General features: G+C 42.0%; 6 protein-coding genes and 1 long non-coding RNA gene across 8 annotated transcripts; 3 read left to right on the forward strand and 4 right to left on the reverse strand.

The window, feature by feature from the left end:
• Nucleotides 1–2,194: 2,194 nt before the first annotated feature.
• On the forward strand, nucleotides 2,195–6,546 carry LOC139386928 (caspase-7-like). The gene is made up of 6 exons (XM_071132820.1): nucleotides 2,195–2,362; nucleotides 4,006–4,346; nucleotides 4,549–4,589; nucleotides 4,856–4,961; nucleotides 5,132–5,714; nucleotides 5,840–6,546. The coding sequence occupies exons 2-6, from the start codon at nucleotides 4,013–4,015 to the stop codon at nucleotides 6,021–6,023; spliced, it is 1,248 nt and encodes a 415-aa protein (XP_070988921.1). The 5' UTR covers nucleotides 2,195–2,362; nucleotides 4,006–4,012; the 3' UTR covers nucleotides 6,024–6,546.
• A 4,158-nt stretch (nucleotides 6,547–10,704) lies between these two features.
• On the reverse strand, nucleotides 10,705–24,823 carry LOC139386988 (protein lifeguard 3-like). Its single transcript, XM_071132919.1, has 12 exons — nucleotides 24,557–24,823; nucleotides 20,090–20,440; nucleotides 19,832–19,899; nucleotides 19,683–19,747; nucleotides 19,541–19,594; nucleotides 19,369–19,419; nucleotides 19,219–19,258; nucleotides 17,786–17,823; nucleotides 17,613–17,700; nucleotides 17,442–17,537; nucleotides 15,650–15,703; nucleotides 10,705–13,787 (listed from the first exon to the last, which is right to left on the reverse strand). Exons 2-12 carry the CDS (start codon nucleotides 20,433–20,435, stop codon nucleotides 13,638–13,640), a joined length of 1,050 nt encoding a protein of 349 aa, XP_070989020.1. The 5' UTR covers nucleotides 20,436–20,440; nucleotides 24,557–24,823; the 3' UTR covers nucleotides 10,705–13,637.
• Nucleotides 24,824–29,484: 4,661 nt separating this feature from the next.
• On the forward strand, nucleotides 29,485–33,475 carry LOC139387289 (ciliogenesis associated TTC17 interacting protein). Its single transcript, XM_071133403.1, has 10 exons — nucleotides 29,485–29,555; nucleotides 29,745–29,843; nucleotides 29,964–30,149; nucleotides 30,296–30,351; nucleotides 30,605–30,691; nucleotides 30,832–30,999; nucleotides 31,188–31,312; nucleotides 31,619–31,695; nucleotides 32,070–32,158; nucleotides 32,480–33,475. The coding sequence occupies exons 2-10, from the start codon at nucleotides 29,765–29,767 to the stop codon at nucleotides 32,666–32,668; spliced, it is 1,056 nt and encodes a 351-aa protein (XP_070989504.1). The 5' UTR covers nucleotides 29,485–29,555; nucleotides 29,745–29,764; the 3' UTR covers nucleotides 32,669–33,475.
• A 20,204-nt stretch (nucleotides 33,476–53,679) lies between these two features.
• Nucleotides 53,680–61,021, forward strand: LOC139386618 (uncharacterized). The gene is made up of 10 exons (XM_071132344.1): nucleotides 53,680–53,856; nucleotides 55,953–56,035; nucleotides 56,120–56,289; nucleotides 56,424–56,505; nucleotides 56,577–56,682; nucleotides 56,886–57,252; nucleotides 57,353–57,491; nucleotides 57,702–57,813; nucleotides 59,848–59,923; nucleotides 60,036–61,021. Exons 2-10 carry the CDS (start codon nucleotides 55,960–55,962, stop codon nucleotides 60,123–60,125), a joined length of 1,218 nt encoding a protein of 405 aa, XP_070988445.1. The 5' UTR covers nucleotides 53,680–53,856; nucleotides 55,953–55,959; the 3' UTR covers nucleotides 60,126–61,021.
• An 18,122-nt stretch (nucleotides 61,022–79,143) lies between these two features.
• On the reverse strand, nucleotides 79,144–82,806 carry LOC139387232 (SH2 domain-containing protein 1A-like). 2 transcript variants are annotated; one of them, XM_071133335.1, is made up of 4 exons: nucleotides 82,382–82,806; nucleotides 81,543–81,603; nucleotides 79,944–80,088; nucleotides 79,144–79,863 (listed from the first exon to the last, which is right to left on the reverse strand). In XM_071133335.1, the coding sequence occupies exons 1-4, from the start codon at nucleotides 82,585–82,587 to the stop codon at nucleotides 79,841–79,843; spliced, it is 435 nt and encodes a 144-aa protein (XP_070989436.1). In that variant the 5' UTR covers nucleotides 82,588–82,806; the 3' UTR covers nucleotides 79,144–79,840. The 2 variants fall into 2 exon arrangements, with proteins under 2 accessions (XP_070989436.1, XP_070989435.1); XM_071133334.1 differs by lacking the exon at nucleotides 79,144–79,863 and having other exon boundaries at nucleotides 79,897–80,088; nucleotides 82,382–82,599.
• Nucleotides 82,807–100,327: 17,521 nt separating this feature from the next.
• Nucleotides 100,328–106,032, reverse strand: LOC139386761 (uncharacterized). The gene is made up of 13 exons (XM_071132572.1): nucleotides 105,993–106,032; nucleotides 105,641–105,752; nucleotides 105,390–105,409; nucleotides 104,899–105,033; nucleotides 104,645–104,788; nucleotides 104,386–104,489; nucleotides 104,125–104,291; nucleotides 103,783–103,919; nucleotides 103,156–103,367; nucleotides 101,199–101,392; nucleotides 101,027–101,121; nucleotides 100,734–100,871; nucleotides 100,328–100,650 (listed from the first exon to the last, which is right to left on the reverse strand). The coding sequence occupies exons 1-10, from the start codon at nucleotides 106,030–106,032 to the stop codon at nucleotides 101,270–101,272; spliced, it is 1,194 nt and encodes a 397-aa protein (XP_070988673.1). The 3' UTR covers nucleotides 100,328–100,650; nucleotides 100,734–100,871; nucleotides 101,027–101,121; nucleotides 101,199–101,269.
• A 742-nt stretch (nucleotides 106,033–106,774) lies between these two features.
• Nucleotides 106,775–107,705, reverse strand: LOC139387561 (uncharacterized). Its single transcript, XR_011629191.1, has 3 exons — nucleotides 107,412–107,705; nucleotides 107,016–107,150; nucleotides 106,775–106,900 (listed from the first exon to the last, which is right to left on the reverse strand). It is a non-coding gene; the product is annotated as an uncharacterized lncRNA (long non-coding RNA).
• Between the last annotated feature and the right edge of the window lie 29,795 nt (nucleotides 107,706–137,500).

Genomic DNA, 137,500 nt, shown 5'->3' on the forward strand with positions numbered 1-137,500 from the left:
ATACCACCTTCAAGTGTAACCGCTGAGACTTCTGGGAGGGTCATGAGTTGATGGGTAGGCTACAGCCTGGATTGGGAATAGTGGTAATTTCAATTATTGATCCATTGATGGTATTCATTGCTAATATAATATATTAATGTACACCATGGTAATTCTTTGTCATGCCTCATCTGAGCAAGATCATATGTTGACAGGGGTCTCATCAGGTTCAGGCAGTCGGGGAAGATCAGTCTGTGACAGTGCAGAAGTTAACCTTTTCCAATAAAACACATTTTTTCTCTCTGTGCCGGCCACACTGGACAAACAAGAAACGTCAAAGATGTAAACTATTTTAAGGCAGTCTGACAACCTTGATTTCCAAACTTTATCAAGGGTCGTTAGAGGCTTTTCCCGATGACACAAAACATGTAAAACAAAAATGTGATGACGCTATTAATGAATGATGATGAATGGATACAGATATGTTAGAATGCCCAGTCATGTTCATATCATCTCAGACATACTGTAAAAGTACTGCAGTTTAAGACCATCCATAGAAATTCCTATATGCCAGTGAAACTGAATACCATGCACTCGGAAAATTGTATTATTCTGCTAGAGTGTGTAAAGCACAAAAGGTGACATGTTTGCATATGTTATGGTCTTGTGAAGGCTGGCTGAATTATGGCAAATAGTATGTTCTTTTATCTCAGCATGTCTACAGATTCAACCTTCTCCCTGTTTTTGTTTGCTTGAAAATGTTGATACTGGAGACTGTTATCAGAAGAAACTGTGAAACCAAGCATTTCGAGTCGCTAATGTCGTGGAAATGTCCTGTATTTACCAAATCATGAGAGCAAACCACACACAAGTCAGAGTTATCATAAAGTCCATCTTTAATTATATGAGCTCCATCACAACCCTGTGACTCTCAGATCAATTCAGTGTCTATCAATGAATTATCTGAGAGTTCCTTACACATTGCAACTGAGATTCTTTATAGCAAAGACACACATAGCCAGACAGCATTGGCCATAATTTATCGTTCAGCTTTGTCTCCTAAACTATGTTCTTTTCTCAAACTCAGAACCATAAAACAAATCCTCATATCAACAGGCATATATCAAATCCACCCCTCCTTGACAAGATCACAGAGACACATTGACTGGCACACAGACATTGTGGAGCCAAGAGATACACCCTTGACCTCTCCCCAAGTAACTTAGTCCTGACAGAGAACAGATGACTGCAACCCGGCCACAGTATTATACAAAAATAAACATTCTGATGATAAGTAACTTACAAACATATGATGAATATAAAACATCTTACCTATGTTACCAACTAATTCTGATTATTCCCCAACACTAAGAAATGCTTTGCAGGTTGGTTATCCTCCCACAATGTATGGAAGAAATGTCAAGTTATGTACAGTATCACTAGATTTGATTAAGGGTATACTGTGCAACTTTCATGCCTTATATGGAAAACTGTACGACAAAAGGTGTCTGTATTTAAAACATGCCTACGTCAGGGGAGATACCTATTTAGGCAAGCCCTAGTTGCTAGGCTTCTCAGTCCTGGCCCTGGAGGTCTGCTGTATTGTTGTCACTCCAAACTCCCATGTTAAACAGGCTCACTGGGCTAAAAATGGACCAGCCCATCTGGCCTTGAATCAAGCCCTTTGCATTCACCTATTCAACCATGTCAGGTCAGTGACATGTGGCTAATTCCAGGAAGGGATGAACAAGGATGCAAAATGGCCTTAAAGGGGAATTCAGTCAGATATGAACAATGCTTGTTTCTAATTCAAGTATTTATTTAACTAGGCAAGTCAGTTAAGAACAAATTCTGATTTACAATGACAGCCTACCCCAGACAGGACTGGGCACCACCATATGGGACTTACAATCACTGCTGGTTGTGATACAGCCTGGAATATAGTGATGCCTCTGTAGTGCCTTAGACCCCTACATCACTCAGGAGCCCCAGGTAGGATTATAGGCTTAGTATACAATATACTTGGTTTGGTTATGAAAAACACTGAAAATGAGTTGTTCACTCAGTTTTTATACTTCCAAGCAGGCAAAAACTCTACTTTAGATTGAATTTGCAGTGGTTAAAAAATGAGTTCCCTGACCGGGAATCGAACCCGGGCCGCGGCGGTGAGAGCGCCGAATCCTAACCACTAGACCACCAGGGAAACCGCTTCTTTAACGAAAAGTGACGCTATTGGTCGTGTGGCGACTTCTTTGAACCTATTCCGATTGGACAGTAACTAGATGAACGTAAAACTTCACATTTGCGAGGGAAGAGGGGAACGCATAGCGACCACTGAATTATTTCATCAACTTGGCGAGCGAATCAGCTTTTAGTCGTACCGGTAAGTAATTTTGCTATGCTATCAACTCGGCATTTAGTGTCAAGATATCATGATGACCACTTTGGCAAAACATGCTCACTGCTAGTTGAATCTAAAGTAGCTAACGGTAGCTAGCTAGCGAGCTAGGCTGCTACCAAAGACAGTAGAGTATCAAGCTAACACTGCTTCTCCAACAGAAATCTCCGATCTCACTTGTAGGCTCGCTAAGCTCATGCGTTGTATCACGTCATCGTCGTCTCGCGCCGAACTGCGCATGTGCATGCTGTCAACTCAAAGACACTCCTTCGATATAAAGTTGTTTTTGACGAACATGAAAGCGTGTCAGTTTGTCACTTTCACGAGGTTGGAGTAATGATATGTTCCACTACTTAAGATATTGGCTCGAATCTAGGTTGTGCCTTTAGAGTTCGAGAAAATTAATAACTAAGGAAGAACGTTTCACTTCTGCCATTGACTTCTCAAACCCCTAAACCCTGCCTGGTCTGTTTTTTTCTGTTTCGCAATCGTTCCCGGAAGTCTCGCGATGTTGCGCCTCTGGGTTTAGAAACTGTCCTGCTACAGATGCTCGCACGAAGCATTATAGAAGACGGGAAGCTACTGTGAAAATCTAGTTACCAAGCTAAACTTCACATTGGAAGAAGTGACGCTACAGTAAATCTACCCATAACAAAAACTTAGAAAAAGTAGTTCCCTACATCCAAACTACTTCGTGATAAATTATCAAATCTAAATCTGAGATGTCAACATTCTGTATATTTATGGCCCTTTATGGCCTAATTAATATATTTAAATTGACTGATTTCCTTATATGAACTGTAATTCAGTAAAATCATTGAAATTGTTGCATGTTGCATTTATATGTTTGTTCAGTATATTATATGTGCCGAGGTAAAAGTGGGGTTGGTACTCAGTAGGGTCTGTATTTCTTGGGGGACTGAGGAATAAGGAGTGTTGCTGGACTTTTACTCCGCCCATTCCATTGGCCCCAATGCAATACACTGTATATAAATTACATATCATCGCATAGAGAAAAAATATTATTTGTGCCAAGGTAAAAGTGGGGTTGGGGGGGTACTCAGTAATTCCAATAACATATACTTGTTTCTTATTAAAGTCTATTTCTTTAAATATAGCCTACACAATAGCTTTCAACATGCCAGTATTTGTGTAAACGTTCTAAGGTAATGCTTGTATAAATAATAAATAATAAAATAATAAAGTAAAATGATCCACGTATTGTTTACCAAAGTGGTTGCAATTCTTTGAACAGTTGTACTGCACTAGAGTGCAACTTTTTCTTTGATATTCCAAAAACCTAGCACGCCTTTGCAGGGGGATTCTGAAAAGAGAAATCGGTGATTGAGCTGCCAGGCCACAATAATATCCTGCATCTAGGAGAATGGTAATTCAATCATCCACAAATAGGTTAGCGTAACTTGCATCAGTCATTGCATTTTGAACTTAACCCATTCTTGAAATATCGAAAAACATCTTAGGAACATGGCAGGTTTTGTTAATTCAGTTATGAGGATGACTCAGGTCACATCAGCATCGTTTGGCTTGGCCATTGACATGCATCTGTGGCATTATATGTTTTATATAATGAACACACGGAGAGTGTGTTTTCTCTTTCGGTCTCTAAGGTCCATCATGCAGATGCTGAGAGAGAAGAAGACTTTGTTAACGGAGATCCTGTCTGCGGACTCCAGCTACATCCTTCAGAATGTGCAGCAGGAGGAAATAGTGACTAATCGTGACTACAACAACCTAAACATCCCCAATCAGTCCAATGAGAAGACTGTCATCAACCTGCTGGATAAAGTGATGAATAAAGGAGACACAAAAAGCTATGAACTCGTGAACCTGCTGCAGAAACCACATATGATAAAAAACTACCCTAGACTGGAGGAAATATTCAACAACCACACAGAACCCAGTGACCACACCTTCAACCCAGCCCCAACAATCCCAATTCCCTGTACAGGTACCACACACACTGACTACTAGTACTACCAGCTTTGCACCACGACTCTGTCATTGTTTACTGACACAACCACCAGACAATACATATAACACACTACATGACAAGACTCATTTACAGATCAATCAACTGACATCAGTGCTACTGTTCTACTGTATTAGATAGCTGTTATCAGGTATCTAACTGTGTTTTCTGTGTTTTGTAGATAATTCTGACCTGGAAACAGTGGTCACAGGTGGCGATGAGGTGATAACCCCTCTATCTACATTTAAAGTGTTTATTAACTACATATATTAAACCTCATATAGTTCAGAGCAAATACACAAGTCAACAATATACAATAATACACAGACACAAAACTTAACCTGTCTTCTCATTGCAATACAACTCTCCTTCAACTTTCCTATTTATTTCCTTATTTTCCTATTTATTTCCTTATTTATTTTCTACACTGTCAGTTTGATGTGAAATATCTTTGTGTGTAAATGACCCCGGGTTTTCTCTGTTTCCAGGTCAGTCTGTATGAGATGACCAGTGTACCCCGTGGTCTCTGTTTGATCATCAACAACGAGATATTTGATAAACTGAGTGAAAGAACAGGATCAAACAAGGATGCTGGTATGTCAACGTTTTATCATCAAAAACATCTCAAGTCTCATTTCTCTATTACAGCATCTGACCAGCTTGCTCTTTTGCTGATTCGGTTGATTATCATGATGTGACATGATAGAATGAAAATAGAGAGAAGTGAGAGGTCTGGTTGTTAAGTGTCTTGTCTTCTCCTACAGTGGATCTGGCCAACATATTCAGCCGGATGAAGTTCAGGGTGGTGATGTGCAAGGACAAGACTGCAGTGGAGATTCCCAGTGTGCTGAAGGTCTTCTCTGAGCTGAAGCAGTTATCTGACCTCCAACAGTACAATGCGAAGGAGTGGGTCGGTGGTCAGTTCACTGATCTAAAGGATCTTCCTGAGCATGGCGATGCCTTCGTCTGCTGCATTCTGAGTCACGGAAAAAAGGAGGGCGTCTGTGGTACAGATGGAACAGTCGTCCCCACCATTGATATCCTCTCACCTTTTAACGGCACAAACTGTAGCATCCTTGTTGAAAAGCCCAAGCTGTTCTTCATCCAAGCCTGTCGAGGGAAGGACGTTCAGAAGGGCGTGCCGGTGAACAAGAAGCCTAAAGTTGAAGGGACGGACATGGAACTGGACACAGACGACGGCCAAGTCCAAGACTACACCCTTCCACTATACTCCGACTACCTGGTTTTCATGGCCAACGTAGATCAGTATATCTCCATCAGGAGCCCAACCTCTGGGTCCTGGTTCATCCAGTCTCTGTGTGGCCAGCTTGAGAAAAGCTGTACCAGGTAACATCAGCTTGGAATTCACTGCACATCATGTTCATGTCCTCAATTAGTTTGTGTTCTCTGTTGAATGGTTGTGTTGACTTGTGTGTTCATCTCAATTTATGGTGTGTCTCCTGTCTCTGCAGAGGGAAAAACATCTATGAGATCCTTACAGGGGTCAAAGCTGCGGTGAGCAAGAAAAAAGGTGACCTTCGTATTAAAGATGCCAACGGTGGTTATGGCTACGAGGTGGTCAAGCAATCACCAGATTCTAGAGACACCCTGACCAAGATGCTCATCTTTCCTGCTGAGACCAAGCATTCTTCCTGATGATCTCTTGATGTTACCATGGTACCCTTCATCATCAGCGGTCCATATGCTCTTTCAAGTTCAGTTTTGATATGAAAGGTTGAATAGGCCATAATCAGGACACTACCAAGTTCCTGTGGTGGCATTCTTATTTGTTTTACTTTTACATGGTACATTTATTACTTTTACATTAATTGTTGTTCAATTTTACAGGACTTGGACAAAAATACATTTTATATTAATGATACAGAATTTCACCAGCTTATATACCAAAAGTCCTGTGGCACTGCTGCAGCTCAACCAAGTGAGCCAGGTGACATTGACTTTTTAACCAAACTATTAGTTGGATATGTGAAGAAGTTTCATAGCAAGAACAACTGGTTATTGATATCTTGGCACACTGTTTCAGCTTTACTTTAAATATTTTTTTATGTGATTTCATCTACTTTCTTTATTTTGAATTTTTTATACAATCATGTTTTCTTACATGCCTTTCCTGCCATCTTAAAATATGTTATACTTCAAAATAAATATTTTATCAACAGTTGGATTGCGGAAGTGTTTTTACCTCACGCTCCTCAGAATTAGAGTGACATCCTGTTGAATATAAAACGTGAAACGTGGCTAATAGAAACAGACCCATTTTACAGACCAGATCTCCAGAACCAGCGGTGGTAAAATACACATTTATAATAGCGCTGTTGCACAGACAAAGTAAACATTCCTCAATTGCTACCATTTAATGGAAAAATACATTAATCTCATGAGCTTGAAACATCTTTTAGGAAAACAGACATTCCAACCAAGGTTACAACACACTCTAATGGGAGATGGGCCAAGGTACAGGAAGCTGTGGTAGGGTCTCTGAGAGTGACAGTATACTTACATTAAATAAGCAGGCGAGAATTCACTGTTAAATCATAACAGCCTATCTGAAGTTTCTCAGTCCGGATATGGAAGATGTTTCAGAGGTAGGGAAGGAAGAGTTTCTTGGTTAGAATGTGCTTGGGCTCGTTTGGAGTCTCCTGTCATCTGCTGACCTCAAGATTCACACACATCAGCTTCAGACAGAACAGACTGGACGAGCTACAGAGGACACTGGAGCAATGTCAATATGTACATTACCTGTATGCTGCCGGACAGTGTGGGCCAGCTGTGTGTCACACTGCTCCAGTGTCCTCTGTAACTCGTCCAGTCTGTCCTCTGTCAGAAGCCCCTGCCTCCTCATCTCACACAGCACCTCCAGGGCCGGCGGGAGAGAGAGAAAAAGAGAGAGAGAGATCATGTATGTGTGTGTGTGATATACTTCTTACAGTGAAAAGATCCAGTCGTCCTCTGAGGAGTTTGTCGCTCAGCAGAAACTTAATCTTAGTGACATTCTCGAGTTACATCTTCTGAGATCCTATACAGCATCATCTGTCTCACTTTCGCAATTGAATTGAGTTGAATTGAGAGAGAGAGAGTGAAAGAAAAAAAGAAAGAAAGATGTAAAGCAACCAGGGAATTACCAGAATTACCATCTATTCAGTGTTGCCTCTCTATGTGGTCCATTGTTGTGACAATGCAGTTACACACATACACACACAGCTCTGCTCACCTGTGAGAGAGCAAGGCTTGCATCAGTCTGAGTGTGGTCCATTCACTCCGGCTGCCGTCTCCAGGAGGCGGAGCAGGTCTAGTCGACCAATGATATCGAGGAGCTGGTACAGGAAGTAGTGGTCCTCCAGTAGGTTATATCGTAAAAATTCATTAAAACAAAATGTGCTTTTTGGTGTTCATTTAAGGTTAGGGTTAGGTATAATGTTAGCAGTGTGGTTAAGGTTAGGGTTAGGTTTTAAGAAGATAAATTGTAGAAATAGGCAAAGTTTCTGACTTTGTGGCTGTGTTAACTAGTGGCGACCGCCTTTCCCCTGCAGCCTCAGAAACAAGACACACCCATCCTGCACCTGAAGCCAGACCATTAAGGATTAGACGGGCTGCTTCAGATTCTCTAACCTTTTCCATGATGAGTGTACTTGCTCATTCCCCCTCACTAATATAAAAGGAATGGACTGATATGCAAATATGTCCCCCTTTGTGCTTTACATCTCCAGCAGAATAATACCATTTCTGAGTGCATGATATTCAGTTTCCCTGGCATATAGTACATTCTATGGATGTTATTCAGTGGTGGAAAAAGTACCCAATTGTCATACTTGAGTAAAAGTACAGATACCTTAATAGAAAATTAATCAAGTAAAAGTGAAAGTCAACCAGTAAAGTACTGCTTGAGTAAAAGTCTAAAAGTATTTGGTTTTAAATATACTTAAGTATCAAAAGTAAAAGTGTAAATAATGTAATATTCCTTATATTAACCAAACCAGCCGCCACAATTCTCTTCTTTTTTTTATTGACGGATAGCCAGGGGCAACACAGACATCATTTACAAACAAAGCATTTGTGTTTAGTGAGTCCGCCAGATCAGATGCAATAGGGATGACCAGGAATGTTCTCTTGATAAGTCTGTGAATTGGACCAATTTTCTGTCCTGCTAAGCATTTAAAATGTAATGAGTACTTTTGGATGTCAGAATAAACTGTAACATAAGAAAATGTGGAAAAAGTCAAGGGATCTGAATACTTTCCGAATGTACTGTATCTGTATCCATTTATCATCATCAATAGCGTCTCCCAGGTCTTCCTCACATTTTTTAAACATGTTTTGTGTCATCGGGAAAAGCCTCTAACGACCCTTGATAAAGTTTAGAAATCAACTAGAGGTTGTCAGACTGCCTTAGAATAGTTTACATCTTTGAAGTTTCTTGTTTGTCCAGTGTGGCCGGCACAGAGAGAAAAAATGTGTTTTATTGGAAAAGGTTAACTTCTGCGCTGTCACAGACTGATCTTCCCTGACTGCCTGAACCTGATGAGACCCCTGTCAACATATGATCTTGCTCAGATGAGGCATGACAAAGAATTACCATGGTGTACATTAATATATTATATTAGCAATGAATACCATCAATGGATCAATAATTGAAATTACCATTATTCCCAATCCCAGAATGTAGCCTACTGTCACGATCGTCGTAAGGAGCGGACCAAAATGCAGCGTGGTATGTGTTCATGATGATTTTTTAATTAAAGAAAGCACTGAACACTGAATACAAAACAATAAACGAATAACGACCGTGAAGCTATAATGAGAACTGTGCTGACACAAGCAACTAACATAGACAATCACCCACAAACAAACAGTGAAACCCAGGCTACCTAAGTATGATTCTCAATCAGAGACAACTAATGACACCTGCCTCTGAGACCCATACTAGGCCGAAACATAGAAATCCCAAAATCATAGAAAAACAAACAGACTGCCCACCCCAACTCACGCCCTGACCATACTAAATAACGACAAAACAAAATAAATAAAGGTCAGAACGTGACACCTACCCATCAACTTAAGCAGCCATTGTTGTTATAATATACTCCAAAAATCATCTGAGCTCCGTAGACTGGTCTTCCCTGGCTGTCTGACCCTGCAGGGACACCTGTCACCCTCTGATCCTGCTAAGACATGATGAGTATAGTGTTGTGTAACTGACTGTGCACCTTGACAGTGAAGCCTGTAGAGCTGTTTATACTGAGTCAGTGTGAAACGTAGGAAATTAGCTAGGGAAACTGACAGATTAATAATTTTACATTACTATACTGACTAATAAAAACTAACATTGCACCAAAAACACGTCAGAATATCGATCTTCAATTGCTTGGCAGCTGGTTTCATCATTTGATTCAGGTCTAGTGTGATTGAGAAAAAATAATATCTAAAGTTCATGAGCTAGCTTGCTAACATTGACCAACTTTTGACAAGCTCTACATCAAATTACTTTTGTTTAAGCAGGAAAAAACAAAGGCTACAAAACATTTCCATACACACAACAGCTGTTTGACAGATAGTTAGAGGCTAGCTAGAGCTGATCTGGCTGTGATAGCTACTAGTTAGCTAACTAGCTGCTGGTACAGTAGTTCATTTACTTCAGTCGAGAGGGGTTGAAACATTAGCTAATGTAACATGTCAGTTACCACTAGCTCAGCACTGGGAATACATACAGCAGTTACCTTGCCAGCTAGATCAGTCAACTAAAGAGTAGCCAGTTTCTGCTCTGCTTGCTTTTACAACTCGGAGAAAAAGCACAACACAGACAGCAGCTGCTTCTGTTCATCTCTCCCGTACTGATCCTATACGCCAGCCTTTCAGAAGCTTTGCCTTCACACAGCATGTCAGCACGCTCTGTAGCGTCCATGCAGTCCAAAATCTTGCCTGTCCTAAATCCATCTGGCTGAAACCATAAAACCGCCTACCCGACGGTAGCGTCCATGCAGTCCAAAATCTTGCCTGTCCTAAATCCATCTGGCTGAAACCATAAAACCGCCTACCCGACGGCTCAGATCCCATCTATCCAGATTTTCCAGACTTGTCTGTGGTCTTACGGTCTTATGTGTTGATGAAATAGCTTGCCTATCTCTTTAAAGGTCCATAGTAGAATTATAGAGATATACAATTATGTTCTATTTCTATGTGTAGAATTCCCCAGTTAAAATATGCCCCACATGATGTGTATGTTCTGTATATAAAAACAGTTGTGTCATCCTGGATATTTCTAATCTTATCAAATGTGATTTGAACTGTTTTGACTTGCACACAGATTCAATTACACACGTGGCAATAAAATATTTTATTTGATATGAAAATCAATATAGATGTGTCCATATTTTTCTCATTAGCATGCTCCTATAGACTTTGGCAACTGTCCTCCAAGCTAGCACCAAACATTCCATGGCAACCACATTCTAATTAGTAATCTCAGTGGAAGCAAATTGGCGTCAAAGGTTTCAGAGACATACATCTCAAAAGGAGTCTAGAGATGCCCCTAAACTCAGTTATAGAATTAGCTCACCACACCCAGTTCCAACATCAACCACTATAAAATTGACCGTAGATCAGCACTTAGGGGCAGTCTACCTGCACTTCCCTCATTACTCAACTCAAGGGTGTCAGCTAAGTAAGTACACCCTTTGAGGCGTGTTCCCTTTTAATTTAGCTCAACAATCAATAATTTAATCTCAATATAAAGTGGCTTCCTTTCTTCTCATCATGTAGAAAAGAACATCAGATGTTAATGCTTTGATGTGTACATTTTGGACTGTTCTCAGCATAGTCACAGTGGCGATGGTTCCAATCGTTTTTCCCATAGGGGATTTTAGAATCCATACGGGTTGTTTCATGTAGGCTTACCATGGTGTGATGTTTTGATAACCATGTAAATCTCTCTCGGACAAGGTGACTTTTATCAATATATTCATCTTTATTTACTCTCAGATTCGAAAATTCTAATTAGCATCAAAGCAGACCATGCAAAGCTACAAATCGCTGTAAGTTCCTGCACGTCATCTCTAGCTGACACCTTTGCTAACAGGTATTGTGTCAATTGAAAAAAGTTTACAGAATTGTCCATTTAAAGAAATGTAGCCAATTTATTCATTACAACATTTAGCTAACATTAGATAGTTAATCCAGAGATTCTTACCTCAGCCTCGAATTTGGCAGTTTCGTCCAGATCATCATGGCATTTGTAGTTCTTTATGATAGCCACAATAGCAGCTAATTGTCATTTCATTTGGGGGGGGGGGGGGGGAAATACAGGCAAATAAATAAATAGACAAAAGTCACCTTGTCCTAAAGAGATTTACACAAAATGTCATGCCAGGGTAAGCCTACAAGAAACACAGCCCGTAGTAAGTATTTAAGTGTTTCTAAAATCCCCTGTGGGAAAAATGAACGGTGGAAAAATTATTGGAACCATTTCCTTGTTTGACCGCTAGGTTTCATGGGTATTATGACTCATACTGTGGTACTCTATAGCCACGGAAAGTAGGGGTGCTGCACCCCCTGAGGAATCCGAATGTAACAATAGAAATTCTCACCAAAGTAGTCCACTGTGCATTTACTAGTCCTGTATTAGCCGATATAGCAGGTCTGTAGCGCCACTACCCACCTGCCGGTGGAAAAAGCACTGCTCCACGACCCCCAAACAGCTTCCTGCGGCTATGGTTCTCAGTGTTCTACTCTAATATTTGGAGTTGGCAGCAGTTTGCCAAGTGATCAATTGGAATGTTCTGTTCTGAGGGTTCTAAACACACATTTGAGCCTGGTATGTTCAAACCAGTACATAACAATACAGCTAACAGAATTTCACAATACTATATTAGGTATACTCCTATATGTGTTAACAAGTACATCAGAAACAGACATTGCATTTACATAAAGGCATATCTTAAAGATGGCATCACTGGCTGCGTTTAGACAGGCAGCCAATTCTTTTTCAGAGCTGATCTGATTGGTCAACAATTAGTGAAAAGAATATTGGGCTGCCTGTCTAAACGCAGCCTAAGGTGACACTCGTTACCAAAAAGTGCATAAAAATCAAGCCAATCAGCACTGAGCTTTCGCTCATGACTACCCAATTACAAATGTAACAATCATAGAAAAGCATCAGACATACAGAGTAAAAAAAAAAAAAATCCTTCCTCTCTGTGTCTCAGAGGAATACTGATATTGGGGGGGTGTATTTATTAGTGCAAACCGTAGTTAAACATTTCGCTTTGGAAAATGTTTTGCAACAAAAACAAGTTTCTAGTGAAATAATTTCAGGAATATCCCTCCCTGTTTGGTTCCTGTTGCTTTTGTTTGCCTCCGTTTGGCTCCTAGTGAATACACCTCAGGGTTGCCTTCAGCAGGCACAAACCTACTGGACAAGTTCAGAAAGTATCTTACTGCTCCCAGCTTATAACACACATTTTTACTTTATAAACAAAAAATATCAAATTAAAAAAATCTTCATATAAAGATAGTTAGATTAAAGTTACAGCTTTGTATTCAGTGTGTCTATCCGTGGTGGAAAAAGTACCCAGTTGTCATACTTTGGTAAAAGTCAAGATCCTGTACCTTAATAGCAAATGACTCAAGTGAAAGTCACCCAGTAAAATACTACTTGATTAAAAGTGTAAAATGCACAAAGCATTTGTGTTTAGTGAGTCCGCGATATCAGAGGCAGTAGGGATGACCACGTGTTCTCTTTATAAGTTTGTGAATTGTAACATTTTCCTTTCCTGCTAAACATTCGAAATGTAACAAGTACTCTTATGTGTCAGGGAAAATGTACGGGAGTAAAACTTATATATTTTCATTTGGAGTGTAGTGGAGTAAAAGTGAATGTTGTCAAAAATAGAAATAGTAAAGTACAGATACCCAAAAAACTACTTAGGTAGTACTTCAAAGTATTTTTACTTAGTTATTTTACACCACTGGTGTCTATACTGATATATTACTACATATGTCTTTGCAAGCAGATGCATTTTAGCAGAAGAGTAGACTTCATGAAAATTGCTAAATATGTGTGTTAGCGAAGTCAAATCCATAGAATTAGAATTAGTAGAAAGAACGTTCCCATTCAAAACAACGTTCTGTGGTAGGTACACCAGTATTTCCATTCTACTCATTCTAATTCTATAGTGAGTGCAGTTGCACTCTGGTGAGCCGAGTCTGCCTGTCTCAGGGGGGGAGGGGATGGGAAGGAACGTTGTTTCCGGGGATTCATCTGTTGGCTGCACCAATAAGCTGCAGCAGGCACAGGAAGATCTGGACGATGTCGATGTAGATGGAGAGCGCTGCGAACACATACTCCTCTGGACTGATAGAGTTCTTCCCCTTGCCGATCAACAGCTGTGTGTGGTACGCCAGAAACTACACACAGAAATACACCAGCAAGATATCAGAAAATATATGAGCAATATATCAGTAATGTACCAGCAATAAGTCAATGCAGACAAGAAAGTACATAGATACAGTGCCTTGCGAAAGTATTCGGCCCCCTTGAACTTTGCGACCTTTTGCCACATTTCAGGCTTCAAACAAAGATATAAAACTGTATTTTTTTGTGAAGAATCAACAACAAGTGGGACACAATCATGAAGTGGAACGACATTTATTGGATATTTCAACAAATCAAAAACTGAAAAATTGGGCGTGCAAAATTATTCAGCCCCCTTAAGTTAATACTTTGTAGCGCCACCTTTTGCTGCGATTACAGCTGTAAGTCGCTTGGGGTATGTCTCTATCAGTTTTGCACATCGAGAGACAAACATTTTTTCCCATTCCTCCTTGCAAAACAGCTCGAGCTCAGAGAGGTTGGATGGAGAGCATTTGTGAACAGCAGTTTTCAGTTCTTTCCACAGATTCTCGATTGGATTCAGGTCTGGACTTTGACTTGGCCATTCTAACACCTGGATATGTTTATTTTTGAACCATTCCATTGTAGATTTTGCTTTATGTTTTGGATCATTGTCTTGTTGGAAGACAAATCTCCGTCCCAGTCTCAGGTCTTTTGCAGACTCCATCAGGTTTTCTTCCAGAATGGTCCTGTATTTGGCTCCATCCATCTTCCCACCAATTTTAACCATCTTCCCTGTCCCTGAAGAAAAGCAGGCCCAAACCATGATGCTGCCACCACCATGTTTGACAGTGGGGATGGGTGTGTTCAGGGTGATGAGCTGTGTTGCTTTTACGCCAAACATAACGTTTTGCATTGTTGCCAAAAAGTTCAATTTTGGTTTCATCTGACCAGAGCACCTTCTTCCACATGTTTGGTGTGTCTCCCAGGTGGCTTGTGGCAAACTTTAAACGACACTTTTTATGGATATCTTTAAGAAATGGCTTTCTTCTTGCCACTCTTCCATAAAGGCCAGATTTGTGCAATATACGACTGATTGTTGTCCTATGGACAGAGTCTCCCACCTCAGCTGTAGATCTCTGCAGTTCATCCAGAGTGATCATGGGCCTCTTGGCTGCATCTCTGATCAGTCTTCTCCTTGTATGAGCTGAAAGTTTAGAGGGACGGCCAGGTCTTGGTAGATTTGCAGTGGTCTGATACTCCTTCCATTTCAATATTATCGCTTGCACAGTGCTCCTTGGGATGTTTAAAGCTTGGGAAATCTTTTTGTATCCAAATCCGGCTTTAAACTTCTTCACAACAGTATCTCGGACCTGCCTGGTGTGTTCCTTGTTCTTCATGATGCTCTCTGCGCTTTTAACGGACCTCTGAGACTATCACAGTGCAGGTGCATTTATACGGAGACTTGATTACACACAGGTGGATTGTATTTATCATCATTAGTCATTTAGGTCAACATTGGATCATTCAGAGATCCTCACTGAACTTCTGGAGAGAGTTTGCTGCACTGAAAGTAAAGGGGCTGAATAATTTTGCACGCCCAATTTTTCAGTTTTTGATTTGTTAAAAAGTTTGAAATATCCAATAAATGTCGTTCCACTTCATGATTGTGTCCCACTTGTTGTTGATTCTTCACAAAAAAATACAGTTTTATATCTTTATGTTTGAAGCCTGAAATGTGGCAAAAGGTCGCAAAGTTCAAGGGGGCCGAATACTTTCGCAAGGCACTGTAACACTAGCAACACAACTACAAAATGTGTCCGAATAACATCACTACAAAGCACAATATATTATACATATATGTTGTAGGAAGAAACTGATTTGTACAGTTAAAGTGGTTCTGTCTGTACTACATCTACTTGTGTATTGTACTCACCAGTGTGTAGACTATTGCGCCAACGGCCGCGTACACCATGTGAAGCCAAGGAATCTGGCCAGGAGGAGACAACACCATTAGAAAACACTGAACCATTACTGTAATACAATAAACATGGAAAACAAACATGACTAGGTATGGCTAACGGTGTGTGTGTGTTAGTGATGCGTGGGTTTATCCGAGGGGCGGACAGGTTTAGGGTAATTAAATATTGTGTGGATGAAGGGCAAGGGGGGTGGCGGGCGGGTTGAATAAAGACAAAACAATTCCTTTAAAAAAATCCATGACTATCATTCTTGTGCAATTTATTTCTATTGTCTACAATAAGGTTTTTCATTCATTATTTTAGGCTATCTTGCATTAGTGCATAAGCCTAAGCTTTAGGGTCCAAATGTATGTGCCTACACGCTAATCACCAAATGCTTTTGGGAACGGGCAGAAAAAGTTCATGTCAATCCACGGAGGCAAAAAGTACAATGCGAGTTTAATTCAATAAGAGAAAAGCTGCAAAAGGACAGTAGAAAATAAAGAAAAGGGAGAGCCAGAAAAGTAATATTTGGGAAAGATTTGAAGTTATTTGCCACTTCACCAAATACTTCCCAAACATTACTTTTCTATGTAATGATTCTGAGGTGCTACACAAATCACAAAACGGGGACTTCAAACAGGTCTATGGCACGTCAAGGGAACTGTAGTCTACTGTTCAGATGGGTTAAATGGAAACTGAAATTAGGACACTGACTGTAGGTCTATAACCTCTCACAGTCTTGCAGTAAAATGATACAAACTGGCCAGATCTCCATTGAAAAAGAAACTCTGGGTCTCAATGGGCTTTTCCTGGTTAAATAAAGGTCAAATAAAAAAAACTGTAGGCAACATTTTGACTTGGGAACAGGAGAAGAAATATGATTTCTTTCTTTCAGCATCTTGAGAGAATGTGAATGCTCAGTTAGATATCATCTGTAGAGTTGCTGTCTTTATCAGCATCATAAAAGCTGATAGTATTTCAAACACACAAAATTTGCATCCAAGCCAAACTGAAAATCCTTACATTGGTCAAACTGAAATTTTGCACAGAAAATCATTTTGTTATAGCATTTTTTCCCAGTTCCTAAACGTCTTTGCTCCGTGAAAGGTCAAGTTTTCTCTGTTATCATCTATGTCAACTACATTTAAGCATTCATTCGATCGATTTATGATATTATTCTGTTGAGCAAGGGTTTACTTAGTCTTCTAGGGCAACATATGACAAAAGAGAAGCGGCATGTATCAAATTATAGACAAGTTGACTAACAAATAGCCTTCCAAAGTGTTTTAAATTATAAGCAGAAGCATATCTAAAATCAGGCAAAAAAATATCCTTTATACCCCCGTCAAAAAATCGTCCTGCCGTCTTTGACTCTAGCCTATAGCGCCGGTTCTATATTTTGGGGAGGCAGGTAGCCTAATGGTTAGAGTGTTGGGCCAGCAACCGAAAGGTTGGTGGATAGAATCCCCGAGCTGACAAGGTAAAAATCTGTCGTTATGCCCCTGAACAAGGCAGTTAACCCACTGTTCCTAGGCCATCATTGTAAATAAGAATTTGTTCTTAACTGACTTGCCTGGTTAAATACAGAAAAAGTATTTGCAGTGTGGGCCCGAGAATTTGAACTTCATCACATATAGTCTGGAGGTTGTGGGAGGGTTATGAGCAATTGCGGGCGGGTGCGGGTGAACAAACAGCTGACCTGCGCACCACTAGCGTGTGAGTGTTCGTGTCTGTGTGCGCCGCGTGCGTAATATGCAAACTCACATATTTGAAGGAGAGCACAATGGCTGTGATGATGCCTGCCACCATGACAACGATCCCCAGGACACAGAATAGGCCTGGGCATGAGGTGAGGTCCACCTGAAGAGATACATTATGAAGTTTCAAACACTTGCGCACACACACACACACACACACACGTCAGGTGTCTCTTACCTTGGTCTGGAAGCAGAAGACAGTGGTGATGATACACACAATGACGGTGATGCCCAGAGCCAGAAACACTGCCTTAGTATCATAGTAACTACAGAGCAGAGACACACAGACAGACAGACAGACATTACTACCACGCTCAGGTGTGTGTGTGTTTGTGTGTGTCTCTCTCTCACCTGGATATGGTGCCCGTCATGTAGGACATGGCCAGTGTCTGTAGAACACAGAATACACAGATCAATATAGACCACTGCAGGCCAGCACCAACCAATAAAGTTCATCATAGAGCAGTATGACAGACTAGTGCAGAGGAAAAAAAAAAAAGAGGTCACGCCTGTGCAGTCACTTTCCCCACAGTCCTGTTAGAGTGATTTCTCCCCTTCTCAGCTGTCTATCACAGCTTCCTGGTTTCCACCAATCAGTGTGCCCGAATGGACATTTCGACTCTGACCCCTCCCACTCCAGGTCAGTGTTTTCAGTTGTAAGATGAAGACGCAAGTTGTGTTTAGGAAGATTGTGCGTGCATCCAAGAAGTGAGTTGTGGGGTTTATTGTCAGGAGGGTTAATGATACGTTATGATGATTGACTGCAAGCAATTACATTTAGGCCTAATTACCTTGTTACATCTGTAACTGTAGCTGTATAGTACTGCTGCAGCTCATACACAGTTTATTTCAGATACTCCATGTGCATGTCATTTACAAGTGTCTGTATTGGGTTTAATGCATGAGTGTTGCGCAGTAGACGTTATTGTGTCAAGATGGTTAAATCCTATAGCCTGTATGCACACTTTACCACTGCGCTTTTATAGTTCGCGCTACTGTTAAGGCATGGTGAGAGATTCTAGAGGTTTCAGAGATTATCGTCAGCGCTCCCGTACGAGCAGTAAGATTTGGTACCGGACACAGATCAGATCAGATCTCCACTAGTCCAGTGGGGGCCATAAATCTTGCCTGCCTAAGTAATTAATTCTCGCTCTCTCTCCTGCAAGATGTTTAAACATACACTGCTGTTAATATGTGTCTTATGTGAATATCCCTGTATAGATGCTATGCCATTCTTTCCTGTGTAGATATTCCTATTGCATAGCTTACAACATTGTATATTTAAGCAATAAGGCACGGGGGTATATGGCCAATATATCACAGCTAAAGGCAGTTCCTATGCATGACGCAACGAGGAGTGCCTGGATACAGCTCTTAGCCGTGGTATATTGGCCATATACCACTAACACCCGAGGTGCCTTATTGCTATTATAAACTGGTTACCAATGTAATTAAAAGAGTAAAAATAAATGTTATGTCATACTCGTGGTATACAGCTTTCAGCATTCAGAGCTCGAACAACCCAGTTTAGAATTGTTCTTACCTTTCAGGTAAATCACTGAAAAGTTTGTGTGTTCATACTATGTGTGTTGGTGACAAAGATAAATACAACTCTACGTATGGACACATCTGCCTTGTTCTTGCTGGACAGCCTGTAGTGAGTCAGAACCTTAACAATCAGCATTAAGTAGTAGCAAGTGAGGGCATTCACAGCCGACTGCTCTGACGAGCTCCAACTAGACATTTTTTCAACAGATCTGTACAGACGAGTAATAGTTACTTACAAAGACGGCCAGCAGGATGACATTCCATGGGAATTTCCTCCTAAAGACAGGGGAGTGGCCACATTAGGACAGCACTTCAATACAATAAAACATTGTTGTCAACTATATTGTCATCATTTTCCAAAGGAATTCTTTAAGAAAGAGACTCACCTGGGTCCTTTACAGCAGACCAGCACAATGTGAGTGACGAAATACACAGCGCTGCAAAGACATAGGTCAACACAGCTGTCAATCAAACAGGACATGCAGAACATAGGCCAGTACAGCTGTCAATCCAACAGTACTGTAAAACAATAGGTCAGTAGTAAGGGATAGTACTTACAATGATGCCCAGTAGACAGCTGGGTTTGCGATCACAAACTTCTTGACAGAGTCACTGCAAAGAGAAACTCAGTTATACAAACACACATTTGTGCAGGAACACAAAATCACTAATACACAGTCATAGTAACACACACACTCACACAAATGTGAAGACGGCCACAATTGCGACAGTGACGAGTAGCTGAGATGCCAGGATCATATACACCTAAGAGAAAAATGGAGAGTATATTATACACTTCTTGTGTGTTTGTGTGTTAACTGTGTGTGTGCGTGCGTGCTGTGTTCTCACCTTTCGTATGAAGGAGTGTCGCACTTTCAGACTGTCAAAGCTGCCTGCAGCAAACCCCTCTCCATCGCCTGTGACATCAGCAGAGACATCATTAGAGTCATATGTCACTTCACATCAGAACACATGCCTGGTAATCAACTACTAAAGTAGAACCTATAGTATCAAGTATTTATTTTAACTGTGTGAAGGAGCTTATTCAGTAGTAACAGAACACTTCAGAGTAAGCCCCAGACAGGTGAGAGGAGGGTTCAGGCTTACCGCTCAGTGCACTGCTAGGCATCATAGGGGGGATTATAGGGGGTATGGGTGGCATCATAGGCTGGTTGTTGTACCCTGGACCCCCGGGGTGAGGCTGGCCTGGGTAGGGCCCAGCAGGGTACCCGGCAGGCTGGCCGGGGTAGGGCCCAGCAGGGTACCCGGCAGGCTGGCCGGGGTATGGAGGTCCATGGGGACCAGAGGGGTAGAAGGACGAGGGCTGGCCTGATGGGGGACCTCCATTGGCAGGGAAGCCATAGGCAGGGGGAGGGGGGTAGTTACCACCTTGGGGGCCATAGAGGGGGGCATGAGAGTCATCGTAACCCAGGGGGAAGTCAGACCGAGACATACTGTCTGAGGGAGAGAAAGAGAGAGAGAGAGAGAGGATGAGAAAAGAGAGGATGAGAAAAGAGAGAGAGGATGAGAAAAGAGAGAGAGGAGGGGAGGAGGGAGAGCGAGAAGTAGTTATGGCCCATTCTACCCACCCAAAACAGTTCAGAACAGTATGTGAATATATTACTTTTGATCTTTGGCAAGTCTTTTGGGGGCTGCTTGTGCACACACAAAAAATTATCGTGGTCAGCCGAAGTTCGGAACCCGAAGTCGACGCCCCTTCGTCAGTCATTCGTCAACAGTAGGGATTCTTCAATTAAGTGTTTGTTGCCATTTAACGATAGATGACTCGTTTTCATGCACATGTTTTAATTTGAGAAATACGGCGCTAAACAACTTAGATGTCAAATTGCACGACTAAGATCTCCTCTGCAAAAATATCAAAATGAATGACAGATTTATTGAGTTATGATAAATTAATTCAGGAAAATTTGAGGAAGTATTACTGGCTACAGTGACTCAAGATGGACAAACAGTACTATAGCCGCTTTTTCTCGTTTTTCAAGCAAAGATCTCTATTAAGGGCACACTATTTTGCTCCTGTAGTCAAGGGCTCTTAGGGGTTTATATTAGTTGTATCTCTAGAGGCAGATTAAGTTGAAGTGGAGTGTTTCCATATGTTTCTGCTTACAGTACAAGTCAAAAGTTTGGACACACCTACTCCTTCAAGGGTTTTTCTTAATTATTACTATTTTCTACATTGTAGAATAATAGTGAAGACATCAAAACTATGAAATAACGCATATGGAATCATGTAGTAAGCCAAAAAGTGTTACACAAATCAAAATATATTTTATATTTGAGATTCTTCAAAGGAGCCGCCTTGATTAAAGTTTTGTACACTCTTGACATTCTTGACATTCTCTCAACCAGCTTCATGAGGTCATCTGGAAAGCAATTCAATTAACTGGTGTGTCTTGTTAAAAGGTCATTTGTGGAATTTATTTCCTTCTTAATGCGTTTGAGCCAATCAGCTGTGTTGTGACAAGGTAGGGGTGGTATACAGAAGATAGCCCTATTTGGTAAAAGACCAAGTCCATATTATGGCAAGTACAGCATAAATAAGCAAAGAGAAACAACAGTCCATCATTACTTTAAGACATGAAGGTCAGTCAGCCTGGAAAATTTCAAGAACATTAAAAGTTTATTCAAGTGCAGTCGCAAAAACCATCAAGTGCTATGATGAAACTGGCTCTCATGAGGACCGCCACAGGAAAGGAAGACCCAGGGTTACCTTTGCTGCAGAGGATAAGTTAATTAGATTTACCAGCTTCAGAAATTGCAGCCCAAATAAATGCTTCACAGAGTTCAAGTAACAGACACGTCTCAACATCAACTGTTCTGAGGAGACTGCGTGGATCAGGCCTTCATGGTCAAATTGCTGCAAAGAAACCACTTCTAAAGGACACCAATAATAAGAGACTTGCTTGGGCCAAGAAACACGAGCAATGGACATTAGACCGGTGGAAATCTGTCCCCTGGTCTGATGAGTCCAAATTTGTGATTTTTGGGTCCAATCGCGTCTTTGTGAGAGGCAGAGTAGGTGAACGGATGATATCCGCATGTGTGGTTCCCACCATGAAGCATGGAGAAGGTGTGATGGTGTTTTTCTGATGACACTGTCAGTGATTTATTTATAATTCAAGGCTAACTTAACCAGCATGGCTACAAAAGCATTCTGCAGCGATACGCCATCCAATCTGGTTTGTGCTTAGTGGGACTCTCATTTGTTTTTAAACAGGACAATGACCCAAAACCCACCTCCAGGCTGTGTAAGGGCTATTTGACCAAGAAGGAGAGTGATGGAGTGCTGCATCAGATGACCTGGCCTCTGCAATCCCCCGACCTCAACCCAATTGAGATGGTTTGGGATGAGTTGGACCGCAGAGTGAAGGAAAAGCAGCCAACGAGTGCTTAGCATATGTGGGAACTCCTTCAAGACTGTTGGAAAAGCATTCCAGGTGAAGCTGGTTGAGAGAATGCCAAGAGTGTGCAAAGCTTTCATCAAGGCAAAGGGTGGCTTCTTGAAAGAATATAAAATATATTTAGATTTGTTTAACACTTTTTTGGTTAATACATGATGCCAAATGTGTTATTTCATAGTTTTGATGTCTTCACTATTATTCTACAATGTAGCAAATAGTCTAAATAAAGAAAAACCCTTTAATGAGTAGGTGTTTACAAACTTTGGACTGGTACTGTCTATCTGTGGTTCACACACACACTGCAGCACAACCACACATCACAACCATGCTCCTGACAGACATGTCAATTTCTAATAACCACTATCACATACACTGAACACTACAGAGCTTAACGACAGAGAGAGAGTTTAGAGAGTAGAGTTTATATAGACAATTTAACTTGGGAGTGATCATTATGGGAGTTCCCTCAGGTAGGGATTAAGCCTCTAAAGTTCCACAAAGCTGGAGACTCATATCTCCCTAGCTTTAAGCGCCAGCTGTCAGAGCAGCTCACAGATCACAGTGCCATCCGTTTTGTCACCAAAGCCCCATATACTACCCACCACTGCGACCTGAACGCTCTCGTTGGCTGGCCCTCGCTTCATACTCGTCACCAAACCCACTGGCTCTAGGTCATCTACAAGACCCTGCTAGGTAAAGTCCCCCCTAATCTCAGCTCGCTGGTCACCATAGCAGCACCCACCTGTAGCACGTGCTCCAGCAGGTATATCTCTCTGGTCACCCCCAAAACCAATTTTTCCTTTGGCCAGAACGAACTACAAAAATCTCTGAAACTGGAAACACTTATCTCCCTCACTAGCTTTAAGCACCAGCTGTCAGAGCAGCTCACAGATTACTGCACCTGTACATAGCCCATCTATAATTTAGCCCAAACAACTACCTCTTCCCCTACTGTATTTATTTATTTTGCTCCTTTGCACATCCATTATTTCTCTCTACTTTGCACATTCTTCCACTGGAAATCTACCATTCCAGTGTTTTACTTGCTATATTGTATTTACTTTGCCACCATGGCCTTTTTTTTTGCCTTTACCTCCCTTATCTCACCTCATTTGCTCACATTGTATATAGACTTATTTTTCTACTGTATTATTGACTGTATGTTTGTTTTACTCCATGTGTACTCCATGTGTAAACTATGTGTTGTTGTATGTGTGGAATTGCTTTGCTTTATCTTGGCCAGGTCGCAATTGTACATGAGAACTTTTTCTGAACTTGCCTACCTGGTTAAATAAAGGTGAAATAAATACAAATAAAAAATAAACTTTGCCACCATGGCCTATTTATTGCCTTAACTCCCTTATCTTACCTCATTTGCACTCACTGTATATATACTTTTTGTTTTCTTTTGTTCTACTGTTTATTGACTATGTTTTGTTGTATGTGTAGAATTGCTATGCTTTATCTTGGCCAGGTCGCAGTTGCAAATGAGAGACTGATCTTAACTGGCCTACCTGGTTAAATAATGGTAAAATTAAAATAAATAAAAAACAGGGATAGTTTGGGTGTCGGCCTCCACCTTACAACATGCCATTACATCACTTCTCCAGTACTAAGCAACGGTGAAAAAATATCAGCTGGAAAAAATGCTTCAGCTGCTTGCCGCCCATAAAACAGTCCCTGCGTGTGTGTTGGGTGTGTAGGGACACAGGCTTATGACTAAGCACTGTGTAACTTCTTCAGCCGTAAGTCATGGGAGAGTTTGAAGTGAGAATGTGGTTGTGTAACATTAACTGGTTGGGTAGGTTTCTAACCCAAGTAGTCTGCACGATTCAATACCGCTTTAGCCCACTGACCTAAGGCCCGTGTCCGTACAGCCCTACCAAAGTATCCATGTTTGGCCATAGCCAACACACGCAAACACACACACGCGTGTTTAAGTTAAGTCGCAGGCAAAAGGTAGAATGGCCAACTCCCCTCGCTCAATGGTGGTTTAGACAACCGCCTCACAAGGTAACGTGTACAATAGGCCTATTCAGGTGTAACCCAAGGACTACCAACTTCAGCTCATATTCAGTTCATATGCTTTTTTCTTTAAAACGATCACCGTGAGTGTATGGTGTGCCGGAAGTATAAAAATAGTTTGACTCACCACGCAATGAATCCAGGAAAAACAAGAACGCAAACAATGACAACAAGACAAAAAAACGATAAAGGCGAACAGTCTTATAACACGGCTATAACCACCCAATCTCTAAACGCCAGATGAACTAATTTTTTAAGTTTGAAACTCTAATTCCGTCGAGTTTTGAAACTGTTAACTTCTCTCTCTCCCTCTCTCTCTATGGTCCCTTTTCTCTCTTTATGACCCCTCCTTGTTTCCTCCCGCAGCAGGCAGACAGATGTTAGCTCGAGCCGTAGAACATTTCCTGGAATTTTAGAAGAGTTGTTACTTGTTAGTGGGTGGAGTCAATGGAACTCATAGAGGTAAAATAAAGACATAAGTGTGCTACCATGTAAAGTAATATTTGTACATGTAAAATATGAGTTGCACCTGTATAATCAGCTTTATAGTCGCACAAAATATTTTCTAACGTGTCATTTATTTTTAGAATAAATGCAACCACGTAACGTGATGTGTGAATAAATGCAACACTTGCAAACATGTAACTTGATATGTGAATAAATTAAACAAGATTTTCAAGCGGGCAACTCAATTTAAAAATGAATGCAAATCCTTTACCATAGAACAATGAGACAGATATTTCACTGGCTGTATACATGTGACGCATCTGGTTGAATAGCAGTGGGAAAAGATGGAGCGAGATGGATTTTGTCAGAAATTCTGCAAAATGTCTCATCAATGAATCATTTGATCTCAATACAGTTTTCTGTATGCAAATCTAGAATCCGTTATTAACAGAATGGATTTCCTTTTGTAGACTTTACCCTTTGCCAAAGTTTCTAAAAATTGCATTGTTGGCGAATTGAGTTATTGCAGACCCGCACTTCACGTAGTAGGCGTTCCCTAACGGAAATATGCAAATAAATGCTAGAACGCGTCAATAGGCTCTCGCTTGCTGGTGCTTGGCTCTGCCCACATCCTTGCTTGTTTTGCCCACTACGATTAATTTGTTCCCATTGGAAATGACAGGCTGTGGTCACAGCCGCTGGAAATAGGGGTGCTGAGGGTGCTGCAGCACCCCCTGAAAAATCGGAATTTAAAAAATGATACATATATACATTGACTTTCTTAGTTAACAAGCTGAGATCTCGGCTAACGTTAGCTAGCTTGCTAATAATGTTTTGAGGAAAACATATTAGCTACCTGTAGAATCAAGACAAGAGAGGATGGGGAAGAAGATTAGATGTGCAGTTGCTTCATCTGGCTGATGCAATGCCCAGACGAGATGAGCGCTAACTGCTAACCGCTAACTGCCAAGTGTGAAGTCTTTGTGTCTACAGTAAATCTATTTTTGTATTATGAAAACATTCTAAATGATGCTCATTGTTCCAAGCGATTAGAACTCACTACAGTGTCAAAAAAATGTATTGAGCCGAACATAAAGAGTGCTTTATATTGGACTCACTGACCAGTCTCTTCATGGCAATCTACCTGTTTGTCTACGACGTGCACTACTTCTTCTCTAAGCTGTAGATCACATGCCACTACCATCCTCTACTTCACCATGATCATGGTGCTCATATAATACAGGACTATTAAAGGCCCAGTACAGTACTTTTTTGAATTTATTTTTATTTTTTAGTACTTCCAGTGATTATGCTTGTGTGGTGTCAAACTGTTAAACTTATTCCAGAGTGGAGATGAAACACCTGCGTGTTGCAAAGTCACATGCTTTAAGACAGTGGTTCTCAACCACTGGTACTAGGGCCCCCTATCCACAGGGGGTACTTGAGAAGACTCATGACACTATAGGCCTACTGGTAAAATGCACATGAGGGGGTACTTCAGGGGTACTCTGGGTATTTTCTCCTCTTTAATGCTTTTTGCCTTTTTATACCATTGTGTTTACCACTTCAATGCCCTTACAGTGCCTTCAGAAATTATTCACATACCTTGACTTTTTCCAAATTTTGTTGTGTAACAAAATGAGATTATAATGGATTTCATTGGCATTTGTTGTCAATGATCTACACAAAATACTATGTACCCTCAAAGTGGAAGAAAAATTCTAACATTTGTGAAACATTTTAGAAAAATAAAACTCCCTAATCCTTGCTGATGCCAAGCATAACCATAGCATGACCATGCTTGAAAACATAAAGCGTGGTACTCAGGTAGCCTAGTGGTTAAGAGCGTTGGGCCAGTAACCTGAAAGGTTGTTGGTTCAAATCCTTGAGCCGACTAGGTGAAAAATCTGCTGATGTGCCCTTGAGCAAGACACCGAACCCTGATTGCTCCTGTAAGTCCCTCTGGATAAGACTGTCTTCAAAATGTTAAATAATAATTGTTAGATACATAACACTTTGTATTCAGGACATAAACTTTTTGCAGTTTTACTTTAATGCCTTATTGCAAACAGGATGCATGTTTTGGAATATTTTTAGTTCTATATAGGCTTCCTTCTTTTCACTCTGTCATTTAAGTTAGTATTGTGGAGTAACTTCAATGTTGTTGATCCATCCTCAGTTTTCTCCTATCACAGCCATTCAACTATGTAACTGTTTTAAAGTCACCATTGGCCCCATTGTGAAATCCGTGAGCGGTTTCCTTCCTCTCCGGCAACTGAGTTAGGAAGCACGCCTGTATATTTGTAGTGACTGGGTGTAATGATACAAAGTGTAATTAATAACTTCACCATAATCAAAGGGATATTCAGTGTCTTCCATTTTTATTTTTAACTGTCTACCAATAGGTGCCCTTCTTTGCGAGGCATTGGAAAACCTCCCTGGTCTTTGTGGTTGAATCTGTGTTAAATATGTCTCAGAATGTTTCTATATTTATTTTAGAAGATGCAACAATTATTCATGATGCAAACATTGGATGACTTGGTGAAGGTGTGGTAAAGAGAGGCTGTCTGTTTTCCTCTCTTCATCCATGGTGCTCGTTCAATATAGCATTAGGAGAGTCCTGTGAACATCAACCAGTGAAGGCTGCTGAGGGGAGGATGCCTCATAATAATCGCTGGAACGGAGCGAATGGAATGGCATCAAACACAAGGAAATCACGTGTTTGATGTATTTGATACCATTCCAACTATACCACTCTAGCCGTTACCATGAGCCTGTCCTCCCAAATGAAGGTACCACCAGCCTCCTGTGACATCAACAGTCCTAAACGTGTCATTCTGAACAGCACCATCTTCCTAATTGATAACTTTGACATATTTGCATATTATGAAATCTGATGGGAAACAGCATCACCCCTGTAACCTCCATTAAGTCTGAAGAAATGTTTAAAGATTTTTTCAGTCAAGCATGTTCCTATTATGTGTAGAAGCTGTTATTGACAAAATGTAATATTAATCATAAATACATAGAACACGTTGTTGTTCCATGTACAATAGATTGAGGAGGAGTGTTCGTGGTGGTAGATTGGGTGTGGGTGGTAGTCATTAGGTGGTAGTCATTGATAATGATGGATCTTAGTCAACCTAGCGAATACAAATGTAGTCCACTCCAGATCAGCTAAACGTTCACATTTGCAAAATAAGGATATACAGCCCCAACACAACACTCACTGTTCTTGTTGCAAATACATGACTATTGTCTCACATGAATCAGCACAGCCCTGATCAACAGTGACAAAGTACCTAGCACAGTGACTACCTAGGTGAACTTGACCAGCAGGGTTCAGGGACAAGGTAGACTATTGTCTCACACGAATCAGCACAGCCCTGATCAACAGTGACAAAGTACCTAGCACAAGTGACTACCTGGGTGAACTTGACCAGCAGGGTTCAGGGACAAGGTAGAACGCCAGCTGCAGCTGCAGTCCTAACGACAGCACGACCAGGGTCTCAGACCAGGGCCCCAGGTACTCTGGGAGTGAAGACCTGTTTTTTTAAACATGTGTCGCCTCATTTCGTAGGCTACCCTGACCTTAGGTATACTATAGCGAAGGCTGTTTCAACAGCAATGCGTAGTCTTTTTTTGCTGGCGATTTTATGATATCATTACATTTTATATGTATTTACTGTTGTTGAAAAAAAACGAACAGATTGCTTGTTTTTCGTATAAAAAAATTGAATGATTAATTGTCCTGGTTTTATGGTGAGAACGTCAGTGGCACGTTTTGTTTAGAATTTGATTAGAATTATTCGCTCTTTTTTTTAGGCTTTATCAATAATGAATTTAATATTGCTTATTGACAACATTTGGCATGTCCATGATCAGCCATAATGCAATTTACAGTAGGCCTAGCCACTAACGTTATATCAGTGCGAACGCTATGTATATATTTTGTATTTTATTTAACCTTTATTTTTAACAAGGCAAGTCAGTTAACTTCAGCATTTCCACATTGAAGCCATGCAATTACTTAGAATAATGTGGACTGCAAACAAGTTCAAGTTAACATATTTAACAAAGATGGGATAGGTCTACATTTTGTTATTTTGTTTCTGTAAGCTGTTTAACAAACTATAACTAATAGTTAGATTCCAAGGCAATACATAAAATACCGTAAATACACAACTTGAAGCAACCACATATTTAGCCATGGAGCACGTTCGACACACCCACAACTTGTTTATTCATCAAAACCAGTATTGTGAAGTCATTAAAAATGCTTTAAAGTCCAATTTTAGTTATTTTTTGGGGTAGCTGTACTTAACTTTAATATTAATATTTTTGACAAATTTTACTCTACTACATTCCTAAAGAAAATAATGAACTTTTTACTTCATACATTTTCCCTGACACCAAAAATTACTTTTGGTTGAATGCTTAACAGGACATTAACATTTTCCAATTCACGCACTTGTCAAGAGAACATCCCTGGTCATCCCTACGCAAGAACCATTTTCTGCGCGTTTACAAGATCTTTATGGTTCTTCGACTGTCAGGCGTTGTTGCCATGACAACCCATATTGTGAGTTTTTTTTTATGCTCTTGATACAGACAGACAGACGGCAACAGCGAAAAAAAAAGATTGGTCTAACCTTCTGCCAGACTTCTAGCTAAATAAGGTAACAACATGCGAGCTCACTGAATGATTCTATCAACATGTTCTTTATAGAATGATTTGCAATCACATGAACTTCAGCCAGAAAGCTCAGTATTAGTTTGCCAACTCTAGTCTGTGGTGTTGTTGTTAATGATGTTGTAGTAAGCTGCTTTGGCAAACTGCCCATATGAATTATTTCGTGTATCTGAAGCTCCAAACTGAAAGTCTGATATGGAGGAGACTGCTACGACGGAGGAAGCCGTGGAGTTAAAAGCCTCTAGCGAGGCCATCGCCTTTCTGTCCAGCATACGTGAGTTAAGTAGAGCTAGCTGAGTGTTGGCACCTGCACTCTCAAGTTCCTCTTTCATCGTAGCCCTGCTATAGCTGTAGCTTGTTTTCAGTGTGTGTGTGTGTGAATGTGTGTGTTTAGGGGCTGCGGAGATGCAGCGGTGTCTGTTTGAAGACTCTCTGGTGACAGTGTCCGAGGGGGGCAGAGAGCTGGGAGAGTTTAAGGTGACTGTGGAGAGGACCATTTGCAGGGAGCAGCCTTGCCTGCTGCTGCATGCACACAGCCATGGAGCTATTGACAACACTCCCTGTGGTACAGCCATCACTGGTAAGACAGGGGGGAGGAAGAAAGGAGGGAGGAGATAGGGAAAGGGAGGCAGGACACAGAGGGGTGGGAAAGTGTGAGATGGGGATGGTGTGAGTGTTGGTCTTTCTCAGTCTGTGATTACTATCTCTGTCTCTATTTCCAATCAGCCTACCTTTCATTGAACCTGGAGACCCTGGAGCAAAACCACCACGAGTACGTCAAGGTAAAACTGCCTGAAACCGGTCTACACAGGCTAGACCCATCAAGACCATTTTACAAAACCTTATGAGACTAAAATATAAAACTCTACAATATAACATTCCCACCAATTCTCTGCTAACCTAACGTGGCAGGCGTAGGAATCAGCCTGAGCAGAGTTCACACTTCAGTTTTTAATGGAAAACAATACAGTATCCCTGAAAACCAGACGTTAGCATTTTCTGGCGACTCCACAAAGGCTAATTCTCTGCTCTCAGCTTCAGGACCACCGATTGGACAGGAAGTGTCACATGGTCCAGCATGATGGACAGCTGGTGGTGAACAAAATCACCACTGTGGGAGAGGTGAGAGAGAAAAAGGGGAGGAGGTGAATGTATGTGTGAGGTAGGAGGGCAGAGTGTGTGTTTTCCATTGTGCTCTTTGAGAAGGATTTCTATCTGATATTTCTAACCTGTTGTGTGTGTGTGTGGGTGGGTGTGTGTAGGAGATTAGGAGGCAGACCTTGTCGTACCCTCTGTCCTCTGTGAAGGGGTTAGTGTCCGAGGGCTCTAACCTGCTGCTGCTGAGGGTATTTGCTCTGAGGAAGAACGTCCCGGAAAACATGACCTTCCTCTCCTTCGACCAGGACACACACATATCCACCTCCACATATGTGAGTGTGTCCGTGAATGTGTGTGTGTGAGCCTACTTATACAGTAGAAATTAGTGTCTTCTTTTTGGAAAGTGTGCATGAGTTTGTTTACAGTACTATAACTTATTTTTTGTGTGTTCTCATTTTTTTTGGATTCGACCTCGTAATGACCACAGTTTTTGGCTAATGAGTGGTATATTTGTGGTCAGAAGGAGCTGGGGTGCAGGCAGCAGACGGCGGGAGAGGAGGTGGTGGAGGTGTTTGGGGTGGAGAGGACGGTCGACTCGGTGGAGGACATCCCAGCCATGTGGCACTGCTACTTCCTGTCTGACGGGTAAGATGACATCACTTCCACCAGACCAACGAGATACAGGTCACCACCCCAAAGATGGTGGATAAAATGAAAATAGTTCACTCAGGCCATTTACTATTGAAAATAATTGTCAGTTCCTATCTACTTAGGGGAGTGGCTCTCCCATAGACTCCAATGTGATAGCAGCTGGGTCTGGTCTACTTAGTTCATTGACTTCCATTGAAACACAAAAAAAGAGGGAGTGGGTTGTGTCGCTTCCTCTTCCGTCTCTGACCGCCTCTCTCATCACTTTCTACTTGTGTGATGTCATATCCTGCACCTGTTTAGGCATCTGGCTAGCCGAGTGCAGGTGGGCTCTCCTGTGACCATGAGGCTCTTGCTACTCCCGCTCCAAACACACACAGGTACATAAACACCAAAACACACATATGCACACATACCAACACAGTATTAGGAGTGTTCCCCTATTTAAATATAATTATTTTAATATTTAAATTGCAACTTTTTTAAATTTATTGCAACAATAATAACAACAGTACACATCAATACAGGAATATTCCTGTGAATACAATGAACAAAAATAATAATATAAAACCAAGGCGATTAAAAAAATATTAAAAATTCAGGACATCATTTATATGTGACAAGGCAATGAGACATTAACAGACATTCAGATACATGACTTTTAATAATTGCATTTTGTCAAAATTGAATCTTTTGTGCAAGAAATCATTGTTCCCCTATTTACATGTGTTTGTGTATCTGTGTTGTGTCTCAGAGGTGAGGGATGATAAGCCTGTGTTTGAGAAGAGGTCTCTGGTCTGGGAGGAGGACATGCAGATGCACTCCATGTTCCTGGACAGAAAGGTGACATATTAGTATTTTCCTATCCCCTATCCCTCACCCCTACTCTCACCCTAGCCCAGCGTTTCCCAGACTCTGTCCTGGGGACCCCAAGGGGTGCACATTTAGTTTTTTCCCGTAACACTACACAGCTGATTCAAATAATTTACTCAGCACCAGGCTTTGATTATTTGAATCAGCTGTGTAGTGCTAGGGCAAAAACCAAAATATGCACCCCTTGGGGTCACCAGGACTGTGCTAGGGAAACACTGCCCAAGCCCCTTATTCTTAAACCACTGACCCCTAAGTTTCCAACATGACCTGACGTGTGTGTGTGTGTTACAGGAGGAGTTGAAGGCGGAGCATGCCTCGTACCTGCGGCAGCACCCGGAGCTCCGCACTATGATGGCTGACTTCCTGCAGTTTTTGTTACTAAGGAAACCGAGTAACGTATTTGTGTTTGCCCGCGAATACTTCTCCCCATTCGCCTCCCTCCAACCCCCGGGGAGCACCTTCAACACCTCCTCACCCTGAGGATGCGTCTCAACAGTATAAATAGCTTCCTCTCCACTGATCTGAGACACGTATGGGATAGGTGAAAGCACTGTGATGTAGGCTTGCAGTGCCTACTAGAGATTTGAATTCACTTGTCCAATTATTTTATGTCAGTTCAGATGGAGGAAAGGGAATGAAGAGAAGAAGCCTCTTTTGAGATTCAGCCCAGTTCTCTTTAATAGGTTCTGTCTTTCATATTTTTGTCATTTTTTTGTCCCTTTTTCTCCCCAATTGGTAGTTACAATCTTGTCCCATCACTGCAACACCTGTACAGACTCGGGAGAGGCGAATGTCGAGAGCCATGTGTCCTCCGAAACACAACCCCGCAAAGCCGTACTGCTTCTTGACACAATGCCCGCTTAACCTGGAAGCCAGCCGCACCAATGTGTCGGAGGAAACCAGTACACCTGGCGACCGTGTCAACATACATGCGCCCGACCCGCCACAGGAGTCACTAAAGCGTGTTGGTGACGCGATTGTGCACAGCTTCACGGGTCTCCCGGTCGCAGCCAGGAATCGAACCAGGATCTGTAGTGACACAGCTAGCACTGCAATGCAAAGCCTTAGACCGCTGGGAGGCCCTCCGTCTTTCATCTCTTGAGGGACAACTGAACTATTTATTGGTGGTTTTTGCAATAAGGCGGTAGTGGTTATGAAGGAAATAAGATGAGGAAAGGGAGCACTTGTAAATTATTGGGACATAGATAAGGAATTCCAGGAGCTCATTTTCAGCTGTGTGTGTGTGTTGTCATTTTAAATTTCAATAAAGCGTAATGTTTTATTTAAGCAAAATGTGCGTTGGTTAATTACATTTAATATAAAAAGGCCCTATATTCTCTGTACCCGGAAGAGAGATGATTTGACAATTTGAGAGTACAGTTTTTTCAATGCGTCATGTTACTGTAGAACTAATGAGCGCGCATTATAATGACATACTGATACTCCAATCTTCAAACCGAAAGAAAACAGACAGCCCGTCCAAGGAGTCCTGGGAGTCCTAGCGATATTTCTCCCCCCAAAATATATAGCCTACATACGGTATATTGCGACAGTTGTGTGAATAGGCTCCGCGGTTTTCTTATTAAGGATGTTCTGTCAGTCTCATCTACTGACTACGTGGTGGTTAGTACATTTGTAGAAATCGAACCAAGGAGAGTTTTGTCCGCTCTTTTAAAACGTTATTTTATGTCGCTTCTCATGACAACAGTCAACGGCTGTATTACTGTTGAATTACACGTATATTTGATTACACATGCTGTAAACATTCTTTGCGAATTACGATGTTTGTCACTAAAAGTACAGACAGAGAGGAAGAGGCGAAGCGAGAGGTTTCACTCGACAAGATATGTTCAAAATAATCCCAATGCGTTTTTAGAGGTTTATTTTGGGCCTAAATTTGCCGCCTGCCTTACCGCCTTTGGGACAACGACTCACATTTTTAGTGCGGAAACGAGTATTTCGTCATTATATACAGTGCCTTGCGAAAGTATTCGGCCCCCTTGAACTTTGCGACCTTTTGCCACATTTCAGGCTTCAAACATAAAGATATAAAACTGTATTTTTTTTGTGAAGAATCAACAACAAGTGGGACACAATCATGAAGTGGAACGACATTTATTGGATATTTCAAACTTTTTTAACAAATCAAAAACTGAAAAATTGGGCGTGCAAAATTATTCAGCCCCCTTAAGTTAATACTTTGTAGCGCCACCTTTTGCTGCGATTACAGCTGTAAGTCGCTTGGGGTATGTCTCTATCAGTTTTGCACATCGAGAGACTGACATTTTTTCCCATTCCTCCTTGCAAAACAGCTCGAGCTCAGTGAGGTTGGACGGAGAGCATTTGTGAACAGCAGTTTTTAGTTCTTTCCACAGATTCTCGATTGGATTCAGGTCTGAACTTTGACTTGGCCATTCTAACACCTGGATATGTTTATTTTTGAACCATTGCATTGTAGATTTTGCTTTATGTTTTGGATCATTGTCTTGTTGGAAGACAAATCTCCGTCCCAGTCTCAGGTCTTTTGCAGACTCCATCAGGTTTTCTTCCAGAATGGTCCTGTATTTGGCTCCATCCATCTTCCCATCAATTTTAACCATCTTCCCTGTCCCTGCTGAAGAAAAGCAGGCCCAAACCATGATGCTGCCACCACCATGTTTGACAGTGGGGATGGTGTGTTCAGCTGTGTTGCTTTTACGCCAAACATAACGTTTTGCATTGTTGCCAAAAAGTTCAATTTTGGTTTCATCTGACCAGAGCACCTTCTTCCACATGTTTGGTGTGTCTCCCAGGTGGCTTGTGGCAAACTTTAAACAACACTTTTTATGGATATCTTTAAGAAATGGCTTTCTTCTTGCCACTCTTCCATAAAGGCCAGATTTGTGCAATATACAACTGATTGTTGTCCTATGGACAGAGTCTCCCACCTCAGCTGTAGATCTCTGCAGTTCATCCAGAGTGATCATGGGCCTCTTGGCTGCATCTCTGATCAGTCTTCTCCTTGTATGAGCTGAAAGTTTAGAGGGACGGCCAGGTCTTGGTAGATTTGCAGTGGTCTGATACTCCTTCCATTTCAATATTATCGCTTGCACAGTGCTCCTTGGGATGTTTAAAGCTTGGGAAATCTTTTTGTATCCAAATCCGGCTTTAAACTTCTTCACAACAGTATCTCGGACCTGCCTGGTGTGTTCCTTGTTCTTCATGATGCTCTCTGCGCTTTTAACGGACCTCTGAGACTATCACAGTGCAGGTGCATTTATACGGAGACTTGATTACACACAGGTGGATTGTATTTATCATCATTAGTCATTTAGGTCAACATTGGATCATTCAGAGATCCTCACTGAACTTCTGGAGAGAGTTTGCTGCACTGAAAGTGAAGGGGCTGAATAATTTTGCACGCCCAATTTTTCAGTTTTTGATTTGTTAAAAAAGTTTGAAATATCCAATAAATGTCGTTCCACTTCATGATTGTGTCCCACTTGTTGTTGATTCTTCACAAAAAAATACAGTTTTATATCTTTATGTTTGAAGCCTGAAATGTGGCAAAAGGTTGCAAAGTTCAAGGGGGCCGAATACTTTCGCAAGGCACTGTAAATATCTCACAGACACGTACTTTCCAAGTCTGCGCTTTCCCGGTGCGGTGTTTGTTGCTTATGTCAACATGAAATGTTGCTGCTTTGTTTCTCTGACAAAGTGGCGGTTGGTGCAGTTTAAGATGAAGGAGGACGATATTTTTTTTAATGAGCATGGCCTTATTTATATTGCAGCATATTGGATGACAGTCAGTCATATTCCATTCACCCAGCTCAATGTAAGGATAGGTTTGGGCTACTACATAATACTCAAATGTTCCCCATACCCATCATGAAGTTGCTACAACCTAGCCTATGAATGAAAGTTTACAACCTAGGTCAAAAGAAATGTAAGTAATCAAGGTGACAGACATTGACACATTCAATACCGCTTTGCACAATCTTGCCTGCATCTAGCTGAACTATGGTGTAATCATTAGTCCAACAGCTGCAAACAAGTTTCTGTTGGACAAATTCAGGTATGTTTTCCCCATTTTGTTCCGTTTGCTTCCGTTTAAGAAAAGTTTTTCAACAGAATCGGCGGACTGAATACACCCCTGATCATACACAAACACAGTTCACTTTCATAACAGCCACATATAAACATCATGATCCAAATCAAATCAAATTTTATTTGTCACATACACATGGTTAGCAGATGTTAATGCGAGTGTAGCGAAATGCTTGTGCTTCTAGTTCCGACAATGCAGTAATAACAAGTAATCTAACTAGCAATTCCAAAACTACTGTCTTGTACACAGTGTAAGGGGATAAAGAATATGTACATAAGGATATATGAATGAGTGATGAGTGATGATCCCTTTGATTGTTGGATAATTCCTTCTTACATTTACGCGCTCTCTTCCTCTACCCTTTTCCCTTCGCTTGTGGACTTTAGTGCACAACACATCAGCTGTCTGACAAGATGAAAAAAAATGTCCAACCCAAACCTTCATATCGTAACCGCTACATACAGCCTACATTGTTGTCACCATATAAGCTAACTTCAAGTCAACATAGCTACTACAACTAACGCGTTAGTACATCCGCTACAATCATGCAGTACAGTGTACAGTTAATAAGAAGTTTAGCAGTCACACCGGCGGGCCCAGGTGGCAATAAATTAATAAAACCAAAAGCTTACCTTGACTTGGAAGAGTTGCAGTGTTGGATAGCCATAGCTAGCTAGGTAGCATAGCATCCCTCTCTGTTTGAGCCGGGTGTTTGAGTAGGCTAAACTAGATATCTGCCTTTACTAACTAAAAGAAAGTAAAAGTAAAAAATATATATAATCTGTGGACTGTGCAGGTTTATCGTCCTGTCATGCAGAAGAGGGTACCTACTTGTCATAGTCCAACAGCCAGTGCTTAATTTGAGACGGAACCTGCCGGAACAGGATCTGGCACCTCTGTTTTGGACTGTTTCGTTCCGGAACCCATTTGCCAGGATCCAGTACCTTTCTTGGCATGACCTTTTTTCTCTCACAGTTTTTTTAAATTATAATTCTTTACATTGCAATCAGAGTTAATTCAAATAGCCTCCTCTGTAATTCTCCAGCCCTCTAAAAGGTTAATGGGAAAACATGCCTGATATTCTACATTAAGAATTGATTAGAGTTGGGCCAACCCGGGTTTATGGTTTGCGCAACATTGTAGCGCCTATAGACCAATGCATGGCCATTGCTGTGGTGAGAGAGAGAAGTGTGCATGTATCTCTCACAGAACTAGAATGACATTCACTTTCTATGATCTCGCTCCCTCTCTCTGCTCTGATAGACATGAGTTAATTGAGTCAATTGGAGGTGTACCTGTGGATTTATTTCAAGGCCAACCTTCAAACTCAGTGCCTCTTTGCTTAATATCATGAGAAAATAAATAGAAATCAGCCAAGACCTCAGAAAGAAAATTGTAGACCTCCATATGTCTGGTTCATCCTTGGGAGCAATTTCCAAATGCCTGAAGGTACCACATCCATCTGTACAAACAATAGTACACAAGTGTAAACACCATGGAACCACACAGCCGTCATACCGCTCAGGAAGGAGACCTGTTCTGTCTCCTAGAGATGAACGTACTTTGGTGCGAAAAGTGCAAATCAATCCCAGAACAACAGCAAAGGACCCTGTGAGGATACTGGAGGAAACAGGTACAAAAGTATCTATATCCACAGTAAAACGAGTCCTATATCAACATAACCTGAAAGGCCACTCAGCAAGGAAGAAGCCACTGCCATAAAAAAGCCAGACTATGGTTTGCAACTGCACATGGGGACAAAGATCGTACTTTTTGGAGAAATGTCCTCTGGTCTGATGAAATGCTTGGACCTTTAAATTAGGGCTATTTCCTGGGAATTGTCTTGGTAATATGGGGATAAATGGGGATATTTGCGAGGAGTCTCCATCATTTCAATAGCTTTGGTGGTCCAGTGGTATAATTCTCACCTACCACACGGGAGACCTGTGTTTGTTTCCCAGCCTATACACCAATTTACTCAAATCTGGGTTTCTGATTGTAATTCAACTATTGGTATGTTTTTCCTGGAAAGATATGGTTGTTAGTGTTTGGTTAAGATATAAACAGAACGTTTTAATAGCTTGTTTAGGTTCAATTGAAAGACTAATTCTAAATAATAGCGAGGCGATTTCAATGCAAGACTGTGTCTGTTGCATGAATGATCTGCAGAAAATACATATTGAGAATGGAGTCGTATTTAAATTACTGAATCATAGAAGAGACAGTTACCTAAATCTAATGAATTCTAAATAATAGCGGAGAGGTAATTGCGATAGAGTTGTGCCCACCGAAATGTGTTTTGTTATGAATTGACTGATGTATTTTATAAATTTGGTGATTTACATGTTACTTTTAAAGTCTTGGACATTTCATAAGTGTGAAGTTGAAAGAGAAGAGAAAGTTGAGAAGTTTGGTTTTACTCTTACGATAGAGGTAAGGCAGAACGTTGTTTGAGTAGGGGTTATATTTTCACCTACTGGAAAGAATAGGTGAGTTAGTCGTGCTCGCTGGGCTATATTTGGCTGTAAGGGATTCAGGTCTGAATAGTTAAAACTTTTACGATTCGTGATAGTTTCTGATTATTGTTTTTTTTTGTTTTATTGCTTAGGTAACACCAGTGAATTTGAGCAGGAAGTTAATGTATTCTAACATTATAATCTGTTTCCATTACATAGAACAAAAGTAGATTGACTGAAGGTGCTTTTCCTTAAGGGAACTATACAGTCATCTCTCATGGCGGACCTTGTGGATCTGCTGCCATAAGGTTTGGGTTTTCTGTTTAACAAAAGTACTGAGCATCAGTGTATTGCATACGATTTTTCCAATTCAGGAGCTCAAACTGTTTGAGAACGTAACAGTGAAGATGGCTATGGGGCTTCCTATCAAGCACTTTGTGAGATTGTTTGCAGACAGACTGAATGGGTTTTAATGTTGTAAAGCAGGCTTGGGCAAAATCAGTCAAGTAATATGTTAATTAGGGGAATTTCATAGATTTGAAGTACAGTATTGTATCCAAGGGTAACGCATGTTCAATTAAGTACATATAACCATTGAGGAAGTTTAAAACTAATGATTGGAGGGAGTACAATAGAATTATCATTATTATTAGGTTTTGTTTGTAGTCAACGTTTGGGTTTCTGAATCGGTGTAGTATAATGAAATGCTGACCAAGTGGTTGTGGGTTTTTTCTGGGAAAAGGAGTGCTTCATTGTCTCTCTTTGGAGTGAGATAGAGGCATATTTCTACCAAATTGAAAAGGCCGGGAAATGTTTTGTTTGTTTTTAACCTAGGGGTTGCCCTTGGGTTTGAGGAGATTTCCCTTTTTCCTAGAGCCACGATATCTTAAAGGGGTACACACACACGTGGAAGTTTTATTTTCTGAGTTTTAATTAAGCACGTGAATTCTTTTGATCAGGGAGTGTTCTGGGAACCTGGGATACAACATGTTGAAAATGTTTGACTTAAAAAAAAATGTTTGTCTAATATAGTAAGAAACACTTCTTTGAAGGGGTGGTATGACTTTTGACCTCTATCATGGCTTTCCTTTGTGGTCTGATCAGCCTTATGGGAGGGCCATTTGGATAATGAATTTAAGGTAATTTGTGATACTGATTTTAAGGTAATTTGTGTAAGTGATCATTATGATGGAGTTTATAGTTCTTTGACATATTTGTAATTTGAACCAATGAGAAAAGGGCAGTATGTGAGTATGGGGGTATGGGGTGGTACCTAGTAGACCGACTAAGGGCAGGAGGGGGTTGGCGGTTTTTGGGAAGAGTAGGGACTCTGAGCTGCATTATCGTCTTGGTAATCTTTCTGATACATCCAGATCCACCACCTTCCGGTACTAATTATATGACGCCGCTGTCATTGATAAGAAGTAAAAGATAAACTATATAATACACTGACAGAATAAGGAGTCAAAGAAGATCAATATGTAGGATTTAAGGTAAACATTAAACAATTCCCTAGGAAAGCAAATAACTTTACAGGGATTGGGTTGGCCAGAAGTACTCGGCCAACCCACCTCGGTTAACTTTAACTCCTGATGAGTACCAGGGTTATAGACACAAGAATGGCACCGAGAACTTAGATGATTTTAATGGCTGAAAGGTAATCGTTAATGTGACTGACTTAGGTTTGGGAAGTACAGGAGACAATTCTTAACCTCACAGCAGCTATATCTGATGTAGGGTGGGCTCGTACCAGCAAAGGACGCATACGACAGAAACTACCAAAAAGGGTGGTTAGGAACTTGCGCCCCGAGGTTATTGGTCCAACCAGTTCGGCTTAGTCATCAGAGGCCAGTTATAGGAGGCTATAAAGTAGGCACAGGAGGAGTTTTGACCAGGATGGGAGTAGCTTTGTCTAGATGGATGCTATTGGCATCCCCAGGGAAGTTCCAGATGAATACAAAGCTATGAATCAAATAGGTGAAGGCTTTACTACTACATTATTTTGGTGGTTGACAATAAATAAAAATGTGGATTGGATTAATGACATCTATTATAATCAACAGGGATTTGTGAATAATACTGGGGATGCAGTAAAGGGGTTCTCTGACCAATTATCCGCCACCTCCCTCATGACCTGGCAAAATAGACTGACTCTCGATATGTTAATTGGCAGAAAAGGGCGGGGTACGTAGAATGATTGGGGTTTATTGCTGTACGTTTATATACGTTTTAATAAAACAGCTCCAGACGGATCAGTGACCAAGGCCCTGGCAGGTTTGACCACATTAGCTCATGAGTTAGCAGAGAACTCTGGGGTGGATACTTCCCTGACAGGGTGGTTCGATAGCATGTTTGGGAAATGGAAAAATATTGTAAGTACTGTATTTTGGGCTGCTTTCACATGTATGAGTGTGTTGGTGTTGTGTGGATGCTGTTTGGTCCCATGTGTGAGAGGTTTGATCACCAGAACTCTAGAGAGATCGATGACCAACAGATGGTGAGATATAGACCGATTCCGAGCTCCAACCAGTGGGATGACAAATACAGGCCTCCAGGCCTAGGAGATGGCGCCGTGTCTTTTAACCACGAGGAGCCAATGTTAGATGAGACAATCTTCAATGTTTCGACAGACTGTTCCTTTAATGAAGATTGTAATAAAAATCCTAAAAAGAAGGGTTATAATTGGATATAGGCCTAGAGCAGTCGATGATAAGTATCTGATGTAAATACATGTATTGGTTTTGTTTGATTTTATGTAACATTTTTGATTCCATATGACGGTGGATGTATCGGTGTGTATTATTTAGTCATTAAGGGTGGATTGTTAAGGGATATGCTTAATGGTAATGTTTAAAATATTTCACCCTGAAACCATATAATTGTATTAGAATCATAAAACTATAATCTGATGTGTGTGGTTTTAGTCAGAATTAGAACAAGGACCTTTTGATCCTTTTTAATATGTAAGCAGGGTGCAAGTGGGAAACAAATGATAAGAGGAGCTATCGACAGACAAGTTGTACTACTGTGTTCCTTACAGGACATTCTGTCTCCACCCGTGGAGGGGAGAAACTGTTAGGCTTGCAGAAACATTATGAAACATGTTGCAGATTAAGGAAACAATTTATCTGTGTAGTGGAAAAACACTGACTGTCTGAGCAAGGCGTAGTTTAAGATTTGAACTTGTTTGTGTGTGTCATAAAGACTGTGCATTTTTGATTTTAGAACGTTCTCGTGAATTAACTGTACTAACCTTTTGCATAAGCTGAGTCTTTGCCTAATTATTATAAAACCCATGGTTTTACAGACCTCGGGATTGGTCAAAGCTATTGATTGTTAGTTATTATCATTGTGATTGAAAATTCTCATGACAATTACTCTCTCTTTACAGAGGTTCAAGTCTGCTCTGCACATGTCTGAAAGTGACAGAGCCAGCAGCCAAGAGAGTATTTCACAGTAGGTCATAAAAATGTTTTACACTTATGAATGTATGTAAAATGCTAATATGTATTTGATCCAGTACAATGGAATAACTAGGACCTGAATTTGAATGCAGTGTGTTCCAATTCCTCCTTCTCTTTCTGTCCAGCAGGGTCAACCAAAAACACTTGGCCTGATGGTTCATGCAGATACTGGGGAAGCAATATAGAAATGTATTGATGCCTTAAATTATTTTACTATTAAATTACCCATATCACAACCCTCATACCTATTCACAAAAATTTACATAAATCAATTTTGGAAAAAGTATTTTACTCACAAAATAGTAAAAAAGAAGTTAGAAATTAGAAATATCAAATCAAATCAAATGTATTTATATAGCCCTTCGTACATCAGCTGATATCTCAAAGTGCTGTACAGAAACCCAGCCCAAAACCCCAAACAGCAATGCAGGTGTAGAAGCACGATGGCTAGGAAAAACTCCCTAGAAAGGCCAAAACCTAGGAAGAAACCTAGAGAGGAACCAGGCTATGAGGGGTGGCCTCTTCTGGCTGTGCCGGGTGGAGATTATAACAGAACATGGCCAAGATGTTCAAATGTTCATAAATGACCAGTATGGTCAAATAATAATAATCACAGTAGTTGTCGAGGGTGCAGCAAGTCAGCACCTCAGGAGTAAATGTCAGTTGGCTTTTCATAGCCGATCATTAAGAGTATCTCTACCACTTCTGCTGTCTCTAGAGATTTGAAAACAGCAGGTCTGGGACAGGTAGCACGTCCGGTGAACAGGTCAGGATTCCATAGCCGCAGGCAGAACAGTTGAAACTGGAGCAGCAGCACAGCCAGGTGGACTGGGGACAGCAAGGAGTCATCATGCCAGGTAGTCCTGAGGCATGGTCCTAGGGCTCAGGTCCTCCGAGAGAGAGAAAGAAAGAGAGAATTAGAGAGAGCATACTTAAATTCACACAGGACACCGGGTAAGACAGGAGAAGTACTCCAGATATAACAAACTGACCCTAGCCCCCCGATACATAAACTACTGCAGCATAAATACTGGAGGCTGAGATAGGAGGGGTCAGGAGACACTGTGGCCCCATCCGATGATATCCCCGTACAGGGCCAAACAGGAAGGATATAACCCCACCCACTTTACCAAAGCACAGCCCCCACACCACTAGAGGGATATCTTCAACCACCAACTTACCATCCCGAGACAAGGCCGAGTATAGCCCACAAAGATCTCCGCCACGGCACAACCCAAGTGGGGGGCGCCAACCCAGACAGGAAGATCACATTAGTGACTCAACCCACTCAAGTGACGCACCCCTCCTAGGGACGGCATGAAAGAGCACCAGTAAGCCAGTGACTCAGCCCCTGTAATAGGGTTAGAGGCAGAGAATCCCAGTGGAAAGAGGGGAACCGGCCAGGCAGAGACAGCAAGGGCGGTTCGTTGCTCCAGAGCCTTTCCGTTCACCTTCACACTCCTGGGCCAGACTACACTCAATCATATGACCCACTGAAGAGATGAGTCTTCAGTAAAGACTTAAAGGTTGAGACAGAGTCTGCGTCTCTCACATGGGTAGGCAAACCATTCAATAAAAATTGAGCTCTATAGGAGAAAACCCTGCCTCCAGCTGTTTGCTTAGAAATTATAGGGACAATTAGGAGGCCTGCTTCTTGTGACTGTAGCGTATGTGTAGGTATGTACGGCAGGACCAAATCAGAGCGATACGTAGGCAAGCCCATGTTATACTTTGTAGCTTAGAAGTAAAACCTTGAAATCAGCCCTTGCCTTAACAGGAAGCCAGTGTAGGGAGGCTAGCACTGGAGTAATATGATCAAATGTTTTGGTTCTAGTCAGGATTCTAGAAGCTGTATTTAGCACTAACTGAAGTTTATTTAGTGCTTTATCCGGGTAGTCAGAAAGTAGAGCATTGCAGTAGTCTAACCTGGAAGTAACAAAAGCATGGATACATTTTTCTGCATCATTTTTGGACAGAAAGTTTCTGATTTTTACAATGTTACGTAGATGGAAAAAAGCTGTCCTTGAAACAGTCTTGATATGTTCGTCAAAAGAGAGATCAGGGTCCAGAGTAACGCCGAGGTCATTCACAGTTTTATTTGAGACGACTGTACAACCATCAAGATTAATTGTCAGATTCAACAGAAGATATCTTTGTTTCTTGGGACCTAGAACAAGCATCTCTGTTTTGTCCGAGTTTAAAAGTAGAAAGTTTGCAGCCATCCACTTCCTTATGCCTGAAACACAGGCTTCTAGCGAGGGCAATTTTGGGGCTTCACCATATTTAATTGAAATGTACAGCTGTTTGTCATCTGCATAGCAGTGAAAGTTAACATTATGTTTTCGAATGACATCCCCAAGAGGTAAAATATATAGTGAAAACAATAGTGGTCCTAAAACGGAACCTTGAGGAACACCGAAATTTACAGTTGATTTGTCAGAGGACAAACCATTCACAGAGACAAACTGATATCTTTCCGACAGATAAGACCTAAACCAGGCCAGAACTTGTCCGTGTAGACCAATTTGGGTTTCCAATCTCTCCAAAAGAATGTGGTGATCGATGGTATCAAAAGCAGCACTAAGGTCTAGGAGCATGAGGACAGATGCAGAGTATGATATAAAATGCTTCTGCAATCCAACTGTTGGTAAAATATAAACCTTTATTTCTAAATGTATAAAATATTTAAATGTGACAGGAAAGGCAGGTAACATTATGGTAAAACATTCTGTTATAAGTAGATGGGATAACATAAAATAATGGAATAAAGTAAGCTTGAAACTATGGGTTGAGATACCAATAAAATGTTATTATTGCTATGAAACTCCACTTAATTACATAACATGATGATTCAGTGTTCTATCTTCACATTTCAAATACATTGCTATTTTGGTGAAAGTAAATATAGCCTAGTTGTGTTGATTAAGCTGCAGCAATGTCACTGCACTTTTTGTATATCCCTGGTGATATTCTGTGTCAATAAAGAAAATGGCACATCTTCCCAGCTGCCTTATATACGTTACATGAAACTAAACTATATCAAATATCACATACATGTAAATATAGCAAACTGGTAAATAAAGACACCAACAGTAATGGTGGTTCCTGTCTCATCATTTTAAAAGTGATACAATTAGAATATCACCATTGGAATGTAGCTAGCGTCATATGATTAGGCCTATTCACAGCCTGTGTGGAAGCACCCTGTCATATCACAACCTTCATCTGAAAGTAGAATTAGCATATGGATGGTTGACAGATGAAGGGTTTCATTAACAAATCAAAAGTTCATTATGAAGTATAAGTGGTCTTAGCAGGAAAGATGAGCGTCTTGGTCAGGGTGTTTCTGGAATCTGGTGATTTCTTAACCTTCTCATAGCCAATACGTTTCCCATCGTTATCCTTAACAGGAAGTTTGCCGTCCATCTTTCTCACTTCAGCATTGACCAGGGTGATGATCGCATGGATGTCTTTCCCTCTGAGGAGAACAGAGGACAAACACACACAACATAATATAAGTCAACACAACCATTCCACAGACATTTTTAAGATGGCCCCATTTTCAAAGAGCGCCCCTTGTCATATTACCAAAGACACGCGCGCTCCTACAAACTATTAAAACCCGTAAGCACAACCCCCACCTGTGGACGTCGGGCCCTCATACCACCCTCATGGAGTCTGTTTCTGACCGTTTGAGCAGACACATGCACATTTGTGGCCTGCTGGAGGTCATTTTGCAGGGCTCTGGCAGTGCTCCTCCTTGCACAAAGGCGGAGGTAGCGGTCCTGCTGCTGGGTTGTTGCCTTCCTACGGTCTCCTCTACGTCTCCTGATGTACTGGCCTGTCTCCTGGTAGCGCCTCCATGCTCTGGACACTACGCTGACAGACACAGCAAACCTTCTTGCCACATCTCGCATTGATGTGCCATCCTGGATGAGCTGCACTACCTGAGCCAGTTGTGTGGGTTGTAGACTCCGTCTCATGCTACCACTAGAGTGAAAGCACCGCCAGCATTCAAAAGTGACCAAAACATCAGCCAGGAAGCATAGGAACTGAGAAGTGGTCTGTGGTCCCCACCTGCAGAACCACTCCTTTATTGGGGGTGTCTTGCTAAATGCCTATAATTTCCACCTGTTGTCTATTCCATTTGCACAACAGCATGTGAAATGTATTGTCAATCAGTGTTGCTTCCTAAGTGGACAGTTTGATTTCACAGAAGTGTGATTGACTTCGTACAACCACGTACAGTAAAAATTGGCTACATCGTAAAAAATCATGAAAACAAAAATGTGCTTTTTGGTCTTCATTTAAAGTTAAGGTTAGGCATAATGTTAGCAAGGTTATGCATAATGTTAGCAGTGTGGTTAGGCTTAAAATCACATTTTAAGAATATACTATTTAGAAATAGGCAGGGTTTAGGACTTTGTGGCTGTGGTAAATAGTGACGACCAGGCACAACTCCGAAATAAAGTTTTTTTTTCTTTCTGTTGCAGTGATGTCACGTGTCCTACTTATATCAGTACACTCTTAACAACCTAATCATTACGAAACATATATTCAGTCAAATAAGCCACACGTAGCAAATAAGCCATAATTTTTTTTTGTTAACCAAATTAGACACTCATTGACCTCCATACAAAAGTCCTCGCTTGGTGAGTGAAAAAAAAAAAAAAAAGCCACCTGCTGGAGAAGACAATATTTTGGGCCCAGTTATCCTTCTCGCTTTGTCTCTTCCTCTCTGTCTGCTTCCAACTGGAGTCTATGCAGCCGGCTATACGCTCGTGTCATACCGGCTCGTACATACACTGAACAAAAATATAAACGCAACATGTAAAGTGTTGGTCCCACGTTTCATGAGCTGAATTAAACAATCTCAGAAATGTTCCATATGCACAAAATCTTATTTCTCTCAAATGTTGTGCACAAATTTGTTTACGTCCCTGTTAGTGAGCATCTTAGCCTTTGTCAAGATAATCAATCCACTTGACAGGTTTTGCATATCAAATCAAATCAAATTTAATTTGTCACATACACATGGTTAGCAGATGTTAATGCGAGTGTAGCGAAATGCTTGTGCTTCTAGTTCCGACAATGCAGTAATAACCAACGAGTAATATAACCTAACAATTCCAAAACAACTACCTTATATACACAAGTGTAAAGGGATAAAGAATATGTACATAAAGATATATGAATGAGTGATGGTACAGAACGGCATAGGCAAGAAGCTGATTAAACAGCATGATCATTACACAGGTGCCCCTTGTGCTGGGGACAATAAAAGGCCAATCTAGAATGTGCAGATTTGTCATACAATACAATGTCACAGATGTCTCAAGTTTTGAGGTAGAGTGCAATTGTCATGATGACTGCAGGAATATCCACCAGAGCTGTTGCCAGAGAATAAAATGTTAATTTCTCTACCAAAAGCCACCTCCAACATCGTTTTAGAGAATTTGGCAGTACGTCCAACAGGGCCTCACAACCGCAGACCACGTGTAACCACGCCACCCCAGGACCTCCACATCCGGCTTCTTCACCTCGTCTGAGGGAAGGGGGGGATGGGGTGCTGAGGAGTATTTCTGTCTGCAATAAAGCCTCTTGTGGGGAACAACTCATTCCCATTGGGTGGGCCTGGCTCCCAAGTGGGTGGGCCTACGCCGTCCCAGGCCCACCCATGGCTGCGCTCCTGCCCAGTCATGTGAAATTCATAGATTAGGGCCTAATTAATTTATTTAATTTGACTGATTTCCTTATATGAACTGTAACTCAGCAAAATCTTTGAAATCGTTGCATATTTTGTTCATATTTTTGTTCAGTATAAAACATCATCCATTCAGGCTGCATGGATGTAGACTTCTGAGGTAGGGGTCTTGTCAAGGTGTCTCGCTGTCTCTGGCTTTTCCGTAGTAGAACTGTCAGATGAAGTTTGAGCTATGCCATTGCAGTCCATGGACTCCGTAGTAGGTGGCATAATAGCGCCATCAGCCGGCCAGTTGGGTTAACCTTAGTCGTATGCGCACTTCATAACTGCATGAATAAAACCTGCCCTGTTCCATCGACGTTTAAAAAATACCAAGAATGGGACAAGTTACAAAGGCAATGACTAATACAAGTTATAGATAGCCTATTTGAGGACGATTGGGATTCTAAGACACTACATTCTAGTCTATGGGACGCCATTTGCAATTATTCAGACGCCCTCCAGGGGATTTTCGCCCCACACTTCATTATGACCTCTCGAATATAATGTCACAAAGAGAAGGCAACACATAGCTAGGTCTCTTTGGTAACAATGTAACAAGCTTTCCTCAAATCCACAGTTCAACAATGAAGACTATCTAGTAAGCTATGTAGCTAACATAACAAAATGAACAATGATAATACGTTTAGATAGCTAACGTTAGTGTAAAACGTACAGTATTAAATAACGTTAGAGCGTGCAAGCATGGGTAGCAGCCTAGATAGATAACGTTAGCTATTTACGAAAATTGACACAAGCAAGGTTTGCGGAAGTCAACAAGTAATCTTTACGGTGACGACGTAATAGCGAAGAACGACTTACTAAAAGCTCGCTGACTGGGTTGATTATACAATTCAGTGGTCGCCGCGCGCTCCTGTCCCCATCGCAAAAAACAAATATTTAATAGCTCCTTAGAATTTGACATAGAATTGATGACCATCAAAATACGTACTGTAGATTGCATATATAGATTCCCTGGTGGTCTAGTGGTTAGGATTCGGCGCTCTCACCGCCGCGGCCCGGGTTCGATTCCCGGTCAGGGAACATATTTTTTTCTATTTTATCCACTAGCCTGCGCACTCAATCAAAAGTACAATATTTGCCTGCATGTAATAATTCAAACAACACGTAGGCTTGCATTCCTCAACGTTGGGGAAAGCTGATGGATATGTTTAGAAGGTTTGGTTACACCCCTTTTTTACAAATATTTTTTTTCAGTATTTTTCAGAATGTTATAGCATAGGGTTTACGCTTAGAAAAAAATGGTTAATTGCAGAAGAACCTTCAACATCCTAAGAACTGTTTTTGGAAGACAGGGTTCTTTGATGATTCTTTGGAAAGCAAGAAGGGTTCTTTAGAAGACAAGAGGGCTGCTACATAGAACGATAGAGTTGAAGTCGGAAGTTTACACACACCTTAGCCAAATACATTTAAACTCAGTTTTTCACAATTCCTGACATTTAATCATAGTAACAATTCCCTGCCTTAGGTCAGTTAGGATCACCACTTTATTTTAAGAACGTGAAATGTCAGAATAGTAGTAGAGAGAATGATTTATTTCAGCTTTAATTTCTTTCATCACATTCCCAGCGGGTCAGAAGTTTACATACACTCAATTAGTACTTGGTAGCATTGCCTTTGAATTGTTTAACTTGGGTCAAATGTTTTGGGTAGCCTTCCACAAGCTTCCCATAATAAGTTGGGTGAATTGTGGGCCATTCCTCCTGACAGAGCTGGTGCAACTGAGTCAGGTTTGTAGGCCTCCTTGCTTGCACACGCTTTTGCAGTTCTGCCCACACATTTTATATGGGATTGAGGTCAGAGCTTTGTGATGGTCACTCCAATACCTTGACTTTGTAGTCCTTAAGCCATTTTGCCACAACTTTGGAAGTATGCTTGGGGTCATTGTCTATTTGGAAGACCCATTTGCGACCAAGCTTCAACTTCCTGACTGATGTCTTGAGATGTTGCTTCAATATATCCACATAATTTTCATTTTCATGATGCCATCTATTTTGTGAAGTACACCAGTCCCTCCTGCAGCAAAGCACCCCCACAACATGATGCTGCCACCCCTGTGCTTCACGGTTGGGATGGTGTTCTTCGGCTTGCAAGCCTCCCCCTTTTCCTCCAAACATAACGATGGTCATTATGGCCAAACAGTTCTATTTTTGTTTCATCAGATCAGGGAACATTTCTTCAAAAAGTACAATCTTTGTCCCCATGTGCAGTTGCAAACCATAGTCTGGCTTTTTTTATGGCGGTTTTGGAGCAGTGGCTTCTTCCTTGTTGAGCGGCCTTTCAGGTTATGTCGATATATGACTCGTTTTACTGTGGATATATATACTTTTGTACCTGTTTCCTCCAGCATCTTCACAAGGTCTTTTGCTGTTGTTCTGGGATTGATTTGCACTCTTCACACCAAAGTATGTTAATCTCTAGGAGCAGTATGACAGCCTCATAGTCCAATGGTGTTTATTCTTGCATACTATTGTTTGTACAGATGAACATGGTACCTTCAGGCGTTTGGAAATTGCTCCCAAGGATGAACAAGACTTGTGGAGGTCTCAAAAAAAAATTCTGAGCTCTTGGTTGATTTCTTTTGATTTTCCCATGATGTCAAGCAAAGAGGCACTGAGTTTGAAGGTCGGCCTTGAAATACATCCACAGGTACACCCCAAATTGACTCAAATTATGTCAATTAGCATATCAGAAGCTTCTAAAGCCATGACATAATTTTTCTGGAATTTTTCAAGCTGTTTAAAGGCACAGTCAACTTAGTGTATGTAAACTTCTGACCCACTGGAATTGCGATGAGGTGAATTATAAGTGAAATAGCCTGTCTGTAAACAATTGCTGGAAAAATTACTTGTGTCATGCAAAAAGTAGATGTCCTAACCGACTTGCCAAAACTATAGTTTGTTAACAAGAAATATGTGGAGTGGTTGAAAAACGATTTTTAATGACTCCAACCTAAGTGTATGTAAACTTCCGACTTCAACTGTGTATCATACAGTATTTCCCAGCATGCTCTACTGCAGGGGGATTTTTAGAATTGTTTTAATATCTGTTTTTGCATGTACATTGATTGGTTGATACATTTTATGCTACACAAAGATAAATAACATATATTTTTATAACTAAACCAATCTGTTAGTAAATGCACTAATTACTTATTGGACCAGTTACTGAGATGGTTGTTCTAGTTTAGATCATTGAGGTAGTCTTTGTAGTCAAACTAAAATAACCATGATAAAATGGTTATTGGTAGAACTCTTCATAGCTGGTTCTAGGCACAACCATTCATAGAGGGTCCTTAGGTAAACCATATATAGGAGATAATATTAATTCTAGCATCAAAAAGGGTTCGCCTATGGAGACAAACCAAATGAGTGGGACACTTTCTGCATTTATGTCATCTGTAAACTCTTTCAACATCTATCCAACATATTAGGCCAATACATGATACATTTCTAAAATCCTCAAGATGTTTCCTAATCGCACAACAAAAACATTTAATGTTGATATATTACAATCTGCATGACACACCCATTTGTATACAATGAGGCAACAACATATTTTCAATTCGCATTTGGTAGACTGGGACACCATTATTACCGGCTTAATTGTACCCCAATGACAGTTAAATTACATTTTGTGTGATTAGGAAACATCTGAGTATTTCAGAAAAATGTATCATGTGTTGGGCTAATAAAGTGCATTCGGAAAGTATTCAGACCCTTTGACTTTTTCCACATTTTTCCACATTTCCGCCTTATTCTAAAATTGCTTAAATTATTCCCCCCCCTCATCAATCTACACACAATATCCCATAATGACAAAGCAAAAACAGGTTAATATAAATGTTTGCAAATGTATAAAATAAAAAAAACTGAAATTACATTTACATAAGTATTCAGACCCGTTACTCAGCACTTTGTGGAAGCACCTTTGGCAGCGATTACAGCCTCAAGTCTTCTTGGGTGTGATGCTAGATCCTTGGCACACCTGTATTTGGGAGTTTCTCCCATTCCTCTCTGCAGATCCTCTCAAGCTCTGTCAGGTTGGATAATGGGGAGCGTTGCTGCACAGCTATCATCAGGTCTCTCCAGAGATGTTTGATCGGGTTCAAGTCTGGACTCTGGCTGGGCCACTCAAGGACATTCAGACACTTGTCCTGAAGCCACTCCTGCATTGTCTTGGCTGTGTGCTTAGGGTCGTAGCCCTGTTGGAGGTGAACCTGAGCGCTCTGGAGCAGGTTTTCATCAAGGATCTCTCTGTACTTTGTCCGTTCATCTTTGCCTCGATCCTGACTAGTCTCCCTGTCCCTGCTATTGAAAAACATCCCCACAGCACGATGCTGCCACCACCATGCTTCACCATAGGGTTGGTGCCAGGTTTTCTCCAGACGTGATGCTTGGCATTCAAGCCAAATAGTTCAATCTTGGTTTCATCAGACCAGAGAATCTTGTTTCTCATGGTCAGAGTCCTTTAGGTGTCTTTTGGCAAACTCTTGGTCACCTCCCTGACAAAGGCCCTTCTCCCCCGATTTGCTCAGTTTGGCCAGGCGGCCAGCTCTAGGAAGGGTCATGGTGGTTCCAAACCTCTTCCATTTAAGAATGATGGAGGCCAATGCATTCTTTGGGACCTTTAATGCTGCAGACATTTTTTGGTACCCTTCCCCAGATCTGTGACTCGAGACAATCCTGTCTCGGAGTTCTACGGACAATTCCTTCGACCTCATGGCTTGGTTTTATTCTGACATGCACTGTCAACTGTGGTACCTGATATACACTACTGGTCAAAAGTTTTAGAACACCTACTCATTCAAGGGTTTTTCTTTATTTTTACTATTTTCTACATTGTAGAATAATAGTGACTATATCAACACTATAAAATAACACACATGGAATCATGTAGTGACATTTTTTAAATTTAAATCAGATTCTTATGGTGTGGGGGTGTTCTGTCTGTGATTTATGTAAATAAGGTCTTTCTGTTTTAAATTTTTATTACATTTGCAAAAATGTCTAAAAACCTGTTTCGCTTTGTCAAGTGTGGGGTATTATGTGTAGATTGCTGAGAAAAAAAGTTATATTTAATCAGTTGTGGAACAAGGCTGTAACGTAACAAAATGTGGATAAAGGGAAGGGGTCTGAATACTTTCCGAAGGCACTGTATATTGGATAGATGTCTGTTGAGGATACAGATGAAAGAAATGCAAAAAGTGTCCCATTTTTTCTGAATTCACTCAAATAAAAGTACTAATAACAGTACTAATAACAGTACTACAAGAAAAAAGGAACAGGATATAGTACTATAAGAACAAGGACTTAGTAGCAATAGTTTAGTACCAATAGTTTAGATTTTCTCCTGTCAGCCTAATAAATAGGCACATCACCCTACTTGTATTGAATTTAAAACAAGCATTGCTATTGATCATATCTGAGATCATATCCACCTGGCTGAATTCCCCTAAGGTCATTTTGCATCGTTCTTCCTCCCTTCCTTGAAGAAGCCATTAGCCACTGACCTGATATAGCTGGATAGGTGAAAGCAAAGGGCTACGTAGGCTACATTATGGATCTTGGTGAAAAAAGTATGAATTCCATAGGTCGAGGGTTGGGCTAAATGCGGAAGACACACTCTGGTTGAATGCATTCAGTTGTGCAACTGACTAGGCATGCCCTTCCCCTTTCCTATCATATCAGAGCATTTAGTAAGTAGGCTTGGCCTTCTTCAAGGAGAGGAAGAAAGGCCCTGAGTGGCTGCTGTAGTTTCCTGTGTGTCAGACTTCCAGTAATGATTAGTGTCACTTTTACCTCCCCATGCCGTCACAGTGTGTGTCAACACGCTTTCTTCTGACACTTAACGGCATCAAGACCAAACCAAGGAGAATATTCAGCGAAACACAAGAGGTATGTTACTTTTATCCTGATATAATGAGACCAAAATGTTGAACCTCTTTCCTACCTCTATTAAAATTTAAGACAAACACATTTTTTGTGCTTTGAAGTTTTGACGTGTCCAATGTTAAGGGGCCAATTTAGTATTTGTGTTTCTCAACTATCTTAAACCCATGAGTGTATAATACAGTTACCCCTAGGCACTGATCCAAGATCAGTCTGGTAGGTACCCACCTAATGGATATTGTGAGGATTTGATGTTGTTAAGCTGGTCCTAGATGTATACCTCAGAAAACCTCTACAGCAGCTATAAAGCCCAGGGAATGACATGATTCAAAAAACTACTCCAGGCTACATTAGAATGTCTAAAACCTGATGGAAAGTATGTAGAACAAAAAATACTAAATATGTGGCCCTCTGTTGAATTTTGAAGTCCTAATGTGTCTTGAGTTGTTGCCTATCCGTGATGTAGAAGGACAGTTACATTTTTTTTTTCAATTGCTTTGGTGCAATTTCACAATAATGTGATACATTTTCACAACTCTTGGTACAAAATTCAAAACTCTAAGCACATTGTTAAGTACAACACACAAAATCATACATTCACCTTTTCTCCAAAATGAATCAGTGTTTTATCTAGAAATATATTTCACATTGCAATACATGTTCATATAAAGTAGTTGCCTTTCACAATGCAACGCTCACATTCATTTGAATATGATTCTTGTCTCATTTGCTAAGTACATTTTACGGTTACTTAATCTCACTGCTCTTAATTGATAATCACTTAACGATTTGTTAAAACTATAGATTTTAAACTGGTTTTCCAACTAAAGATTTTGATAACTACATAATGAAAATGTATGTCTAAAGTAGAAGCATATAAAGTATGATATATACTGTAATGTATTATTATGATTATGACTATTATGAATTTACTTCACAGTAAAAATATATAAAAATAATAATCTGATATTGAAAATAATATACTGTATGTAACAAATGCATCCCCTATACAGTAAACCTGCATCCAAGAGGAAGTTGCTGGGAGTCTTTTTGATACAGTACTGTAATACATGTCCCATTCACATAGCAGACTATTTTATACAAAGTGACACACATTTTCATATGTGACCCATGTGGGAATCAAGTTTACAACTCTGGTGTTGCTAGTGCCATGCTCTTATGAACTGAGTCACATACAAGACCACTACAATACATAAGTACAATATAATACTGTAAAATACAATACAAGATTACAATAAAATACTGTCAAAAACAATACATGGTTACAATACATGGTTACAATACAGGTGAAGATGTTTGTTTGCCATCCTCATTAGCATACCGCCCTCCTCCAAAAGTTTTCCACCAGGTGTGTGAATAATGAGGACATTTAATGCGTGGTCGATGAGAACCTATGGCCAAAAGCTCAAGATAGGCTTAATGCAAACTACTGCCTGCTAAACATTATGTTTATTTAATTTGATTACAGTACACCTATGATGGAATAATATCTGAACAACACATTTATTTTTTTGCATCAATGATTGTGAAAAATGTCTTCAATAATCACACCTTTGCAAGGATGGAAATGTTATGTTCAGTCAATTGTAATGGGAAGTGCAAGTATATTGTCTAATATGAAAACAGTGTAATGTATTGTCATTTAATGTATTGTAGCATATTGCAATCAAAGGGATATTTTGAAACATGTATCGTGACTTTTTTTGCTATTGGATTAATTGGCTGTTAGAACAAGTACATTGAGAAGATATCATTATGTTGTGCTTTGGTGATTAAATCAATGTTTTCATGGTATTTCACAGTAAACTTATATTTTGGATCAATGTTTGTGTGATGAAAGAGGTCTTCAAAAAAAATGAATGCACAGGAAAAAATGGAATATGAGACTTGCTGCGTTACAAGTGTTACCAGTTTGGGGTTTTGCACTAGAAGTTGTGAAAATTCACCTCACACTTGTGAAAATAGCACCAAACCAATAAAAAAACGAACTCTATGACCATATAAGCTCATCAGGTCTAAGTGAAACTGCTGAAGTGGTCATGTTTTTACCATGGTGTTATATCTGTGTGTTTCTCTCCCAGGTTTGCAATGGTGCAATGTCTGGTGTTCACACTGCTCTGGGTCTGTGCTGTGGCACTGCATTCCCATGGGAGTACAGAGAGAGGTGAGTGATGAATGTGTGTTTGATCAATATCGATCTTCAATGTGTTTACCCAGCCTAACTGAGTTCTGTGTCTGTGTATGACAGTATCTCAAACGACTGAGCCAAGTGTCTCTAGGAGCACAGACCCGACGGCTGAGACAGTTACTTTAGGACCAGTTGAGACCCAAAGCCCTGATACACACACAGACCAGAGCATAGAAGAAGAACAAGAACCACTTCCCTCAGACCCCTGTGAGGATGATGAGTTGGATAAGGTGAGAGCCTTACCATAATCTGAGGCCTGTCTTAAAACAGTTCAGATTTACAGATTCTCTCCTTTTTCTTTCTTTCTTTCTTTCTTTCTTTCTTTCTTTCTTTCTTTCTTTCTTTCTTTCTTTCTTTCTCTCAGAGGGTGTACCAGAGGGATTCTCATGGTGTTATGCAGCTGGTTCAGGGAGAGGACTACAAAAACACTTGCAACCTATCAGACAGTAAGACACATGCACAAAGACACACTCACACAGGTGCACACGCATACACACACACTGAATCCTGTCTGTAGCTCCAGGTGAACAGGCCCACTGTCTTATCTACCCTACCAATCAACTCAACTGCTCCTGGAATTTCCATGGTCTCCCTAACGACAGCCAATTCTACGCCTCCGTCTTGTAAGCCCTTCCAACAATATCCAAGAAAATAAAAAGTATTAACAATAGTAATAGTACAATCTTGTCAATTCATAGGTTATTACTGTGTAATTACCATTTTACTGTATAATCTCATTTTAGTACATGACACCAACCCTCAATCAAGGTGTTTGCTTTAAGCGCTGCTGTGTGTGGGTGTGTGTATGTGTATGTTTGAATATCAGTGTGTGTAAGAAAACTGAGAGAATCTCCAGTGTGGACTGTGTCACTGAGGCCATAGGAGGCCAAGGAGCCCAGGGAGGGACTGGAAAGGCTGACCGTGTGGTTGGAAATGTGTCTACTGGGTGCCAAGGCAGTGTGGACAACAGCGCCACCTCGGTGATCCTGACTTTCAACGTGTTATGCTCTGACGTGTGGGGCATCTACACCCATAAATACCAGACCAAAGATATTGATGTGCTGCGCCCGCCCCCCGACATCAACCCAGCCTGGGTCAGAGAGGGGGTTCTGCTGGTGCAGTGGGGTCTCCCATCCAGCCGGTCAAGCAACAAATCCAGCTGCTTCCACTACCAGCTACAGATCAATGGCCAGGTAATTCTACCAGAAAAAGAGAGAGAGAGACAGTTGTGTGTGTGTGTGTTTAGCAGTGGCCCCATGTGTTAAGAGGCTGTGTGTATATGTGTATTTTAAGGTGAGGGACTTTAAGGATTTACTGACATACAATGAGACCAACTTAGACCCCACACATTCACACGATGTGAAGATGAGGGTGAGGAAGAGTAAAACCTGCAGAGGATCTCAACACTGGAGCAGCTGGAGCAACACCACCAGTGAGTCTGCAGTCATCAATATTGTAATCATATCTGCTTGTCAAACTCAACGTGCTAACTGAAGCAAAAACAATGCCAGTAACATAGAAAATATCAAAATAATAAAATGTGAGAACCACTGAATGCTTTACGGTGCTAAAAAACACATTTCACTGTCTTTTTCCATCTGCTTGTTATGTTTACACCATTGTGTGTGTGTGTGTGTGTCAGAGGTGGCCCCGTTTGAATTTCCCAATCAGCTGAACTCTCTGGTGGTCGTTGGCATCGCTCTGGGAATACCCATGATCCTCCTGTCTCTGCTGCTGCTGATTCGACTCCAAAGGTATTCTGTTGGATTCATGGAATTTTATTCAGACGGAGGGAGAGAGAGAGAAATGGAGAGATGAAGAGAGCAGGAACTGGAGAGAGAGAGAGAAAGGGAGAGACTGAAGGTGAAACATTGAGAAATTGACAGGAGTGAGAAAGATACAGAAAGTGAGAGAGAAAGTGAGAGATGGAGAGAGAAGGAAATTGAGGGGAGAGAACAGAGAGAAAACAGATACATTTACAAAAGAGAGAGAGAGAGAAAAAAAAGAGAGAAACAGACAGACCGAGAGAGAGACAAACAGACAGACCGAGAGAGAGAGAAACAGACAGACCGAGAGAGAGACAAACAGACAGACGAGAGAGAGAGAAACAGACAGACAGAGAAAGATAAACAAAGAGAAAAGATTAATAGAATAAGTATTTACGGAATAAGTACTGATGTGTTTAGTTTTAGTCTCTGACCACAGACCACACACATTTTCACTGTGAAACTGAACTTCCTTCAAACGAAAGGCGGAAAACACCTTTTATTCTTAGAAAACAACAGAAAGGGGAAAAACACATGATTCAGTGAATGCACAGTAACTGGCACAGTACCTCCACCCCCCAAAAATGACATGTCCGGACATTGAAAAATACATATTTTCCGGACATTGAAATCAGGTTAATTTTTGGTTCTTAATTAACGTTGAAAATGCTTACTTTCCAGATATTGAAAATATATATATTTTCCAGACTTTGAAAATATGCATCTTCCGGATGTTGAAATCAGGTGCATTTTTGGTTCTGAATGAAAGTTGAAAATATGTAATTTATAGACGTCTATGTTTAGGCAAAATCAAGACTGGTCCAGAACAGACAAAATCTGATTGATTTCAATGTCCGTGGACGTTGAAATCAAGGCCTGTCTGGAGCGCACCAAATCTGAACCAATCTGAACCGTTGGCGTTGGTCTGTGCTTATTGAGGTGTAGCCTACAGTGTTGCCTGAAATATTATTTTATGAATGCCCATCTATGTGGTAAGCCTACCATTTGTAAAACACCAAAAAAAGACATCTGGACAGGACCAAAATAAGACATCCAAAAGAATTTGGCTCGTGCTTACTGGGGTGTAGCCTACCATATCAGCCCAAATGGAATTTTATGAATGCCCATAAATGTGGTAGGCCCAGTTTGTAAAACAGGCCGTTGCATTGGCTTTATTAGTCCTGATTCCTGTGACTAATCAATTTGGCTATTTAAACTCTGAATATCAGCTGCCCAACTTTATCAGAGTTATCGTGAGCCTATTGGCAATGTGTTTACACAGCGGGAAATGCAGTAGTATTTTCTTTTTTCGCTATGATCAGCGTGTCAAGTTACGGATGAAACCACTGTGAAACCACTGATCATGACACTGGGGTGAAACACCTGGACAACAGTTGTGATTGTCCATTCCATGCTGTCCACTGCACTTTGACCTGTCCTATTTTAAGGATATGTTGTTTGTTAACATGACAGCACATTTTTTTCTGTAAAAAGTGTCCGTCTCATTACATTGTCATACATTTTATCTCCAGCCTGTAGGCTACAGAAAAGGCCACATACTCTTTCTACCATATCCCATATCTGCGAAATGATTTACGTTAGATAATTTTTTTGACGTTGGTAAAGCACCGGAACGATTTGTCTCTCCAACAGCACCCTGGAGAGGCATGCTGGGAATGGACAAGCTAAACATTTTGCATCCCTGCCTTTGACAAAGTGGGCACCGCTTATCACAGGGCGGCATCAGCGCTCACTTAAAAAGCCCATATGCCACTGGTTGAGAGAAATTGTCGTTTTCGGGCAGACTTATGTGAGGTTTTAAGTGTTGTTGTTGTGGTTTTAGGTGTGTCTTGGTCAGTTTAGCTCCAAAAATGCTGCACTCGCCACCCTGCTGCCATAGGCGGCAACCTAATCCTGCCTAATGAGCGGGCCGGCTGTGGCTATGGTATTAGTGGTGTTATTCCCTGGCTGCTGACTGACTGTGGTGTGTGTGTGTGTGTGCGACCGTGTCTGTGTTTTCAGGGAACGTCTGTTTCCCCACATCCCTGGTCCCCCACTGAAGATTAAACACCTCTTGGAGAGAGACGACCAGTTTCAGGTGAAAAAAACAAACACACACACAGCGACGAAACATTTGTTATGTTTACTATCATATGATAACCCCTCTCGTTGGGGCTAAAACAAAACTTTTCTCCCTTCGGTTTGTACAGTTTGTCCCTCAGGCCCTGCAGTCCAAATTTGTTGAGGAGATCACAGTGGTGGAGGAAGCTAAGGAAACACCTGTGAATTTGGCCAGTTAAACAAGATGGCCTGTTTAAAGCCCAATCATCCTAATCCCCTAGACTGTAAGGGCCGATCTGTAAGGAGGATCCCCTTAGCAGATGCAGTCATTACCATTTGTTAATACCTATCCAATCCTTTCAAGAGTGGATGCTACTTATTGACATGCATTGTTCTTACATGCTTATTAGTGTCTACTCAATGAATTGTTCTAATGTGCTCAGCTTCTACCAGTGTTGTAGTTCTCAAGACCGAGACCAGTCCAGTCTTGAGACCACATATTGGTCTTGTCTTGGTGTCAGCTACATTCGTACTTGGTCTTGACTCGGTCTCAGACAGTGAGGACTTTCTTGAAACATTATCTTAACAACCTTTATCTATTATAGACATGTTTACGCAGTGGTGAACCTATAGGACTTCAGTGTGTGACAGGTTAGTACAGACGAGTGGAGTAAAAACACTCAAACATATAAACTCCTTTCTTGAAACATTATCTTAACAACCTTTATCTATTATAGACATGTTTACGCAGTGGTGAACCTATAGGTCTTCAGTGTGTGACAGGTTAGTACAGTGGTGAACCTATAGGACTTCAGTGTTGGTGATTCTGAAAGGACAGCAACCGTAATACCAGACACTCATGTAGGAGAGTGCACTTTTTGTGAAACACAAAGGGACAGTGGTGTAGTGGAGTATACGCAGGTATTTTTTCAGTGGGCATTGCCTATACTCACTTAATCCTATTGATGCGTATCAAAGTAGTGTAGTGGAGGCAGTGGCGACCCGTCATTAAGGGCAGTTCTTCAGTCCCACCTGTTTAGCAGGGGGTGTGCCTGTTTTGTATGTTATTTTGTCATTAATATGTGTCACATATCAGTTTGAAAAAAATGATTTAGTTAATAAAGCTTCATACAAACATGGTATTTATTTTCTTTCTTGAGTGAGGCAGCTCCAAAATGCAGATGTTTCCACTTAGTTCAGTGCTTTCTGTGGTGGTAGGGCAGCCAGCGGAAAATACTGAGCGTAGGAGTTGAAAGTATGACTCAGTGTTCTGTCACTCATGGGGACACTACGTCACGGCAAAATTCAAGCCCCTTGGGTGCTGCCATAGAGTTACATTAGAAGTGCCCATCCAATAAGGCTCAAGGTCATTGGCCACAGATAAAATGATGTCAAATCATGTTATATCTACCATAGCTTTGATTGGATGGATCATGTCAACATCATACTTTCTAAATCTTAGCTAGTAAGCTAGCAGTCATGATCATGAATCTAGTTAGCAATCTACAGGCAAATCCTTTTCAATCCTTGTCATGGGAAGAGAAATTGTGAAGAGAAATTATAGATAAAACGTATATAGTGCTCATCGGTCATTGGACATAAACATTACACAAGAAGTTGTAAATTGTAAATTCAACGATGAGTGGTTTGGAAGGAATCAGTGGCTAACTGCAAGCATTGCAAAGCAATCACTACCCTGCTATTCAGTGGAGTGGGTTTAAGGGTCGCTTTTCCAAGCTTATTTGGTATTTGGTATTTTATTATGATCCCCATTAGCTGTTGCAAAAGCAGCAGCTACTCTTCCTGGGGTCCACACTAAACATGAAACATAATACAGAATGATATGCAGTAAGACAGAACAGCATTAGACAAGAACAGCTCAAGAACAGAACTACATTTTTAAAAAGACACATGTACCCTACATATCAATGCATACACACACTATCTAGGTCAAATAGGGGAGAGGCGTTGTGCCGCGAGGTGTCGCTCTATCTGTTTTTGGAAACCAAGTTTGCTGTTTGAGCCATATTAGATGGAAGGAAGTTCCATGCAAAAAGGGCTCTATATAATGCTGTAAGTTTTCTTGAATTTGTTCTGGATTTGGGGACTATGAAAAGACCCCTGTTGGCATGTCTGGTGGGATAAGTGTGTGTGTCGGAGGTGTAAGTTGACTATGCAAATAATTTGGGATTTCAACACATGAATGTTTCTTATAAAAAGAAGAAGTGATGCAGTCAGTCTCTCCTCAACTCTTAGCCAAGAGACACTGACATGCATAGTATTAATATCAGCCCTCTGATTACAATTAAGAGCAAAACGTGCCGCTCTGTTTTGGGCCAGCAGCAGCTTAACTAGCTCTTTCCTTGCAGCACTGGACCACACGACTGGACAATAATCAAGGTTAGACAAAACTAGAGCCTGCAGAACTTGCTTTTTGGAGTGTGCTGTCAAAAAAGCAGAGCATCTCTTTATTACGGGTAGACCTCTCCCCATCTTTGCAATTAGGTGCTGGCTTAAGGCTTAAAAGGATAAACATTCAACATTGGCCATCCTGTCAATCAAGCATGACTTCTGCCGCTTTCAAATCAACTGGAATCTCAGAATTAGGAAATCTCAGACTTCAGTGACTTCAAGACAACTGGGAACTCGGAAAAAATACAATTTGAACGGTCATCCAACTTGTAATTCCAAGTCAGGCACTCTGGCCTCTTTCTAGAGCTCCGACCTGAAGATCACTGACGTCATGATTCAACCTTGTTTTTCTCCGAGTTCCTAGCTGTCTTGAAAGCACCATAAATCCTGAGAATGACAGACTTTGATGACAAAGTTTGATGACAAAATTTGCCCACGAAGGACCGCCGCACCACCTTTGTTCAAGTGAGCACAGCACAACAAGGTGAGTCCAAAAATGTATTGTACGCTGCTGCATAAATTATGTAATATGCCAGGGAGATATGTATATTGTAGTTATTAAAGAAATATTAAGTGTATGTTATGTACAGTGCCTTGCGAAAGTATTCGGCCCCCTTGAACTTTGCGACCTTTTGCCACATTTCAGGCTTCAAACATAAAGATATAAAACTGTATTTTTTTGTGAAGAATCAACAACAAGTGGGACACAATCATGAAGTGGAACGACATTTATTGGATATTTCAAACTTTTTTAACAAATCAAAAACTGAAAAATTGGGCGTGCAAAATTATTCAGCCCCCTTAAGTTAATACTTTGTAGCGCCACCTTTTGCTGAGATTACAGCTGTAAGTCGCTTGGGGTATGTCTCTATCAGTTTTGCACATCGAGAGACTGACATTTTTTCCCATTCCTCCTTGCAAAACAGCTCGAGCTCAGTGAGGTTGGATGGAGAGCATTTGTGAACAGCAGTTTTCAGTTCTTTCCACAGATTCTCGATTGGATTCAGGTCTGGACTTTGACTTGGCCATTCTAACACCTGGATATGTTTATTTTTGAACTATTCCATTGTAGAATTTGCTTTATGTTTTGGATCATTGTCTTGTTGGAAGACAAATCTCCGTCCCAGTCTCAGGTCTTTTGCAGACTCCATCAGGTTTTCTTCCAGAATGGTCCAGTATTTGGCTCCATCCATCTTCCCATCAATTTTAACCATCTTCCCTGTCCCTGCTGAAGAAAAGCAGGCCCAAACATGATGCTGCCACCACCATGTTTGACAGTGGGGATGGTGTGTTCAGCTGTGTTGCTTTTACGCCAAACATAACGTTTTGCATTGTTGCCAAAAAGTTCAATTTTGGTTTCATCTGACCAGAGCACCTTCTTCCACATGTTTGGTGTGTCTCCCAGGTGGCTTGTGGCAAACTTTAAACTACACTTTTTATGGATATCTTTAAGAAATGGCTTTCTTCTTGCCACTCTTCCATAAAGGCCAGATTTGTGCAATATACATAGGATTGTTGTCCTATGGACAGAGTCTCCCACCTCAGCTGTAGATCTCTGCAGTTCATCCAGAGTGATCATGGGCCTCTTGGCTGCATCTCTGATCAGTCTTCTCCTTGTATGAGCTGAAAGTTTAGAGGGACGGCCAGGTCTTGGTAGATTTGCAGTGGTCTGATACTCCTTCCATTTCAATATTATCGCTTGCACAGTGCTCTTTGGGATGTTTAAAGCTTGGGAAATCTTTTTGTATCCAAATCCGGCTTTAAACTTCACAACAGTATCTCGGACCTGCCTGGTGTGTTGCTTGTTCTTCATGATGCTCTCTGCGCTTTTAACGGACCTCTGAGACTATCACAGTGCAGGTGCATTTATACGGAGACTTGATTACACACAGGTGGATTGTATTTATCATCATTAGTCATTTAGGTCAACATTGGATCATTCAGAGATCCTCACTGAACTTCTGGAGAGAGTTTGCTGCACTGAAAGTAAAGGGGCTGAATAATTTTGCACGCCCAATTTTTCAGTTTTTGATTTGTTAAAAAAGTTTGAAATATCCAATAAATGTCGTTCCACTTCATGATTGTGTCCCACTTGTTGTTGATTCTTCACAAAAAATACAGTTTTATATATTTATGTTTGAAGCCTGAAATGTGGCAAAAGGTCGCAAAGTTCAAGGGGGCCGAATACTTTCGCAAGGCACTGTAGTAAGCTGTTTGCAGCCCATGTGCCTCACACTTTCCCCTCATAACTTAGCATACTCTTCTGACCTGGTGGTGCACATGTAGCCTATAGCCTGTTTTAGAGAAATGCCATCATCGAATATTGTAAGAGCTTTCATTGTCTGCTTATATGTCCCCTTTATGTATCCTACAGTTCTGACTTGGTGTACAGGGAGAATACTGTAAGAACAGCCAATGTTCTGAATTCTGTCGCTGTACATTTCAAAAGTGCTGAACAAATAATTATATTGACTACGGCCGTCCTAGTTCGCTCATTATTGTCTTAATCGAAATTACGAATTGCCTCTTATTTGTTCGTTGTCCCTTTATGCCATAGTTTGTACATCTCAATTGTCAGTAGAAACCACATTTGTTTAAATTAAGCAAGTCAGCATATCAGCATATCAGGTATGTTTTTTTTAAAGGCAGTAAATGAGGCTGAATGAACTGTTTCGCTTCCAGACAAAGCTCTGCTGATAGCCAGGTGTAGCAGTGTGAAATGTAGGGGAAGGGTTGTAGAGAATCAAAGGACCATGAATATAATAAGAAACATTAGGAGCTGGTTTAAGGCCTGTAGCGATGTCAGGTTAGAACAAGAATAAGGTGGATGTCCAGGTTAAGAGGAGTTTAATGGAAGAAGATATCCACATTCACACACACATCGCACACACATCTGACCACTTATGGTTCAGATAACTGAGAATTAGGTCCAGTGTCATGACTGTCTTGTGAGGCTCCAAATAGATAAGGCTTGCAATTAATGACTGCAACCAGACCCCCTCTCACCCGCAGAGGGTGAGGAGGAAGGGAACTGGTAGAGGTTAACAACTCATGTTCTGTTGTAAAACAAGGACAGAATATTCAGCTCTCCCTCTCCAATGTTCACCAGAGGAATGTATTTTGTTTCAACAGACCTCTTCCAGCTGAAACTCTAACACGCTCTAAAGTGAATTATGGAACAATATTTCTAACATAGAACGTGGGGAATGCTCAGAGGCGATCTATAGAACACTAATGTAATTTAGTTTGTTATTTTGTGATGTCATTAAAAATGTTGAAATGAAATATGAACAATTATTAACGTGCTTTTGTGAGGGACATGATTTTAGGAACCATACGAGATAATTGTTTTACATAAACGTTGCACAGTGACAAGCTACGCCCCTGAGTGAGGTCCGAGTGCGTGTCAGTCTCACGGAACCATCCTTTTGAACAAACTATATATATATAAAATGATGGGTTAAGAACTAACATATTAGACCAGAGAGCTGTAGAGCTGCAGCTTTACGTTTAAAATCTCATCACGAGGTAGAGACTCGATAAACTCACCTCCCGGAAAATCACTGGTACGGCTGATTAGCTGTCCTAAGTAAAGTATCTTTGAAAGTGAATTTAAGTGGGACCATTCTACTATTCTATTCAAACCATTGTATTACACTACTCTCAACACCCCACTGGGAACCATCGACACGGCTGGCTAGCCTATCTTCAAAGAAGCATCTTCCAGAGCGAATGGAAGGAGAATAAGCTCTGTAGTTCTGTTCGGGACTACATGACAAGTCACTGGATACCGGACAACTGCAGAGAACAACAGTAGAAGACTTGTTGGAACCATTTTTGGACAATCAGAGCCTTACAAGCATGCCATGAAAAAGCCCAACCCCCTCTCCAAGGCGGCCTGGTTCCAAGAGAGCTACACGGCAAGCGGGCGGCAGTTCGTTTGCAAAGTATAGGATTACTGTAATTGAGAGTATTTTCTAAATGTACCAATGTTAATGTCTCTGTCCCTCTCTTGCCCTCTCCATGTCTTTTGTAACAAGCAGCAATATTGTTGTCAGTCCGCTAGGGACCTGTTTTAAACGCATTAAGTGTGTATGCATAACGGAAATGTTGGGAGTCAAGAAGCAAGGGCAGGGGGTGAGTTTAATAATACAATAAACATAGAATGATACAAAACGAGAGTAGCGTCTGGACATGAAACACCTAACTAATACTGCCTGGGGAATGAACCAAAGGGAGTGACACATATAGGGGAGGTAATCAATGAAGTGATGGAGTCCAGGTGAGTCTCATAATGAGGCACAGGTGTGCGTAACAATGGAGCCAGGTGTGCGTAATGATGGTTGTCAGAGCCAGTGATCAGTAATCCGGCGACGTCGAGCGTCGGAGAGGGGGAGCGGGAGTAGACGTGACACTATGTTTATCCAATGTTACCATTTAATTAGCTAGAAAATAAATAATTAAACCAATTTGTGTAGTACTGAATCATAAGTAAGGCTCAGGTTTTTGAAGAAGCAAGGAGGTTACAGCTGTTCAGAATGATGATATGATACGAGGTTATGATTAATAAGTTGACTGTTTATAGATGCGATAGGTAAAGATAGGTAAAGAAGGCCTTCAGAGTTTAATTCGGGAGATGGTAACTCTTTAAAGGACCGTTCCCGTGGTGCCCCAGATCATAATTAGGTAATTGTTACATGATTAATTTAATCAGGTAACAATGAAACATATTTAGGTAATTAAATAAATAACCGAATTCAGATTAAAGTCAAGTCACGACACCAGTGAGAGCTGACATGAACTATGGTTCTGAAAGGAAAGAGGAGAAAGAAAAGTTAGGCTATAGCACTGCTATAATATGAATGACATTGCTGTATAAGCTAGCACAGGCAAGTATATAACAGCAAGGGCTATACACTACAGCAGACATAAGGCCTAGTCACATGACAATAGCAGTGGTGTTCAATACTTACTTAAAAATACTGCTAATGTCATTTTTGGGGGTACTTTACTCCCATACTTTACTATTTATATTTTTCACAACTTTTACTTTTACTCCACTGATTTCCTAAAGAAAATAATGTACTTTTTACTCCATACATTTTCCCTGACATCCAAAAGTACTCGTTAAATTTTTTATGCTTAGCAGGGCAGGAACAAGGTCCAATTCCTGCACTTATCAAGAGAACATCCCTGGTCATCCCTACTGGCTCTGATCTGGCAGACTCACTAAAGCAAATGCTTTGTTTGTTGGAGTGTGCCCCTGGCTATCCGTACATCTTAAAAACAAGAAAATGGTGCCGTCTGGTTTTCTTAATATAAGACATTTGAAATGATTTATACTTTTACTTTTGATAAGTATATTTTAGCAATTACATGTATTTTTGATACTTAAGTATATTTAAAACCAAATACTTTTAGACTTTTATTCAAGTATGTTTTTCTGGGTGACTTTCACTTTTACTTGAGTCATGTTCTTTAAGGGGTCTTTACTTTTACTCAAATATGACCATTGGGTACTTTTTCCACCACAGGGAAATAGACTAAACAGCCTTTTGGACTTCGACACATCAAACTCAGGAAAATGTGGTCAAATTAACATCAAAGTAATGCGGGAATGTATACATAATATAATTATAATGAGCATACGTGATATATATAGAATAGAAAATAGCCTATCACCATAAATGAGCGATGCTAATAAATGGCTAATCGCTAACAGTCATGCTAAATGGCTTATGCATTCCAATGCAAATACAATCAGTAGTGCTAACGCTGGCGGGAGGGCAGGCTAGCTAACAAGCTCAACACACGGTAATTATACATAATACCCAACAAAACTTGGATCCAAATAATATGACACAGATCTCAAGGCACTTAGGTTCAGATGCCCGCACAATTAAACATCAGACATACAGGGATTCAGTCCACTGGAGGAAAAGTTCAGCAGGAGGGAAAAACTGTAGCAGTGCTCATCAGGATGGGGAAAGCACGTTTTTGACCACACAGCGTGCTGGGGCCATAGACTAACTGAAACTGAAGTTCCAGGAATCAAGGCCACTGACAGGCTGAAGTTGATGTGGTAATAAGTATTTGGTGTGACCTTGACTAATAAGACACTAACAAAAGTTGGGGTCCTCTGAATGGGAGATTAAACTGCCAGACTAGATCTAACCTGAAGGGGAGGCTAGAATCAGCTGACTTGAAGCTGACAGTTTTAACATAATGGTAAGGTGTTGGGACAGCTTTATGTAGGCCATAACAGTTTATGGGCTCCGTTTATCACTGTTATAGTGCAATTAATGTATTGTTTGGTGTTGTGTAGTGGCTTTGCTGACATGCAACAATATTTTTTTGTTTGTTTATACGACTTATCAATTATGTAGTACAATAGAGAAATCATGCACAAAGTAGTCTACACAATCGCAAAGCACATGAAATATATTAATGTGCGCTCCGCACACAGCCTAGTTTCAGCTGAATATAATCTGCAGGCAGCAAGAGTGTGCAGCTCTCAAATGGTTTTAGCATGAAGCAGCTCACAAAAGAATGACATCGGTAGCCGGTAGGGTAGGAAAGACGATTCAACGTATGATATCTAACGGTAAATGCTAACTAAGGCAACAATAGGTATGCAAACCAGGTATTTAAAAAGTTTAGTCCGAGTGTTGGTTAGTAGGCTATTTGTGATGCGCAAGTACTGGCCCGGGTGTACAGAGGCCCACCCATTGGGGAGCCAGGTCCTGACAGGCCCACCCAATCAGATTGATGTGGTTTAAGCATTGTTGTGGACTTATACCATCACATTTTTGTATTTTTTCTATTTATAAAACAAGTGATTTTGAGAGCAAACACCTGCAAAATCTATAGGAAAACTCATAAAAAAAAACTGGAAAACAGGATTTTTCACACAGGTTGCCTTTCCTTTGAAGGGCTGGCCATTTAGATTTTTTTTGCACCACTACACCACTGCATAGGGCAGATGGAAAGACAGAAATCACACACAGCATGAAGTTAAAGCAGTTTCCCAACCGGGGGTAAGCGTACCCCTAGGGGTACAAAAATGCATAACAAAAATATTGGGAAAAATATATCTATTTTTAATTATATTTAATAACATTTTAATAGGCAGGAAACATTTACTGAGGTCACTAGTGTGAATTCTGTAGTTATTTTAGATTTATAGGCCTACTTTTTGACTTTACTAGCCTCTGCCCACCCGCTCGTCGGCTCAATGTTTGATCCTCTGCTTGCGCCAAGTGCAAGTTTTCCATTGCTTCGCGAACTACAGTGCCTGCTGCTGTTTTCCTCACAGAAACTATGAATGATAAGACAGTAGCTGATGCACTGAAGACTGTACCATTGTCAAATACCATGGTGGGCCGTAGGATCTATGACATGGGCATGGATATTGTTAATCAATTGGTGAAAGAATTATAATAATTGGACAAACCAACTGATGTCAGTAGGGAAGCCCAGTTGATTGTGTTTGTTCGATACAGAGACATTTCGGAAATGAATGAGCACATTTTGTTCTGCAAGAAGCTAACGGGGAGAACTAATCCTGTGTTCATGTGTGCATGGATCGTGCTGCATCAATGCCTGGGAGAGTGAAATGATTACTTACCCACATAAAGAAGATAAATCCCACTTTATCATTCACAGAGAGGCATTGGCCAGCAAGATAATGAGTCCTGAGTTACATGATGTTTTGAATGACGCAGTGAAAATGATTAACTTTATCATGTCCAGGCCTTTGATTCACAGACTGTTTGAAAGGCTGTGGCTAGACAGTGGTACTGAGCACCAGCAGCTGCTGCTTCACACCGACATCCGTTTGCTATCCAGAGAGAAAGTAAGTGAAGAAAGGGATTTTCTGTCTGAGCACTCACACCCCCTTGTGGTTGTATTCGAGGACAGACTGAGGAGCACGCCTTGCCTATCGTGCTGATGTGTGCAGCAAACTGAACAACCTGAATCTAACTCTGCAAGGTAAAGACACACACATTCTAAACATGTACGAAAAAGTGTGTGGATTTATGAAGAAGATCAAACTCTGGGAGAGGAAATGTGAAGATGGGGAAGGAAGTTGTTTCCAGCAGCTTGACACCTAATGTTTTACAGTGCTCCGATGGTGCAAATAGTAATCAAATCGAATCAAAATCAAATCAAAGTTCATTTGTCACGTGTGCCAAATACAACACCTCATAGTGAAATGCTTACTTACAAGCCCTAACCAACAGAGCATTTTTTAAGTAAAAAATAGGTATTAGATAAACAATAGATGAGAGAAAAAAAAAATAAAAAAATGAAAATAACAGTAGCGAGGCTATATACAGGTGGTACCGGTACAGAGTCAATGTGCGGGGGCACCGGTTAGTCAGGCTAATTGAGGTAATATGTACATGTAAGTATAGTTAAAGTGACTATGCATAGATGATAAGCAGAAAGTAGCAGCAGCGTAAAATAGTGGTTGGCGAAGGGGGGGGGTCTTAGACCATTTTTAGGGCCTTCCTCTGACACCGCCTGGTGTAGAGGTCCTGGATGGCAGGCAGCTTAGCCCCAGTGATGTACTGGGCCGTACGCAATACCCTCTGTAGTGCCTTGCGGTCGGAGGCCAAGCACTTGCCGTACCAGGCAGTGATGCAACCAGTAGGATGCTCTCACTGTTGCAGCTGAAGAACCTTTTGAGGATCTGAGGACCCATGACCCAAATCTTTTCAGTCTCCTGAGAGGGAATAGGTTGTCATCTCCTCTTCACGACTGTCTTGGTGTGTTTGGACCATTCTAGTTTGTTGGTGATGTGGACACCAAGGAACTTGAGGCTCTCAACCTGCTCCACTACATCCACATCGATGAGAATGGGGGCGTGCTCGGTCCTCCTTTTCCTGTAGTCCACAATCATCTCCTTTGTCTTGATTAGGTTGAGGGATAGGTTGTTATTCTAGCATCACCCGGCCAGGTCGGACCTTCCTAAAGGCTGTCTCATCGTTGTCGGTGATCAGGCCTACCACTGTCGTGTCGTCTGCAAACTTAATGATGGTGTAGGAGTCGTGCCTGGCCATGCAGTCGTGGGCGAACAGGGAGTACAGGAGGGGACTGAGCACGTACCCCTGAGGGGCTCCCGTCAGGCAGTTCAGGATGAAGTTGCAGAGGGAGGTGTTTATTCCCAGGATCCTTAGCTTAGTGATGAGCTTTGAGGGCACTATGGTGTTGAACGCTGAGCTAGTCAATGAATAGCATTCTCACATAGGTGTTCCTTTTGTCCAGGTGGGAAAGGACAGTGTGGAGTGCAATAGAGATTGCATCATCTGTGGATCTGTTTGAGCGGTATGCAAATTGGAGTGGGTCTAGGGTTTCTGGGGTAATGGTGTTAATGTGAGCCATGACCAGCCTTTCAAAGCACTTCATGGCTACGGACATGAGTGCTATGGGTCTGTAATCATTTAGGCAGGTTACCTTAGTGATCTTGGGCACAGGGACTATGGTGGTCTGCTTGAAGCATGTTGGCATTACAGACTTAATCAGGGACATGTTGAAAATGTCAGTGAAGACACCTGCCAGTTGGTCAGCACATGCCCGGAGCACACGTCCTGGTAATCCATCTGGCCCAGCGGCCTTGTGAATGTTGACCTGTTTAATCTTACTTCTACCCCCTCCTTTTTCGAACATTCTGTTAAAAATCGCGCAACTTTTCAGCGTCCTGCTACTCATGCCAGGAATATAGTATATGCATATGATTAGTATGTGTGGATAGAAAACACTCTGAAGTTTATAAAACTGGTTAAATCACGGCTGTGACTATAACAGATCGTGTGTTTCATTGAAAAACGCAAGAAAAACTGCTCTCTGAAAGCTAAAAATAATTTCCATAAGTCACTTCCACGAGTTGTTAAAAGAGAACAGAATTTAATATCGACCTGCCTGCAATTCATACAAATTCCACACGATGTCGCCATTGTCGTCATTTTCAATTGAATTAATTGTTGGAAAATCCATCTATCTGGCATCCATTTTCCCAGTCTTCACCCGGATGTAGTTGATGAAGACATTAGCAGCCATTGATTTGCAAGCGAAGACCTATTGAAAATACATCGCCCTGTAATCATTTTGATAGATTATAAACGTTTACTAATACCTAAAGTTGGATTACAAAAGGATTTCGAAGTGTTTTGTGAAAGTTTATCGTCGACTTTTTTAATTTAAAAAAATTACGCAGCGTTTAAAAACGATGTTTTTTTCTGAATGACACAGCTTCCATACAAAGCTATTTTGGGTATATATGGACCGATTTAAACGAAAAAAAAGACCCAATAGTGATGTTTATGGGGCATATAGGAGTGCCAAGAAAGAAGCTCGTCAAAGGTAATGAATGTTTTATATTTTATTTCTGCGTTTTGGGTAGCGCCGGCTACCGCAAAATCTGTTGTTTACGTGTCGTGCTGGCATTTTGGGGGGTGCATGCTATCAGATAATAGCTTCTCATGCTTTCGCCGAAAAGCATTTTAAAAATCTGACTTGCTGGCTAGGTTCACAACGAGTGTAGCTTTAATTCAATACCCTGCTTGTGAATTTTGATCAAAGATTGAGTTGTAACGAGTACATTTAGCATTTAGCGTAGCGCATTTGCATTTCCAGGTGCATACTTGAGACGTCTGCGTCTCAAGTATGGTCAAGAAGTTAAAGGTCTTACTCACGTCGGCTACGGAGAACGTGATCACACAGTCATCCAGAACACCTGATGCTCTCATGCATGCCTCAGTGTTGCTTGCCTCAAAGCGAGCAGAGAAGTGATTTAGCTCGTCTGCTAGGCTCGTGTCACTGGGCAGCTTGTGGCTGTCTTTTGTAGTCTGTAATAGTTTGCAAGCCCTGCCACATCCGACAAGTGTCGGAGCCGGTGTAGTACGATTCAATCTTTGTCCTGTATTGGTGTTTTGCCTGTTTGTCGAAGGGCATAGCAGGATTTCTTATACGCTTCCAGGTTAGAGTCCTGAACCTTGAAAGCGGCACCTTTAGCTCAGTGCGAATGTTGCCTATAATCCATGGCTTCTGGTTGGGGTATGTACGTACAGTCACTGTGGGGACGTCATCTTCGATGCACTTATTGATAAAGCCAGTGACTAATGGGGGTACTCCTCAATGCCATCGGAAGAATCCCGGAACATATTCCAGTCTGTGCTAGCAAAACAGTCCTGTCGTTTAGCATCTGCTTCATCTGACCACTTTTTTATAGGCCGAGTCACTAGTGCTTCATGCTTTAATTTTTGCTTGTAAGCAGGAATCAGGAGGATAGAATCTCTTATGGATAGGGGAGACGCTAGCGTCTCAAGTGGCCAATAGCCTCTGGAAATGCAGAGGGCCGAATTCAAATAAAACGCTATAAAACTCAAACTTTCATTAAATCACACATGTAGGGTACTCAATTAAAGCTACACTCGTTGTGAATCCAGCCAACATGTCAGATTTTAAAAATGCTTTTCGGCAAAAGCATGAGAAGCTATTATCTGATAGCATGCACCCACATGAACCACCTGAACCAGTTGTAAACAAAAGAACTAGCGTAGCAGGCGCTACACAAAACGTCAAAATAAAATATAAAACATGCATTACCTTTGACAAGCTTCTTTGTTGGCACTCCAATATGTCCCATAAACATCACAATTGTTCATTTTTTTTTCGATTAATTCCGTCCATGTATACCCAAAATGTCCATTTATAAAGCAGGTTTGATCCGGAAAAAAAAAGCTTTCCTAAAAACACAACGTCACTACAAAACATTTCAAAAGTTGCCTGTAAACTTTGCCAAAATATTTCAAACTACTTTTGTAATACAACTTTAGGTATTTTTAAACGTTAATAATCGATCAAATTGTAGACGGGGCAATCTGTATTCAATAGAGCAAGTAAACAAAACATGCACCATTTTCCCGCTTGCGTAACTATCAACAGTGTAACGTTGTTCCAGGATGTGCCTCTTCTTCGTTTCACCAATTATTAACTTCAACCCAATTCCAAAGACTGGTGACATCCCGTGGAAGTCGTAGGAACTGTAAAATGGGCGCTATCAAATTTCCCTTGGCAAAGACAACTGAGGGAACGGTCAGAGGAAAATAATAATAATAATTCTGAACAGTTTTTCCTCTGGGTTTTGCCTGCTACACAAGTTATGTTATAGTCACAGACATGATTGAACCAGTTTTAGAAACGTCAGAGTGTTTTCTATCCACGCTACTAATCATATGCAAATAATATATTCCTGGCATGAGTAGCAGGAAGTTGAAATTGTGCACGCTATTTATCCAAAAGTGGAAATACTGCCCCCCGGCCACTAGGTGAGCGGTTTCCTGTTTGCTTATTTCCTTATACAGCTGACTCAGTGCGGTCTTAGTGCCAGCATTAGTCTGTGGTGGTAAATAAACAGCCACAAAAAAATTTGATGAAAACTCTCTTGGCAAATAGTGTGGTCTACAGCGTATCATGAGATACTCTACTTCAGGCGAGCAAAATCTAGAGACATCCTTAGATTTCGTGCACCAGCTGTTGTTCACAAATATACATAGACCCCCCCCCCTCCTTGTCTTACCGGAGTGTGCTGTTCTGTCTAGCCGGTGCAGCATATATTCCGCCAGCTGAATGTTTTCCATGTCGTCATTCAGCCACAATTCGGTGAAACATAAGATGTTAGTTTTTAATGTCGTGATCGTACCTTGTCTAATTTATTGTGCAATGATTGTACGTTGGCAAGTAATATTGATGGTAAGGGCATATTTCCCACTCGCCATCGGCGGATCCTTATGCGGCACCCCGCCCTGTGTCCTCTATACCTGTGTCTCTTTCTCTTGTCAATGACAGAGATTTCGGATTTTGTCGGGTGTCTGAAGTACATCCTGTGTGTCCAGCTTGTTGAAGAAAAAACTCTTTGTCTAATCCGAGGTGAGTGATCGCTGTCCTGATCTACAGAAGCTCTTTTTTGCTGTAAGATATGGTGGCAGAAACATTATGTAATAATTAAGTTACAAATAACGCAAGAAAAAACACATAATAGGCGCCCATAAAACAGCTGGCATTTCTTCCGGCTCCATGACATTTACATTTATCACATTTATCCAAACTCAACTCCTACTTCCCTGACATTGAAAACAAGTCTTCCAAACTTGACTGGGTGCGTAAACAACATTTTTGCAAATGTACACCTAATCTAGGAATCACACCAGTCACACACGCATGAGGGGGAACTGCCTGAAGGCAGGTCAACGGTACAGTTTTATCTATTTTACCTTTATTTAACTAGGCAAGTCAGTTAAGAACAAATTCTTATTTTCAATGACGGCATTGACGACATTGTACCTTGTCAGCTCGGGGGTTCCTTCCAGTTGCTAGTCCAACTCTCTAACCACTAGGCTACCCTGCCGCCCCAGTACCAAAGAAGGTTGGGAGCCACTGTGTTAAAGGATAAGCAGTCAATTCACTCTGACATAATAAGCTAGTAGGTCCCAATCATAAGAATAAAAAAACACAACCATTAAGACTTTCCCAATCGAAATGTACAACTATTACTTCCTAATGCAAATCGCATTTCATGTTTAGCACACAAAGTAACCTGTGATCTAAAGTTGGAACTGACAGCGTTTGAAGTTATGAAACAAACAGACAATCATAATATCAGCCCAAAATATAAAATTCCCAGTTTATGCTACAAAACCAGCTTTATAAGAGGTTTTAAAAATAGGTTATATTTGACTCAACATTCCATGATGTACACGAAGGCATTGTGGCAGAATAGATGGATGCAGTTCAATGCATGATTAATATTTCTTGGTAGTCCCAAAAATATTGCTGTCGGGTAGTAAATCACAGCTGGCCTGGTACATTGTTTGTTGCCTCCATTCAGGATGCACTGGTTCAGTTTCAATGACTCAATATTCTGGACAAAAACGGATGAATGTAACTAATGCTGGGAATGTCGATACAATGAAGGTCAATGATTACACGTCAGTCATAATGTGGCTAATAGGCTAGCGTATATATTTATGTAGTAAGCTAAAAACATGGAGCCTAACATTAGCTAGATAGCTAGGTAGCTGCTAGGAGGATGTCATGTCATGTCATGCCATTGGAGGAGTGGGTGAGTGACTGACGTTTTCCCCTCATATCGTTTTTCAGTGGCTATGCACAGCTAGAGATGCAGGTGTCATTTGGTTAGCTAGCAAGAACTTGAACGACTGTTATCCAGTTAACATATCTCTTGCGTTCGCAAATTCACTCTGGCTATCTACTCCGATTTCAGAGTGTGTGCAATAGGGCAGAACAACTGATGAATTTACAAACGCGCAACACCCGCTGAATATGACCGGTGTCAGTAAAGTTATGCAAAAAATGTAATAGTTAGTGAAGAATGCTCTAGATAACATGTAAACAGCCTAATCAGCTCTGCTACGGCGAGTAAAATGGTCAGAGATACGTGTTCTCTCATTTGTATCTGAAAGTAGTTAGCTAGCAAGCTAGACAAATTTAGCCAGTTAGCTTGGGTGCTTCATTGGGACAAGCATGCATTTTCAGGCAAGTTGCAAAAGGACGAGGAGGCTACAATTTCACATCATTTATCAGTGAGATTTTGATGGCCAACTACCTGAAAATATTTCAGAGGGTTTATCTAATGTTCCTTCTTTACATTTTAGCTCATCTTGCTCTGGCTAGCATTAGTTGTTGAACTTGTTGTTGGTAATGTACATAACTGAGGGCGAGAGAGCCTACCTTTTCATGATTGTTTGATGAATAGGACTGTAAAGTTCCCAAATGTAAGAGGACTCTCATGATGTTTACATATTTGCAGAAATTGATTCAGGTGTATTTTGTGGCTTTTGGCAAATGCGTTCTACTGATCTAAAATTGTGCTGTTGCAACTGCCTATAATCACACAGTAAGGTTCAAAGTAAAAGATGGCAGGCCTGTGTGGCAATGGCTTGTTTGTATAAAGGCCTACTGTAGCTCTGACTGGCTATAGCGCACAGGTCTGTATAGACTCCGGTTCTGGACAAGACATGTTGTTTTTATTCTGTTTTATTTCCTGCAGTGTCTATTAACTGTCCAAACACACAGCCGCTTTCCCATTCTATATTGCTATATAATTTTCACATATGCCAGTATACGTAATTCCCAAACGTTCTAAGAATTTATGAAAACATGAAAATGACCCTAAGTGGTTGCTTGTCAGATTTTTTTTCTTGGTGTACGTGAACAGATGTCATGTTGCTAAAATGCTGTCAGTTCTGCTTTAAATGCAACAATGTTTCACACACATAAGTTATTTTCAAATAGATTGCTAACAATAGCAAGTGCACTGCAATAAAAAACACAGTTCCACTCACCAGATGATGACAATTTGAAAGTTAACTTCTTGTTGAAAGTTAATCTTGAAAAGGGAGAAGCTAGCAATTAGCAACATCATCCTCTTTGATAACACCTGCTGCAGCTGCCGCTAACTAGCCGACAACAAAAGCTAGCTAGCTAGACCATGGGAAAACTACGGCTCGCTATTGCGCAGTGACCTGTTGGCCTTCAAGAAGGCAGAAGTTTCCATACGTTTTTCTAAAAATGGTCCCACCCATTAAGTCAAAATGTGATTGGTTGATTCCACTGTCACTCTACCAAATTTTGCCCGAATACAGTTGAATGGCAGAAGCCTTTATCTAGCTTCCAATTGGATCTTTTTTTCTCTTCATTGTTAACCCTTTCCTTTCCCCCAAAAAACTGAAGAGATTAAATCAGAACATAATTGAAAATAATAATATAATGATAATTATTATTATAATCATTATTTTATAAATCCTTAGCCCTTCTCTGAAGGCGTAGAAGACCCATTGTTCCCCACTGTGTTTGGGTTAGTAATAATTTGTAGAGTGGTTCTATTTCCCTCATGTCTAAAGAATCCATATGTTGTTCTGAAATATGAACACAGAAATACTGGACATATTTTACTCTTATTATGGTGGTCATTTGACCCCCAAAAAACAATGATGGCCTTCAATTGGACTTGCATTTTTCTGGTCTCGGTCTAGACTTGGTCTCGGACCCCCTCTAGTCTTGGTCTTGACTCGGACTTGATTTTCTCCAGTCCTGGTCTTGAATCGGTCTCTCTTTAGATGGTCTTGAATACAACACTGAATTGTACAATAGAGTAGCCTCCTCTACAGGAGGCTCTGCTGCTGCCTAGCTGTCTGGTGGCTGTCCTAATAACCACATGGCAAATGATGTGAACATTAGCCTACAACAAATGATGTGGACACAAAAAAGTGACAGGTGAGGGGAAAGATTAAATATTTTATAGACCCCCTTAACAGTTGAAATGTGGATCTGTAAGGGTTGTTTGGTTGTGACCTGCTTTGGCAATTACATGAATGTAAAGGTCAGGGGTTATGACTGTGACAACGGGTCAGCTATGGTACTGGTAGAAGTTGCCCACAGATATAGGCACAGATCTAGGATCAGTTTACCCTATCCGAATCCATTAGCTTTACCATTTACCAACAATGTAAAGACCTAACTCAGATCTGATCAGTGTCTAGGGGCAAATTCAAACTAGTCAGGGGGCCAAATCCCAAAATGACAGTGACTCCACCTTGTAGACAAAATAACGACAGCAAATTACATGTTAGTAAATCTAAACCATAGTAATTTACTGGAGCAATTGGGGTTGCCTTGCTTTGCTCAAGGGCATCGGCTTGAACCAGCCACCTTCTAGTCACTGGCCCAACACTTTTAACCACTCGGCTACCTGCTGACTTATGTGTATGCGAGTACGTGTGTATCTTTGTATACAGAGATATGTATATGATTTTGTATAGTCAAATACAAACAAGGAATGGATTAAGAAAGGAATATGCCTTTAAACCAAAACAAATAAAAATAGAATTTTTTAAATATTTGTATTTGTTTAACATTTATTTAACCAGGCAAGTCAATAAAGACATTATCTCCCAAAAAATCATGTCTATGTTTGCATTTAAGCCTCTGTTTTGGATTTGTCCACTTTTTTAACAGTGTTCCCTAAGTCAATGAAGAGCACATTCTTATTTGCAATGGCAGCCTTTTCACTAATAAAATCTTCATCAGTAACATATCCGTTTAACGTGAGTCATATAATGTACATTATACACAGAGAGAAAGACCATGGCAGATGGCAGTTTTAATGTCCTTGTGTGCACTTATGGCAGAACTGGTCCACATGTATGCATATAAACATGCAAACTCACGCACGCACGCACGCACACACGCACGCACGCACGCACGCACACACGCACACACACACACACACACACACACACACACACACACACACACACACACACACACACACACACACACACACGTCAAAGCATCCCTCCATGGGAAACCACATGCCTAGTTGTGGAACAACAGACATAAACAGGTGCACTTTTGTAAACAACAAAAGCATTGTCTCCTATAGGTCCAATTGAATACACATGTGCGCACAAACACACAAACACACACACACACACACACACGTACAAGTCGTCCCACTTCACATTTCCATATAGGCCGTCTCTGTTGGAAAAAGATAAAAGCATTACAACTATATTACAAGCACTGTGTGAGTGATGTGTGTGTGTGTGTTGATGTCCTACCGCTCCGCAGCCTCTCGTCTCTCAGCTGTGTTTTGTCCAGGGGGTGTGTGAGCGGAGGTATGCTGTCAGCACCGACCCCCTCTCTGCAGCTCTCTATCAGCTTCTCCAGAGTCCCGAAACACTGCAGCATCTTCCCAGGAGATAACTACACACACACACACACACACACACACACACACACACACACACACACACACACACACACACACACACACACACACACACACACACACACACACACACACACACACACACACACACACTCTGTTATGTTAGCAGTATTGTGTTGTATTGTAAGCTGCTACTTCATTGTCTACTTATTGATTGTTAATAAAGTGCAGTTATTCTCACATACTGTGCCTTCAGAAAGTATTCAAACCCATTAACTTTTTCCACATTTTGTTGTGTTACAGTCTGAATTTAAAATCGATTCAATTTAGATTTTGTGTCAATAAGTATTCAAGCTATGTTATGGCAAGCCTAAATAAGTTAAGGACTAAAAATGTACTTAACCAGTCACATAATAAGTTGCATGCACTCACTCTGTGTCCAATAAAAGTGCTTAACATGATTTTTGAATGAATTACCTCATCCCTGTACCACACACACACAATTATCTCTAAGGTCCCTCAGTCAAGAAGTGAATTTCAAATACAGATACAACCACAAAGAACATGGAGGTTTTCAAATACCTCGTAAAGAAGGGCACCTATTGGTAGATGGGTCAAAATAAAAAAAATATTGAATACCTTTGAGCATGGTGAAGTTATTATTACACTTCAAATCAAATCTAAGTTTATTTGTCACATGCGCCGAATACAACAGGTGTAGACTTTACAGTGAAATGCTTACTTACAGGCTCTAACCAACAGTACAAAAAAGGTATTAGGTGAACAATAGATAAGTAAAGAAATAAAACAACAGCAAAAAGACAGTGAAAAATAACAGTAGCAAGGCTATATACAGTAGCGAGGCTACATACAGGCACCGGATGGTGTGTCAATACACCCAGTCACTACAAAGATACAGGCGTCCTTCCTAACTCAATTGTCGGAGAGGAAGGAAACCGCTCAGGGATTTCCCCATGAGGCCAATGGTGACTTTAAAACAGTTACAGATTTTAATTGCTGTGTTAATTGCTGTGAGCCACAACATTGTAGTTATTCCACCTAAATGACAGTGAAAAGAAGGGAGCCTGTGCAGTATACAAATATTCCCAGACATGCATCATGTTTGCAATAAGGCACTAAAGTAAAACTTCAAAAAATGTGGCAAAGAAATAAACTTTATATTCTGAATACAAAGCGTTATGTCCTGAGTAGAATCTATCCCTTTTGAATTCAGGCTGTAGCACAACAAATGTGGAAGTAGTCAAGTGGTAAGCACTGTATTTATTCAGCTCATTACAATGACTACAAGGCCTTGCATGGTGGGCATTACATGGGAGGTATTAGTCACTCCTGTGTGTACATGTGTGAGCAGTGAGTGAGTTACTGCAGTGAGCAGTAATAGTTCAAGTTTCAAGTTTTTTTTCATGTGTAATGAATACTTTGGAAATCATATACCCTTGTATTCTCACGATAATACCAAGCAACTCACCTGAAGTGTCCATCCTTCAGAGGAGTGGTGGATTCTGTAAGTGTGGACGTACGGTGTCTTTCTGAACCAGAGAGAGAAAGGATTTACACTCAGAATCAGGATATCCTTTTTCACAGCCTTATGTTAATATAAACCAAAGGTAAAACAAACTGGCGACATTGAAACACACGTTGAAAAAACGATCCACTCATTCTGAAAGTGCTCTTAGTTCTAATTACATATTTCTACTCATCTCAGTACAAGACACCCTGTTTTGTCTCTAAACTTCTATGAGTACTTTTCAGCAAATTAATAGACCATTTCAATTTTCTGTTCAATTATTCTTAATTGTTTCATGTTACAGCAATTGATAATGGGCCTAACAAACAATCTAGTTGAACTGAAATAATAATATCCCTTTGTAGCCGAGTGACAGCCTAAAATTGAAATACAGAAAATGTAGTATTTATATTTAAGAAAATGTGTTTGCTTGCTTGTACGCTCTAAAAGCTTTGTATAATAGCCTATGCCTACTCCATTTCTACATCCATATGATAGGATATTCAATATGACATTAAACAAAACGGTCTTTGATCAATCATATAATTTGTAGGCCTGAATCTCAATTAAAATACAATTCAAAGTGGCCAAATTGTGCATTTTGTCATGTCAGAAATGACTACAACCTATTCTATAGTATCTAAAATTTCATGATGAACATGAACAGAAAGCTTACATAAAGCATACATAAAAACAGAATCAAAAATCACATGGGCCTCTGGCAGTTTAAATCGGTAAAATTATTTCAAAAACTCACTCCACAAAAGAGTATAGGCCAGAGAGTGAGTTTATCAACTCACCTCACGCAGAGGCAATACATTCCTTGCAGACTCTCACTGTCCCGCAGGAGAAAGCTCCCCTCTCTACCATACCTCTCCAGCAACCTTTCCGTTTTCCCCTTACCGATTTTACCGTAGTAGATAGACCGGACCAGCGCGCTCTCACTCTCCGGCTCCATGAGCGTGAAACTTTGGAGATGAGCACCACTGTCACCCTTGCGTGCCATGGAGCCCTGAGAGAGTGCGCAGAAAGACAGACTGTGGGAAAGGGCGTGAGGCAGGAACCGACAGCGTCTTGGTGTTTCACACCTTTTTTTAAATCGTGTCAACTGCAAAAAAATGGCACCTAATGTTTTTTTCTCAGCTTCAAGTCAAAACAAGGGCCTTTTGTCTGTGTGATTCAGACAGACAACAACATTCTCTGACAGACGGAAGTGTGTGTGAATGTGGTTCTCTCTAATCTTGATCTTTTGTCCATTGTCTTACATGGGTGAGAAGTACTAAATTGAAAATTAGGCCTACAGAATTATAATTAATTGTGAGCATGTGACACTTTGTGGTGTTTCCTTATGAAATTGTTTTAGATCTCACTCAAGCAAAACGGTTTAGGATTCAATTGTGCATTAAATATAGGCTAGACAAATCAATAATTATAGACTATAGGGTACTTGGTGTTTGCATAAAATATCAATAAATTAAACTATGAGTAAGAGACAGGCTGCATCCCAGCTAGCACATTTGGTTCCTTTGAAGTTGTGGGAACTAAGTTGTTGGTTTTGTATTTTCTGGGAACAAAGCCATACTTTTCCTTACCGGTAAAACTGAACATTTTTAAATTGTTAAATATTTCACCTGTTTTGGGAACATTCATTTTTAGGTTGCAGTGAGAACGTTTTACTATGGTTCCCTGAAAGTTTTTCTGGTAGGTTTTATTAACTTTCTGAGAAAGGGAAATTATAGGTTATTTGGAGGTTGAATAAGTTCCTTAAAACTTTCACCGAATGTTTCAATAATACTTTTTATACCACAGCTAGCTTAGGTTAACTGTTCTGACATCCAAGCACAAATAGAAATTCATTTGCTTAGGTATTAATCATGCAAACATGTTTATTTTTCATGTTTGCATGGCATCAGTGAGATTCAAACCTATGATATTCTGTTCTCTATCCATGGAATTAGTCCACTGCATCACCACGATGGAGCTAGCATGCTATTTTTTTAAAATACTAATACTAAGCTGTTCCCTTTAATCTATTCAAAAAGACCCCATTTCGAAAGGAAACCGGCACTCATTAAGATCAGGTGTGGCCAATTAGTAGGCGCGACCAACACGCCTGAACACACGTAACAAGATAGAGGATAGAACGAGTTTTGTTGACGATGAGAACGGAATGTACAGTGGGACAAAAAAAGTATTTAGTCAGCCACCAATTGTGCAAGTTCTCCCACTTAAAAAGATGAGAGAAGTGTAGTTGAAGTGTACCTGTAATTTTCATCATAGGTACACTTCAACTATGACAGACAAAATGAGAACAAAAAATCCAGAAATTCACATTGTAGGTATTTTAATAAATTTATTTGCAAAATATGGTGGAAAATTAGTATTTGGTCACCGACAACCAAGCAAGATTTCTGGCTCTCACAGACCTGTAACTTCTTCTTTAAGAGGCTCCTCTGTCCTCCACTCGTTACCTGTATTAATGGCACATGTTTGAACTTGTTATCAGTATAAAAGACACCTGTCCACAACCTCAAACAGTCACACTCCAAACTCCACTATGGCCAAGACCAAAGAGCTGTCAAAGGACACCAGAAACAAAATTGTAGACCTGCACCAGGCTGGGAAGACTGAATCTGCAATAGGTAAGCAGCCTAGTTTGAAGAAATCAACTGTGGGAGCAATTATTAGGAAATGGAAGACATACAAGACCACTGATAATCTCCCTCGATCTGGGGCTCCACGCAAGATCTCACCCCGTGGGGTCAAAATGATCACAAGAATGGTGAGCAAAAATCCCAGAACCACACAGGGGGACCTAGTCAATGACCTGCAGAGAGCTGGGACCAAAGTAACAAAGCCTAACATCAGTAACACACTACGTCGCCAGGGACTCAAATCCTGCAGTGCCAGACGTGTCCCCCTGCTTAAGCCAGTACATGTCCAGGCCCGTCTGAAGTTTGCTAGAGAGCATTTGGATGATCCAGAAGAAGATTGGGAGAATGTCATATGGTCAGATAAAACCAAAATATAACTTTTTGGTAAAAACTCAACTCGTGGTGTTTGGAGGACAAAGAATGCTGAGTTGCATCCAAAGAACACCATACCTACTGTGAAACATGGGGATGGAAACATCATGCTTTGGGGCTGTTTTTCTGCAAAGGGACCAGGACGACTGATCCGTGTAAAGGAAAGAATGAATGGGGCCATGTATCGTGAGATTTTGAGTGAAAACCTCCTTCCATCAGCAAGGGCATTGAAGATGAAACGTGGCTGGGTCTTTCAGCATGACAATGATCCCAAACACACCGCCCGGGCAACGAAGGAGTGGCTACGTAAGAAGCATTTCAAGGTCCTGGAGTGGCCTAGCCATTCTCCAGATCACAACCCCATAGAAAATCTTTGGAGGGAGTTGAAAGTCTGTGTTGCCCAGCAACAGCCCCAAAACATCACTGCTCTAGAGGAGATCTGCATGGAGGAATGGGCCAAAATACCAGCAACAGTGTGTGAAAACCTTGTGAAGACTTACAGAAAACGTTTGACCTCTGTCATTGCCAACAAAGGGTATATAACAAAGTATTGAGATAAACTTTTGTTATTGACCAAATACTTATTTTCCACCATAATTTGCAAATAAATTAATTAAAAATCCTACAATGTGATTTTCTGGATTTTTTTTATTCTCATTTTGTCTGTCATAGTTGAAGTTTACCTATGATGAAAATTACAGGCCTCTCTCATCTTTTTAAGTGGGAGAACTTGCACAATTGGTGGCTGACTAAATACTTTTTTGCCCTACTGTATATGTTTTTCAATAACATTCATGGAACATTCTTTGAACGTTAGTAATGTTTTCTTGATGTTCTGTGAACATGACTTTAAATTAAACAATGAGAAAACCTGCATAAGCTGTTATGCTGAAGTAATGAAATTCGCACAGAAGAATGATGTTTCTTAAAATTCTCTGAACATTCTGGGAACATGATTAAATAGAACCATGAGGAAACCTGGTAGAAAATTAATGGTGAAATTTTTATATTCCCAAAGGAGAATGTTGTTTCTGAATCATTCTCTGAACTATTTCAGAACATTCCCAATGTCAAACCAGTTCCTAAAGCATCCCTAGAACATTACCAAAATTCAAATGTAACCATGTTTTAACTTTTAGGAAACATTCTGTTAAAGTAATGAAATAGCAAGAAAATAACGTTATTTTGTCAAGTTCCTTAAATGTGCAGAGAATGTTCTAAAGCCAAGCAACTATCCTGCACCATTCCGAGAACGTTGTGGGAAAGTTGTATGCAAAATAACCACAGGACAACCAACGGCTCACCAAGCTCTAAGAAACATTTGGTTCTCAGAACGTTATGTGCTAGCTGGGATCGTTTTCGTCACCTGGCAGCTTCAATCATTTTGAGAGAGGATGTCAACAAAGTAGGCTAAAGTAAACTACAGTGCTGTGAAAAAGTGTTTTCCCCCTTCCTGAATTATTTTGTTTTCTTCACATTTGCCACACTTAAATGTTTCAGATCATCAAACACATTTTAATATTACACAAAGATAATCCAAGTAAACACAAAATGCAGTTTTTAAGTGATCATTTTATTTATTAAGGGGAAAAAGCTATCCGAATCTTCATTGCCCTATGTGACAAAGTAATTGCCCCCCCTTGTTAAATCATGAATTTACTGTGGTTAATCACATTTTTTAGAAAGCTGAGTTCAATTTCACTCGCCACACCCAGGCCGGATTACTGACAGACTTGTTGAATCAAGAAATCACTTAAATAGAACCTGTCTGACAAAGTGAGAAGGCCAAAATATCTCAAAAAGTAAGACATCATACAGCGATCCAAAGAAATTCAGGAACAGATGAGAAACAAAGTAATTGACATATATCAGTCTGTAAAGGGTTACAAAGCCATTTCTAAAGCGTTGGGACTCCAGTGAACCACGGTGAGAGCCATTATCCACAAATGGAGAAAATTTGGAACAGTGGTGAACCTTCCCAGGATTGGCCGGCCTACCAAAATTACCACAAGAGCGCAGCGACGACTCATCCAAGAGGTCACAAAAGAACCCACAATAACATCTAAAGAACTGAAGGCCTCACCTGCCTCAGTTAAGGTCAGTGTTCATGACTCAACCATAAGAAAGAGACTGGGCAAAAATGGTTCCAAGGCGAAAACCACTGCTGACCAAAAAAAACATCTTGATGATCCCCAAGACTTTTGGGAAAATATTCTGTGGACTGACGAGACAAAAGTTGAACTTTTTGGAAGGTGTGCGTCCCGTTACATCTGGCGTAAAAGTAACGCAGCATTTCAGAAAAAGAGCATCATACCAACAGTCAAATATTGTGGTAGTAGTGTGATGGTCTGGGGCTGCTTTGCTGCTTCAGGACCTGGACGACTTGCTGTGATTGATGGAACCATGAATTCTGCTCTCTACCAAAAAATCGTAAAGGAGAATGTCCGGCCATCAGTTCGTGACCTCAAGCTGAAGCGCACTTGGGTTCTGCAGCAGGACAATGATCTAAAACACACCAGCAAGTCCACCTCTGAAGGGCGTAAAAAATAAATAAATGAAGGTTTTGGAGTGGCCTAGTCAAAGTCCGGACTTGAATCCGATTGAGATGCTGTGGCATGAACTTAAAAAGGCGGTTCATGCTCGAAAACCCTCCAATGTGGCTGAATTAAAACAATTCTGCAAAGAAGAGTGGGAGAAAATTCCTCCACAGCGATGTGAAAGACTCATTGCCAGTTATCACAAACGCTTGATTGCAGTTGGTTATTAGGTTTAGGGGGCAATTACTTGTTCCCATAGGGCCTTGAAGGTTCCGATAGCTTTTCTCCCTTCATAAATAAAATAATCTCTTAAAAACTGCATTTTGTGTTTACTTTGGTTATCTTTGTGTAATATTAAAATGTGTTTGATCTGAAACATTAAGGTGTGACAAATGTGAAAAAAAAATGAAATCAGGAAGGGGGCAAATACTTTTTCACAGCACTGTATATACTGTATTGTAAACAAAACAATGTCCTTGTTCATAACTTCTGTGCAGGGACATTCACATTGACATTCTCATTTAAATATGCAGTATTATATTTTAACTTCAATATAAAACTATTTCAGTTTGCTATTTCAAATTCTTGTTTATGCTTTTTTAGTAAACCCATTAAAGTTTTTTTTCCTTCAACACACACACACACACACACACACACACACACACACACACACACACACACACACACACACACACACACACACACACACACACACACACACACACACACACACACACACACACACACACACACACACACACACACACACAACAACAACTTCATGGTGGGCCTGACAGCTGAGCCAATTGCTCAGTGCACAATGCGTGGGAGGGAGCAGCGGCCGACCAACCAAAGAGCGATAGATAGGTGGTTTTGGAATGAGAAACAGATCCACTGCCATCAGTTCATCAGGTGATATGCGAAAGAGACAGGCCTACCGCAGATCAAGCGTCTGTTTGGGGGTTGGGGATGTGTCACATTTAGAGGTCTTTAGAGCCGAAAGTGGCTGTCTGGTAGGAGACACATCTAGGCCTGCTACACAAATCAGACTTGACTGGCTATTTATAAGGGAAGAGTAGTTTCCTTTTAGCAATATAAGATTCATGATATTTTTTGACTTAATTCTCTCTCAACTTTTGTGTGTGAAAATATAACTATGCTACGATGGTCATCTTGAACCTCCCTTCCCTCCCCATTTACCCCCAGATATACTGTATATCCACTTCACCCAATACACACACACACTAATCTCTCACTACTCTCACCCCCTCCCCCTCTTTCACTCTCTCTCTCTCTCTCTCTCTCTCTCTGGCGTCTGTGACTACACTAATGAATGATCAAAGAGATGCTACCAAATCAAATCAAATTTATTTATAAAGCCCTTCTTACATCAGCTGATATCTCAAAGTGCTGTACAGAAACCCAGCCTAAAACCCCAAACAGCAAGCAATGTAGGTGAAGAAGCACGGTGGCTAGAAAACACTCCCGAGAAAGGCCAAAACCTAGGAAGAAACCTAGAGAGGAACCAGGCTATGAGGGGTGGTCAGTCCTCTTCTGGCTGTGCCAGGTGGAGATTATAACAGAACATGGCCAAGATGTTCAAATGTTCATAAATGACCAGCATGGTCAAATAATCATAATTATAGTTGTTGTCGAGGGTGCAACAAGTCAGCCCCTCAGGAGTAAATGTCAGTTGGCTTTTCATAGCCGACCATTGAGAGTATCTCTACCGCTCCTGCTATCTCTAGAGAGTTGAAAACAGCAGGTCTGGGACAGGTAGCACGTCCGTTGAACAGGTCAGGGTTCCATATCTGCAGGCAGAACAGTTGAAACTGGAGCAGCAGCACGGCTAGTTGGACTGGGAACAGCAAGGAGTCATCATGCCAGGTAGTCCTGAGGCATGGTCCTAGGGCTCAGGTTCTCCGAGAACAAAGATAGAAAGAGAGAAAGAGAGAATTAGAGAGAGCATACTTAAATTCACACAGGACACCGGATAAGACAGGAGAAATACTGCAGATATAACAGACTGACCCTAGCCCCTCAACACATAAACTACTGCAGCATAAATACTGGAGGCAGAGACAGGAGGGGTCAGGAGACACTGTGGCCCCATCCGATGATACCCCCGGACAGGGCCAAACAGGCAGGATATAACCCCACCCACTTTGCCAAAGCACAGCCCCCACACCACTAGAGGGATATCTTCAACCACAAACTTACCATCCTGAGACAAGGCCGAGTATAGCCCACAAAGATCTCTGCCACGGCACAACCCAAGGGGGAGCGCCAACCCAGACAGGAAGACCACGTCAGCGACTCAACCCACTCAAGTGACGCACCCCTCTTAGGGACGGCATGGAAGAGCACCAGTAAGCCAGTGACTCAGCCCCTGTAATAGGGTTAGAGGCAGAGAATCCCAGTGGAGAGAGGGGAACCGGCAGAGACAGCAAGGGCGGTTCGTTGCTCCAGAGCCTTTCCGTTCACCTTCACACTCCTGGGCCAGACTACACTCAATCATATGACCTACTAAAGAGACGAGTCTTCAGTAAAGACTTAAAGGTTGAGAACGAGTCTGCGTCTCTCACATGGGTAGGCAGACCATTCCATAAACATTGAGCTCTATAGGAGAAAGCCCTGCCTCCAGCTGTTTGCTTAGAAATTATAAGGGACAATTAGGAGGCCTGCTTCTTGTGACCGTAGCATACGTGTAGGTATGTACGGCAGGACCAAATCGGAAAGATAAGTAGGAGCAAGCCCATGTAATGCTTTGTAGGTTAGCAGTAAAACCTTGAAATCAGCCCTTGCCTTAACAGCAAGCCAGTGTTGGGAGGCTAGCACTGGAGTAATATGATCACATTTTGGGATTCTAGTCAGGATTCTAGCAGCCGTATTTAGCACTAACTGAAGATTATTTAGTGCTTTATCCAGGTAGCCAGAAAGAAAAGCATTGCAGTAGTCTAACCGAGAAGTAACAAAAGCATGGATTCATTTTTCTGCATCATTTTTGGACAGAAAGTTTCTGATTTTTACAATGTTACGTAGAAAAGCTCTCCTTGAAACAGTCTTGATATGTTCGTCAAAAGAGAGATCAGGGTCCAGAGTAACGCAGAGGTCCTTCACAGTTTTATTTGAGACGACTGTACAACCATTAAGATTAATTGTCAGATTCAACAGAAGATATCTTTGTTTCTTGGGACCTAGAACAAGCATCTCTGTTTTGTCCGAGTTTGCAGCCATCCACTTCCTTATGTCTGAAACACAGGCTTCTAGCGAGGGCAATTTTGGAGCTTCACCATGTTTCATTGAAATGTACAGCTGTGTGTCATCCGCATAGCAGTGAAATTGAACATTATATTTCCAAATGACATCACCAAGAGGTAAAATATATAGTGAAAACAATAGTAGTCCTAAAACGGAACCTTGAGGAACACCAACATTTACATTTGATTTGTCAGAGGACACTCATATCTTTCCGACAGATAAGATCTAAACCAGGCCAGAACTTGTCCGCGTAGACCAATTTGGGTTTCCAATCTCTCCAAAAGAATGTGGTGATCGATGGTATCGATGGTATCAGAAGCAGCACTAAGGTCTAGGAGCACGAGGACAGATGCAGAGCCTCGGTCTGACACCATTAAAATGTCATTTACCACCTTCACAAGTGCAGTCTCAGTGCTATGATGGGGTCTAAAACCATACTGAAGCATTTTGTATACATTGTTTGTCTTCAGGAAGGTAGTGAGTTGCTGCACAACAGCTTTTTCTAACATCTTTGAGAGGAATGGGAGATTTGATATAGGCCGATAGTTTTTTACATTTTCTGGGTCAAGGTTTGGCTTTTTCAAGAGAGGCTTTATTACTGCCACTTTTAGTGAGTTTGGTACACTTCCGGTGGATAGAGAGACGTTTATTTTGTTCAACATAGGAGGGCCAAGCACAGGAAGCAGCTCTTTCAGTAGTTTAGTTGGAATAGGGTCCAGTATGCAGCTTGAAGGTTTAGAGGTCCTGATTATTTTCATCATTGTGTCAAGAGATATAGTTCTAAAACACTTGAGTCTCACCCTTGATCCTAGGTTCTGGCAGAGTTGTGCAGACTCAGGACAACTGAGCTTTGAAGGAATACGCAGATTTAAAGAGGAGTCCGTAATTTGCTTTCTAATGATCATGATCTTTTCCTCAAAGAAGTTCATGAATTTATCACTGCTGAAGTGAAAGCCATCGTCTCTTGGGTAATGCTGCTTTTTAGTTAGCTTTGCGACAGTATCAAAAATACATTTTGGGTTGTTCTTATTTTCCTCAATTAAGTTGGAATAATAGGATGCAGTGAGGGCTCCTTGATACTGCACGGTACTGTCTTTCCAAGCTAGTCGGAAGACTTCCAGTTTGGTGTGGCGCCATTTCCGTTCCAATTTTCTGGAAGCTTGCTTCAGAGCTAGGGTATTTTCTGTATACCAGGGAGCTAGTTTCTTATGACAAATGGTTTTGGTTTTTAGGGGTGCGACTGCATTTAGGGTATTGCGCAAGGTCAAACGGAGTTCCTCAGCCAGGTGGTTAACTGATTTTTGTACTCTGACGTCCTTGGGTAGGAGGAGGGAGTCTGGAAGGGCATCTAGGAATCTTTGGGTTGTCCGAGAATTTATAGTATGACTTTTGATGAACCTTGTTTGGGGCCTGAGAAGATTATTTGTTGCGATTGCAAACGTAATAAAATGGTGGTCCGATAGTCCAGGATTATGAGTAAAACATTAAGATCCCCAACATTTATTCCACGGGACAAAACTAGGTCCAGAGTATGACTGTGGCAGTGACTAGGTCCGGAGACATTTTGGACAGAACCCAGTGAGTCGATGATGGCTCCAAAAGTATTTTGGAGTGGGACTGTGTACTTTTCCGTGTGAATATTAAATTCAGCACACAGCACTACAAGTAGCACCAAAGAAACCATCTCAGGGAAACTCATCTGAGTGCTTGTCATCCTCACCAGGGTCTTGACCTTACTGCAGTTTGGCGTCGTAACCATTTTCAGTCTGAAAATTCTCACCTTCCATGGCCACTGGCATGCTGGAGAAGTGTGCTCTTCATGAATGAATCCCAGGTTTCAGCGGTACCGGGCAGATGGCAGATGTTGTCGTGTGGGCAAGCGGTTTTTGGGATGTTTGGGATGCTCTGAATCGACATGTACGATAGCGTGTTCCAGTTTCCGCCAATATCCAGCAGCTTCTCACAGCCATTGAAGAGGAGTGGGACGACATTCCACAGGCCAAATGGGGTCGCACTGCATGAGGCAAATGGTGGTCACACCAGATGCTGATTGGTTTTATGATCCACACCCCTACTTTTTTTATGGTATCTGTGACCAACAGATGCATATCTGTATTCCCAGTTGTGAAATCCATAGACCAAGGCCTAATAAATGTATTTCAATTGATTGATTTCCTTATATGAACTGTAACCCAGTAAAATCGTTGAAATTGTTGCATGTATATTTTTGTTCAGTGTGTATGGCTGCATCTTATTCTCAAAGCTAACAAAATACCCACATAATCTATACAGTATACATCCATACAACCACAAGGCATATAAACAAGGCCCTTGGGGACATTATACTATACAATCAAATGCAAAATGTCTGAAATGAGATGACAAAAACAACAGAGCTATCAAGCTTACAGTTGCTAGTTCGCGGTAAAAATGTAAATTAGTATAAGAAAGAGAAACTACATCATCGCTGCCAAGTGCGTCCACAATACATGAAGAGTAAGAAATATGTCCTCACATTTCTGAAGGACACACACGGGCCTTGGCTAAAACAATGAACGCTAACTAAACGTAATCACAAGAGATGGCTGGAACTTATCACTTGGATTGTGTACTTTTCTCTAGTTACTTCCTTTTCCTCAGAGCTGGAGATCGTCCAGCATGCTCTTAGGTGAACTTTAAGGATCCGTCCAATGGGCCAGAGGACGCTCAGAAGCTGGGGGTCCTCCAACATAGCCACCATGTCTTCTTTGAGGTTGGCAGGGAAGGCATGCCACTTCAGGCGGGCTTGCAGGCTGGGTAAGTAGTGCCTGATGTAGCTGGACCAGAAGTGATCCGTCAGGATCTGGCAGTGTCTCCATCGACGTCTGCTGACGAGCTCAGTCTCGAGGTACACCACTTGTGGCAGGGATCCGTCTGGCTGCCCCATCAACAGGAAGTTAGGGGTCACAGGGTCCAGGTCAGCAATACTGCAGGACAGGTAGCCCAAGGGATTTCAATAAGGACAGTCCTGAGCACTTCTTCGGTCACTGACTGGGCACCCACGGTAGTGTAGAGGGCAGTCTTAACGGAGCGAATATCTCTCTCCCAAACTCCTCCAAAGTACAGTGCTGCAGGGGGGGTGAAGAGGAAGAAAACGTTCTGTTATGCAAGCTGCTCTTGCAGTTTGGGAGACAAGTCAGCGAAGACCTCACGCAGCACCTTCTCTCCTCCCCGGAAGTTTGTTCCCTGTTCGGATAACAGCTCAACGGGCATCCCTCAGTAGGCGCTGAATCTTTTAACTTCTTCAGGCAAGGGGGCAGTATTTTCACGTCCGGATGAAAAGCGTGCCCAAAGTAAACTGCCTGCTACTTAGGCCCAGAAGCTAGGATATGCATATAATTGGTAGATTTAGATTGAAAACAATCTAAAGTTTCTAAAATTGTTTGAATAATGTCTGTGAGTATAACAGAACTGATATGGCAGGCGAAAACCTGAGAAAAATAGATTTCTGTGGCACTTGCTTTTAGTTCCTATCGCTTCCACTGCATGTCAACAGTCTTTAGAAATTGGTTGATGTTTTTCGTTTGTGTAATGAAGAAGTAGGGCTGTTCAGAACGAGGGTCGAGTCTAGTGTACTGCTTGTTAGGGGCGCGCGACCTGAAAGCTCGCTCCACTTTGTTTTTATCTGCTATTGAATGCAGTTTATCCCGTCTTAAATTGTATCGATTATTTGCGTAAAAAAATACCTAAAGTTGTATTAGGAAAGTTGTTTGAAATGTTTGGAACAAGTTTACAGGTAACTTATTAGATATTTTGTAGTCATGTTGCGCGAGTTGGAACCGATGTTTTTCTGGATCAAACGAGACAAATAATTTTGGAGATATAACGACAGAATATATCGAACAAAATGACCGTTTGTGATATTTATGGGACATATTGGAGTGCCAACAAAAGAAGATCTTCAAAGGCAAGGTATGAATTATATCGTTATTTCTGCGTTTTGTGTCGCGTCTGGCGGGTTGAAATATGAATGTCATGTGTTTGTTTGGTGGGGTGCTATCCTCAGATAATCGCATGGTTTGTTTTTGCCGTAAAGCCTTTTTGGCTGGATTAACAACAAGTGTAGCTTTAATTTGGTGTATTGCATGTGTGATTTCATGAAAGTTTAATATTTATAGTAATTTAATTTGAATTCGGTGTTCTGCCATATCACCGGATGTTGTCGAGGGGTTCCGGAACGTCTAGCCGTTACAATTAATGTCAGAAAATACTCTGCATCGATGTTGGTCAGGAGGTCCAAGTGCACAGCCCTCATGGTGAGACACTTGAAAATGATCCCAATCTCTTCTCGACACACCCCCCCAGTTTGACCTGGAAGGGCCCAAATTTGTCCATTTCCGTGGAGTAGAAAGCTAGCTTTGAAAAGGCACAGTCACGGCTGGCAGGTCAGCCATCTCGGGGACAGCAGGTCTGGATTTCCATTGACGGCTCAACATAGTCTACCACCAACTCGGCTGAGCTCTCCGAACTCATCAAGCTCCAGAGACAATGTAAATGGGCAACTGCTTACCAGCTTTCAGGAGATGCAGCTTATTTGGGAAACTCTCTTGCTGCCCTGTGTAGTGCTTGCATAGTGACACCTCCTCAGGATGTCCGTTTGGCTTAGCTGGTCACTCATCTGGACTTTGAAGGAAGAAAAGTGGTCCATGGCTCCATCTGTTGGGCATCTTGTGATGCACGGAGGTCTGTAAAGTTCTTGAATCTCAGCCACCCTGGTGCCTATGAAAACTTTGAAGCTAGCAAGATTCTGACTGCAGCCTCATCAGCAGGGCTGTAGAATCTGTCCACAGGGTGGTCTGGTTGCTCTCAATGTAAGCTCTTTCTCTAGCAGCTTGGCAAGCTGGGCTCCAATGACGGCTGCAAAGAGCTCTAGTCTTGGCATGTAATCTAGCCACTTAGGAGCAACTCTAGAACTGGCCATGAGGAACGGCAGGTACGTCTTGCCTTGACTATCTTCTGTTATCAGTATGCAACGGAACTGTAGGCCTTCTCTGAAGAGTCGCAGAATACATGGGCCTTTCTGGTGACACTCGATTGGTCGACATCTGCAGGTACATAGCACTTAGACAGGGTGAAGTGTGGCAGGATCTGGTGCTTTACTTCCCAATTGTTGCAAGCCTGGAGTAGATCTTGAGGGAGAAGAGGGTTCAAATCAAATCAAACTTTATTTGTCATATATGTCGAATGCAACATGTGTAGACCTTACCGTGAAATGCTTACTTGCAAGAATGTACACCTTGCTTGTTTGATGGTTCGTCGGAGGGCATAGTGGAATGCCTTATAAGCGTCCGGATTAGTATCCCGCTCCTTGAAAGCAGCAGCTCGAGCCTTTACCTCGATGCGGATGTTGCCTGTAATCCATGGCTTCTTTCTGGTTGGGATATGTACGTACGGTCACTGTGGGGACAACATCGTTGATGTACTTGTTGATGAAGCCGATGATTGAGGTGGTATACTCCTCAATGCCATTGGATGAATCCTGGAACATTTTCCAGTCTTTACTAGCAAAACAGTCCTGTAGCGTAGCATCCGCGCCATCTGACCACTTCCGTACTGAGTGAGTCACTGGTACTTCCTGCTTTAGTTTTTGCTTGTAAGCAGGAATCAGAAGGACAGAATTATGGTCAGATTTGCCAAATGAAGGGCGGTGGAGAGCTTTGTATGCATATTTGTGTGTGGAGTAAAGGTGGTCTAGAGTTTTTTTCCTCTGGTTGCACATGCTGGAAGAAATTAGGTCAAACGGATTTAAGTTTGCCTGCATTAAAGTCCCCAGCCACTAGGAGCGCCGCTTTTGCCTCAGCCTGTCCTTATGCCATTTGCTTGATGACTGGCCATCATGAGGTGGACTGGAAGGACCAACTTGAGCCGTACAGCATGACCAGATGGTGGTTGAGTCGACTTTATTGGGATGTAGCTGGCTGCAGTCGGTTCAAGGGGTGGCTGGAGATCACTGACCATTTCCAAAAACCTTAACTCCTTCAAGCTTGACGGATTCTCACTGTACTACTAGTTGAGACATACTCAGATTTTCATTCTCTTTGCGGATCTCTTCTCTCCTGTGTTACCAGTAAGCGCTTTGCACACTCTTGGCATTCTCTCAACCAGCTTCACCTGGAATGCTTTTCCAACAGTCTTGAAGGAGTTCCCACATATGCTGAGCACTTGTTGGCTGTTTTTCCTTCACTCTGTGGTCCAACTCATCCCAAACCATCTCAATTGGGTTAAGGTCGAGTGATTGTGGAGGCCTTGTCATCTGATGCAGCACTCCATCACTCTCCTTCTTGGTCAAATAGCCCTTACACAGCTTGGAGGTGTGTTGGGTCACTGTCCTGTTGAAAACAAATGAGAGTCCCACTAAAAGAGCAAACCAGATGGGATGGCTTATACCTGCAAAATACTGTGGTAGCCATGCTTGTTAAATGTGCCTTGAAATCTAAATAACTCACGACAGCGTCACCAGAAAAGCACCCCCACACCTCCTCCTCCATGCTTCATGGTGGGAACCAGACATGCGGAGATCATCTGTTCACCTACTCCGCGTTTCACAAAGACATGGCGGTTGGAACCAAAAATCAAAAATTTGGACTCATCAGACCAAAGGACAGATTTCCATTAGCCTAATGCCCATTGCTCGGGTTTCTTGGCGCAATCAAGTCTCTTCTTCTTATTTGTGTACTTTAGTAGTGGTTTCTTTGCAGCAATTCGACCATGAAGGCCTGATTCATGCACAGCTGTTAATTGAAATGTGTTCCAGGTGACTACCTCACACACTCACAATACAGTATTGTGAACCCTCCACAGACACCAGCAGAGGTACCTCAGTGAGGAACGTTCTAGATGAGTAATTTGTGAAGAGAGGTCTGGAGAAACCTGGGTTTGAGGACAAAACTTCTGGGACCAAAGTCACCTTCTCCACCCCTCTACTCTGCTCCTATACAGGTAGGCCTTTGAAACTCACATACACACACAAATGCACACACACACACACAGTCAGGTTATTTTCTGATTGGCTGTTCTCTCTGTCTCTCAGAAGATTGGCAGGCCAGCCAGGAGAAAGCTCAGAAGAGATTGGTCGAAGAATTGCAGAGGCGGGTCAAATACCTGTTTGACGGAAGCACCAACTGAGAGCCCAAAGACCAATCATAAAGATAGTTTACCTACACTTGGCTCCAGCATGGAACGACAACATGTCCTCTATTTCCTAGCCTGGATATCTTTCCTCCGAGTTTCCCCTCATTCCTCTCCTCTCTGAGGTTCATCTGGCCTGTGGTGTTGGTGGTAGATGTTTGTGTGTATTATTATGGCTATAGAACTATGTAATTCACTCTTTGCATGCACTGTTTTTACCACAGGGTTTGGTCCTGATATTAAATTATCTTACTTTTAGCAGCTTTGCTGTTTAATTTTACTCTATGAAGGTTTTGCAGAGTCTAACATAACAAATGCACTTTTACAACCAAACTCCATCACTCTCCTTCTTGGTCAAATAGGTCTTACACAGCCAGGAGTTGTGTTTTGTGTCTGAACGTTGCACCATGCTGCAGATTACTATTACATTTGAGAAGGGCGCTCCTCCCTCCCCGCTTTCACCTGAGGACATGACAGGCCTTTGCCAAGTTCAACCGGGGCCAGCCGTAAAATAACTTCCTCAGTGTCTTAGCTGCCTGCATCTCATGGGAAGCAGACTGTCAGCCTGAACAGCATGTAAACAAGACCAGATCAGAGTGTACCGTGCACCAGCTCTGACATGACTGCCTTCATGTGGTATGTGTAATCACACATTCATAGTCAATCACATCAAAAGGCGCTGGTGCAGAAACTCAATAAATAGCAGCATGGCAGAATTGTAGCCCGACTCCAGACTCTGTTGGCCTACTATCCAGGAGGCAAATCAAGCACCAACGTGCAGGTACCAGAGCTACAAGAGAGAAACAGAAACAACTCTTGCTGCGAAGAGTTCAAGTTTTTATTACAGGATGTGGTACTGAGACACTGTCTGTCTGGCCATGCAATGTGTGTGAAAGTTGTTTCTGGCTCTGTATCTTCATTAATTGTGCACGCACACACACACACACACACACACACACACACACAAATGTGGTAGTGTGGTTAAGAGGAGCTTTAGTGCCTACTGGGTAAAGTATTAGATCAGTTTCAGCTCAAACCAATGTTAACACCCGCTATCATGACTTTCTCTAGTTTAAACTCCAATAAGAGAATACAGATTTAAAAATGATTTAGCTGATCTAGGTGACGTTTAGTTAAGCGGGAAAGAAGGGAAGAGCAATATAAAAGTAATGAGGATAAGGTGATTTATGCCATGATTGAAAATGTTTATTGACAGGGAATCAGACAAACTCTTCACAAGATGTTGAGACCAACGACAGAATACTTATATTTGGGCTAAAAGAAACCTTTCAACATGCTGGTGTAGAATGAACCAACCAACCCACGCCAGGATTCCATACTATTCTCCCAACATTACTCACACTCTTAGCCAACCATACAAAAGACTAAGAGTAGTGATAATAGACTTACCCCAGTAACGGTATGGTTACCCCAGTGACGGTATGGTTACCCCAGTGACGGTATGGTTACCCCAGTGACGGTATGGTTACCCCAGTGACGGTATGGTTACCCCAGTGGAGGTATGGTTACCCCAGTGGCGGTATGGTTACACCAGTGACGGTATGGTTACCCCAGTGACGGTATGGCTACACCTGTGACGGTATGGTTACCCCAGTGACGGTATGGTTACCCCAGTGACGGTATGGTTACCCCAGTGGCGGTATGGTTACCCTAGTGACGGTATGGTTACCCCAGTGACGGTATGGTTACCCCAGTGGCGGTATGGTTACCCCAGTGGCGGTATGGTTACACCCATGACGGTAGTGTTTACACCAGTGACGGTATGGTTACCCCAGTGACTGTATGGTTACACCTGTGACGGTATGGTTACCCCAGTGACGGTATGGTTACCCCAGTGACGGTATGGTTACCCCAGTGACGGTATGGTTACCCCAGTGACTGTATGGTTACACCTGTGACGGTATGGTTACCCCAGTGACGGTATGGTTACCCCAGTGGCGGTATGGTTACACCCATGACGGTAGGGTTTACACCTGTGACGGTATGGTTACCCAAGTGACAGCATGGTTTACACCAGTGATCCCCATTACCCCATGGTTACACCAGTGATCCCAATTACCTCATGGTTACACCAGTGATCTCCATTACCCCATGGTTACACCAGTGATCCCAATTACCTCATGGTTACACCAGTGATCTCCATTACACCATGGTTACACCAGTGTTCCCCTTTACCCCATGGTTACACCAGTGATCCTCATTACCCCATGGTTACACCAGTGATCCCAATTACCTCATGGTTACACCAGTGATCTCCATTACACCATGGTTACACCAGTGTTCCCCTTTACCCCATGGTTATACCAGTGATCTCCATTACACCATGGTTACACCAGTGTTCCCCTTTACCCCATGGTTACACCAGTGATCCTCATTACCCCATGGTTACACCAGTGTTCCCCATTACCCCATGGTTATACCAGTGTTCCCCATTACCCCATGGTTATACCAGTGATCCCCATTTCCCCATGGTTACACCAGTGATCCCCATAAGATAGACATGTGCAGTACATCGTTCGAGGTAGTGGAGGGTATTTTCATGATCAGAGAGAAGCCTTCTTATTTAGAGCTTTGGTCATTATTACATGTTTGAAAAAGAGGACACCTGGGGTGAGTTTGATGTCCCACAGGGGGACCAGTACAATGACTAAATGGCTAAAATGTAAAAGTGCATTCGTTATGTTAGACTCTGCAAAACCTTCATAGAGTAAAATTAAACAGCAAAGAGCTGCTAAAAGTAAGATCATTTAATATCAGGACCAAACCTGAACATAGTTCTATAGCCATAATAATACACACAAACATCTACCACCAACACCACAGGCCAGATGAAACCCAGAGAGGAGAGGAATGAGGGGAAACTCGGAGGAGAGATATCCAGGCTGGGAAATAGAGGACATGTTGTCGTTCCATGCTGGAGCCAAGTGTAGGTAAACTATCTTTATGATTGGTCTTTGGGCTCTCAGTTGGTGTTTCCGTCAAGCAGGTATTTGACCCGCCTCTGCAATTCTTCGACCAATCTCTTCTGAGCTTTCTCCTGGCTGGCCTGCCAATCTTCTGAGAGACAGAGAGAACAGCCAATCAGAAAATAACCTGACTATGTGTGTGTGTGTGTATGTATGTAAGTTTCAGAGGCCTACCTGTATAGGAGCAGAGTAGAGGGGTGGAGAAGGTGACTTTGGTCCCAGAAGTTTTGTCCTCAAACCCAGGTTTCTCCAGACCTCTCTTCACAAATCACTCATCTAGAACGTTCCTCACTGAGGTACCTCTGCTGGAGTCTGTGGAGGGTTCACAATACTGTATTGTGAGTGTGTGTTTGTGTCTAGTGAAGTGGACATTATGTGTGTGTGTCAGTATTAAACAAGGTGAACCCTGTGCGACTGAGCTATCTCTGGCCATAATAACAGTTTGTGTGTGTGTGTGTGGTACTGACCCATCTCGTCCTTCCCCAGTAGGCCCAGTAAGCGCTGGCTGAGTTGGGCTCTAATGGTTTTCTTATTCCTCTGACCTCGAGTCTGCATACTATACCTGTCAATCACATCAGCTTTAAGGAACATCTCTGCCAACTAACAGTGAATTCAAGGCTTTTTGTGTGTCATGAGCACCTTAAAGGGCGGAGTTAGCAGATGTAAGGCATGCCCCATCCAACAGAATCTGGAGCCAATGCACCGCCTCCTCAGTGCTGCCGGTTGGGGTCACAGGACCACAGCAGCCAATAAAAGGAGCCAGTTGAGATAGCGCCCTCTGGCATGCCGGCTGACAGGTTCCAGTGAGGCTGCAGCCCGTCAATCAAATCTGCCTGGGGAGAAAAGAGAGAGGAGAATAGGAGAAACAGGGGGAGAGAGAGGGAGGGATAGGGAGGAAGGAGACAGGAGAAGGGGAGAAACAGGGGGAGAGAGAGGGAGGGATAGGGAGGAAGGAGACAGGAGGAGGGGAGAAACAGGGGGAGAGAGAGGGAGGAAGGAGACAGGAGAAGGGGAAAAACAGGGGGAGAGAGAGGGAGGGATGGGAAGGAAGGAGACAGGAGGAGGGGAGAAAAGGTGGAGATAGAGGGAGGGATGGGGAGAAAGGAGACAGGAGGGGAGAAAAGGGGGAGCGAGGATAGCGGGGAAGAGAAATCGATATTATGTTGTCTGTTTTGACTGAAAGTCCAAGTGTAGTGTAACTCGTTTTTAAAATGTGAAATAATGATTTGTGGCTCAGCTCATCTGTATTTATGAGAAGCTTTATACATACAGTACCAGTCAAAAGTTTGGACACACCTACTCATTCAAGGGTTTTTCTTTACTTTGACTATTATTTACATTTTAGAATAATAGTGAAGATTATTATGAAATAAAAACTATGAAATAACATGTATGGAATTTTTTTATCAAAAGTGTTGAGAGAATGTCAAGAGTGTGCAAAGCTGTCACCAAGGCAAAGGGTGGCTACTTTGAAGAATCTCAAATATAAAATACATTTTGATTTGTTTAACACTTTGAGTTACTACATGATTCCATATGTGTTATTTCATAGTTTTAAAGTCTTCACTATTATTATACAATGCAGAAAATAGTAAAAATAAAGAAAAACCCTGGAATGAGTAGGTGTGTCCAAACCTTTGACAGGTACTGTATACACCGTATTTAGCTTATTTTGTATGTCAAATGTAAAGGAATTGATTGCTCATCAGTACCAGGCTGACAGATCTCCCTACGGTGCCCAGACTGTGGTAGGACTGGCAGATTGCCTCTTTCTTAGGGCTGAAAAGATTCTGGTTGTGGAAGATATCGTGGTCTAGTCGGACCTCCACCCTCCACTCATACCACTGCTCCACAGACACATCCTCACACACCACACACCTTCCGTCTCTCCCCCAGTCTTAATCACTGAGATCTCTTGGGTGGGAGGCGGGCCCGAATATTCAGGTGTTGTCTCCATGGCAACAGTATCACTAACTGAAAACTAACACCACTAACTTGTCAGACTATAGAGTATAGCCAGAAGTTTCCCCTGTCACCTGATCTGCATAAGAGAGGGACAGAGACAGTAGAGAACCAGAGAGAAATGGAGAGAGAAAGAGAAAGAGAGAGTAGAGAGAGAGAGAGAGAGAGGAAAGAGAGAGAGAGTAGAGAGAAAGAGAGTAGAGAGAGAGAGAGAGAGTACAGAGAGAGAGAGAGAGAGAGAGTAGAGAGAGAGTAGAGAGAAAGAGAGAGAGAGAGTAGAGAGAGAGAGAGTAGAGAGAGAGAGTAGAGAGAGAGTAGAGAGAGAAAAAGAGTAAGAGAGTAGAGAGTAGAGAGAGAAAGAGAGAGAGAGTAGAGAGAGTAGAGCGAGAAGAGAGAGAGTAGAGAGAGAGAGAGAGTAGAGAGAAAGAGTAGCGAGAGAGAGAGAGCACGAGAGTAGAGAGAGTAAGAGAGTAGAGAGTAAGAGAGTAGAGAGAGAGAGAGTAAGAGAAAGAGAGAGAGAGAGAAGAGAGTAGAGAGAGAGTAAGAGAGTAGAGAGAGAGAGTAAGAGAGAGAGAGAAGAGAGTAGAGAAACAGAGAGAGAGAGAAACAGAGAGAGAAAGAGGTCCAGACTAACCTGCTCCAGTACTATTTTTGTTAGCCTCTGTAGTTTTGTACTTTGGTTCAGCTCCTCCTCCATGGTTGCCAGCAGCTCCTGGAGGTTCCCTTTGTAGTTCAGACCCACTCCACTGCTGTCCCTGCCCACAACCCCACTCAGGATCCCACTCAGGCACCTCAGGGCTTCCTTAGCTGCCCAATGCTCTGCCTGCTGCTTTTTAGGGGCTGCCTCTGAGAAAGTGAAAGAGAGGGTGAGTAAAGTAACGCTCTCTTCAGTTTCAATGCATTTTGGCGCAAAAGGTGGGTAAACAGCGTTTACAATCCACTACACCACTGGTTTCATGTGAGTGTAAGACATGATCACTGCAACTACCCTTCATAACCAATGTCTACGTCTCATCAAATGTGACATAGTAATGAAATATAAAGTGTTTTTTAAGTAACCTGGGCTGTGGAACGTGAGCTCGCCTACGATTCCCAGAGTGCACCTGTGATTTCCCTCTGCTGTTGTTACAGTCCTCCACTGGTAGCAACGAGTTGAGTCACAGCAACATCCACTAACCAACGAAGTACGACGAAGTTGTCCCCGTACCGATCTAAGGTCAGTCTACCTGAAGTTGTCCCCCATGTAAGGTGTGTAGTGTACCCGCTGTAGGTGGAGGATCCAGAGACAGGCCCTGGAGCAGACTGCAGCCTGTAGCGCTCCCTCTTGAGTAGACGCCTCTTGTGGGGTGAGGTCCTTCTGCACACGTACCGTCACACACGCAAAGAACCGCCAGCCATCTGAAAAAGGTAGGACAGATGAAGGGACCTTACACTTTTGCACACTCTTGTTTTAATTGACTTAATGCTCACTTCTTTCTTTGTGTTCGTTCAACAGTGCTCACTGTTGTCTTATTCTTAAACATATATTTTTCTGGGTACAAAGTTGTCCGTTTACAAGAAATGGACAATAAAGCTATGCGAGTTTGAATGTGATTCTGTGTACCTTAAGAGACGGTACGCTCCTCTGGGAGAGTGGGTGTGGTTTGGCGGGGGTCTCCTCCTCCCTGGGTCTCCATGGTATTCATGGTGACCGTGGTATCCATGGAGTCCATAGTAACTGAGGTGTCCATGGTTGACACTGGGACAACCTGACTTTCGGGGGTCTGCAAGCTAGGTATCATGGGAGCTGGTGGGATGTGACGTCATAATCAGCCATGTCCAGAGGTGGGGTCTGGGCCTCGAAAAGCTCTTTAAGGGCGCTTACGTAGTTTGCTCCCACCACTTCCTTACTGCCGAGGACCCCGGACAGCCGCTGGAGGGCCACTTTATCTGCCTGCTGCCGCAACGGGGTCTTTTTTCTGGAACCCTCTGGAGTCAACCAGACAAACCGTCATATTTTAAACATTATACAATACCTACAGTACATATCTATATACATGACATACACACAGTATATTACATGCAATACACCATAAAACAGAACATTGTAAAGTATCCATTTGGCCTACTAAATGTGACGTTACCTGGGGCATAGAAGGTGATTGGTCCAGTGAATCGGAGGGCGCAGTGGTAGCTCCTCCTCTCTGCATCAGATTGGAGGGCCTCCTCTGGGGGTGGGACATCCCGCATATGACAGTGCTCCAGGACCACATCCTTATAGGGTGAAGCTGAGGTACAAAAGAAGAAACGAGTTTCCATGACAACAAGCATTTTGATGGACGTGGGACAAAACAGTAAAGGTAGATGTACATTACTGTACAGTGGTGGGCTCTTTAACCTGATTCTGGTACATCCAACAGGAGAGCTAGTTTCTTGTAGGCAAACTCAACAGCCTCTGTCTTCCCAGAATGCCCCTCTCCAGAGGTGACATCAGTTTTGAGGACCACAGTGACACTACCAAAGAACATGGAGCCTGAAGACAGAGTCACATGGTAGAGAGGAAACAGTCAGACACCAATAGCAGCTCACTGACTTAGGATAATTAGTTGTTTGAGAAACATGCTAATATGATGACATTATCTTATAACAGATACAATACTATAAATTGGATTGGCTGAGGAATACAGTACCTGTGCATGAGAGGCTATGTGGTTTGTCCGTCTGGCTACTGGATGCCTCTGCCTCCTCTGTGTCATTGGCTAGCTCACTCAGATTAGCGCCGTCATTGGCTAGCTGGCTCAGGTGCTACAAGGCCAGTTTAGCCACTTCCTGGAGCGCGGTCTTCGAATTTCCGCACACCTGAGTACCTTCAAACATCAGACCTCTCACCTTCACACGACCCCTGTAACCTGGACATGCCCAATTTGAGAAAAGTTAAATGGTCAGTCTTTGGAGAGACACATAATAATGGAGTATTTATTTCCAATGAATGAGTTTTGATAGAGCTGTTTAGTTATATTATAAAGATAACACACATGATATAATAAAACAACCCAGCATAAGATATCTGCTTATAACAGCACAGATTTGGATAAAAGCCAAAAGTTTCTCCTGACTATGGCTAGGGTAAAGGTTCTGACCTAGCGAGGGCTTCCTTTATCTCTGAGAAGATGGGCGGAGGACAGCCCTGCCTCTTGGCCTCTTCATACAGATGTTTCTTATATTTGAGGCCTTCAGTAGCGAACTCAGGATCTGGAAAACACACAACACATAGCTGCATGGCTAGGGCTGGATCCCTCAGTAACTCTCTCTTCAGTCAGTCAGTCAGACTCTCTCTCTGAGTGGTGTTGGATCCATCTCTCTCTCTATGTTCCTCTCCCTCTCTCACCGTGTGTGTGTGTATTCCTCTCCAATGTGTCCACTCTGTCGTTGAGTAAGTCCACTTTTTTCCTGCTCCTCTCTCAGTCTCTCCCACTGTGGTCCCAGGCTCACCTGCAGGTCCTTGTTCCCCTCCAGAAACACTCTCACACATTGCAACTCGTCCACCTTGAGGTACACACACACACACACACAAACACACACATTTGAGGTGTCTTACAGTGAGGCTGTGTGTGTGTGTTGTGTGTGTGTGTGAGGGGACTTACAGTGTGTGTGTCTGTCTGTCTTACAGTGTGTGTGTGTGTGTGTGTGTGTGTGTGTCTTATAGTAAGGGCTGTCTCTATGTCCTCTTCATAGCGTTGGGTCAGACACTCCATCTTTTCCTTTAGTACCTGTTGTTCCAGCCCTCCTCTGCCGCATTGCCCTCCGCATTGCCCTCCGCATTGCCCTCCGCATTGCCCTCCGCATTGCCCTCCGCATTGCCCTCCAACCTATTTTTTCCAAACTGGTTCTCAATAAAACTGAAGTCTGTATTCTGGAGCTGGGGAAAATATAGTGAAAAGATAGTGAATAGTTGACCAGATTTACTACCGATCAGATTGCTAATGTGAAAAGTTGAGTGTTGATTTACCAGCACAAACACACAAACCTGTTCGATCTCCTCTGCCAGCTTCCTCAATTCGGAGGAGTGTGTTTCCAGAGCCTGGCCAAGCTCTTTGATTCGCCCAAGGAACAACTCTAAATCCTTCCTCTCCACCCGGAAGTCATCCGAGTACATTACCTTGTTCCTCACGTTGGTCCCCTGCGCACACACACATGCAAGAACACACAGGTAAGCATGCACATGTGTGAGTGTGTGTATGTGTGTGTGCATGCATGCATGTGAGAATGTTTACCGGTGTGAAAAGATGGGGTTTGGCAAATTTGCGAAAGTGGAGGCAATGGGACTTTAGGTTGAGGAATGCAGAGATGTCAAACTCCTCCACTCTGGTGTGCTTCCCGTTTCCACCGTTCATGTGGACCTATACAAACACACACAGACACACACTACAATAACGTACCAACGACTAACAGCAGGATCATTACAATATGTAAAACACATGATATGTACAGCCAGACCATTACTCATTGCTTTACCTTGGCCACCTCCCATTTCCTTGTAGGCCACAGGTACGGGTTGGTGTGATTCCAGTACACCTGTCCGCCTTTATGGTTAGCCAAGATCCCAACTCTCCATTGCTCACACACTTCTTCTTTACACACTGTATGAACCTACATTAACAGTTTTGTTATTTATTTAGGATTGTAATCATTCTAAAAGTGAACTTTTAAGAAATAAAAGGACATTTCACCAGGAAGGGTGCATTATTGTTAGGTTTGGAAGTGTCAGGTTTTTGACATGTCTTCTGTGAGGTCAAAGTGACAGCAAGTAACAAGCATGCAGTGAGATCCAGGCTACAGTGAGCCAATGGTTATTACTATTCTTTGAGATCATTTTACATTGTAACTCCGTCAGATATCATTTTTAATCACCTGGTTAGACATTGTGTTCTCCATAGCTCCATTTAAATTAATGTTTACATTTTTTCGGAGTTCACGGTGGTAAATCTCGATTTCGTTTTCCAGGAAACCTCCAAGTCGCATTTTAAGACAATTCAGACCCATGGTCGTTTTAATCCAGTTTTTATACCCGTCATCCTGAAACCGTCTGAGCGAATCCATAGTGAAACAAATGTCGTGGATAATAATGAAACTTTCTAGTTTCCAATTCTCCAGTACAATCAGATACGATCAGTGTCCCTCAGACGCCAACGGCCTGTGGACTGCTACTGCAGCACTGTCAGGAACTGTTCTGTAAGCGCATGCGCCCGTATTCAACCAAGGTCCGTGCTATGCGGGATCCTTGGGACCTACATGCCACATTGTCGTTGACGTTTAAAATGTTTAACGTTAGGGAAAAAGCAGGGGCGCAACTTTGATTTTAGAAGTGGCGGGTACATAACTTGGTGGGGGTCTGTGGAGTCCTCCCATTTTGGGGGCATCTAAAGCACATTTTCTGCATTTCTACACAATCAAATATGACCCATGGCCCTTCTAACGTCTGTATTTAGAACAACAAAAAGTCAGCAAAAATGCCCACAGACATCAAGTTAGGTTATCAATTATTAAACATGTTTAAGTGATTAATAAGACTGAACTAGATCAAAGGTAATTCAATAATACATGTTGTGTTGCACCTTTAACCAGTAGCCTAACAAATGAACAACTCTTGAAAAAATACAGACTTTTTATTGTCTTTATTAAGACATCCTCTATCAAACTTCAGCCAGACCGACCAGCCAGCCCGAGCTGCTTGCATGCCCACCACCCACCAGTCTAGTCAATAACTGGCAAGTGTCTTCACTGACATTTTCAAGCTGTACCTGGCTGAGTCTGTTTTACCTATATGTTTCAAGCAGACCCCCATAGTCCCAGACACCATGGTAACCTGCCTAAATGACTACTGACTCTGTAGCCATGAAGTGCTTTGAAAGGCTGGTCATGGCTCACATCAACACCATTATCCTAGAAACCCTAGACCCACTCCAATTTGCATATCGCTCAAACAGATCCACAGATGATGCAATCTCTATTGCACTCCACACTGTCCTTTCCTACCTGGACAAAAGGAACACATATGTGAGAATGCTGTTCATTAACTACAGCTCAGCGTTCAACACCATAGTGCACTAAAAGCTCATCACCAAGTTAAGGACCCTGGGACTATTTTTTATTTTATTTTTATTTCACCTTTATTTAACCAGGTAGGCCAGTTGAGAACAAGTTCTCATTTACAATTGCGACCTGGCCAAGATAAAGCAAAGCAGTTCGACACATACAACGACACAGAGTTACACATGGAGTAAAACAAACATGCAGCCAATAATACAGTATAAACAAGTCTAAATACGATGTGAGCAAATGGGGTGAGATAAGGGAGGTAAAGACAAAAAAAAGGCCATGGAGGCAAAGTAAATACAATATAGCAAGTAGATCCTGAAGTTCCTGATGGGTCTCACCCAGGTGGTACAGGTAGACAACAACACATCTCCCACACTGATTCTCAACACAGGAGTCCCTCAGGGGTGCGTGCTTAGTCACCTCCTGTACTCCCTGTTCACCCATGATTGCATGGCCAAGCGCGACTCCAACACCATCATTAAGTTTGCCGACGACACAACGGTGGTAGGCCTGATCACAGACAATGATGAGACAGCCTACAGGGAGGAGGTCAGAGACCTGGCAATCTCTCCCTCAACGTGATCAAGACAAAGGAGATGATTGTGGACTACAGGAAAAGGAGGACTGAGCACGTTTCACGGTAATACCTGTTGTATTCAGCGCATGTGACAAATACACTTCCATTCCATCTTTGTCTGGGTGATTTTCGCCCCGTAAACAGAGCTTTAACATGGGGCATCTGACCCTAAAACATGGTTTCCCAACCCTCTCCACCGGCCCCCCCAGAAGTTTCACATTTTTGTTTTAATCCTAAACTGCCACACCTGATTTAATTAGTCAAAGGCTTGATGATTAGTTAACTAATTGAACCATGTGTGTCAGTTAAGGGTTAAAACAAACCTGTGAAACATCTGGAGGGGCCGAGGAGAGGTTTCGGAAACCCTGCCCTAAAGGAACCCCAAGGGAGATGCCAAGAGCGAGATCTCCCTTGGGGGATTTCTTAACAGACTTATCAAGGCTAGGATCATTAAACTACTTCCTCCGTTCAGAAAACACAACCTGTGCTTCTCTACCACAAATCCCTCACGCCTAAACAGGACATGCGTTTGACTCTCATACACTATCCTACCTCTTCTCATCAGAGTAGTAAATGGTACGAGGGGGTATTGACCTGAAATAGGCTTGAAGCCAGGAAATCAACCCTAAGGAAATCACACTACATACAACAACCCCAAGAGAATAAGGGCCTCAGCAAGGCTAGTGTCATTCAACTTGTCAGGCAGCATGACTACCTTGCTAGAAGATGTCTAACCAGTACTGAATGCAGTTCCAATATACTGACCCATTTTAACTGGCTCCTGGCTTTCATTTTAATGAGGGCTTAAATACAAAGTGGTGCTATGAAACTTTCAAAACCTCAGACCGATTGACTGTAATTTAAGCCTCTGTCTTAAAGGTAATAATAAATCAAAATGGCCCCTTACTTATATCTCTGTATGTTTTGCATGTTATTAGAGTGGAAAAATATCTGGTGACACATTCCAGAAGGCATTCCTCGAGTGGACATAGAGGCGGTTTGAAATAGACTAGCTTTGTGGAAGTGATCTCCTCCATTGTCCTGCCTGCTCACAGGAGATGCATACTATATCAGTGGATGGGAATCGCAATAAATACCACTTCCATCAGGCCTCAGGGTTTGTACTACCTTCTTATGTGTTGATGTTTTGTTCAGGGTATATAATATGTATTATACCTTCTTAAAGCGCATGCTGGTCTTCTTTTTGTTATGAAGTATATTTTTGTGGTGTTATATTGCAGTTGGTCTTCTTTTTGGAAGAACATTAATTGTCAACTAGAAGGTCATTTTCCATAAAGAAAAATTGTGGGAGAGTGGTTTGTCTTTTTGCTTTATCTAAACCCCTCTGAAACACACACACACACACACACACACACACACACACACACACACACACACACACACACACACACACACACACACACACACACACACACACACACACACACATACACATGCACGCGCGCACACACACACACACGCACACACACACACACACACACACACACACACACACACACACACACACACACACACACACACACACACACTGGTTTCTTTTAAGTTAATCTCTGCACTTCACTGTGATTTTCCTGTTGTTGATGCCAGGCAAAGGAGTGTGCGTCAGAGTGGACAGATGCCAAAGAGACGTCGGGAAAATCATCTGCTAAAGTAGATGAGGAGGGCCTTGAGATAGCAGTTTCCCGACACGGTGTGCTCCTCAAGGCCCTCAACATGTGCAGAGGCAAGATATATGCCTTAGCAATGTACAGTGCAAAAGTATTCAGATTCCTTTACTTTTTCCACATTTTGTTACGTTACATCCTTATTCTAAAATGGATTACATTATTTTATTTTCCTACAATCTACACACATTACCCCATAATGACAAAGCAAAAACATGTTTGTAGAAATGTTTGCCAAGCTTCAAGCATACCCAAGAAGACTCAAGGCTGTAATCGCTACCAAAGGTGCTTCAACAAAGTATTGAGTAAAGGGTCTGAATACTTAAGTAAATGTGATATTTCAGTTTTTAATTTCTAATTAGTACATTTGTAAACACTTCTTAACCTGTTTTTGCTTTGTCATTATGGGGTATTGTGTGTAGATTGATGAGGGGGAAAAAAAGATTTAATCAATTTTAAAAATAGGCTGTTACATAAAAATGTGGAAAAAGTCTAAGGGTCTAAATACTTTACAGATCCACTGTTCTTGTAGAAGGAGCTGTCTTCTGCACGGTGGTCTTTTTCTGCTGCGATGTTGCATGCAAATACTGGCCATATTTGCATAACATTGTGCAGGTGTGCGCAGTGTTGGAGGGGCCTCAAAAAATGCACTCTCTCCTCTCCGTTATGCATGTGAAGGCACATTAATGGTCTTGTAAGGTCATTTTTTACATTATTAAAAAAATAGTGTTTACAGCTCTAATCGGGAGGCCGCAATCAGCCTGGTGCCGGCAACACAACTGGATAGGAAGTCGAGCAGGTGAATAGTTTTATATCCAGAGTAAGTGTATTATGATAACATACAGTAACTAATGCTTAAGAAGGTTAACGATTGCAACATACTTCCCTTAATAATGTTGAACTATTTAGTGGTCCTTGTATTTGAGGTCCAGCATACTTCAATTAATAAGATAAACCTAATTGCTCCTCTCTTGGACTATCACCTTGCCACGGTGGATAGGCTTGTGTACTCCAATGACCCTGAGAGCTAAAAAAAAAGGTTGACCTGTATCTGCTTTTTCATTCTTGTTGAACTTTTCTTGCATGTCTGCAATCCTGGCTCAGTTTTTTATTATTTTATTAGTTATCTTTATATAGGAAAACATCAAGATGACTGTATACATGAAAGTAACATATTTTTGTGTGATTCACTTGACAAATTAGAACCTTCCACTATGTTACTCCTTAATTTAATTATATTTTTCAGAATGTCAAAAGACTGAAGGAGGAGACCGGCCTCCTGGACATCAATGATGCTGACCTTAGGAAGTGTGTTGCTGAGGTGCAGCAGGGGCCTGAAAGTATGTTAGATTCTGAACAAATGGAGCAAAAACTGAAACAGACAACCAGAAAAAAGCTCCAACCACGTTTATTCAACCCACAAGCATATATTTATACATTCCCGACTAGGCGGAGTCAACGCCTTGCATGAATAAGACAAACAATCATTCTAAACTCAGCAAAAAAAGAAACGTCCCTTTTTCAGGACCCTGTCTTTCAATCCAAATAACTTCACAGATCTTCATTGTAAAGGGTTTAAACACTGTTTCCCGTGCTTGTTCAATGAACCATAAACAATTAATGAACATGCAACTGTGGAACGGTCGTTAGGACACTAACAGCTTGCAGACGGTAGGCAATTAAGGTCACAGTTATGAAAACTCAAGACACTAAAGAGGCCTTTCTACTGACTTTGGAAAAACACCAAAAGAAAGATGCCCAGGGTCCCTGCTCATCTGCGTGAACATGCTGCAAGGAGGCATGAGGACTGCAGATGTGGCCAGGGCAATAAATTGCAATGTCCATACTGTGAGACGCCTAAGACAGCGCTACAGGGAGACAGGACGAACAGCTGATCGTCCTCGCAGTGGCAGACCATGTGTAACAACACCTGCACAAGATCGGTACAGCCGAACATCACACCTGCAGGACAGGTACAGGATGGCAACAACAACTGCCTGAGTTACATCAGCAATGCATAATCCCTCCATCAGTGTTCACACTGTCCGCAATAGGCTGAGAGAGGCTGGACTGAGGGCTTGTAGGCCTGTTGTAAGACAGGTCCTCACCAGACATCACCAGCAACAACATCGCCTATGGGCACAAACCCACTGTCGCTGGACCAGACAGGACTGGCAAAAAGTGCTCTTCACTAATGAGTCACGGTTTTGTCTCACCAGGGGTGATGGTCGGATTTGCGTTTATCGTCTAAGGAATGAGCGTTACACGAGGCCTGTACTTTGGAGCACGATCGATTTGGAGGTGGAGGGTCCGTCATGGTCTGGGGCGGTGTGTCACAGCATCATCAGACTGAGCTAGTTGTCATTGCAGGCAATTTCAACGCTATGCGTTACAGGGAAGACATCCTCCTCCCTCATGTGGGGCTCATCCTGACATGACCCTCCAGCATGACAATGCCACCAGCCATACTGCTTGTTCTGTGCGTGATTTCCTGCAAGACAGGAATGTCAGTGTTCTGCCATGGCCAGCGAAGAGCCCGGATCTCAATCCCATTGAGCATGTCTGGGACCTGTGTGGATTGGAGGGTGAGGGCTAGGGCCATTCCCCCCAGAAATGTCCAGGAACTTGCAGGTGCCTTGGTGGAAGAGTGGGATAACATCTCACAGCAAGAACTGGCAAATCTGGTGCAGTCCATGAGGAGGAGATGCACTGCAGTACTTAATACAGCCACCCCAGATACTGACTGTTACTTTTGATTTTGAGCCCACCTTTGTTCAGGGACACATTATTCACATGTCTGTGGAACTTGTTCAGTTTCAGTTGTTGAATCTTATGTTCATACAAATATACACATGTTAAGTTTGCTGAAAATAAAAGCAGTTGACAGTGAGAGGACGTTTCTTTTTTTTCTGAGTTTATGTTGTTAGGCAGAAACACACTATGTTCCTCTCACTGATATTATCATGGCCTGCCTAAGTCTAGGACCCTCATGGGCGTGGAAGTGTGTGTGTGTGTGTGTATGTGTGTATGGGATAGGACTGTAGTCAGATGGTCTTTGGGGTGGGCCCCTATGGCTCCCCTCCCAGCAGTGTCTTCTCTCTTCAACTGTTGGCCTTATCTTGAGTTGAGTTCCACATCCCTCATTGTCCTAGTTCCACAGAAACTGGCCTGCCTCATCAGGAACTGAAACTAGATTGCTACACTTTGCCTCCTTCCTTAGAAATATTAATATTCAGCAACAACATGCTTGAACAGAATAGGAACTTTCTGCACTTCCCCTTGTCTCACTCAGTAACTTTCCATACACCAAGTTCCTATTAAACCTTATTGACCCCTAACATGTACATTTCTTATACATGTTAGGTAATCAGTACATTATAATATGATGACAGGAATAAGTGTATTTCGAGCCAGAATCCAACAGGTAGAAAAGTTAATGTTTCTCTGTCTTTCAACTTCATAATTGCATTGATGTCATTGGAGTCATGTTTGTAACTTGCCCTGCGTTTGACAGCCACACTTCAGGATAGTCAGACAGGGCAAACAGGAAAGACAGGGAAAACAGGGGAAAATTGGGAAAATTGGGAAAATGGGGCAGACAGGGCTTTACCTCAGTGTGAAACAGAGGAAACACTACCTATACTGTTTGATAGGTAAGGCCCAATGACAAAATGACCTCAAACACATTATTAATCAGTGTGGAGTGTAGAGTCAGTCACAGTGTGTTAGTGAGAGTCAGTGTGGAGTCAGACCACAGTGTGTTAGTGAGAGTCAGTGTAGAGTCTGATTTGTGAAAGAAAATTCATTAGTCTTCCACATCAGACCAGGTTTATAATCAAATGTAGACCTATGTCATTCATTGATTTAATGTAAAACATTGAACTAAACTGAGAAATGACATGACCATAAACAGCAGAGTATCTTGTGAGTCACATCTCTGCATGCCTTGTATAATGTTATAACTGCATGACAACAAATGCTTTAGAAATGAATTGATTGCATTGTACTCTCTTTGTGCCTCTATAGTAGCTCTATAATTAAGAGTCATGTAATATATCTGAATCTACAGTCCGTCTAATCACCCCTTTTTATTCAGACGGTAACAAGAGGAGGCATCAGATTCTGAGAAATTGTTGAGGACAAGGCAGCCTTGACAGCTGACATTGTTCAACTTCACAAGCAGCAGGCAGAGTTTAGGCTCCCCACAGTGGATGAGCTGCTCAATACTGACAGCTTTGTGGCCATGGGAGAGACTTGGCACCAGTAAGTATATCTATTGTGATTTCACTTTTACCTTCAGCGTAGGCTGCAATCATTTTGTTATATTATACCTCTGTGAGGCAACAGCCATTTTGTCATCCAAAAGGCAATCTTGGGCAGACTGATGTTGGTGGCAGGAGGAAGAGAGGATCCTGGTGCAGGAGATGAAGAAGCACTGGGGGTGCCTACAAAGAGCAGCAGGAACTCTAGGGGCACTGTCCCTACAGCTGCAATATCAGAGTAAGTTGAGGTTTACACTATTTTTAGAATAATTCCACACTATTGTGGAATTGTAAATAATTTGCTGTTTTACATATGACTTTTAGGCAATGCAGTGGAGATGTCGGAGGGAGGGAGGAATGGCCTTCTCTGCCTCCTGAAGAGAAGATTGAGTGAACTGACACAAGACACAACACCTACCACATGCTGATTCTGGGAGTAAGGGCTATTTTTGATGACTCTGATGTAGATTAAAACTCAGATAGAAGTCCTATTCCTAGAAGTCCTATTGCTGAGATCATACACCACCCCTACCTCTGTCTCTCTGTCTCGCTCTCTCCCGCAGGAGAGGGAGAAAGCAGCCACCACCTCCCTCGGGAGCAGCCTGGTCTTCCGACATTGACCCCTGATCGCTCACCTTCTGAACCCATCCAGGGGAATGTCATTTGCCTGATGATGTGCTAGTGGAGAAGGAATGTGTCATTTCAGTGCATTTGTGGCCATAGTTCCTCACCTCCTCGACTCCGTTTCTTCCGGTCCTAGAGGATGGCGACATCATTAGCAACTCAGAATTTCGGTTGAGGACCTCTTTACTGAGGAATGTGGTTGATCTCCATGATTGTTTTATTTAAAATTTCTTAGAGTATTTTCTATGCAGCTGTGATTGTGATTTCGTGGAGTGAGTTGCAAAAGAGTCCTTGGTCTCAATGGAACTGTAAAAATAAATAAATAAATGCATTAACCACTAACAGCTCTGTGTGTGTTTCAATCGATTACATAGTATGAATGAATTATTTTGATGTAATAAAACGTGTTGGTGCAGCGTGCTGTAAGTCATTGCTGCCCCTTGCAACATTGTAAGTACAACATCACATTTCTAAAGTGTCACTTGCCAAATCCAACAGCCTATCACTCGCTTTTATGTTTGACTTTAAATCAGTTAACGGTGTATCAATGAAAATCTGATATTGAGTGGAATGTACTGTTGCCCAACCCATATATTTCAGCAGTACATTGTATCCTACGCCATCATTTCAAATGATAGGACATGTGGGCTCTTCCCATTTGTCCTATTGAAACTTACTGGCTGATGGACAATAACGTATGCCTATTTACAGCAGCATATGATTTGATAGTTGTTATACCAAAAGTAATTGATGTCTATTGATATATTCATCATATAAAAAAAATAGAATTTTACAGTTCACAAACTATAGCCTACTAAGATAGGCACCTGGTACAATGCTGATTGATATAGGTTATAAGCAGTGAGACTATCTATTAGTTATAAATAGTGGATTGGTCTGAACAACTTTAGTAGGCCTAGTGATGTTTTTGTGAGTAATGAGAAAACAATCATAAAAAGTGATTGGAATATTGCATTTTGAAAAGCAAATACTTAGAATATGTCATCAGTGGACCTGCGTGAGGGGTGACATGCGTGAGGGGTGACATGAAGAATCAGGACGTTTTGAAGGGGCTGATACGGTGTTGCACTGTTTAGGCCGTGCAGGGCTCCTGTTACCATTTGAAACAGGCAACAACTTATAAGTCTATAGCTTATTATATTGCCAATAAGCTACTCAATATAGGGCCATATGTGATAATAAGCACATCTTCACAGAGGAGTTTATTATAGGCCTATGTGTATATCATCATAGCTTATATGCTGTTTATTTAGCATACCATGCTATTATGTTTATTACCTTACGTGCAGTCTTTCTGTAGGCTACCACTGCATCATATTGACATGCAGACGGTTTTGTCCATTATGCAAATAATGGGTATAGGGGTTGAATGGCCATATAAAGGGTGTAGAATGTTTAAATAGTATATTTCCGATGTTCTCAAGGCTCCAATATCAATATCAAAACGTTTTTATAAACAACCTTAGGATGCTGAAGAAATTTGTCAAGTCCCAGAGGGTCATTACAGTGTTCTACAGGAGCACCATCGAGAGCATACTGTCAGGCTGCATCACAACCTGGTATAGTAACTCCACCGCCGCGGACCGCAAGGTGCTACAGAGGGTGATGCATTCAGCCGAAAGCACCATTGGGTGCACACTGCCTGCCCTCCAGGACACCTACAACACCAGGTGTCGCAGGAAGGCCAAGAAGATCATCAGGGACCGCCACCAAGCCATGGCCTGTTCTCTCCACTTCCATTACTCAGACGTGGGCAGTATAGGAGCATCACGGCAGTACAGGGCCAAAAACAGTCAGACTGCCCCACCTCCTCTCCAACAAACATTTACCGTGCCCCCAAACCCCAATGGACATTAATCTTGTTACAGCATAAATATGTATATAGTATATATTTTTTATCCTTTCACTCACTGTCTGCCTGCCTGTCTGCCTGTCTGCCTGTCTGCCTGCCTTTCTGCCTGTCTGTCTGCCTGCCAGTCTGTCTGTCTGTCTGTCTGTCTGTCTGTCTGTCTGCCTTTCTGTCTGTCTGCCTGTCTGCCTGCCTTTCTGCCTGTCTGTCTGCCTGCCAGTCTGTCTGTCTGTCTGTCTGTCTGTCTGTCTGTCTGTCTGTCTGTCTGTCTGCCTTTCTGTCTGTCTGCCTGTCTGTCTGTCTGTCTGTCTGTCTGTCTGCCTGTCTGCCTGCCTGCCTGTCTGCCTGTCTGTCTGCCTGCCTGCCTGCCTGCCTGAGTGAGTCTGATGCCAAGCAGAAACTACAATAAGAAGAATGGAAAATCTGCGTTTAGAAAATTCAGCAAGATATTTCTTGTGCGTTTTATCTTTTTTTTCCTGCATTAACACAACCACTAAGTATAATTTGCTAGTTATGTAAGTAAATGGCTGAATTAATAAGGTGATGGGGCATCATATCGTATTAGCTTTCTGCTGTGTTTGAGAAGTCAAAGCCCTTTGGATTAGTTATCTGTACAGCTGCCACTGCTATCTTGATTTCCTTGCATTTTTTATATTCTCCTTTCTTGGCCTGTCTGCTCCAGAGCCAGCATTGTTATTTCTTTAGACAAGCGTGCGTCAAAACTCTGTTCATTTGCACAATGTCTCTCATTCACATTCACTTGTAAATGGCCAAACTCATCCAAAATGACATTCGGTAACTCCAACCTATATATGTATAACTTTATGAGCTGGATTGCCTGTCTTTGCAAATTGTTTATTTTTGTTTGTGCTCGTTAGCATATTTAGCTAGCAGCTTCCATGGAAATTCTCTATTACTTGTACCACTTTTGTTAGCATTCTGGAAATAGACGCCCAATGTGCTTTTTATTGTTTTTTTGCCACTGCCTTGTGAACTAAACTGGTAATACCCTAAATCCCGGGATGAGAGAAGGACGGAATGACGATATGAAAATCTGGATACCGCCCAATCCTAAATACAACACACAGCTGTGAGCTGATGTATCTGAGAGCTGATATAACACACACACACACGCACGCACGCATGCATGCAACACACACACACACACACACACACACACCCACACACCTCTTGTATCTGTTGTCTGGCTGCTGGTGTGTGAACTGCCGTAAGGGCAGCTGTATGTTCACCTGGAAGCATCTCAATTACTGGCATTTCACAGGAGTGCATCAGCTCGTTCCCATATCTGATAACCTGAGAGGAGAGATGTACACATTCATAACACTTTAATAACACATTTATAACACATTCATGGCTCATATACAGTCAAACAGTGTGTGTGTGTGTGTGTGTGTGTGTGTGTGTGTGTGTGTGTGTGTGTGTGTGTGTGTGTGTGCGAGAGAGAGAGAGAGAGAGAGAGAGAGAGAGAGAGAGAGAGAGAGAGAGTTTGTATGAGAGATATAGAGTGTGTGTGAGAGTGTGTGTGTATGAGAGTGTTTGAGAGATAGAGAGTGTGTGTGTATGAAAACCAGCCCGGTCGCGGACCAGGATGTCTTGCTCCCAGACGGACTAAACAACGTCTTTGCTCGCTTTGAGGACAATACAGTGCCACTGACACGGCCCGCTACCAAAACCTGCGGACTCTCCTTCACTGCAGCTGACGTGAGTAAAACATTTAGACGTGTTAACCCTCACAAGGCTGCAGGCCCAGACGACATCCCCAGCCGCGCCCTCAGAGCATGCGCAGACCAGCTGGTTGGTGTGTTTACTGACATATTCAATCAATCCTTATCCCAGTCTGCTGTTCCCACATGCTTCAAGAGGGCCACCATTGTTCCTGTTCCCAAGAAAGTTAAGGTAACTGAGCTAAACGACTACCGCTCCGTAGCACTCACTTCCGTCATCATGAAGTGCATTGAGAGACTAGTCAGGGACCATATCACCTCCACCCTACCTGACACCCTAGACCCACTCCAATTTGCTTACCGCCCCAATAGGTCCACAGGCGACGCAATCACAACCACACTGCACACTGCCCTAACCCATCTGGACAAGAGGAATACCTATGTGAGAAGGCTGTTCATCGACTACAACTCAGCATTTAACACCATCGTACCCTCCAAAATCGTCATCAAGCTCGAGACCCTGGGTCTCGATCCCGCCCTGCGCAACTGGGTACTGGACTTCCTGACGGGCCAGGTAACAACATCTCCACCCCGCTGATCCTCAACACTGTGGCCCAACAAGGGTGCGTTCTCAGCCCTCTCCTGTACTCCCTGTTCACCCACGACTGCGTGGCCATGCACGCCTCCAACTCAATCATCAAGTTTGCAGACGACACTACAGTGGTAGGCTTGATTACCAACAACGACGAGACGGCCTACAGGGAGGGGGTGTGGGCCCTCGGAGTGTGGTGTCAGGAAAATAACCTCACACTCAACGTCAACAAAACAAAGGAGATTATCGTGGACTTCAGGAAACAGCAGAGGGAGCACCCCCCTATCCACATCGACGGGACAGTAGTGTAGAAAGTACTACGTTTTAAGTTCCTCGGCGTACACATCACGGACAAACTGTATTGGTCCACCCACACAGATGCACAATCGAGAGCAGATGCACAATCGAGAGCATCCTGTCGGGCTGTATCACCGCCTGGTACGGCAACTGCTCCGCCCACAACCACAAGGCTCTCCAGAGGGTAGTGAGGTCTGAACAACGTATCACTGGGGGCAAACTACCTGCCCTCCAGGACACCTACACCACCCGATGTCACAGGAAGGCATAAAGATCATCAAGGACAACAACCACCCGAGCCACTGCCTGTTCACCCCGCTATCATCCAGAAGGCGAGGTCAGTACAGGTGCATCAAAGCTGGTACCGAAAGTGACTCAACTCCAGCCACTTTAATAATGGAAAAATGTATGTAAAAAATGTATCACTAGCCACTTTAAACAATGCTACTTAATATAATGTTTACATACCCTACATTACTCATCTCATATGTATATACTGTACTCTATACCATCTATTGCATCTTGCCATCTTTATGTAATACATGTATCACTAGCCACTTTAAACAATGCCACTTTTATATGTTTACATAACCTACATTACTCATCTCATATGTATATACTGTACTCGATACCATCTACTGCATCTTGCCTATGCCGTTCTGTACCATCAGTCATTCATATATCTTTATGTACATATTCTTCATCCCTTCACACGTGTGTGTGTAAGGTAGTTGTTGTGAAATTGTTAGATTAGATAACTCATTGGTTATTACTGCATTGTCAGAACTAGAAGCACAAGAATTTCGTTACACTCGCATTAACATCTGCTAACCATGTGTATGTGATAAGAGAATTATGTTCTCCAGGTACATCACCCAATTTAATTATATTACTCTCAGTCTGCAAACCAGAATGTGTAAGGTCCTGGTTGAATGAAACAGACGGAGGCCCAGCTACATGGTCAAACCAGAATGTGTAAGATCCTGGTTGAATGAAACAGACGGAGGCCCAGCTACATGGTCAAAGGACCGTTCTAAAGTCAAGAATACAAAACAATTCATTTTATACTGACTTCTCAGTGCAACTGTCATCGTCTGGCTTCCCTGCCTTCATGAACAGCTTTACCATACAGGCCATTCCCCTGGGTGCATCAATTCCATCAAATGGAAAGGGAATGGTTGTCAACTGAGGTTTTGCTGTGGGCAGGCATAACATTCTTCTTTCGCTACTGATCTGGCTGTATACTGAAACCATTCTAATCATAGGTTAGAATCCCCATAATCCGTTTCCGCCTCAACCACTTCCTTAAGATTTCTCGTCTGCACTATCCGCACCGGCCCTTGGCTCTGGACGACTCTGCTGTCAGTCTCTGTTGTGTCAGGTGCCCTGCTTGACTTCCGGCTTATGATAGAGTTATCACCTGCTCTAACCTCCTCTACCCGGAACCGTACTAGAGTGTCTACCGAAAACTGGTCAAATCCAACATACCATAACCCTAGATCCTCTTTCACTACATTTCTAAGGGTAAGGCGTATCTTTATGCAATACATCTCTCTCTCCGGATTGCAGTCAAAAACTCTTACCTTCACTATACTCCACCTCCTTCCATACTGGGTGAGGGGATTCATATAGCCCTCTCTCTCCATATGAGCTATGACCTGTGTCCACGAACTACACGGGGACCTGCACAGATATATTCCATAATGGCTCATGGTCCTAGACTGCCATGGAGTTAGAGACCCCATTTGGTCCACATAAAACTCCACTGAGACATCCTTCCCAACCTCTACTCTAACTTCCTGTCTATCCAGATCTAGGGATCTCTTATGCTTGATTTATACAAAATCCTCATCGTCTAAACCATGGGTCAAGTTACCACCCTCTGCATACTCAGGTGGGGCGTGGTGTATCAGGAATATGACCAATCAAATTTAATTTGAATTTGATTTAATTTGATTTATGAGAGTGTGTGTGAGAGATAGAGAGTATGTGTGAGAGTGTGTTTGTATGAGAGTGTGTGTGAGAGATAGAGAGCGTGCGTGTCGAAGCAGTTGAAGTGGGAGCAGTAGTTGAGGAGGTGGAGCAGCGCAGACACATCACACAACTAATGGGCGAGTACGTTTTGCATCGCCGAGTGTCCCGGCTGGGTGGACTTTACTCATTTTAGACCAGGGCTGCCTGGGAGGAGCTACAGCAGGACGGGCTCATTATATAGGCTGGAATGGAGTAAATGGAACAGAGTCAAACATGTTAGTTTCCATGTTGTTGATGTGATATCGTTTGATATCGTTCCATTTATTCCATTCCAGCCACTACAATGAGCCTGTCCTCCTATAGCTTCCCCCACCAGCCTCCTCTGTTCCATTGGTCCTAAAGTGAAATCTCCACCCTCCCAGAACACTGGGTAATGCAAAACGAACTCGCCCATTGATTACACCAAAGACAGTACAGTATGAAGATAGGCAAAAACTGCTTTTCCAATTGAAATCCCCGATCACGCTTGTGGGCAATGTCATGGTGACGTTGGCTAGCTAAGCTCATGCTCATTTAAATAAGGAAAGTGCTTTTATATTTTTATAAAAATGTTGGATTTGTATGTTTAGCTCACATAATATAATTGAATCATATGCATTAAAGTCTCTGTAATAGAATAAGCTTGTCAAAAACTAATGTAGACATTAATGCATTTCTATAGCTTCCAAAAGATGTTTCACGATTGAGGGGGAGTACCATGATGGCTGCGCGGTGTCTTCAATACAGCGGCCCCTGTCAGTCATCCAGGGTTTGTTCACATCCTTGGTCTGCACCCACTCTGACACGGCCACCACAGACCCGGGATCCAAGTGATTAGATTACGGTGGAAGCATCTCGTCTCAGTATTGGTCAAAGAGTGTAAACCGTCCCGCAGTTTGAGGAGGCAGTAGCCCGCCAGTTCTTATACCCGCAATCGTTCAGACGAGCGCTCAACTCTTCGTTGATATGCATCAATAACTATAGGTTTAGGCCACACATAAGTATTGGCATAGCTACAGTTCAGACTTTAGGTTGCTAAACAGTCAAAAACATATGAGAGAGAGACAGACGCCTGTACGAGTATAGTTGTCAGGATGGCCGAGCGGTCAAAGGCACCAGACTCACGGTGTAAATCCTTCCTGAAAAAGGGGTATTCTGGTCTCTGAATGGAGGCGTGGGTTCGAATCCTGCATCCAACAACCCTTTTCCCTAAAAAACTCGGAATAAAACAATCCACAAAATCAAGTGGTAAAAGGAAAACACATGTCCTGGAATATACATTTCACTGATTGCCTAGTTTTGAATTCACTCAACAAGACTAGTGACAGCCTGAGCCGCTGGAAAACTCATGTGTGTGTGTGAGAGTTTTCCCCCATGAGGTGGCGCCATCATCATAGCAAACGCCAGAGGCGGACCTAATGTCAGCCTGCACTCGTCTCTCGGCAGCTGTCTGAAAGGACCATTTTTACTGATGGCTGAAAGGACGAGTTTTACTGGTCGCCAAGACTCCTGGAGATCTATCTAACCACGGTCTGTGTGTGTGTGTGTGTGTGTGTGTGTGTGTGTGTGTGTGTGTGTGTGTGTGTGTGTGTGTGTGTGTGTGTGTGTGTGTGTGTGTGTGTGTGTGTGAGTGAGAGAGAGAGAATATACCAATACAATACGTGCATGATAATAAATGTGTGGCCTAACCCTGCAAAAGTAGAGCATGCATGTTTTGTTTCTGTAGTTAGAGGACAGACAACAACCCACACACCTTATTTAAGGACCAGTGGAATAGCACTCTGACACAGTGAACCACTTACTTTGAATTACAGGACCCAATTTAAAACAGATTTATACAACAAAGAGCAATTATAAAAATGAAAGAACATTTTGTATTGTATCAAATAATTTCATCTTTACATGAACATTTTATTAGTCTTTTAGGATGCACACAGAAAATCAAATATCCCTCTATCTTTGTAATTGGATCTCTACGGATTTGATGATAGTTAAAGTAGATTAGACACCCTGGAGTCTGTGTGTGTGCGCGCGTGTTTGCGTCCCCTGTGAGTGTGTGTGTGCATAAATGTGGCCTGCTTAGCAGTGAATTGAGAGGGACACAATGATGTGAGTGTGTGATCCCAGCAGGGTGTTTTTTAAGCAGAGGGAGATCAAAGAGACATTAGTATTCTGAAATAAATCACACGGCCTCACTGTGAGAGTCCCCAAACCCCCTACACACACACACACACACACACACACACACACACACACACACACACACACACACACACACACACACACACACACACACACACACACACACACACACACACACACACACACACACACACACACACACACACACACACATACACACACATACATACACACACATATTCTTTCTCTCCAATCTAGTCAACCCACTGTCTCTCTCTTCAAAAGGCTGCCCCACCCCACACCCCCCTCACCCCATGGGGCTTCATAACTATCTGCTTACTGGCTCTGATTCCTTTGTTACCCTCTCACTGTTTCTCACGTTTGCACAAAATCCAATTTCCAACCACTTTCTGCAAATAAGCAGAAAAACGCTTCGTAAGAGAAAATGGTTGTTCGTTCGTCGGAGAGAAAGTCAGAAACGCCAACTAGAAGGTTTGACATGCTTATCCTCAGGGAGCCTTTTCTCTCTTTCTCTTTCTCTCTCTCCATCTCTCTATTTCTCTCTCTCTCTCTCTCTCTCTCTCTCTCCTTCTCTCTCTCTCTGTCTCTCTCTCTCTATTTCTGTTTCTCTCCATCTCTCTCTATTTCTGTTTCTCTCCATCTCTCTCTATTTCTGTTTTTCTCCGCCTCTCTCTCTTTCTCTCTCTCCATCTCTCTATTTCTCTCTCTCTCTCTCTCTCTCTCTCTCTCTCTCTCTCTCTCTCTCTCTTCTCTCTCTCGCTCTCTCTCTCACTCCTTCTCTCTCTCTCTGTCTCTCTATTTCTGTTTCTCTCCATCTCTCTCTATTTATGTTTCTCTCCGCCTCTCTCTCTCTCTCTCTCTATCTCTCTTTATTTATTTTACTCACCGTCTCTCTATTTCTCTTTCTCCTTCTCTCTCTATTTCTCTCTTTCTCGCTCTCTCCCTTTCTCAGTCTGTTACCTCTGGATGGAATGACTTAATTATAGTTTAGGCCTATCTGAAATTGTCTTTACTTGGTGGTTTTACTGAAACGTTGGTGTTGCACTTTCTATGCACTTCACACTGAGTTTGTTGTATTTTGTTCTATTGGAGAGTATTATCAGTTGTTCTTGGGATTAGTTTATTATTCCTTAAACACTGTCACCTGGAGATGGGAGATGGGAGAAAGGTAGAGGGAAGATTAACACTGAAGGAGAAATCATCTATCTTTCATACATAGAATTAGAATGAGTAGAATGAAAATTCTCATTCTGGTTCTATTCTGTTTTTATGACTTGAGCGTGTGTATGGGACGAGATGTCTGAGGATCAGAGTATGACACTGGTGACACAATGGTGACACAGAGAGCAAACAGCAGATGCCCCAGTGTCTACAGGGACAATAGCCAGCAGTTGTCAACACAGTTATCATCACTCACACAAAGGATATGGTGACACGTACACAACAAGCTCTCACAGTCTCACTGCAGAATTCGACGTTCATCCAGGTTCTCCAAACATTTCAAAGTGTTTTTGTTGCTCCTGCTAGTCTGTATCGATCCATTTCTCCAAAAGTCAAATTTCGAAGTTAATGGTTAAGTTGAGGCTCTCATTCCGAATGGTTAAGATAACGGTTAAGGTTTGAGATAGAGTTAAAGAGTTACGTTTAGACACTCATTCCAAATGGTTAAGGTAAGGGTTAAGGTTTGGGATAGGGTTAAAACCAAAACTCTGAAATTAGTTTCCACAACTGGGATCAAACAAGCAACCTTCTGATCCAGAGTCATGGGATTACGTCCACCCACAATGCCCTAGCAAAAACCAAGCCTACTTGAAGGTAATAGTGCTCCATGTTACCCCCTAGTGGCCTTTTTTTTAAGGCATTTCCCGACGTCCTCAGGACATCGATAGAAGTCCAATTTAGACGTCAATCTTGAACAACCTGACTGCACACACATGCACACATCCACTTTGTACACTCCCCTTCAAACAGCTGTTACTCAAATCACATTCACATGTTCATCACAGTTTTGAAGGTGAACTGAGAGGATAAAAGAAAAATGGAATGAAAAGGAGAAAAATAATGTCTACGCACATGCACACAGACAGACACACAGACTCACACACAAACACACAAGTACATGCACAAAGACACACACATACATGCACACATATGCAGAAAGTGATGCATGCACACACACACACACACACACACGTCTGAAGCAGTGCAGGCTCCTCAGAGGAGGAAGGGGAGGATCATCCTCCTCAGTGAATTTCATAAAATACAAATATTGAAACATTAAAAAAGTTATACTTTTTTTGGTAAAACTATACTAAATATATTCACGTTGCCAAATAATTGTTTAAAACACACTTTTTTGCAAGTCAGTTAAGAACAAATTCTTATTTTCAATGATGGCCTAGGAACTGCCTGTTCAGGTGCAGAACGACAGACAACAGAAAGTCAGCTCGGGGATTTGAACTTGCAACCTTTCAGTTAATAGTCCAACACTCTAACCACTAGACTACCCTGCCGCCCCAATGCAATGAAGGTCTACAGTAGCCTCAGCAGCACTCTTTAGTGCAGCACACCATGGTGGTGTAGCCGGAGGACAGCTAGCTTCCGTCCTCCTCTGGGTACATCGACTTCAATACAAAACCTAAAAGGCTCAAGGTTCGCACCCCCTTCCATAGACTTACACAGTAATTATGACAACTTCCGGGGGATGTACTCTAACCTATCAGAGCTCTTTCAGCATGAACTGACATGTTGTCCATCCAATCAAAAGATCAGAGAATTAATCTAGAACTGAAAGAATAAGCTACAGCTAGCTAGCACTGCAGTGCCTAAAATGTGGTGAGTAGTTGACTTAAAGAGAGAGAAAGACAATAGTTGAACAGTTTTGAACAAATTAATTTATTCCAAAATGAAGGAGAAGTGAAAGAGAGAGCTAGCTATGTTTCCTATCTTTTCACTTTCACATACTTAGCTAGTGAATACAGCTAGCTAGCTGGCTCAAACAGATAGGGATGCTATGTTAGCTAGCTGGCTATGGCTATCCAATACTGGAACTCTTCCAAGGTAAACTTTTGGTTTGACTGCTGGTGTAACTGCTGAATTGCTTTCTGATTGTACACTGTACTCCATGATTGTAGTAGGTTCACTAACGTATTAGTTCTAGGAGCTATGTTGACTATGACGTGACAACGATGTTGGCTGTGTGTAGCGGTTAGCGGTCATGGTTTGGCTTGGAACGTTTTTTTGCCTGTTCACAGACAGCTGAAGTCCACATGCGAAGGGAAAATATGAGAGGAGGAGAGAGGGTAGATAGATGCGATAAGGAATTATATATACAACGGGCAAAGTGATTATGCTGTGTTTATGTGGCTGCTATGAAAGTCAACTGTGTTTGTGTGTGATCAGATTCATTCTGGTGTTTCTGTTGAAAAACGTTTCTTAAACGGAAGCAAATGGAACGAAACAAGGACAAACATACCAGAACTTGTCCAATAGAAACTCACATTTGCAGCTGTTGGACTAATGTTTACACCCTAGATTAGATACATGCAGTCAAGAGTGTGCAAGATGGTACTGAATGTGCTACTGTCGTTCACCATGATTATTAAAAATTCTCTCGACATGTGCACCTATGTTGTAAACTTTCATTCATAGGCTAGGTTGTAGCAACCTCATGATGGGTATAGGGAAAATGTTAATATCATGTAGTAGCCCAAACCTATGCATGTTACATGGAGCTGGGTGAATGGAATAATAATGACAGTCATCCAACATGCTGTAATAGAAATAAGGCCATGTTCATAAAAAAAAATATTGTCCTCCCTCATCTTAAATGGCACCAACCGCCACTACTCTGAAGGCATCCAGTGTTTTCAAAACAAGCAGATTCATTACAGGTAAACATTCTGCTCCTGACAGTAACTTGTGTGCATGTGTATGTGACTGATTGTGTAAGTGTGTGTGCCTGCGTTACTTATGTGAGTGTGCACTCGCGCGTGTCTCTGCGTATGTGTGTCCTTTTGATAGCCACCCACATGAATATGCAGATGTGTTTCAGGGAGCGTATGTGCTCGGCATTAAAGCCTACTCTCCACTGCTGACCCAATTTCACACTGCATATTGTGTGTGTGTGTGTGTGTGTGTGTGTGTGTGTGTGTGTGTGTGTGTGTGTGTGTGTGTGTGTGTGTGTGTGTGTGTTATTGCATTTCACCACCCTAAAGCAGCAAGTGATGGAAATGCAACACGACAGGCATTAATGTGTGTGTATGTGTGTGTGTGTGTGTATATGTATATGTATGTATATGTGTGTGTGTGTGTGTGTGTGTGTGTGTGTGTGTGTGTGTGTGTGTGTGTGTGTGTGTGTGTGTGTGTGTGTGTGTGTGTGTGTTGCTTCTCCTGTGTGTGTGTTCATATAAAACAAACAGGTTGTCAGTGGCTAATGTTCTCACCCAGAGTGTCACAGTGGGAAACATATTGCATTACTCACATGTGATGCCTGGTGGTTTTATTCTGACCTGGGATTCAATCATCAGATACTCTGTTTGCACCCTGACACACACACACACACATAGATATACGCATATACACACAAACACGCACACACATACATATATACACACACATCCACACGCACGCACACACACACAAACACACATACACAGACTCACACACGCACACACAGGCTAGTCAGTGACCCATGAGGTGAGAGTGCGTTTTGAACTGAAGGTGAGACTTTTGACGAGAGGAACGTCTTAGTGGCCGACAGAAGATTCTGACATTTGTCTGTGTGTGTCTGTGTGTCTGTGTGTCTCTGTGTGTCTGTGTGTGTCTGTGTATGTGAGATAGAGCGATATATAGAGATGTTCTGTCTGATAGGATGCTTTTCCTTGTGCAGAACATAGAATGTTGATAAGACTCCATAGAATGTTGATAAGACTCCATAGAATGTTGATACGATTCCATAGAATGTTGATAAGACTACATAGAATGTTGATAAGACTACATAGAATGTTGATAAGACTACATAGAATGTTAATACGATTCTATAGAATGTTGATAAGACTACATAGAATGTTGATAAGAATCCATAGAATTTTGATAAGAATCCATAGAATTTTGATAAGATTCCATAGAATTTTGATAAATAATATTTTCATACAATGAAAATTAAACAATATATTTTCAGTGAAAAAGCTTGCTTTCCCAGTGATGATACAGGATACAGGATACATACTAGAGAGGGGGCAGGCAGCTCATTGGATAAACACTAGATGGCAACAACGAGGAGGGAAAAGCATGGTTTGTTCATTGTTTTAACCATTGGTTTTAACATATTGCTCTTCCTCTGGTGTGTGTCCGCATATGTATTTCATGTGGATTCTCTGCATCTGTCTTTTTCTAAATCCCCCTGTCTTTCTTTCTCTAACCCTTCTCTCTCTCTCCCTCTGTTTCTCACACACACACACAGGATCCCATGTGTGTTACAGGGTCCTAGTTAGGGGTATTAGAGGAGAAAAGACAATGCCAATCTGCCTGGCAGCATGTTACAAGGAGCCTCAGTGAGACTCTTCCTCTCTCTGTACTCCTTTGATCTCAGTAACGAGTGTTTCTCTGTTCCTCTGCTGCATCCATCAGAGCCATTGTGTGTGTGTGTACTGAGGGACCTTACCCCACCTGTCACATTAGATACAGCAGAACACCTCTTTCCTGGACCCTTTTCTCTCTCTCTCTCTCTCTCTCTCTCTCTCTCGGGTGGTGGAGATGGGTGCTGACATTCAGTACTGTAAAAGGGTTTGAGTGCAGGAAATTGTGTGTGTCAACCAGCTCTCACAGTCTCACATTAGAATTAGACGTTTATCCATGTTTCCCAAACGTCAATTTCGAAGTGTTTAAGGTTAACTTTAGGCATCAACTCTGAATTTTTAAGGTTAGGGTTAAATTCAGGCATTAACTAAGAAATTAGGGTTAGGGTTAAATGGGTTAGGGTTAGGGTTAGGGTAAAATGCATCCAATCTTATGGTATTTGTTTCATTAGTCTATTGTTGACATGGTCCCAAAATGTTTTGCTTGTCAGCAATCAAATCATCCCCAAAAAGAATACATTTCATATCGTGTAAACTTGATTACTGACAAGCAAAACATTTTGGGACTAATTACATTTTTGGGCAGAGTTTTCCTTTAAGGTAAAATCACTGGATTTGAACTCTTAAACTTTGGAATCAGAGGCAGATTTTAAGGTACTACCTACTTGAAGGTAGAAGCGCTAACTGTTGCCCCTAGTTGGCGGGTTTCCACGTCATCTCCCAAGGTCCTCAGACATGGTTGGACCAAGAATACTGACTTGTATCACAGGTGACCTGGTTGGACCGCATGGCTTTGTCCCATTGTCTGAGCCCAGGATTCCCAACACTATTTTGACAACCAGGTACTCTCATTCTTTATAATTATGAGAATTAGATATTAAATGAACGATTTGTTCATCAGTCCTAAATGGCTATTTGGGTCTAATTTGATAAACCGCTTTAGTGGTCACTCATCTATCCAGATTAAACCTGGATTATTAAAAACAGGACAATAGGAGAACTGAATGGACAGGGATTACAGAGAAACAGTCCAGTTTTGTGTGTGTGTCTGTGTGTGGGCTTGTACTGCGTGGAAGCACAGGGGCAATAGGGTAAAACTGACCCTCTCTAACACCTCTCTCTTTTCTTCTCTCTTTTCTTCTCTTTTGCTGGTCTAGTGTTCCTTTATCCTTTTATTCCTCATTGGAGTGTTCACTCTGTTCTTTCAGTTCTCTCTTTTCCGACAGAGCTCTTCTGCTAAACTAACCCCTCTCTTCAATTCACTTCAAGGGCCTCTGCTTTAGAAAACCTCCTCTCTTCTTCTCTCTCCCTCCCCTCCCCTCGCCTCCCTCCTCCCTCACTCTGTCTATTCCTTAGCCCAGGGTGAGTGGCTGAATTTAATGAATTCTCTTTTCTTTTCTTTTCCAGCAAGGTGCTGAAAGCTGATTCTGCTTATGAAGAGAAAAGGGGTTGTTTTTCTGTTGAAGTTTCAACGTTAAACTGCATAGTTATAGTTGGCCTAGACTGACCAAAGGTCAGTTGTTTTTTAATTGTTAAGTTTAGCATTTGGGAAGGAAAATATGAGCCTTGAGCTGTGCCTACTGGAAAATTCTACCCAAAGCAAAAACCACTGAAGCCCACAGCTGTTAGACACCACCTCTGAGGTCACCGTGGATAGAATGATGTTGGATCAGCTCTGAGTAGCTGTGAAAACCTGTTTCCCATTAGTTGTGATTGGATAGAGGGAGAAGCTGCTTTATGAGGGGAGATTGTAACTGTTTAATCAAATTATAGTCTTAGTGCCAAAAAAAACTAACATTCCATAATGTTTTGTCTCCCGTCGTCTCCCTTTGTCTCACGTCATGGACTACTCTGGGACACTTACTAAATAATTAAACCGATGTTGTGATGATGAGGGGACAATGCTCAGAGGTGTGTAAACTGTAGACACACACGTACACACACTCTGCCCACTGTGTTTTGCCCCTCTGCAGTATGGTAATGAGCTGCTAATCTCTCCAGTTTACCTCAGGAGGAGTGTGTGTGTGTGTGTGACAGAGGCGTGGTGCCTGAGGAGTTCTCTCAGGCCCTCACCCTTCTGCTCTCACAGGGGCACAGGCTGTCAACACATTATACAGCAAAGTGTGTGTGTGTCTGTGTGTGTTTTCTGCCTTATTTATTATGCTGAAGCCACATGCACTAATTAGTCCCTTGGACAAGCCCAGGGCAATTTAAAAAATCCAAATGATTAAAAAACAAGTCCAAATCCATCACTCTGTCTGACCCACACACACCTACACACACACGTAGCCTACACACACACCTACACACACACGTAGCCTACACACACACCTACACACACACACACACACACACTTGCTGACGAACAAGTACAAACGCACAAACACACACACATACGTTACTCATGTTTTCCATGTGTTGGGCATGTGATAAAAAGTCCTACAGAGAATAAAGAAACCACTTCCAAATGTCTGTGGTGTATGTGTGTGTGTCTAATGCAGTCCTATCTGTAACAGTGCTGTGCTGTCTATGGAAACTGCATGTGTTACCAATGGAAGGGTAGTTTAATATTTAAACTTGACCTCTAAAATTTGGATACCCCAGGCTACCTCCTGTCAGAGAGAACACACACACACACACACACACACACACACACACACACACACACACACACACACACACACACACACACACACACACACACACACACAGCCTTGAGGACCTGCGACCTGTCAGAAATCACACTCTAGATGTCAAGTGTAGAGTGTGTTCGTGAATGTGACAGACAGAGACACAAAGAGAGACAGAGTAGGGAGGGGTGGAGATAGAGAGAGAGCAAGAGAGGGACAGAGATAGAAGGAGGGAGAAGGGAGAGAGAGGGACAGAGATAAGATGGAGAAGGGAGAAAGAGAGTGAGGGAGAAGGGAGAGAGAGAGAGGGACAGAGACAGCCTGAGGGAGAAGGGAGAGAGAGAGAGGGACAGAGATAGGAGGGAGAAGGGAGAAAGAGAGCGCGGGAGAAGGGAGAGAGAGAGTCAGGAAGAAGGGAGCGAGAGAGCGGGACAGAGGGACAGAGAAAGAAGGGAGAAAGAGAGTGAGGGAGAAGGGGGAAATATACAAGTTCCTCTGCCTTTGTCCTAAAGAGTAGGAACACAGACTTCAAAGAAATTGGAAATACAGACATTGTCATCCTAGAAGAAACCTGGTATAGAGGAGACAGACCCACTGGTTGTTCTCTAGGTTACAGAAAGTTGGTAGTCCCATTCACCAAACTACCAGGTGTGAAGCAGGGAAGAAACTCAGGGGGTATGCTAATTTGGTATAGAGCAGACCGAACCCACTCTATTAAATGAGTCAAAACAGGAACATTTTACATCTGGCTAGAATTTAACAAGGAAATGATCTCAACAGAGAAAATTTTCCTCATGTGTGCTATCTATATCCACCCAATAGAATCCCCATACTTTAACCATGACAGCTCCTCCATCTTAGAGGGGGAGATCAACCACTTCCAGGCTCAGGGACATGTATTAGTCTGTGGCGACCTAAATGCCAGAACTGGACAAAAACCTGACACTCTCAGCACACAGGGGGACAAACACCTACCTGGAGGTGACAGTATTCCCTGCCAAATATGCCCCCCTAGGCAATATTAAGAAATGCTATAAGATGGAAGGAAAGTAGTGTAGAAACCTACGCCAGGCTTAAGCTCTTCAACATATATATTGACGAATTGACGATGGCACTAGAACAGACTGCAGCACCAGGCCTCACCCTACTATAATCTGAAGTCAAATGTCTACTGTTTGCTGATGATCTGGTGTTCTGTCCCCAACCAATGAGGGTCTACAGCAGCACCTAGATCTTCTGCACAGATTCTGTCAGACCTGGGCCCTGACAGTAAATCTCATTAAGACAAAAGTAATGGTGTTCCAAAAAAGGTCCAGCTGTCAAGACCAAAAATACAAATTCCATCTAGACACTGTTGCCCTAGAGTGCACAAAAAAACCATACATACCGTGACCTAAGAATCACCACCACAGGTAACTTCCACAGAGCTGTCAACGATCTGAGAGAAAAGGCAAGAAGGGCCTTGAAAGCCATCAAAAGGGACATATCATTTGACATACCAATTAGGATCTGGCTAAAAATACTTGAGTCAGTTATAGAACCCATTACCCTTTGTGGTTGTGAGGTCTGGGGTCCGCCAACCAATAATTCACAAAATGGGACAAACAGCAAATTGAGACTCTTCATGCAGAATTCTGCAGAAATATCCTTTGTGTACAACGTAAAACACCCAATAATGCACGCAGAGCAGAATTAGGCCCATTATCAAAATACAGAAAAGTGATGTTAAATTCGACAACATTCTATAACAAAGCCATCACCTACAGAGAGATGAACCTGGAGAAGAGACCCCTAAGCAAGCTGGTCCAAACACAAACAGATCCCACAGAGCCCCAGGACAGCAACACAATTAGACCCAGCCAAATCATGAGAAAACAAAAAGATAATTACTTGACACAGTGGAGGGAATTAACAAAAAACAGAGCAAACTAGAATGCTATTTGGCCCTAAACAGAGAGTACACAGTGGCAGAATACCTGACCACTGTGACTGACCCAAAATTAAGGAAAGCTTTGACTATGTACAGACCCAGTGAGCATTGAGAAATGTCGCCGTAGAGAGACCTGGCTCTCAAGAGAAGACAGGCTATGTGCACACTGCCCACAAAATGAGGTGGAAACTGAGCTGCACTTCCTAACCTCCTGTCAAATGTCTGACCATATTAAAGACACATATTTCCCTCAGATTACACAGACCCGCAAAGAATTCTAAAAACAAATCCAATTTTGATAAACTCCCATATCTATTGGGTGAAATGTCACAGTGTGCCATCACAGCAGCAAGATGTGTGACCTGTTGCCCCAAGGAAAGTGCAACCAGTGAAAACAAACACCATTGTAAATACAACCCATATTTATTTATTTCCCCTTTTACACTTTAACTATTTGCACATCGCTACAGCACTGTGTATAGACATAATATGACATTTGAAATGTCTTTATTCTTTTGGAACTTCTGTGAGTGTAACATTTTTTCTATGCTGTCTCCACCACATTTCCAGAGGTTCATTCACATGTGAACAAGTGTGCTTATGTGTGTGCGTGCATCTGTGTCTCTGTGTGTTTGTGCATGTGCACAGTAAAAGGATTTGATAGAGACAGCTTACCAAAGCACCTCACAGATTTATACTGTACTTGTCTTTAACGCCTTTTGTTTCCCATAGACTCCTGATGGAGACAGTCTGGGAGAAGTTAGAGTAGCTGGGGCGAGGAGGAGAGAAGAAGTGGAGAAGAGATGAACAGACTGGAAAGGAAGATTACATAGATAGTCTTCCTGTGCCATATGGTCGGGGTTGAGTTCAGACAGATAAAATGTTTCCTAGCGACTCACAATGATTAACCACACGATAATAAATCTCTAACACACATGCGGTGACCTCACCCATTAAAACCAGCATGTCCAGAGATGAAACCTCTCTTATCACTCAGTGCCTGGGCTTTCCTCTACTGTACCCAAACCCCACCATACACCTGTCTGCATATTATGCCCTGAATCTATTCTACCACGCCCAGAAATCTGCTCCTTTTATTCACTGTCCCCAACGCTCTAGACGACCAGTTTTCATAGCCTTTAGCCGTACCCTCATCCTACTCCTCCTCTGTTCCAACGGGTGATGTGGAGGTAAACCCAGGCCCTGCATGTTCCTGGGCACCCTCATTTGTTGACTTCTGTGATCGCAAAAGCCTTGGCTTCATGCATGTTAACATCAGAAGCCTCCTCCCTAAGTTTGTTTTACTCACTGCTTTAACACAATCCACCAACCCTGATGTCCTTGCCGTGTCTGAATCCTGGCTTAGGAAGGCCACCAAAAAACCTGAGATTTCCATACCCAACTACAACATTTTCCGTCAAGATAGAACTGCCAAAGGGGGAGCAGTTGCAATCTACTGCAGAGATAGCCTGCAAAGTTCTGTCATACCTTCCAGGTCTATACCCAAACAGTTCAAACTTCTAATTTTAAAATGAATCTCTCCAGAAGTAAGTCTCTCACTTTTGCTGCCTGTTAACAACCCCCCCCCCCCCCTCCACTCCCAGCTGTGCCCTGGACACCATATGTGAATTGATCTCCCCCATCTAGCTTCAGAGTTCGTTCTGTTAGGTGACCTAAACTGGGATATGCTTAACACCCCGGCAGTCCTACAATCTAAGCTAGATGCCCTCAATCTCACACAAATCATCAAGGAACCCACCAGGTACAACCCTAAATCCGTAAACATGGGCACTCTCATAGACATTATCCTAACCAACTTGCCCTACAAATACACCTCTGCTGTCTTCAATCAGGATCTCAGCGATTACTGCCTCATTGCCTGTATCCGCTATGGGTCCGCGGTCAAACGACCACCCCTCATCACTGTCAAACGCTCCCTAAAACACTTCTGCGAGCAGACCTTTCTAATCGACCTGACCCGGGTATCCTGGAAGGATATTGACCTCATCCCATCAGTCGAAGATGCCTGGTCGTTCTTTAAAAGCAATTTCCTCACCATCTTAGATAAGCATGCCCCTTTCAAAAAATGCAGAACTAAGAACAGATATAGCCCTTGGTTCACTCCAGACCTGGCTGCCCTTGACTAACACAAAAACATCCTGTGGCGGACTGCAATAGCATCGAATAATCCCCGCGATATGCAACTGTTCAGGGAAGTCAGGAACCAATACACACAGTCAGTCAGGAAAGCAAAGGCTAGCTTTTTCCACACCATATCACCTCCTCCTCTATGCTTTCTGGTGGGAAATACACATGCAGAGATAATCTGTTCACCCACACCGCTTCTCACAAAGACACGGCAGTTGGAACCAAGAATTTCCAATTTGGACTCATCAGACCAAAGGACAGATTTCCACCGGTCTAATGTCCATTGCTTGTGTTTCTTGGCCCTAGTAAGTCTCTTATTATTATTGTGTCCTTTAGTAGTAGTTTCTTTGCAGCAATTCGACTATAAATGCCTTATTCACACAGTCTCTGAACAGTTGATGTTCAGATGTTACTGTTACTTGAATTCTGTGAAGCATTTCTTTGGGTTGCAATTTCTGAGGCTGGTAACTTTAATTATTACACCTTTATTTCAACAAGGAACACAGACTGAGGTCTCTTTTACAGCTGGGCCCTGCGTATACATGTATACACATACAGTTTAGGTTTAATGATTAAGAAACTACACTAGACCAACAAAACGATCACAGATAACACAAGAAGATACAGCAGCAGATTGTTACATTTACTCACAGGTTATTCCCCTAACAGGTTATTCCCCTAACAGGTTATTCCCGAACAGGTTATTCCCCTAACAGGTTATTCCCCTAACAGGTTATTCCCCTAACAGGTTATTCCCCTAACAGGTTATTCCCCTAACAGGTTATTCCCCGAACAGAAAAAAAATAAAAAATAATCCTCCAAGAAATGTTTATAATGGGAAAGTGG

The sequence above is a fragment of the Oncorhynchus clarkii genome, chromosome 28 (genome assembly GCF_045791955.1).
Source record: "Oncorhynchus clarkii lewisi isolate Uvic-CL-2024 chromosome 28, UVic_Ocla_1.0, whole genome shotgun sequence".
Lineage (NCBI taxonomy): Eukaryota > Metazoa > Chordata > Actinopteri > Salmoniformes > Salmonidae > Oncorhynchus > Oncorhynchus clarkii.

Bases quoted from the DNA above. Each gene is read 5' to 3' on its own strand.
- LOC139386928 (XM_071132820.1), top strand. From the start codon at position 4,013: ATGCAGATGCTGAGAGAGAAGAAGACTTTGTTAACGGAGATCCTGTCT. The intron at 4,347-4,548 runs GTACCACACACA...TGTGTTTTGTAG, and splicing joins AATCCCAATTCCCTGTACAG to ATAATTCTGACCTGGAAACA. The intron at 5,715-5,839 runs GTAACATCAGCT...CTGTCTCTGCAG, and splicing joins CTTGAGAAAAGCTGTACCAG to AGGGAAAAACATCTATGAGA.
- LOC139386988 (XM_071132919.1), bottom strand. From the start codon at position 20,435: ATGTCTCGGTCTGACTTCCCCCTGGGTTACGATGACTCTCATGCCCCC. The intron at 17,824-19,218 runs GTAAGTAACTAT...TGTGTTCTACAG, and splicing joins TCATCCTGCTGGCCGTCTTT to ACACTGGCCATGTCCTACAT. The intron at 13,788-15,649 runs GTGAGTACAATA...TTCTGTGTGTAG, and splicing joins GCGCAATAGTCTACACACTG to TTTCTGGCGTACCACACACA.
- LOC139387289 (XM_071133403.1), top strand. From the start codon at position 29,765: ATGGAGGAGACTGCTACGACGGAGGAAGCCGTGGAGTTAAAAGCCTCT. The intron at 29,844-29,963 runs GTGAGTTAAGTA...GTGTGTGTTTAG, and splicing joins CGCCTTTCTGTCCAGCATAC to GGGCTGCGGAGATGCAGCGG. The intron at 31,313-31,618 runs GTAAGATGACAT...GCACCTGTTTAG, and splicing joins TGCTACTTCCTGTCTGACGG to GCATCTGGCTAGCCGAGTGC.
- LOC139386618 (XM_071132344.1), top strand. From the start codon at position 55,960: ATGGTGCAATGTCTGGTGTTCACACTGCTCTGGGTCTGTGCTGTGGCA. The intron at 56,506-56,576 runs GTAAGACACATG...TCCTGTCTGTAG, and splicing joins CACTTGCAACCTATCAGACA to CTCCAGGTGAACAGGCCCAC. The intron at 59,924-60,035 runs GTGAAAAAAACA...CGGTTTGTACAG, and splicing joins AGAGAGACGACCAGTTTCAG to TTTGTCCCTCAGGCCCTGCA.
- LOC139387232 (XM_071133334.1), bottom strand. From the start codon at position 82,587: ATGGCACGCAAGGGTGACAGTGGTGCTCATCTCCAAAGTTTCACGCTC. The intron at 81,604-82,381 runs GTGAGTTGATAA...TCTCTGGTTCAG, and splicing joins ATGTATTGCCTCTGCGTGAG to AAAGACACCGTACGTCCACA. The intron at 80,089-81,542 runs GTGAGTTGCTTG...GTGTGTGTGTAG, and splicing joins CTGAAGGATGGACACTTCAG to TTATCTCCTGGGAAGATGCT.
- LOC139386761 (XM_071132572.1), bottom strand. From the start codon at position 106,032: ATGTGTGAGAGTGTTTCTGGAGGGGAACAAGGACCTGCAG. The intron at 104,490-104,644 runs GTAACGTCACAT...GGTTGACTCCAG, and splicing joins AATCACCTTCTATGCCCCAG to AGGGTTCCAGAAAAAAGACC. The intron at 104,292-104,385 runs GTAAGCGCCCTT...CATGATACCTAG, and splicing joins AAGTGGTGGGAGCAAACTAC to CTTGCAGACCCCCGAAAGTC.